Source organism: Malus sylvestris, chromosome 10 (genome assembly GCF_916048215.2).
Source record: "Malus sylvestris chromosome 10, drMalSylv7.2, whole genome shotgun sequence".
Classification (NCBI taxonomy): domain Eukaryota; kingdom Viridiplantae; phylum Streptophyta; class Magnoliopsida; order Rosales; family Rosaceae; genus Malus; species Malus sylvestris.
Window position 1 is genome coordinate 3364829 of NC_062269.1, and position 122551 is coordinate 3487379.

General features: G+C 37.7%; 6 protein-coding genes, 4 long non-coding RNA genes and 2 other non-coding genes across 22 annotated transcripts; 7 read left to right on the forward strand and 5 right to left on the reverse strand.

The window, feature by feature from the left end:
• Positions 1–6417: 6417 nt before the first annotated feature.
• Positions 6418–23322, forward strand: LOC126587060 (protein PHLOEM UNLOADING MODULATOR-like). Of its 2 annotated transcripts, none has more exons than XM_050252037.1 (4): positions 6418–6812; positions 21597–21991; positions 22401–22591; positions 22700–23322. In XM_050252037.1, exons 1-4 carry the CDS (start codon positions 6433–6435, stop codon positions 23099–23101), a joined length of 1368 nt encoding a protein of 455 aa, XP_050107994.1. In that variant the 5' UTR covers positions 6418–6432; the 3' UTR covers positions 23102–23322. The 2 variants fall into 2 exon arrangements, with proteins under 2 accessions (XP_050107994.1, XP_050107993.1); XM_050252036.1 differs by lacking the exon at positions 6418–6812 and adding an exon at positions 17874–18279.
• Positions 8445–10195, forward strand: LOC126587071 (uncharacterized). Its single transcript, XR_007610978.1, has 2 exons — positions 8445–9407; positions 9506–10195. It is a non-coding gene; the product is annotated as an uncharacterized LOC126587071 (long non-coding RNA).
• Positions 23323–30751: 7429 nt separating the features above from the next.
• LOC126587066 (uncharacterized) lies at positions 30752–40128 on the forward strand. 2 transcript variants are annotated; one of them, XM_050252046.1, is made up of 5 exons: positions 30752–31106; positions 38601–38689; positions 39080–39257; positions 39711–39779; positions 39898–40128. In XM_050252046.1, exons 1-4 carry the CDS (start codon positions 30915–30917, stop codon positions 39774–39776), a joined length of 525 nt encoding a protein of 174 aa, XP_050108003.1. In that variant the 5' UTR covers positions 30752–30914; the 3' UTR covers positions 39777–39779; positions 39898–40128. The 2 variants fall into 2 exon arrangements, with proteins under 2 accessions (XP_050108003.1, XP_050108002.1); XM_050252045.1 differs by having other exon boundaries at positions 39711–40128.
• Positions 40129–40448: 320 nt separating this feature from the next.
• On the reverse strand, positions 40449–63055 carry LOC126587057 (RNA cytidine acetyltransferase 1-like). Its single transcript, XM_050252034.1, has 26 exons — positions 62818–63055; positions 62485–62576; positions 62212–62383; positions 61984–62106; positions 61323–61496; positions 60970–61080; positions 60742–60875; positions 60544–60637; positions 59732–59830; positions 48819–48955; positions 48492–48580; positions 47783–47906; positions 47576–47663; positions 47398–47497; positions 47267–47319; positions 46864–47040; positions 46740–46777; positions 45111–45204; positions 44524–44703; positions 44130–44220; positions 43962–44031; positions 43744–43891; positions 42327–42455; positions 42027–42152; positions 40986–41051; positions 40449–40891 (listed from the first exon to the last, which is right to left on the reverse strand). The coding sequence occupies exons 1-26, from the start codon at positions 62920–62922 to the stop codon at positions 40631–40633; spliced, it is 3075 nt and encodes a 1024-aa protein (XP_050107991.1). The 5' UTR covers positions 62923–63055; the 3' UTR covers positions 40449–40630.
• Positions 56516–58117, reverse strand: LOC126587072 (uncharacterized). Its single transcript, XR_007610979.1, has 3 exons — positions 57883–58117; positions 57688–57751; positions 56516–57591 (listed from the first exon to the last, which is right to left on the reverse strand). It is a non-coding gene; the product is annotated as an uncharacterized LOC126587072 (long non-coding RNA).
• A 663-nt stretch (positions 63056–63718) lies between the features above and the next one.
• LOC126587058 (violaxanthin de-epoxidase, chloroplastic) lies at positions 63719–66399 on the forward strand. Its single transcript, XM_050252035.1, is given in 2 exon segments — positions 63719–64166; positions 64773–66399. Coding segments are annotated over 2 exon segments (1632 nt in total). The 5' UTR covers positions 63719–63863; the 3' UTR covers positions 66102–66399.
• Positions 66400–68003: 1604 nt separating this feature from the next.
• On the reverse strand, positions 68004–68133 carry LOC126588112 (U6atac minor spliceosomal RNA). Its single transcript, XR_007611336.1, has one exon. It is a non-coding gene; the product is annotated as a U6atac minor spliceosomal RNA (small nuclear RNA).
• An 899-nt stretch (positions 68134–69032) lies between these two features.
• Positions 69033–69695, forward strand: LOC126587073 (uncharacterized). The gene is made up of 3 exons (XR_007610980.1): positions 69033–69198; positions 69448–69525; positions 69618–69695. It is a non-coding gene; the product is annotated as an uncharacterized LOC126587073 (long non-coding RNA).
• Positions 69696–86340: 16645 nt separating this feature from the next.
• LOC126587061 (subtilisin-like protease SBT4.3) lies at positions 86341–89276 on the forward strand. The gene is made up of 7 exons (XM_050252038.1): positions 86341–86698; positions 87346–87598; positions 87763–88264; positions 88381–88478; positions 88567–88785; positions 88872–88940; positions 89029–89276. The coding sequence occupies exons 2-7, from the start codon at positions 87375–87377 to the stop codon at positions 89045–89047; spliced, it is 1131 nt and encodes a 376-aa protein (XP_050107995.1). The 5' UTR covers positions 86341–86698; positions 87346–87374; the 3' UTR covers positions 89048–89276.
• Positions 89277–98691: 9415 nt separating this feature from the next.
• Positions 98692–111348, forward strand: LOC126587065 (abscisic stress-ripening protein 1-like). 3 transcript variants are annotated; one of them, XM_050252042.1, is made up of 3 exons: positions 98695–99137; positions 108849–108911; positions 111206–111348. In XM_050252042.1, the coding sequence occupies exons 1-3, from the start codon at positions 98763–98765 to the stop codon at positions 111344–111346; spliced, it is 579 nt and encodes a 192-aa protein (XP_050107999.1). In that variant the 5' UTR covers positions 98695–98762; the 3' UTR covers positions 111347–111348. The 3 variants fall into 3 exon arrangements, with proteins under 3 accessions (XP_050108001.1, XP_050107999.1, XP_050108000.1); XM_050252044.1 differs by lacking the exon at positions 108849–108911 and having other exon boundaries at positions 98692–99128; XM_050252043.1 differs by lacking the exons at positions 108849–108911; positions 111206–111348 and adding an exon at positions 99619–100036 and having other exon boundaries at positions 98702–99128.
• Positions 102446–102561, reverse strand: LOC126588114 (U6atac minor spliceosomal RNA). The gene has a single exon (XR_007611337.1). It is a non-coding gene; the product is annotated as a U6atac minor spliceosomal RNA (small nuclear RNA).
• A 578-nt stretch (positions 111349–111926) lies between the features above and the next one.
• Positions 111927–121582, reverse strand: LOC126587070 (uncharacterized). 7 transcript variants are annotated; one of them, XR_007610973.1, is made up of 6 exons: positions 121180–121582; positions 120763–121096; positions 120006–120064; positions 114097–119013; positions 113923–113991; positions 112763–113224 (listed from the first exon to the last, which is right to left on the reverse strand). It is a non-coding gene; the product is annotated as an uncharacterized LOC126587070 (long non-coding RNA). The 7 variants fall into 7 exon arrangements; XR_007610972.1 differs by having other exon boundaries at positions 114097–114256; positions 114340–119013; positions 120763–121582; XR_007610976.1 differs by having other exon boundaries at positions 112763–112829; positions 112882–113224; positions 120763–121582.
• Between the last annotated feature and the right edge of the window lie 969 nt (positions 121583–122551).

Sequence of the window (122551 nt, forward strand, 5' to 3'; positions counted from 1 at the left end):
GTAATACCTCACTTCACCGAGAAAGCTGATGAGATGACATCTACCAACAAGGATTCAAAAATCCTTGTCGACCGAGACTTGGATAGGCAATTAGTCGACTTCGAAGCAGTGCTATTTATCCAAATTGAAGGTGCTCCGCGATCGGCTGACTCTTTGGCAACGTCGTTGTTTATCCAAACTGAAGATGTCACCGGTTGCCTTCACAATGTTGTTTGTCCAAACTAAAGATGTGTTGGCAAGAAAAAAGAAAATAAAAATCTCAAAGTTGTTGAGAGGTTTTGCGTAAAGCGAGAGTTTGCGTAGGGTAGTTTGTGTGTTAAATTGGAGAGGGGCATCTCCTGTTGCCACTGCCTCTGTATTTATAAGGACGTGCTGACTTGATCCTTGAGTATTGCATTTAATCTTTAACGCGGTTTAGCATGGATCAGACTTAACTAAATGCATGGAGTTATTATGCAATTATCCAACCGATTTAAAATCTCCATCATTATCTCCTTATTTTGTGCTAAGCAATCCTAATCCAAGTATTTGATGACCTCCTGTGCTGGAGCCAAGGCATGCAAACAATTAGCATGCAAGTTTATCTCCCAGCCATGCATTTCAACTGAGGCATCACATCAATCAACTCATAATCTTTCCACCAAGTTTGTCCAGGTGCAATCATGCATTATCAAAAAATTCAACGTAATCACATCTCCCAACCCTCCACATGTATGCATATGCCAACTAGAGAATTGCAAATGAATTGCAATTCTTTTTCTGATCATTGGTTATTGTATAACCATTCTTCTTTAATATTATCTCATGCAGAAAAACCCATTTCCAAACAAACGCCAGGGTATTGCTCATATTCAATCTAAATAAATTGATATATTATTAAAAGATAATATCATGATTAAAACCACAATATATCCTTCAATAATAATTATCTTAACTATTCTGCCATCCAACAGTTGAGAACTATGTTCATCAATGGCCTTGATTGCACGAGCCGATAGTGTAAAATCAGGTCCAAACAAGTACTAAATTCAATAAATTGGAAACAACATAAAATACTCTATTCAATAAATAAGAAATTACAACCTAAAGTGATTGGAAAATTATGGGCTCCGATTAAAAACAAATTCCCTAGTCCCTCGTGAATGGAAAAGCATCACCTAACCAATTTGTGGTGCTAAGACCATCTTCTCTTGCTCTCGCTTTTCTTGCACGCCTCCTTCGCACCACGTCCACTTTCTCCAAATTCCAAAAATATTTAGAATTCGGAGACATCGCCTATACAGGCTCCTTCATAATGTCACGATCTTGTTGAGCCATTTTTTCTTCTTTAAGCTCTTCCCTTTCTTGCCTAAGTAGCTCTCTTTCTCTCTCATTAGCTTGAAATAATCTCTCAGCAGCTGCAGCTTTTGCCTCCTCTCTAGCCTTATCAGCTTCAAATTTAGCCATTTCCTGCGCCAAAGTCAATTCACCTTGGCGAGAAAGTTCTTCCATATATTTTACATAATCATTCTTGGAAGCACTCCCCTTTCTTTTTGAAGCCTTCTTACCTTAAGGCTTAATTGGATAACGAGTCGACCCTGACCTTCGTTTAGGGGTCGCTTCCGGCACTTGTTCTGTGTCGTTTTCATGAACATGCGTGTGATGATCGGGCATATAGTGTAGAGGTGTGCTGTTCATGACAACTTCTGGACCGATAAGCACAACTCTGAATTTAGGACAATCTTTGACAATTTTCCAACATTCCCACCGGATGAATGATTTGTTTTTTATTTTGGTTTTGGCATTATACCAAGCTTGTGCTTGAAGTGTCTACACAATGCGAGAGAAGAAATAATTATAATCAAAGTAGCTAATGTAAATTTAGGTATAGTACAAACAAATAAATAATATATTGTTACCTGATCCGCGAAATTTTCCCTACTTCGAATATTACTACGAGCTTGTACCAAGGTGTCTCTCCAATAACTAAACGGTTGGTTGAGTATTCTCCAATGACTGGACATCAATTCTTTGGTTCTTTTCCCACCAATTTTCTCAAGAAAAAGAGTATGAATAAGACTCCACATTTCTCGCAATTGCATCTTATTACCCGTAATCGGATCATGAGTAACTTCAACCCAGCTAGAACACAACGTAACATCTTCAATAAGCGTCCAATTCGTACCTGCATCATTAGTCATTTTGTTGGAAACCAATTGGATTGAAACTTTGAGAGAAAGATTGGAATGTGGTTGAAAGTATTTGAGAAAATATGAAATTGTGGTGTAAGGTAGAAGATAATAAGAAGGTAACATATTTGAAATCCATTGGATTAAAAAAAATTTGAAATCCAACCCTCCAGATTGTGCCACGTAACACAATGGTAACATATTTGAATTTTTTTTTAAAGGCAAATAACATGGACCATTGATCTCAAATCTAACGGCTGATATTGCAGAAGGTTTGAAATTTCTTTTGACCGTTGGAAATCCAACGGTCTAGACAAAGTATCCATTGAAATCCAATGGACGAGAATGTGCCACGTGATCCACCAACAGTAACATTACATACCTCTGGACCGCGGGGCCCATCAATTGAAAAGTTGTCAGTGACGCACCCCTACACGCACGTGTGTGACACGCGCCTGACGCAAAAAAAATTATAACATGGCTGACGTTAGCCTGGCATCACCCCGCCTCAGGCGCTCGGGCCTGCTATTCAAGCTTGCCCTCTCACTCGGGCCCCCCTCAGCCCAATTGCCCGCATAGGCTGGAGTAAGGAGCTAGGGCTATTAGGTAGGAAATTTAGCCAATCCATCAGGCTGGAGCATACGGTGGAGTTGCTCTAAGAGGCAAAGTAAAGCAACTCCACCAGTGATCAATTGCCTCTGCAAAAGCGGAAGGACTTTATCAAAATGATACTAATCTAGTTGATATGCTAATCTTATTTTATTGTTAATAAAAATGAAAATAATATGTTGATTTTTTACTTTTATTAAGTAGATCTTTATGTTGTCCCACACTTTCTTTTTTTCAGCAACTACAAGCTTAAATATGGTTCAATCTTGACAACAAGAAATCATTCACAAGGCACGAATGTTGAAACATTGTGAAGCAAACTCCAAAGTACAAAGTTCTACCTATTGGTCCACCGGTTCAGTCGAACGAGACTTCATTGCACGAATCAAGTACTGAAGAGTTTCCATTGGAGACCCCATTGGAGACACCATTGGTAACCCCTATTGAATCGGTCACACAAACTGAAGAAACAATGAGGCCTATTGGTAAGAAGATTGTTAAGAGAAAAGCTACAAGAGGGAGTTCTTCGAATAAATGATTATTCAAAAACTATTGATGAATTGGCTCGCCAACATGCATTGAATATGGAACGAGGCAGATTAATGTATGAGCAAGATAAGGTTAGAGATGAAGCAATGGCGAGAGAAAGAGAATTGAATCGGCAAGAAATGCAAGAGGACAAGGATAGGGAGATCATGTCTTGACCCATTTATGGTGAATCTCCTAATTCAAAAAGTTTTTGGAGAAGTGAAAAAAATGGGGTCATGAGAAGAAGGTTTTCCTTGGAAGATAAGGAAGTTCCACACGCTCCAAGGGAAGACGGACCGAGCCACACTGATTTTATCCCCTAGTTTAAAAACTAGTTATATTTGTTGTAATGCGATGACCTTCCGTTGTATTGTAATTATTTATTGGAATTAGACTTTAATTATGTTTGCTATGATGCCCACATTCATTAAAAAACTAAAAAAATATATTTGTAAATAGTAATCGCCCTTGCCCTTACCCTTCGTCCTTTCAAACTAGTAGACTTGCACAAAAGCAATTACTGTTTAGAGTGAATAGTAAGGGCAATTTTATTGCCTTTGCTCTCTAATTGCCATTGCCATTGCCTTCCACCAATTGGTGGAGATGCTCTAAGCACTCCTACCTTCCACCCTATTGGTGTATGAACATTCAGCTGCAGTATCACTGTTAATAACATCCAAAACAGATTATTTTTGTTTGTAAGAATGTTGCACACTTAAAGTCCTACCTTATTCATACTAGAATTCAAGACTTAAATCCAAATAAGCCAAGAAGTAGTCACCAATTTAAGCCAAGCTCTAATATTTAGAGCAGGACCTCTACGAGCAGAAGTTGAAGGGAAAATAAAAGTATTATAGAAAGACAAATAATTTTTGGGCCAATATGTTCGGATGTTTAGAGCTAGCAATACGAACATAGGAGAGCTATCCATCTTGATACCGTGATGGGGAGGTGGTGGTGGCAACTCGCAATTGGGAGGATAGTCAGGAGAAGATGATGGTGAATAGGGATGGGCAACGGTTATGGCGGGCAGGTAACCGCGGTTGTTTACCTATAACCATTTATGCTTATACCTGCATAACAGTTTACCCGTTAGATAATTGCCTAAACGGTTATACCCATACCCATAACCATTTATAAACGGTTAACCATACTAATAACCGCATACTCATTTAACCGTAATCGTTTAATACTCGTTTACCCATTTACCCTTTTTAACCCGTTTATCTATTTTTTTTTTTTTTTACCTTTACCCCTTTTTCACCTATCTACATATTTTTTAACAACTTGAAAATTAAAAAAAAAATATTGTCATAATTTTTTTTTTAACAATTAAACACCATTATAGGTACATTCATCATACATTTTCGTATTTTAAATTTTTAAGTCCTTCTACCATTCCAATAATTGAAATAATAATTTACGAACAATATTTTTAATTGATATAGAATGAAAAAGCAAGAAAATTAGTTTTAAAGAACAAAATTGGAATATAGGATATATAAATTACAGTAACAATGCTAACAAAAGTGAGGGATTAGCTGAAATGGTAAGTCGCAACATGTTTGAGGAACAGGTCTTGGTTTGAATTAAGTGAGTGGGGCTTAGGGGAATTGATATTTATTTTCCTAATCTTTTGGGAAAACTTTTACTACTAATCCATGTTACCAATGAAGGTAATATAATATTTGTTAAGTATTTTTGGTTACGAAAACTGTTTAGAAGACAATATTCTTGAGTTATTTAACCTATAAAGTAAAGTATTAACATAATATATATATATATATATATATATATATATATATATAATTAGCTATATAAACCATGCACTATAGTCAATAGCATTGATCTAAGTTTTGTTCGATAGAGAACATGGTTTGTGTTAATTTTACATATATAAAATAAATGGGTAAACGGTTACTCGTTTATAACCACAGTTAATACTCATAACCACCCATTTAAATTTCACGGATAAACGGTTATACCCATAACCGTTTATTTATCTAAACGGTTACCCATAACTATAACCGTGAAATTTAAATAGACCGGTAATCACGGTTACCCATATCCGCAGGCATTTTGCCCATCCCTAATGGTGAATCGGCGATGGTGGCAGGTGGTGTGATGTTGAGGAGAAGGAGATAGTGGGGACTAGGGGCTCGCCCAAGTGAGAAAGAAATACAATCCCTTGATCCAATCCATTCATTTTATATTAGAGACGGGCCCGTCCAACCCCCGTGCTTCCTAAGTTTTGGACCCACCCCGCCTCGTAATTACATTCGACTCGTCCCGTACTGTCTCGTTTCTCCTTTGATAAACTTGTACCATCACTTATCCGCCTCGAATCGCAAGTATCCACCCTGACCTGCGGGTCGTGGACCGGTTTGCCCCCCCCCCCTTTAACCTACAATTAATAAATGAAAATATTACTATATTATAGTGGTATGTGGTAAGATGATTTTAAGTAATTGATTATTTGCTTTATATGGGGACGATTGCTCTAAATTTTTTTGGTTTCATTTTTCAAAAATATCAGAGATCGATTTCAACTAGGCTTAACAATTTTTTGCACAATTCGTTAACCAAACACGAAATGATACAAAAATAACAAATTTTGAGTCCACTCGTTAACGAGTTAAGTCGTTATCGTGTCGTCTGTTAAGAATCTGATAGGAGATCCTTTGCCAGATTTAGACATTAGACATGACAATTTCTTGCATAACCCGTTAAACCGAATCGAGTCGTTAACAAAACGACACGACCTGTTAAGATAATATGTATGACATGAACACTACAAACACAATTAGTTTGTCAAACCTCAAATTAGACATAATAAACCAATAATAATTTGATATCGAACATTCCGGCTAGTGGAAGTTAAAAACATCAGTTTCCAAGTGGCATGGAATAGGAACCCATCAAAACAAGGGGGTGCTATTTACACATCCTATTTTACTTCTTACACACCCTTGATAATTTCTGTCCATTGATCTTCTTCAATTCATTTGATCCGACGGCTGAAAAATAAAAAAGTGTGTGAGAAGTAAAATAAGGTGTGTGAATATCACACCCCTAAAACAAAACAACTAAACTAATACGGGAGAGTAGAGTAGACTCCATACTTGGAATGTTCAAACCCCCAAGACCCAACTTCCAGCTCCCGGTTTTCTTTACACCAGCCACGCCGTCAGCTCACTCTTTCTCATTCACCACCATGCGGTGGCTGCCGCTGAGGTCCGGTGGCCTTGGAAGCGTCGCCGTGGCCTATGTGGCAGTCGACTACCTCCGCCACCTCTCGCCCACGTGGCACGGCCGTCTTCAGCCCGCGCTGCACACCGTACTCGCCGTCATTGCCGTCAGTCGGGTCCCTTTCTACAAGCACTGGACCTCTGAGTTTCGCGTCGTCTTTCCCTTCATCGGTTCCATGCTCTTTATGCTCTTGGCTCTTCTCTTTGAAGCTCTCTGCGTCCGCTTTGTCACCGCCGCCCTCGGCCTTGATTGGAACAGGTATTGTCCTTTATTCCTTATTCTTCCGTTCACTCTCTCTCTCTCTTTGTCTCTATGTGTATTTTGATCTACGTTTTCTGCTCATTGAGCTTAAATACAAGTGACCCAGATGTTTAATCAGTCAGAATTTCGAGTTCTCTACTTTATATTTCGGGTTTTAAATTCCTAAATATTATGTGGGTCGAGTTTGATTGTGTTGTTTTTTCGGAAGTTCATCTAAATGTGGCAAAATCCAAGTCATCGGTGTGGGGTCTTCCAAGCACCACCCTTTGGGCTTATGGCAATCGAGTCAATGGGAGATCAGGGATTGTGGATACATTCCATCAGAATTAGTCAGCAATTAGAATAAAAACTGAAAATGAATTATATTCCACCAGTTTTAAACACAAATAGTGGCACTAATCACATATTTTTACAATATATTTTGCAAATATAGTAGAAATATGAACAAGAACTAAATAGATAGGAGATATAAATCACATAGCAATTATGTTTTCTTACATGTAAACCTATGGTAGATACAAATTGCCTAAACAATTGAAACTTCTTTGATCCCTATGTATTTTTGAGTTGAAGAAGTGAAATAATCCAGGCCCGAGCTGTGTCATCGACATTCAGTCAGGAAAGCCTCGATAGGAGAGTGGGTTGTAGGTCAATGCTGACTCTGATAAGTCAGTAAGAAATTTAGGAAAGTTAGGAAAAAGAAAAGGCCTAGTGTTTGATCCTGGTTGATGGCTTTTCAGTCAAGCTAAAGTTCGATGGGCCAGTTGATTGGTGGCCTAACAGTGAGAAAATGTTTAGAGGAATAAAACCAACTGTTACATTGAAGGAGGCTTAGGCTTACTATGGCCACACCTTCCTATGTGGGATATAAATAGATGGGATGGGTGTACCACAGCAACATGTATATGCTGTGATTGGGTTTAATTTTGTCAAGAAAAAGAGTATGAATAAGACTCCACATTTCTCGCAACTGCATCTTATTACCCGTAATCGGATCATGAGTAACTTCAACCCAGCTAGAACATAACGTAACATCTTCAATAAGCGTCCAATTCGTACCTGCATCATTAGTCATTTTGTTGGAAACCAATTGGATTGAAACTTTGAGAAAAAGATTGGAATGCGGTTAAAAGTATTTGAGAAAATATAAAATTGTGGTGTAAGGTAGAAGATAATAAGAAGGTAACATATTTGAAATCCATTGGATTAAAAAAAATTTGAAATCCAACCCTCCAGATTGTGCCACGCAGCACAACGGTAACGTATTTGAATTTTTTATTTTTTCTATTTTTTTATTTTTTTATTTTTATAGGCGAATAACGTGGACCATTGATCTCAAATCCAACAGCTGATATTGCAGAAGGTTTGAAATTTTTTTTGACCGTTGGAAATCCAACAGTCCATACAAAGTATCCATTGAATCCAATGGACGAGAACGTGCCACGTGGCCCACCAATAGTAACATTACATACCTCTGGACCGCGGGCCCCATCAATTGAAAAGTTGTCAGTGACGTGCCCCCACACACACATGTGTGACACGCGCCTGATGCAAATTTTATTATAACATGGTTGACGTTAGCCTTACATCACCGGGCCTTAGGTGCTCGGGCCTGCTATTCAAGCCCGCCCTCTCACTCGGGCCCCCCTCAGCCCAATCGCCGGCATGGACTGGAGCAAGGAGCTAGGGCTATTAGGTAGGAAATTTAGCCGATCCATCGAGCTGGAGCATACGGTGGAGTTGCTCTAAGAGGCAGAGTAAAGCAACTCCACCAATGATCAATTGCCTCTGCGATTGGGTTTAATTTCCATCCAATCCTTGAAAAACTGCTCTAGCAATTGAAAAAATTGAGGGCAATTGATAATGGCAGATAGTACGATAGCTACCCTGCTAATTGTTGCAAGGGCAGGCGCCCAACATTTCCACCAGTAGACCACTGTGGGTCCCCCCCCTCCCCCCCCCCCCACGTGATAAGCTTTGAGCCAAACAACTTTTTCTCTTTAAAAAAGAACCGTTGGAAATCCAATGGTTCTTTAATCTAGACCGTTGGTTTTCCAACGGGAAAAAAGTTTTACCCTTTTATGATCAACTACCACGTGGCAGAATCCTAACCTTCCAACGGTTATAATTTTGAAAATCAACGACCAAGATTATTTTAACGGAAATAAATTTTAAAAAAAATATTAAAAAATTCCTATAAAATTTCAAAAATATTCAAATTTTTTTTTCTATAAATGCCAACCATATTCTTCATCCTTCACACCACAACTCAATATTTTTTTTTTTACTACAATCCTTTTTGTTACCAAGAAATATGAGTGACAAGTCAAATTGGATGATTAAGGAAGACGTTGCTTTGCTTTGGGCTTGGGTGCTTGTTACTCATGATTAGATCATTGGAAATGAGATGAAAGTGCAACACATGTGGCATAAGATTCATGACCATTTGTCAAGCTAATTCAAGACACATCTCGGAGAGGACAATCAATGTCGAGTAAATACAGACGCTTGCATAAAGATTTGAAAGCTTGGTAAGAAGCCCTTGCAAAAGCGGAAGGACTTTATCAAAATGATACTAATCTAGCTGATATGGTAATCTTATTTTATTGTTAATAAAAATGAAAATAATATGTTAATTTTTTACTTTTATTAAGTAAATCTTTATGTTGTCCCACACTTTTTTTTTTTAGAAACTACAAGCTCAAATATGGTTCAATCTTGACAACAAGAAATCATTCACAAGGCACGAATGTTGGAACATTGTGAAGCAAACTCCAAAGTACAAGGTTCTGCCTATTGGTCCACATGTTCAGTTGAACCAGACTTCATTGCACGAATCAAGTACTGAAGAGTCTCCATTGGAGACCCCATTGGAGACACCATTGGTAACCCCTATTGAATCGGTCACACAAACTGAAGAAACAACGAGGCCTATTGGTAAGAAGGTTGTTAAGAGAAAAGCTACAAGAGGGAGTTCTTTGAATAAATGATTATTCAAAAACTATTGATGAATTGGCTCGCCAACATGCATTGAATATGGAACGAGGCAGATTAATGTATGAGCAAGACAAGGCTAGAGATGAAGCAATGGCGAGAGAAAGAGAATTGAATCGGCAAGAAATGCAAAAGGACAAGGATAGGGAGATCATGTCTTGACCCATCGATGGTGAATCTCCTAATTCAAAAAGTTTTTGGAGAAGTGAAAAAAATCGGGTCATGAGAAGAAGGTTTTCCTTGGAAGATGAGGAAGTTCCACACACTCCAAGGGAAGACGAACCGAGCCACATTGATTTTATCCCCTAGTTTAAAAATTAGTTATATTTGTTGTAATGCGATGAATTTCCGTTGTATTGTAATTATTTATTGGAATTAGACTTTAATTATGTTTGCTATGACGCCCACATTCATTAAAAAACTAAAAAAAAATATATTTGTAAATAGTAATCGCCCTTGCCCTTGCCCTTCGTCCTTTCAAACTGGTAGACTTGCACAAAAGCAATTACTGTTTAGAGTGAATAGTAAAGGCAATTTTATTGCCTTTGCTCTCCAATTGCCATTGCCTTCCACCAATTGGTGGAGATGCTTTAAGAGCAAGTCCACCCCTAAGGACTTTGTGCCAGCACCCAGCCCATTTATCCACTCCAGTTAACAGTAACATACTCAAATGAACAGTAATAAGCCAATGCATCTCCACCAGTGAAAAAATGCGCTGGTACAAACAATCTCCACCCCTACAAAATGCGCTGGCACCCAGCCCATTTAAAATTTTTTAAAATTTTTTCTAAAAGAATAAAAAAATAAAATAGTTTTAATTTCGGATAGGATTTTTAACCAATCTCGTCACGCCACGTGTCATTATTTGAACGTACTATTTTGTGAATAGATTTCCGCTAAGATTTTCAACCAATCCCGACACACCACGTGTCACTTCCGTTTTACAATAATTTAGCCAAGATTTCGATAAGATTTTTAACCAATAACGTCATGCCACGTGTCATTATCCGAACGTACTATTTTGTGGATAGATTTCCGATAATATTTTCGACAAATCTCGACACGCCTCGTGTCACTTCCGGTTTACAATAATTTAGCCAAGATTTCGATAAGATTTTCAACCAATCACGTAGTGCCACGTGGCATTGTCCAAAACCTCATCCTTTCTTTTTTTGTCCATATAAACCCTACATCCCTACATCCATTCTCACACCAAGCTCAGTCCTTCTTTTTAGCTCAGAATCCTTGTTCATCGTTTTCAAATCTTGAGTTCTTATTACAATGTCTTCTTCAAGAAGGGTGTATAAACAGTTGCAGGAGCAACAACAAAGGTTGTTGGCACAACAGGCAGAATTGGCCAATCTCGAGGAAGATGGAGGTGGAGATGAGGCTTTCTTCATGGAGGAGGATGAGGATGATCACCATAGAAGGCAGAAGGCCTCACATTCCCACCGTGTCATGGAAGCCATGGGTCAAATAGCCAAACCAAGACGTGTTGCAAACCTCGATAGAAAAAGGGAAAAACGAGGTAAAAATCTATTGGAAGATTATTTTATTCCCAATAGCATATTCCCTGATCATATTTTTAGACGGCGTTTTAGAATGCAACGAAATTTGTTCAACAAAATCATGAGTGATATTTGCCACCATGATCCATACTTTGTGCAAAAAGAGGATGCTTTTCATGTTCTATGTCTTATTCTCGAGCAAAAAATTACGGCGTCCTTGCGAATGCTTGCATATGGAGCATCTGCAGATCCAATGGATGAGATCGCGAGGATGGGAAAAACAACTGTTCTGGAGTCCCTGATGCGGTTTTGCTCTGCAATTGAAGCACTCTACACCAATGAGTACCTCCGGACACCCACGCCAAGGGACATGCGAAGGCTTCTAAGGAAGAGTGAGATGTGAGGCTTCCCTGGCATGATTGGAAGCATCGACTGCATGCATTGGACTTGGAAAAACTGTCCAAGTGCGTGGCAAGGAGCATATGGCGACAGAAAATGAGCCAAAAGCATCATTTTGGAAGCGGTGGCTTCATTTGATACATGGATTTGGCATGCTTTTTTTGGTGTTCTAGGAGCTCAGAATGACCTAAATGTCCTTGCCCAATCCCCAGTGTTCGACGAACTGCTGCAAGGAAACTCGCCGAGATGCACATATTGGGTTAATGGTACCCAATACGAGGGATCATACTACCTTGCAGATGGCATTTACCCAAGGTAGTCAACATTTGTCAAAACAGTGCCACATCCACAGACTGAAAAGGAAAAACACTTTGCAAAATGTCAAGAAGGGTGTAGGAAGGATGTCGAGCGTTGTTTTGGTATCCTGCAAGCTCGTTGGGCGATTATCAGGGCTGCAGCTAGAATGTTTGATGTCGAGGCTCTTCGATCCATCATGATGACGTGTATTATTCTCCACAACATGATTGTTGAAGATGAGTATGATTATGATGCCGTCGATGAATATGAGCCGGATCCGATGAACAACTCAAGAACACGTATCTATTGTGCTCATGACCGGACTGAAGATCCAGTGCAACACGAGCCGTTGGAACGCGATGGACGTTACAATGAATTAATCGTTCAGCGGTACACTAATGTGCAAGAGCCATACTGGCACGTAACCCGCCAGAATGACTTGATTGAGCACCAGTAGGGATTGCATGAAGGCGAAGATAATTAGAATGAGGCTTGTGGTTGAAGAATAAATTGTATTTTTTTTTTAAGTTTATGTAATTCTATGTAGTGTGTTTTGTTTTTAAGTTTATTTGGTGAGTTTATGTAATTCTATTTATTTGGTGAGTTTATGTAATTCTATGTAGTGTGTTTTGTTTTTAAGTTTATTTGGTGGGTGAGTTTATGTAATTCTATGTACTGTGTTTTGTTTTTAAGTTTATTTGGTGAGTTTATGTAATCTTATTTCATGTGTTTAAATAAAGTACAAAAGAAATAAAGTTTTAAAAATAAATAAATAATTACATTAAAATTGCATAATAAATTAAATAAAAATAAATAAAGTTTTAAAAATAAATAAGAGATAACATAAAAATTACATAAGAAATTAAATAAAGTTCAAAAGAAAAAAGAAAGAAAAAACATAAAAAATACATAAGAAATTAAATAAAATTCTAAAAAGATAAGAAATTACATAAAAATTATACAAAGTCTGTCGAGTTAGGATATGTGGTGCTAAGATCTTGGTTGCCATGATTTGTGTAGCTAGAACCCCCTTGACTTGTTTCCGCATCTCTTGCACGCCTCCTTCGCATGACATCTCTTTTTTCCGATGTCCAAAAATATTTAGAATTCGGAGACAGTCCTACTAGAAACTTGCTTATAGTGTCACGATCTGCTTGAGCCATCCTTTCTTCTCGAAGCAATTCATTTTCTCGATGAAGTGCTTCTCTAACCAGCTCGTTCTCTCGATTAACTACTTCTCTTTGTCTCTCAGCCGCCGCATCACGGGCCTCAGTAGCTGCTAATATTGCTGCCATAGCAGCAACTTTTTCCTCATCTCTAGCCTTTTCCCGTGCCATGTTCAGTTCACCTTGGCGAGCAAGTTCTTCCATATATTTAGTGTAGTCATTTTTGGAAGAACTACATTTTTTCTTTGACACCTTTTTACCTTGAGGCCTGAGGGACTGACGAGTCGGTTGGGTCTCGGGCACTTGTTCAGGCATCCCTTCCGTGTCTTGAAATGTGTCGGCTTCTTGTTCGGCCATGTTTGGTTCTGGAGAACTATGTAGACCCATACCGTGCATGACAACTTCTGGACTAGTTGCCACAATTTTGTATTTAGGGCAATCTTTGACAATTTGCCAACATTCCCATCTAGTGAATGATTTGTTCTCGTTCTTTGAATTGTAGAATGCTTGAGCTTGTAGTGTCTATAAAAATGTGGGATAGCATAGTGTTAAAAAATGCGAGTGTAACACAAATAAATAAATTCAAAATATTGATACGGGTGGAATGCATATAAATTACATAAAAATGACATAAGAAATTAAATAAAAATTACATAAGAAATTAAATAAATTAAAATTTTGATGTGGGTGGAATGCATATAAAAATTACATAAGAAATAACATAAAAATTACATACGAAATTAAATAAATCAAAATATTGATGTGGGTGGAATGCATATAAATAAATAAAAATATTGTCACCTGATCCGCTAAACTTGTCCCACTACGGAGGTTACCGGAAGCATGAGAGATGGCGTTTTTCCAACAAGTAAAGGATGCGTTGAGTTTTTTCCAACGACCTTGAAGACCTTGACTTGTTCTGGCGTCTTTTCCATGTACATCACAAAACGCTTTCGTAATTTTACTCCACATTTCTCGCTTATCCATCTCATTACCCATAATTGGGTCATGAGTAGTGTGAACCCAACATTCATACAACGTAACATCTTCAATGAGCTTCCACGAAGACATTTTTTTCTCTTAAAGTGTAGAAAATATTGAAATGTAGATAGTATAGAAAGTGTAGAAAATATTGAAATGTGGTGTAAAGGTGGAATATGAGGGTTAGGTATTTATAGGAAAAAAAAAATTAACATTTTTCAAAATTTTCTGTAATTTGTTTAAAATTTTCTATATTTTTTAATAATTTTTAATGAATTTTAATATAGTTAATTAATCTGGACCGTTGGATTTGAAAAATATTCAAATCCAAGAGCCAAGGAGTTGCCACGTGGCCAACGATCATATTTCTGACCGTTGGGCCCCTTTTTTTTTTTTTTTACTTTTTTTTGAAAAAAATGTGGACCGCTGATCTTTGATCCGATGGTCTATTTTAAAAGTAAAATTTAAATTTTTTTTACAGTTGGAAATCCAACGGTCTAGAAAACTAGCCGTTGGAAATCCAGCGGCATGAAGGGAGCCACGTCGCCAACTCGGGGGGGGGGGAACTGAGTGGGCCTGTGACGTGGGCCTGCGCTTTGAAAGCCTGTCGGGCACTCGCGCCACGACTCCGTGAAGCGCACGCGCCAGGCAAACAGCCCGGCTTCTTGCTCAGTCTCTTTTGGGTTGGCCCAGAGCCCAGCACGAGCTGGGTACCAGTCAAGTTGAGGGGGTGGACTTGGTTGACAAGGTGCTGGCCTATTTTTTCGGCTGGGTGCTAGGCAAAAAGCCCTCCGGTGGACTTGCTCTAAGGACTCTTGCCTTCCACCCTATTGGTGTATGAACATTCAGCTGTAGTATCACTGTTAATAACATCCAAAACAGATTATTTTTGTTTGTAAGAATGTTGCACACTCAAAGTCCTAGCTTATTCATACTAGAATTCAAGACTTAAATCCAAATAAGCCAAGAAGCAGTCACCAATTTAAGCCAAGCTCTAATATTTGGAGTAGGACCTCTACGAGCAGAAGTTGAAGGGAAAATAAAAGTATTATAGAAAGACAAATAATTTTTGGGCCAATATGTTCGGATGTTTAGAGCTAGCAATACGAACATAGGAGAGCTATCCATCTTGACGCGGTGATGTGGAGGTGGTGGTGGCAACTCGCGATTGGGAGGATAGTCAGGAGAAGATGATGGTGAATAGGGATGGGCAACGGTTATGGCGGACGGGTAACCGCGGTTATTTACTCATAACCATTTATGCTCATACCCACATAATCGTTTAACCGTTGGGTAATTGCCTAAACAGTTATACTCATACCCATAACCATTTATAAACGGTTAACCATACACATAACCGCATACTCATTTAACCGTAACCGTTTAATACCCGTTTACCCATTTACCTTTTTTAACCCGTTTATCTACTTTTTTTTTTACCTTTACCCCTTTTTCACTTATCTACATATTTTTTTAACAATTTGAAAATTAAAAAAAAATTGTCATAATTTTTATTTTTAACAATTAAACACCGTTATATGTACATTCATCATACATTTCCGTATTTTAAATTTTTAAGTCATTCTACCATTCCAATAATTGAAATAATAATTTACGAACAATATTTTTAATTGATATAGAATGAAAAAGCAAGAAAATTAGTTTTAAAGAACACAATTGGAATATAGGATATATAAATGACAGTAACAATGCTAACAAAAGTGAGGGATTAGCTGAAATGGCAAGTCGCAACATGTTTGAGGAACAGGTCTTGGGTTGAATTAAGTGAGTGGGGCTGAGGGGAATTGTTATTTATTTGCCTAATCTTTTGGGAAAATTTTTACTACTAATCCATGTTACCAATGAAGGTGATATAATATTTGTTAAGTATTTTTTGTTACAAAAACTGTTTAGAAGACAATATTCTTGAGTTATTCAACCTATAATGTAAAGTATTAACATAATATATATATATATATATAATTAGCTATATAAACCATGCACTATAGTTAATAGCATTGATCTAAGTTTTGTTCGATAGAGAACATGGTTTGTGTTAATTTTACATATATAAAATAAATGGGTAAACGGTTACCCGTTTATAACCGCAGTTAATATCTATAACCACCCATTTAAATTTCACGGGTAAACGGTTATACCCATAACCGTTTATTTATCTAAACGGTTACCCATAACCGTAACCGTGAAATTTAAATGGACGGGTAACCATGGTTACCCATATCCGCGGACATTTTGCCCTGGTGAATCGGTGATGGTGGCAGGTTGTGTGATGTTGAGGAGAAGGAGACTCAGGACTCAGGAGAGAACTAGGAAAAGAAAAAGTTGAATCGAGATAGTGCGGACTAGGGGCTCGGCCAAGTGAGAAAGAAATGCAATCCCTTGATCCAATCCATTCATTTTATATTAGAGCAACTCCACCCTTGGAGCCCTTCCCCCTGGCAATCCACTATTGAATCCACCCTATTGAACAGTAACTGCCTTTAATGAATAGTAACTACCATTAATGAACAGTAATTACCTTTTGCATCTCCACCATTGGAGCCCTCCCCCTGGCAATAGGTAATAAAATAGTAGTTTTTTTTGTTTGTTTAAATAATATATATATATATATATATATAAAAGGGAAATGGGGCTGTAGGGCCTCGGGCTGACACAAAAAACAATAAAAAAATGCCTTGGCCCTCGGGCTGCAAGCCTGTCAACTCTCCACCCCCCTTGTGCTCGGGCTCCCACCCTCACTCGGGTCCTCCATGGCTGGAGAAGAATCAACCGGCCCTCGGGCCCCTTCCTGCAACCCGTCCCCCGAGCAAAGTAGAAGGCTGGAGTTGCTCTTAGAGACGAGCCCGCCCAGGCCCCGTGCTTCCTAAGTTTTGGACCTACCCCGCCCCGTAATTACATTCGACCCGCCCCGTACCGTCTCGTTTCTTCTTTGATAAACTTGTACCATCACAAATCCTCCTCGAATCGCGAGTATCCACCCTGATATGCGGGTCGTGGACCGGTTTGCCCACCCTTAACCTACACTTAATAAATGAAAATATTACTATATTATAGTAGTATGTGGTAAGATGATTTTAAGTAACTGATTATTTGCTTTATATGGGGATGACTGCTCTAAATTTTTTTGGTTTCATTTTTCAAAAATATCAGAGATCGATTTGAACTGGGCTTAACAATTTCTTGCACAACTCGTTAACCAAACACGAAATGATACGAAAATAACAAATTTTGAGTCCACCCGTTAACGAGTTAAGTCGTTATCGTGTCGTCTGTTAAGAATCTAATAGGAAATCCTTTGCCAGATTTAGACATTAGGCATGACAATTTCTTGTATGACCTGTTAAACCGAATCGAATCGTTAACGAAACGACACGACCTGTTAAGATAATACGTATGACATGAACACTACAAACACAATTAGTTTGTCAAACCTAAAATTAGACATAATAAACCAATAATAATTTGATATCGAACATTTCAGCTAGTGGAAGTTAAAAACATCCGTTTCCAAGTGGCATGGAATAGGAACCCATCAAAACTTCCACACACCCCATTTTACTTTTCACACATCTCTTGATAATTTCTGTTCGTTGATCTTCTTCAATTCATTCGATCTGACAGCTGAAAAATAAAAAAATGTGTGAGAAATAAAATAGCACGCGCCTGAAACAAAACAACTAAACTAATATGGGAGAATAGAGTAGACGCCATACTTGGAATGTTCAAACCCCCAAGACCCAACTTCCAGCTCCCGGTTTTCTTTAAACCAGCCACGCCGTCAGCTCACTCTTTCTCATTCACCACCATGCGGTGGCTGCCGCTGAGGTCCGGTGGCCTTGGAATCGTCGCCGTGGCCTATGTGGCAGTCGACTACCTCCGCCACCTCTCGCCCACGTGGCACGGCCGTCTCCAGCCCGCGCTGCACACCGTACTCGCCGTCATTGCCGTCAGTCGGGTCCCTTTCTACAAGCACTGGACCTCTGAGTTTCGCGTCGTCTTTCCCTTCATCGGTTCCATGCTCTTTATGCTCTTGGCTCTTCTCTTTGAAGCTCTCTGCGTCCGCTTTGTCACCGCCGCCCTCGGCCTTGATTGGAACAGGTATTGTCCTTTATTCCTTATTCTTCCATTCACTCTCTCTCTCTGTGTCTCTATGTGTATTTTGATCTACGTTTTCTGCTCATTGAGCTTAAATACAAGTGACCCAGATGTTTAATCAGCCAGAATTTCGAGTTCTCTACTTTATATTTCGGGTTTTAAATTCCTAAATATTATGTGGGTCGAGTTTGATTGTGTTGTTTTTTCGGAAGTTCATCTAAATATGGCAAAATCCGAATGATCTGTTGTGTTTATTGTGCTAATTTATTTACCAGATGTGGTCAATTTTGTGCAAGGATTAGTGCCAGCATTTTAAGGATCTGATCTTACAATTTGTGCAAGGATTAGTGCCAGATTTAATGCTCATATAGATAATTAAAGATTTCAGCGAAAATGTTTGTTAATGGTATGCTTCTTGTGAGCAATTACTCTCAGGGAGATGAGTGTTTCCTTTTTTAGGGCTTACAAGGAGTTTGAACTCAGTTTCTACCCATTAATGCAAAGGGTAGTGCCATCCACATACCCATGTTTTTTTTTTTATGAACAAATAGTATTATCTATACTAAGTAGGAGGGGGTGAGCTTAGCCTCATAATGGCTAGCAATATTGTGGTTCATACTTGCCCTTGGCGAGAATTGAACCTAAGACCTCTCACTTACAAGTGAAGAGAAATACCACTTCACATACTTATGTTTACTTCTCACACACCCCTCTCAATTTTCGACCGTCAGATCAAATGAATTGAAGAAGATCAATGGCCAAAAATTAACAAGGGTGTGTAGGAGGTAAAGGTAAAAGTGGGTGTGTGAATAGCAATATCCTAATGCAAATCCTAGTGCAATACTGCAATGCCATTCCAACCCGAGATAGAGTGCGTAGGGAGCTCGTTTTTAATGAGTTATGATAGTAACTATGGTACAATTTTTGTATGGGAAATTTAGTTCCCTTTGTTCGTTGACTGACTGTTTCAAAGTTTTTTTGTTTACTACGATTTGCATATAGTTAGGGTTTCAGCCCTTTGCCATGTAGCCCTGTGCATCTTTGAGGGGGGCAATGTTAGTGCTAATACTTAGCATAATATGTATATGCCCAAACAAAGATTTAGGCCATCCCACGCATAACGCAAACTTAATGCTGTTAAAGGTTCCGCCTTTGTATGTTATTCTAAAATGTCTTTTCAAATCTTTAAGCTAAGAAATTATCATATTGATTCTTCTAAACTTTTTCACCGGATTGTCTTTGACTGTTATCATGAAAATGCAGTGTCATAGATTTTTGAATGAATAAATATCATATTATCTTATCAAGATTGGTTTTGTTGTATAAGATATGTCAAGTGGTTGCATTCTTTTGTAGACCATGGTTGTGGCTGCCCTTTATGGGCTATAAAAATCTCCGCAACACTTGTTGATGACACAACCTGTCGGAGAACGTATTGAACATTAGGAGATACTGAGATACCAATGTGGGGTCTTCCAAAGACCACCCTTTGGGCTTGTGGCAATCGAGTCAATGGGAGATCTGGGATTGTGGATACATTCCATCAGAATTAGTCAGCAATTAGAATAAAAACTGAAAATGAATTATATTCCACCAGTTTTAAACACAAAAAGTGGCACAAATCACATATTTTTACAATTTATTTTGCAAATATAGTAGAAATATGAACAAGAACTAAATAGATAGGAGATATAAATCACATAGCAATTATGTTTTCTTACATGTAAACCTATGGTAGATACAAATTGCCTAAACAATTGAAACTTCTTTGATCCCTATAGTATTTTTTGAGTTGAAGAAGTGAAATAATCCAGGCCCGAGCTGTTTCATCGACATTCAGTCAGGAAAGCCTCGATAGGAGAGTGGGTTGTAGGTCAATGCTGACTCTGATAAGTCAGTGAGAAATTTAGGAAAGTTAGGAAAAAGAAAAGGTCTAGTGTTTGATGCTGGTTGATGGCTTTTCAGTCAAGCTAAAGTTCAATGGGCCAGTTGATTGGTGGCCAAACAGAGAGAAAATGTTTAGAGGAATAAGACCAACTGTTACATTGAAGGAGGCTTAGGGTTACTATGGCCACACCTTCCTATATGGGAAATAAATAGATGGGATGGGTGTACCACAGCAACATGTATATGGTGTGTGCTTCCATTCCAATTAACTGTTTCCATATATCAATTTCTTCTTGGAATTTTTTTTTTTAACTTATGCACAGATAGACACCTCCTTCTTTTCATCCTTTAAATCTTGCACAAAAGACTTATTCAGTACAAATGTCCCTGGTATAACTTATTTGTGGCTTCTTTCTCTTTGTTTCTTTGCCGCCCTTGTTATAGGGGTTCTTGTTGCTGCAGAATTTCAACCTGGGTTCTTGTTACTGCATAAATGCTGCCTGTGGTATCTATTAATTTTTGTTGCTGCTCACAACACCATTAGAACACCTCCATAAGCTTCTCCTTAGGCTTCCGTCTTATACCTATTTAATTCTATCTTTGGACTAACAGGTATAAATTAAGTATAAATTGCCTTCAGTTGCTCCAATCGGGACCACCACTCGTCTGGAAGGATTGATATGGTTCTAACTTATCAATAAAGCGACTTAATGATGAAATAACAGAGTTGCTTGGTATCCAACCATAATTTATGTCAAACTCCCCTATATTGTTAGAGAACACTAGCACATCCAAGAACTCAATCTGACTTTAGGGTGCTGACATACAAAACAATTTGTGCATCTTTGCTCCACTTCTGCTAGCTCTTTTCTTGGATGTGAAAATGTGTGCTTCAATATAAATGCAAATTCCATCACGATAGTTAGACAACCATTGGGCCACAAAAGCTTTAACTGTTAGGGAATGAATCAGCAAACAAGTGAGGAATGAGAATTGTAGTATTCAAACTAAGGACCTCCCACAACCAAGGATCTAATACCATGTTAGACGACCATGAGACCTCAAAAGCTTATGCTGCTAGGGAATAAGTTACAATGTAATGTAATATCAACCAAACAAAAGGAATCTGAAAAGAAAATACACGGAAAAATATCATCTTATAAATTTTCTTGTCTAATTTCCACACGTAAGCAGCATTTTTCATTTAATTTCTATTTAATAAATGCCCTCGGCATTGTTTTTATAATTGAATGATTTGATACAATGACATGTAAGGTCTATCAGATGATTTGATGTAGTCTGTTTTCTTGTATTTCATAGCATCACTATAGAGAGGATACTTTTTTATTTCTCATGCAATGTTAGCCATAGTTTTTAGTTATTATTTAATGAGAGTAAAACTGATTGTCTTCTTCATTTTTGGTACTTGACAGTCGTACATCTCCTCTTCCTGACACTGGCCAGTGGTTGCTTTTGGCACTGAATGAGAAACTTCCTCATACCTTAGTTGAAATACTGAGAGCCCGTGTTATTGGACTGCATCATTTCCTCATGTTGTTTATGCTGTTGGCTTTTTCCGTACTCTTTGACTCTGTGAAAGCTCCTGGCCTTGGACTAGGTGCACGGTACATGTTCACCATGGGTATTGGCCGTCTTCTTCGTGCCATAACTTTCGTATCAACTGTTCTGCCGTCTGCCCGTCCTTGGTGTGCTACTGCTCGTTTCACAGTCCCTTCATATCCTCATCGCTGGGCTCAGAAGTATTATGTACCTTATGCTTCGGATTCCAATGCTATTCGTGAATTATTACGACAGGATATGGCTTTTGGTAAGTACTACATAATAGGTTCATTTTCTTCTCAAACCGACCCTGGGTTTCATTTCCTTAATTGCAACTTCGGCCCCAAAAGTACCTTTTTATCTGACCTTCTGACCCAAATTTGTTCTGATCTGGGAACGTATGAATGATTCCTGATATCGATCACTGCATGAGTTATACATTAAAAAGATGCTAACAAACCAAACTCTTTTCCCAACTCTCACACATGGATGGGGTCCTAGATGGGCCTCATTTGAAGGACGGAGAAAAATATAGGTAAAAGAGTTGGGTTCTAAAGTATTTTCCGTTACAGTGTTCCACATTTCTAATGTTGCACCCTTTTCTACGGCAAATACATCCTCCTTTGAGGATAAGGTGGCTGTGTATGTTACAACATTTTTTTATTTGTTTCCCTCAGCTGATACTGGAAAAGTACTTGCGGACTTCCGGCCGGATTGGGGTCGAATGAGCTTCCTAATAGAATTCTTGCGACCAACCGCAATGGATGGACCATGGTATAATTTACTGAAGAATGCTGGAGGTGGCTGCAATGACCTCGTGTACAGTGGACACATGCTAGTTGCTGTATTGACAGCTATGGCCTGGACGGTACTGCCTAATGTGTTTTGAAATTTCTCTCCATTGCCACTTTTGTCCAAGAAGCAACCTACTTGTGCTGCTGATTTTGATTTCTATGAATCTGATCGATTGTTGCAGGAAGCTTATGGTGGTTATAGCTCAGTTATCATATGGTTACTTGTCGGGCATTCTGCACAGAGAGAAATACGGGAACGTCACCATTATAGCGTAGACTGTGTCGTGGCCATTTATGTGGGAATCCTCCTTTGGAAGATGACAAGTTTTTGGTGGCCAGCCAAGGATGCATCCAGAGAAAGGAGGATCGCAATGCTTGAGAAGATTCAAAGTCGACTCACCCAAGCTGCCAAGGACAACGACATAGATGAAGTGAGAGAACTTCTTAGAGAAGTTGAGTTGGGAAGTCAAGAGAGCCAGAATAACAAAGGACCGAGCACGGGTATGTGGTTATTTGGTTGTGCTATCATAGTAACTGCCATCACCATTGTTCTTCTTGCCTTGACGTTGACAAGCGGTGGATAATTTCCGGGCATGATTTCTTTCCACGATTTAGACGGTTAGACATACATCGCAGTTGCTTGTGTTTGTAGAACTTTGTGAAGAATTGTTTGTGTTGTACCTGGTTGAGGTTTTGTCACATGATATATGGAGAGAATCTTTTGAAATGTAATACATGAAGCTAGTGAATGATTACATTAATTCGGATTTTCTACGTAATTGATAACATTGATATTTTGTTTAAACCCACGTCTCGGGTAGGCCTAGCAAATGGGTTGTATTTCTTGTATTCGTATTGTTTCGTGTCATTTTGTTATCTTAACGGGTAGTGTCGTGTCAAACCTGTTATCTTAACGGGTTTTTAATAGGTAACCTAAACTCGATTCATTAACGGGTCGTGTCATTTTGTTTCGAATTTACAAGTTATGCAATAAAGTGTCATGCCTAATGTGTAAATTTGACAAACGATATCTTATTGGATTCTTAAGAAGTGACCCCATAATGACCTGACTTGTTAGTTGGTTGACTTGAAATTTATTATTTTCTTGTCGTTTCATATTGGTTTAACAAGTCGTACAAGAAATTAATAAACCTAGTCTCGAGTAGCTATTATGCATGGGTTTGCATTGATGAGATACCAGATTCGACTCAAATGCAAATGCAGGTGAGAAGGATATGTGTGTATATATATTTACAATGAGTTCGGTATCTCGTCGTGGCTAACTAATGTGGTTAAATACCTATTGTGCGTAGGTAGGTTCATTCCAACTTCTGAGGGTACTTGCATATATCCCATTGTAGGTCTTAGGTTTGACTCCGATGAATGATAAATTTAATATTAATTATGTTAGGTACATTGTGCAGCTTAGTCTAAATTCTCAGTTAACAATTGTATAAAAAAAAGATTAAAAATAATGTAGGCAAATGATCCATCAAAATTCTAATAATTAATCCAACAAAAAATAAGGTTGAAAAAATAAATAAAATTAGTTGATGAAGTCTTCTTGTCAGGCAGAGGCAATGCATAAGCGAGTCTTACAAGTAGGAATGGATATAAAATATAGTCTCACCAAAACTTGCTATATTAAACCCAATAGGACAAACTTGTAATCTAAGGAGAAAATTATGAGTAAATGGAACGTCGGTGCTTAAGATGAATAAGCTGTCGTAAATGCACATGTCAAGGGTATGACCAATCCGATATGGGCGCTTGGTTAAAACCTCGTCAGGTTTGGAAAAACCTAATGGGAAAAAGTGCTCAGGATCTAAGAGGAAAATAATATATTATGGCCAAGTGAGTACACTACATAAGACTACCCTTGCGTTTGACAAAACTCTCCATGAATTTGATAAACTCCCCCTAAGTTTGAAAAAAATCATACAGCCCTTAAGCTTCATAATTGAGATCATATCATGTTTTTAGATAACAAAACATTTGAGAGCTTTTAAGCCTAACAAAATGCGGGATGCGGGAAACCCACACGAATCTTATATATAAAGCCAATGGCCTAATGAATAGTGTTTTTTTGGTGTCACAAGCTTCACCAAAAAAGGAATGGGACAAAAATGCCCCTTAAACAAAAAACTTCAAAAGCAACCCAAAATAATGCATCAGTAGGCTAGCAATAATGTGATTCAATCAGCTGTTCATTAAATATTATTTTCTCTATTTAAATTCGTTCAAAACATCTTAAAATGTGTGTAATGCCGGTTATAAAAAAAATATTTCTCACGCAGATAATAATGTGATTAAATTAGGTGTCAAATGATATTTTTTTTTTAACAAATAATATTATCCACACTAAGGGGGAGAGGGTGAGTTTAGCCTCGCAATGAGATAACAATAATGTGATTCAATCAGTTGTTTATTAAATATTATTTTCTCTATTCTTAATGTAAATTCAATAGAGACTGATTTTATTATATGGATTCAGCTGTTTTAATTGGTTTATGAGATGTTTCATCTAGCATGATTTAAGATTATTCATTTATTTCAAATATTTAATTTTTCTTTTGACAATTTACGTCTATAAATACATTTAAAACATCACACACGAGCATAAAGGCTAATATGGATAATTGGGAGAATTTGCACCTTTTAACCTTGATATAGGTACGATACTTTATGTATGCTTGTTTACCGTTCTACTGAAACATTATCTTTTTGCACATTTTACTCTAGTTTTACAACATTGTGAATGCAGGATAATGTATAAAATCAAATTGTGTCAATATGAAAAGGTGTGTTAATACACCAACGAATGAGAGAGTGCCGCGTCGGTTTGCAGTGGAACTTGACCATGTTTACTTGACAAGACTAATTTTTTATTTATATTTTTTGGTCTGAAAATGTTACCATTGGCAATTTGGCATTGCACATATGTAGCTGGTTACACACTGAGAGAAGTACGAAACTAAGCCTTTAAAATGAAAGTTACAGATTACACTTGAAATCCCAAAGTCCACCCCAATCTGAACGAACTAACAGGAACCCTAAAAAAGAAAAAAATTGCAATTACACTTCTAAAGAACCCTCGACTTCCCCAATTTGCCTCCAATCTGAATGAACTGACAGGAACCCTAAAAAAAAAATTGCAATTACACTTTAAATCCCAAATACGCTGTGACTAAAGAACCCTCGACTTTCCCAACTTGCTCTTACACTTTCACTCTTGCCATTCTGCCCTTCTTATTCACATGGCTTCGTTCCTCTGTCTATTTGCCCTTTCCTCTTTTCGATGTTCCCTTTTTGCCCTGTTGCTGCACAGTGGATGCCTTATTGCTCATCTTCACGATATCGGTCATTCTTTGGAATTTCAGATCGACTTTGGATGCGTCTGCAAGTTCCCGCATAACCTTGCGTTGAGGGTTACTGCAGCTGGCCCTAAAAGAAGCGTTCCAGTGGTGCTCCTTGCCAAGATCAATGGTTTTCTTGAGAGAGAATTTTCGACTAAATATTTGGAATGGGTGGCGCGGCTTATATAGCCATGTGTTCCGAAGGGGATTGGAGGGAAGGAAAGAGTCGGTTACCTCAAGTTGTTATTTCTGTTATTAAATTCGTTGCTTTCTGTTATTTTCTTGCAACTAAAACATTTTTGTTAAAGATTATTAAATTTGTTGCAATTACACTTTTAAATCCCAAATACGCTGTGACGATATGCTTAAGGGCTTGAGAAGGATATATGTGGATATATATTTACAATGAGTTTGGTATCGCATCGTGGCTAACTGATGTGGTTAAGTAGCTATTGTGCGTAGGTTGACTCATTCCAACTTCTAAAGGTACTTGCATATATCCCTATTATTATAGATTTTAGATTCGACTCCGATGAATGATAAATTGATATTTAATTATGTTAAGCACATTGTACAATTTAGTCTAATTCTCAGTTTACAGTTGTGTAAAAAGGATTAAAATAATCTAGGCAAATGATCCATCAAAATTCTAATAATTAATCCGACAAAAAAAATTAAGGTTGAAAAAATAAACAAAATAAATACAAGTCTATCTACATAAACTCTCTGTCACCTCATATTTTTTGGTATAATATTTTATAATATGAACACATAAATTGACGTTAAACAAGTCTATGGAGAGCCTCATTTTGATTTGGTGAAGAAGAGTGCAGTTTGCAGTAGCACGTGACGTCACAGGAACGTCCTCCGGGAACTCAGGAACAAGGCAAACAGACGATCGCCGAATCGTGTTCGATTCGGGTTCGCAAGACTCAACTGCCTCTCAAACTTATCATCCGTCCGATCAACATACTTTTGTTGTTCCAACCTGTCGGAGAACTTATTGAACTTTAGGAGATACCGGTGTGGGGTCTTCCAAGCACCACCCTTTGGGCTTATGGCAATCGAGTCAATGGGAGATCAGGGATTGTGGATACATTCCATCAGAATTAGTCAGCAATTAGAATAAAAACTGAAAATGAATTATATTCCACCAGTTTTAAACACAAATAGTGGCACAAATCACATATTTTGCAAGTATAGCAGAAATATGAACACGAACTAAATAGATAGGAGATATAAATCATATAGAAATTCTGTTTTCTTACATGTAAACCTATGGTAGATACGAATTGCCTAAACAATTGAAATTTCTTGGATCCCTATAGTATTTGTGAGTTGAAGAAGTGAAATAATCCAGGCCCGAGCTGTGTCATCGACATTCAGTCAGGAAGGCCTCGATAGGAGAGTGGGTTGTAGGTCAATGCTGACTCTGATAAGTCAGTAAGAAATTTAGGAAAATCAGGAAAAAGGGAAGGCCTACTGTTTGATGCTGTTTGATGCTGGTTGATCATCTCCAAACCTGAACTAAAAGTCAAATTACCCTCAAAATTACTCCCCCCCCCCAAACACTCTCAAACCATGATAAAATTTTAGGCTAAATGCCAAATGATATTTTTGGGCCAAATACCCCCCCAGCTTTCTTCCCGGGCTAAATGCCAAATGTTTATCGGAATTTAAATTTTTTTAGATTAAAATGTTCATAAAATTAATTTACAATAATCTACATATTTTTTTTTTTTTAAAATTGATTTAAGAAAAAAATTAACCTAAGTTCATTCTTTAATAATTCCGGGCTAAAATTTTAAGGCTGAGCAGAAAAGATGTTTTTGGGCTAAAAAGCCAAATTTTCCGGGCTAAAAATTTTAGCTTTTAGGCAAAGGGTTGGCGATGGTCTTAGAGGAATAAAACCAACTGTTACATTGAAGGAGGCTCTAGGGTTACTGTGGCCACCCCTTCCTATATGGGAAATAAATAGATGGGTTACTGTACCCCCTCTCCTGCTCTGTGTTTGTTGCTTTCTGTGTTGTTCCCCCTTGGGTGGGCGGGCTTCGTGTTCCTTTGGCTTCGGCCCTGGTTATTTTATTTCTAGTTCTCCAAATAAATAAATAAATAAATAAATAAATAGATGGGATGAGTGTACCACAGCAACATGTATATGGTGTGTGCTTCCATTCCAATCAACATGTATATGGTGTGTGCTTCCATTCCAATCAACTGTTTCCATATATTAATTTATTCGATACAAATGTCCCTGGTATAACTTATTTGTGGCTTCTTTCTCTTTGTTTCTTTTTCCGGTTTGTTATAGGGGTTCTTCTTGCTGCAGAATTTCAATTTGGGTTCTTGTTACTGTGCAAATGCTGCCTGTGGTATCTATTAATTTTGTTGCTGCTCACAACACCATTAGAATAGCTCCATAAGCTGCTCCTTAAGCTTCCGTCTTATACCTATTTAATTCTATTTTTGGACCAACAAGTATAAATTAAGTATAAATTGCCTTCAGTTGCTCCAATCCTTTAGTCCTTCCCATAAATGATCGTTAAAAGTTTTCTTTAAACTTTCACCTAACAAGAAAAGGTCATTTCCTTCAATTACCATTTACCAATCAAGTTCTTAACTAGGTGTGCAACTTTTCCTTATTTCAAATATCCACTGGGACCACCGCTCGTTCGGGATCCTTTGGCGAGATCCTCCTGGCTTTCTCAACTGCTTCCTGGCTTTCACCAAGTGCAGATCATAGAGAGACTGAAATCTGCGTACACCACCACGCATCACCATCTTTGCGGCTGCCATTGTCAAGGTTAGAAAGAGAGGGGGCAGAGAGTAGAGAGAAAGCCAAGGAGGATCTCGCCAAAGGATCCCAAGAAGTAGTTGAGAAAGCCAAGGAGGATCTTGCCAGAAACATTGAGCGCCTCAAGCTCTGGACTCACACCTTCGTACAGACCAAGAAAGACCTACAACTAGCCATCGATCTTGGCGAGGAGCACCACTGGAACGCTTCTTTCAGCGCCAGCTGCAATAACCCTCAACGCAAGGTTATGCGGAAACTTGCAAACACGTCCAAGGTCGATCTGAAATCCCAAAGGATGACCGACATTGTGGAGATGAGCAATAAACCATCCACTGTGCAACAATAGGGCAAGAAGGGAACAGCGAAAAGGGGAAAGGGCAAATAGAAAGAGGAACGAAGCCACGTGAATAAGAAGGGCAGAATGGCAAGAGTGAAATTGTAAGGGCAAATTGGGGAAGTCGAGGTTCTTTATTTGCCCTTTGCCTTTTTCACTATTCTGTTCTTGCCCTGTTGCTACACAATGGATGCCTTATTACTCATCTCCACGATATCGGTCATTCTTTGGAATTTCAGATCGACCTTGGACGCGTCTGCAAGTTCCCACATAACCTTGCGTTGAAGGTTACTGCAGATGGCGCTGAAAGAAGCGTTCCAGTGGTGCTCCTTGCCAAGATTGATGGTTTTCTTGAGAGAGAATTTTCGACTGAATATTTGGACTGGGTGGCGCGGCTTATATAGCCATGTGTTCCGACGGGGATTGGAGGGAAGGAAAGAGTCGGTTACAAGTTGTTATTTCTGTTATTAAATTTGTTGCTTTATGTTATTTTCTTGCAACTGAAACATTTTTGTTAAAGATTATTAAATTTGTTGCAATTACACTTTTAAATCCTAAATACGTTGTGACGATATGCTTAAGGGCTGAGAAGGATATATGTGGATATATATTTACAATGAGTTTGGTATCGCATCGTGGCTAACTAATGTGGTTAAGTAGCTATTATAGATTTTAGGTTTGACTCTGATGAATGATAAATTTGATATTTAATTATGTTAGGGTACGGTTTAGTCTAATTCTCAGTTAACAATTGTGTAAAAAGGATTAAAATAATCTAGGCAAATGATCCATCAAAATTCTAAGAATTAATCCAACAAAAAAAATTAAGGTTGAAAATATAATCAAAATAAATACAACTCTATCTACATAGACTCTATCATCTCATGTTTTTTGGTATAATATTTTATAATATGAACACATAAATTGACGTTAAACGAGTCTATGGAGAGCCTCACTTTGATTTGGTGAAGAAGAGTGCAGTTGGCAGTAGCACGTGACGTCACAGGAACTCAGGAACAAGCAAGGTATAAAATATCGATGATATCAGAAATATCGGTAGTCCAAAAACACTGAAATTTCGATGGAAATATCGGGATATTATCGATATCGATATAAATTGAATAAAAACCACGGAAATTGTAAGAAAAACTTGGAAATTTTTATTGAAACTTTACAGGATGTTTATTTAGTCAATTATCTATTAGTTTATCACAAAAAATTGGTATGAAATGCATTGCATGATGGATTTAACTGATTTAAGTTGATTATATAGCGAGCTGGCAAACATTGTAAGTCTAGAAAATATGTAGTAATTAATGAAAGAAGTTTAAACACACCATAATCATTTATATATAATGAATTAGTACAATATTTTACACTTTATACATTGCATGGTAAGATACATGAGTGACTTAGCAATGTCTAAAATATCGATGATATCGGAAATATCGGTAGTCCAAAAAAATATCGGTAGTCTAAAAACATGAAGTTTCGATGAAAATATCGAGATATTATGGATATTTTAGAGCATAGGAACAAGGCAAACAGACGATCGCCGAATCGTCTTCGATTCGGGTTCGCAAGACTCAAATGCCTCTTAAACTTATCATCCGTCCGATCAACATACTTTTATTGTTTCAACAATCAAGACTCAACTACGTCTCAAACTTATCATCCGTCCGATCAACATACTTTTGTTGTTCCAACAATCGACCGGTAAATAATTAAACACCACCATAGCATCATACACCCGAAGGAACACCGCAATCTTATCTCCTCTCGGCGACCCGGAAGCGCAAGTGTTCTTCGCTGGAAGTATTTGTTTCTATTCATTTTCTTTTCCGATTATCCAAACAGAAGCTAAGAAGAAGAATCCGTCGGACGAAATCTCACTGACCGGAGCGCCCAATCCAATGGCGATTTCCGTGGCGGTGTCCGCGATTCCTTGTCTCAGCACTGACCGTACGGCTCGCATAGTTGCGGCGGCGGCATCATCCTCTTCTTCTTGTTCAAAGCTGTCCTCCTCGACTTCTCTGCGATTTCCATCACACCTTCGACACGTTCGGATCGGAACACGGGACTCACGGCCTCGGATTCTTCCTCCGGTAATCAATTTTCCGATTTTGTAGTTTCGCGGTTTGTTTGTTTCCCGAGAAAATCAAGGAAGATATTTAAAATTTCTGCAGCTCGCAAGTTAAATTCCTTTTCTGAAATTTCTCTAGTGGATTAAATGGCAAAATTTGAATTTAGGGAGCAAAGCATACAACTGGAAATCTTATTGTTATCATATTTCTGGCAAGAAAGCCAATTGCTTTGTATTTCTTTGCCCTTTCCGTTTCCTCTAAGTTGTGAGAAAACCACATGGGTTGGTTTTTTTGGGTTTTCGAAATTAAAGTCTTTTCGGGTGAAGAAATATAATTCATAGGGAAGTGCAGGCAAAGTAAACTGTTAGTGAGATACCGATAGCATGCTATGAGCTTAAGAAGGACATGGAACTCACTATTGATTGTCTTTGAAATGTTTCTATTTGATGTTGGCGCACTCTCGTTTAGTTATCGGTAAACTAGTTTGGTATCGAACCTCTCCCAAATAATTAGAATTCACATTGTCACCCATATAGGGTATTAGGTTGCGAGAATCTGATCTAGCCTACCGTTTGGGCATAAAGTTGGGGAGGGACAAACCTAGAAACAAAACTATTGAATGGGACGGAAGGTATAGATTATAAAACTGGGATACTATCTACTAAAGATGTGAATGCTAGTGACGGTGAGGAACCCATATTCGGGACCTTCATGCATGGACTCACTTGTTCTTTAATCATCTAATCAGCAGTCAAGTATTTGTACCAGTCAATCAACGGTCCTCCTATCACTACTCGCTGTGCCCCAAGTTAAAGGTGCCGCTTTCCATTGAGGATGATATGACCTATCACTTATGTAGTTATCCATGTGGACAATGTTGTGACAGATTCGAATAGCTGTGTGTACTCTTTCTTTGCTGACTTTGGAATATTTGGCCTATATAGCTGAATTACGAAGTTTGACCGAATTGGTGATATGGTACTTACATGTATAACAACAACAACAACAAAGCCTTTTCCCACTAAGTGGGGTCGGCTATATGAATCCTAGAACGCCATTGCGCTCGGTTTTGTGTCATGTCCTCCGTTAGATCCAAGTACTCTAAGTCTTTTCTTAGAGTCTCTTCCAAAGTTTTCCTAGGTCTTCCTCTACCCCTTCGGCCCTGAACCTCTGTCCCGTAGTCACATCTTCGAACCGGAGCGTCAGTCGGCCTTCTTTGCACATGTCCAAATCACCGGAGCTGATTTTCTCTCATCTTTCCTACAATTTCGGCTACTCCTACTTTACCTCGGATATCCTCATTCCCAATCTTATCCTTTCTCGTGTGCCCACACATCCCACGAAGCATCCTCATCTCCGCTACACCCATTTTGTGTACGTGTTGATGCTTCACCGCCCAACATTCTTTGCCATACAACATCGCTGGCCTTATTGCCGTCCTATAAAATTTTCCCTTGAGCTTCAGTGGCCTACGACGGTCACACAACACGCCGGATGCACTCTTACACTTCATCCATCCAGCTCGTATTCTATGGTTGAGATCTCCATCTAATTCTCCGTTCTCTTGCAAGATAGATCCTAGGTAGCGAAAACGGTCGCTTTTTGTGATCTTCGCTAGATTGCTCCGGTCATTAGTGTGGATAAGTATATAAATGGATAGAGATAGGAAAGCAAACACAAGATGTACGTGGTTCACCCAGATTGGCTACGTCCACGGAATAGAAGAGTTCTCATTAATTGTGAAGGGTTTACACAAGTACATAGGTTCAAGCTCTCCTTTAGTGAGTACAAGTGAATGATTTAGTACGAATGACATTAGGAAATATTGTGGGAGAATGATCTCGTAATCACGAAACTTCTAAGTATCGGAGTGTGGTGTCGTCTTGACTTGCCTTATCTGTCTCATAGGTAGATGTGGCATCTTCTCTGGAAGTACTCTTCCTCCATCCAGGGGTGGTATCTTTAACTGGTGGAGATGCACAAGGTAATGTATCAATTTCACTTGAAGCTTACTTGTAGTTTCAGGCTTGGTCAAGCGCGATACAAACCATGTAGTAGGAGTCCCCCAAGTCGCCGAGCTAGGGGGTCTGCTGAAAGAGGTGACAGACAAGGTAAGCAATCAGAGCTCCGACTGATTGTTCACCTTCTCCCCATCTTGCAGCAGCATGAAGGATAAAGAGAAGAAAAATGAGAAGAGATGATATGAGATACTTTTGCTTTTGAAGAAGTAACTTTCCACAGGCTTATTCTTGAACTGAGCTGGAGGGTTTTCTGGTTTCCTCCAGAGTATAAGGCCGACTGAAGAATTTGAGGGTCAAAACAAGTCCATCAAATCTAGAGTACGTTCCATCCTGCTGATATGGGATACTTTTGCTTTTGACAGAGTAATGGATGTATCGGCACGTGTGCTGTTACGCTTGTCTCCACATGCTTCCTTGTATCCTTCGCACTTGCCCTATCTGTTCCTCAAGCAGATGCGGAATCTTCCCTGGAAACATAAGATGTTGAAGATGAGTACTCGAGAGCAATGCCAGGTAAGTAATCAGGTAAGGGGTTCCAGGCAGTCAGTTCCTGGCTGGAAGCTTGATTCCAAGTGCTGACTGATTGCTCTCTTTCTCCTTGTCTTGCAGGTAAAAACAAGGCCAAAGGAAAAGACAGGGAAAAAGCATGATATGGGATACTCTTGCTTTTAACCCTGATGATATGAGATATTCTTGCTCTAGTATAGCTTGTTTGCAGAGGTATTATCGGGGGGAAAGAAAGCTGAATATTTCGAAAGGCTTCGTTGGGAGTGCCCTCTCAGATATGATGAAGGGTTAAGCATTTTTGTAGGTCTGCCTGTCCGTTGGGGATGGAGGTCGACATATATAGGAGTCTCCATAACAACAAGTAGTAATGCTATTCCTTTACCCTGCTTGGTCATAGCACGGTAGTGGGAGCTGCCAGTTTCACATGTTTTAACTCTGTCAGAGCACTTTGAAAAAGTGGTCTGTGGTATCTGGCTCTCGAGATTCGGAGAACGATGCCTCTTCGATTTTTGAGAAAGCAATCATGCTGGGGGTCTGGCTCTCGAGATTCGGAGAGCAGTGTCTCTTCGATTTTTGAGGAAGTAATCATGTTGGGAGTCTGGCTCTCGAGATTCGGAGGATGGTGCCTCTTCGATTTTGGAGCAAGCAATCTTGTTGGGAGTGTTTTCTCGAATGTGAGTAAAGGTTGGGCATGTTTGCTAGTCTACCTTGCCACGAAGCACAGAGGTTGACACACAGGGACTTTCCAATTATCCAGCAGTGGTACTGTTCCTTTACCCTTGTGGGTAATAATATGGTAGCTAGACCTTCAAAATTTATGTGTCTAAACTTTGTTAGTGCTGTTTCTTTGCTATTCTTTTACCTTTCTTAGTCAGAGCGATGTAGTGGGAGCTGCAAGCTTCACGTGCTCAACTTTGGCAGAGAACTTTGGCAAAGTTATCTGTGATACCCATGAGCTATTGTTGCGTGTGGGAAGTGGGTGATTGAACAGTAAGATTCATGTGCTTTCTACTTCACCAGAAGTCTTCGACAGAATGCCCATAATTTCCGCAAAGCTGAGTGTGCGTGTGACAGGTGCTGACAAGACTAGAAAAGTAGGTGCCTCTTCGATTTCTGAGATCGGCCCTCGTGGTCTCTGAGCAGCCCATCTTTTGAGAAAGCGAGCGCCTCTTCGATTGATTCGGAGAACGATGCCTCATCGATTTTTGAGAAAGCAATCATGTTGGGGGTCTGGCTCTCGAAGATTCGGGGAGCAGTCTCTTCGATTTTTGAGAAAGTAATCATGTTGGGAGTCTGGCTCTCGAGATTCGGAGGGCGGTGCCTCTTCGATTTTGGAGCAAGCAATCTTGTTGGGAGTGTTTTCTCGAATGTGAGTAAAGGTTGGGCATGTTTGCTAGTTTACCTTGCCACGAAGCACAGAGGTTGACACACAGGGACTTTCCAATTATCCAGCAATGGTACTGTTCCTTTACCCTCTCTTCGATTTTTAAGAAAGTAGTCATGTTGGGAGTCTGGCTCTCGAGATTCGGAGGACGGTGCCTCTTCGATTTTGGAGCAAGCAATCTTATTGGGAGTGTTTTCTCGAATGTGAGTAAAGATTGGGCATGTTTGCTAGTCTACCTTGCCACGAAGCACAGAGGTTGACACACAGGGACTTTCCAATTATCCAGCAGTGGTACTGTTCCTTTACCCTTGTGGGTAATAATATGGTAGCTAGACCTTCAAAATTTATGGGTCTAAACTTTGTTAGTGCTGTTTCTTTGCTATTCTTTTACCCTTCTTAGTCAGAGCGATGTAGTGGGAGCTGCAAGCTTCACGTGCTCAACTTTGGCAGAGAACTTTGGCAAAGTTATCTGTGGTACCCATGAGCTATTGTTGCGTGTGGGAAGTGGGTGATTGAACAGTAAGATTCATGTGTTTTCTACTTCCCCAGAAGTCTTCGACAGAATGCCCATAATTTCCGCAAAGCTGAGTGTGCGTGTGACAGGTGCTGACAAGGCTGGAAAAGTAGGTGCCTCTTCGATTTCTGAGATCGGCCCTCGTGGTCTCTGGGGAGCCCAGCTTTTGAGAAAGCGAGCGCCTTTTCGATTTCTGAGATCGGCATTCGTGGTTTTTGAGCAGCCCAACTTTTGAGAAAGCAAACGCCTCTTCGATTTCTGAGATCAACCCTCGTGATCTCTAAGCAGCCCAGCTTTTGAGAAAGCAAACGCCTCTTCGATTTCTGAGCAGGCGCCTCTTCGATTTCTGAAGCTCTGTCGAGTGCAGATTTTTATAGGGGCTGGCATTAAGTTCCAAAGCACACTTGAATCTCCACCAGTAGAAGCTTCATTATTGCACTTCTAAGATCTTGATTTGTCCGACCTCTTCTCTCTTCAACACCTTTGAAAATGTCTGGCCCCTCCGACCGTCGTTTTGACTTGAACCTTGTTGAAGAGGCAGCCCCGCCTTCTCCAGACAACATATGGCGCCCATCCTTCGTCTCCCCTACTGGTCCTCTTACCGTTGGGGATTCCGTGATGAAGAATGATATGACCGCTGCGGTGGTGGCCAGGAACATTCTCACTCCCAAAGATAACAGACTACTTTCCAAACGGTCTGATGAGTTAGCTGTTAAGGATTCGCTGGCTCTCAGTGTTCAGTGTGCAGGTTCTGTGTCTAATATGGCCCAACGCCTATTTGCTCGAACCCGCCAAGTTGAATCATTGGCGGCTGAAGTGATGAGTCTCAAACAGGAGATTAGAGGGCTCAAGCATGAGAATAAACAGTTGCACCGGCTCGCACATGACTATGCTACAAACATGAAGAGGAAGCTTGACCAGATGAAGGAAACTGATGGTCAGGTTTTACTTGATCATCAGAGATTTGTGGGTTTGTTCCAAAGGCATTTATTGCCTTCGTCTTCTGGGGCTGTACCGCGTAATGAAGCTCCGAATGATCAACCTCTGATGCCTCCTCCTTCTAGGGTTCTGTCCAGTACTGAGGCTCCAAATGATCCCCCTCCGGTGCCTTCTCTTTCTGGGGCTCTACCGACTGCTGAGACTTCTCCTAAGCAACCTTTGTGAAGGCTCCTTCTTGTGTGTTTATTTTGACTCATGTATATGTACATATTTGTAACTTATCGGGGATATCAATAAATAAGCTTTCCTTCATTTCAACGTATTGTGTTAAATACACCAAAGCCTTCTTCGCTAAGTTCTTTGAATTTTCTTTTGTTGAAGCTTGTATGTTGAAGCTTTCTGAGTGGAGCATGTAGGTTGGGGTAGTGTTCCCTTAATTTCCCGAGTGAGGAAAACTTCTCGGTTGGAGACTTGGAAAATCCAAGTCACTGAGTGGGATCGGCTATATGAATCTTAGAACGCCATTGTGCTCGATCCTGTGTCATGTCCTTCGTTAGATCCAAGTACTCTAAGTCTTTTCTTAGAGTCTCTTCCAAAGTTTTCCTAGGTCTTCCTCTACCCCTTCGGCCCTGAACCTCTGTCCCATAGTCGCATCTTCTAATCGGAGCGTCAGTAGGCCTTCTTTGAACATGTCCAAACCACCGTAACCGATTTTCTCTCATCTTTCCTTCAATTTCGGCTACTCCTACTTTACCCCGGATATCCTCATTCCTAATCTTATCCTTTCTCGTGTGCCCACACATCCAACGAAGCATCCTCATCTCTGCTACACCCATTTTGTGTACGTGTTGATGTTTCACCGCCCAACATTCTGTGCCATACAGCATCGCCGGCCTTATTGCCGTCCTATAAAATTTTCCCTTGAGCTTCAGTGGCATACGGCGGTCACACAACACGCCGGATGCACTCTTCCACTTCATCCATCCAGCTTGTATTCTATGGTTGAGATCTCCATCTAATTCTCCGTTCTTTTGCAAGATAGATCCTAGGTAACGAAAACGGTCGCTCTTTGGTATTTCTTGATCTCCGATCCTCACCCCTAACTCGTTTTGGCCTCCATTTGCACTGAACTTGCACTCCATATATTCTGTCTTTGATCGGCTTAGGCGAAGACCTTTAGATTCCAACACTTCTCTCCAAAGGTTAAGCTTTGCATTTACCCCTTCTTGAGTTTCATCTATCAACACTATATCGTCTGCGAAAAGCATACACCAAGGAATATCATCTTGAATATGTCCTGTTAACTCATCCATTACCAACGCAAAAAGGTAAGGACTTAAGGATGAGCCTTGATGTAATCCTACAGTTATGGGAAAGCTTTCGGTTTGTCCTTCATGAGTTCTTACGGCAGTCTTTGCTCCTTCATACATATCCTTTATAGCTTGGATATATGCTACTCGTACTCCTTTCTTCTCTAAAATCCTCCAAAGAATGTCTCTTGGGACCCTATCATACGCTTTTTCCAAATCTATAAAGACCATGTGTAAATCCTTTTTCCCATCTCTATATCTTTCCATCAATCTTCGTAAGAGATAGATTGCCTCCATGGTTGAGCGCCCTGGCATGAACCCGAATTGGTTGTCCGAAACCCGTGTCTCTTGCCTCAATCTATGCTCAATGACTCTCTCCCAGAGCTTCATTGTATGACTCATTAGCTTAATACCCCTATAGTTCATGCAATTTTGTACGTCGCCCTTATTCTTGTAGATAGGCACCAAAGTGCTCGTTCGCCACTCATTTGGCATCTTCTTCGTTTTCAAAATCCTATTGAAAAGGTCAGTGAGCCATGTTATACCTGTCTCTCCCAAAAGTTTCCACACTTCGATTGGTATATTGTCTGGGCCTATTGCTTTTTTATGCTTCATCTTCTTCAAAGCTACAACCACTTCTTCCTTCCGGATTCGACGATAAAAAGAGTAGTTTCTACACTCTTCTGAGTTACTCAACTCCCCTAAAGAAGCACTCATTTCATGTCCTTCATTGAAAAGATTATGAAAATAACCTCTCCATCTGTCTTTAACCGCGTTCTCTGTAGCAAGAACCTCTCCATGGTACTTACATGTATATTTGAAAAAAATTAATTTTCGTAGGTTGAAGCAAAGAAGCAAACATTTTCCTCCTTCGAAGATTTGCTGGCTACCTCCGAAAAACCTGTGTTGGTTGACTTCTATGCAACCTGGTAAGCTTTGCTTGTATATCTTGCTTCTTATTTTGTTTGTACAGAAATTCTCTAATATCAAAAGTTAATGCTCATAAAGGTGCGTCTCTCATGTGTGTAAGAGAATAGCCCTTTATTTAACCTATCTGCAAGGGATTCCGAATAAATGGTCCTATAATCCTATGAGGCTGTATTACCATTCGTCTATGATTCTACATAGGATCTGTTACTTTCAAACTACTATAACAGTTTGCATCATTGTAATTATTGTTGTATTGTCAGTTAAACTTTTAGTTCCTAAACAACGTGATAGCTATTCACCTTTTAGGTTTTCCATCTCTCTCTGTCTTGCCTTGAAAGGAAGTATATAAAGGTAGCACGGACAATTAAGTAATAACCTGTGGTTGACAGGTGCGGTCCTTGTCAGTTTATGGCACCTATCCTCAATGAAGTCAGTATTACGCTGAATGACAAGATCCAGGTTGTGAAAATTGACACAGAGAAGTATCCTAGCATTGCTGATAAATATAGCATACAAGCATTGCCTACTTTCATCATATTTAAGGATGGAGAGCCATTTGACCGCTTTGTAAGTTGAATTTGTTCTCCTTTTTCCTTTGGGAGATAATTATTATGTGTCTCTTTTAACAATCAAATCTGTAGCAATGTGTGATCTGTCAGATAACATATTGACTGCAAGCTTTTCGTACAGCCATAATATGGAGGGGTATTGTTAATGTTGTTATGCTTTGCTGTTAATTCCACTTTTTAGATTTTGTAAGATATCCTATGCACATGCATCGGTTTCCAATTTTGTCAGGTGTGTTGCTTCGCATGCTTTTCTTCTTCTTTTGTTTGGTTTTGATTCCGAAATGTTGAATTTGAAGGATGTATGTCCTCTTTGATCCAAAATATTAAATAAGATAAATATTGTATGTTCTCTGTGCATGTGTTCAAGCCACTGCTAGATTAATAATAACCGATTCACCATCATCAGTTCGATTTTAAACATCTTTGATTATTTTGCTTTCATTACTTGCAGGAGGGTGCTCTGACTGCTGATCAGCTTGTTGAACGAATAGAAACAACTTTGAAAGTTAGGAAGTAGCGGGTGAGCTCTATAATATTCACGAGTTGAGAAAACTCTTATAGCAAGCTGTTCTTTCTCTGCTTCCCCCTCCCCATTTTCTAACCTTTCCCTTTTCTTCACTCTTCTTTTATTGGTCCAGCTTCTCAGGTTGAACCGAATCGATTCAGCCGCATCTGAGGGGATATCGATGAAATTTATTAATTGCCTTCGGGACATTCATTTCATATGTGATGAAATTTATTGTAGGCTTGTTTAGTTTGGCACGGTTGGAGCTTGAATTGGACATTCAGTTACTGCTTGCTTTGATACCATGTCAAAATTAGTGTCACTAATTAACAATGGCATATCAAATGAAGAAATTATTTCGACATGCCTCCTTTCAATTTTGCATTCTCCTGCTTACTTCACAAGCGCACGAGTCAATTGTAGTAAAGATGTGCAATACGAAATCAAATTCACTGGGATTGATTGAATCCTATAAGTATTATTTTAATGTACCAAAGATTTGATTTGTATTGAACTAATATTTTATTAAGCGACTACCCAACTAACAAATATTTGATACCGCTACTCGTACCGAATGCTTGGAAAATTTTCGATTTTGGTTACTGGTTCGGTATTGTCAGTTCAGATTTTTATTTCGGCTCACGTTGGAAACAAATGAAAGACGAAGTTGAGGCCACAGTCGAATTAAAGAACCAAAATTGTCATCTCCTGATGCATACCTGTTTCTGTTTGTGTCAAAAATACATCGTCATCGACGCAATGAATGTTCTAACAGTTGCATACATGACTATCACTATTGCCTCTGGTACCTTAAAGTGACTTCTTACTGAATGTTACAATAGTTGCATACATGACCGTCACTAACGTCAATGTTTCTTCTTTTTGTTGGACTTTGAGCTGGAGCCATGCTCATTTTTACGTCGCTTTTCCCCGCTCTTGTGACTCTCTCTCCCTTTTCCCTTGTCCGTTTTGTTTCTACTTGATTTCACACTAACGAGACCACCAGCTGGTAAGTTTACGCCGCCATTCTGTAATGCATTCTCAAAGTCTGCATCTCTGTCCCCAATCGCATACTGCTGAAGCAACTTGGGATCTAATGATCCGTCTGTGTTGGATCTCACCCCGTCCTGTATGTGCGAAGTCAAGTCAGCCCAACTCTTGGAATTCAGAACACAGGAAAGATAAAGGTAGGTCGGGCAACAGGGAAGGAATAAACCATACCTCAACTTTTCTTGCAGCATCATTGAGATCATCATCAACAGAGATTTTGTGAGGTTCCAAGAGTGTCTGAACCAAAAGTTTCGAATCAGAGGGGAGTTACAACTTAGACAGAAGAAAAGCACAATAGCATACATACATGCACGCAAATTTTATAATGTAATAGACGATGTTAAGCTTGCATTAAACAACTTCTGTTGCAAAGCTTTGCTTGACTGATCAAATAAATAGGCATATTGCTGCTAGAAACTACAACAGAGTTTATGTTTCCATTCTCATTCTCATTGGGATGTAATAGTAATCTTACACCTGCTGGCGATAAAAGATGGTTATAGATAAGGTAATGAACCAAACTACCGCTTGCATGCTGCTAAATGAAGCTCAGCACAAGCTCGTTCAAGGTATCCACGATTGTCATGGTCAGCTCTTTAGGCTCACAAGCAAATCATCCATATCAGCAGGCAATATCTGTGCAGTAGTCCCACATTGCATACAAAACAAAGTTGCCTACTTTTTATTAATTTCTTGTTCTCAAGGATGATGAGGTCAACCAAGCCCTATCAAACCAGTTGCAAAGCCTCACGTGTCATGTGTGCAGGAGTTGAGCTCGAGACTAACTAAAGCCTAGTTATGCACAAAATATATATATATATAATAACTTTTATCATCTTGCAATATATTTTTTAAAAGAACTTCTCCTGTGAAGATCTTTACATTCATAATGGAAAGATGTTGTAGTGCATATTGAAATTCCGTACAACTTAATAGACTTGTTGGAATTATGAAATCTCTCTATATGTAAAATAATTGTTTCTGGTGGAGATTGTATGCAAAAGAAACGTGATAGTGTAAACTTAATGATGACATATCAAACAAAATAGTTCAGGTGCAGACAGAATTGCTTTCACCAGAAACACGTCAGTATCATATTGTTAAGCCTACGAGAATCATAAAACATTCTACGACGTGAAAAGAAATAGAAACCACCAACTTGTCATGTATTTTCCATAAGAAAGAAAAAGGTTACTGCTTTGCTGAACTTACTTCTTTTGGTTTAGGCAAGGTTGACTCAAGGCCCTCAGATGCAATAGCATATAGATATTTGTGAAACTTTTTCATAACTTTTATAAAGAGAGACAATATTTGCTGCCTTTCCAATTTCATCAACCCCTGGAAAACATGAACGTAAGTAAAAATTTACACCTGATAAGAATGAAATAAAGGGTACAAATGACGCCACCAAGCACAGTGTTTTGTCTTTGCAAGTGAGTTTGAGTGCATGCTCGCATCTATGTGACTGGCATAGCCAAGCAAACCATAAGAGCAACAAGTAGAGAAACAAACCTCAATATAGGAGATATCTTGATTTTGTAAGCCAATGCAGAGCAATATGGAAGCCTGGGCACCTGTCAATGTCACTGGAAGTTTCTCTTGGAAATACAGATGTGAAAGCATTGGAACAAGATCCAAAATCTGTAAAACAAAAACATAAGTTTGACATATGCATAAACAAACAATAACTAGAATACAAGAGGATCTCCGTTTATAAAATAACACTTCATTTCCAAATGGACCCCAGGGTTTAAACTGTAATTTTAAAAAACAACTCTCGGGTGATTTAGTATGGTGGATAGTTAAGGATGAAAATGCAATAATCTATGCCTAACCGGAGGAAGACATATTGACACATTCTAACTGGCTGTTTTTCGGAAAAAGAGAAGGAAGCAAATAATCCACTCAAAACCATAATCAACACAAATAGACCAACACGGCCATCGATCATGGCTGCACTGCACCTTCCTGAGAGCCTCACAACAAATGGGTTCACTTCCTTCAGGGGAATACCCACGAAGGGTTTAGGGTGGGAGGGAAAAAGGAGGGGTCTAATAGCCTAACCGTTATTGATTTCATCTTTTCAAGCAACTCTCTCATCTTCTTATGTAACACAGATAACGGGATGAAACATCGGCCACAGAATTCTAAACACAACTTTAAACAAATCCCCCTCTCTAACAAGCAATTTTGAACTTTATGTAACACAGAGCATGGGATGAAACATCGACCACAGAATCCTAAACATAAATACTTGTAAACAAATTCCCCTCTCAAAAAAGCAATTTTGTACTTTCAATGTTTTATTTTTGTGACTTCCCAACTGAACAGATATATACACAGATAAATAACTGAACACAAAATGTCCTAATAGTTCACTTTGAAAAAGATTATCCATAAAACATAAAACATTGCAAGAGTAATTTGTATCACAATCATGTTATTAGATTGTCCATAGTAAGAAAACAAACATTCCAGCACTGTCAATTATCGTAATCACATAATCATGTTGTCAAATTGAGATGATAATTGTATCACAAAGGAACACAATTTTTTTTTTTGTCAAACGATAGATTTTGTTAGATAAGATGTTAGATTAGCCACCGACGGGGTTCGAACCCATGCCGTCATGCAAGGGCTCAACTCCTTTCCACCACTGTGGTAAAGGGCCACTTGCGAATACAAATTTTCTTTTGTAATGCAAATATTACTTTTTCCTTTTTAATAGAGGAAAGCATATTTTGTTTTGTTAACGCAAATATTTAATTTTTTATAAAGGGAAAGTATATTTTGTTTTGTAATGCAAACATTACTTTTTTTCTACTATGAATGTACGGAATCAATTGGTAATCCTAAGACAAAAATCCCAAAACAGTACATATCACTATGATGGGCGAGTCGGCAATCAACCATTGTTCAGAGAACTTACCATATGAAAGTCAGCAAGACTGCTGGTGTAGGCCTGTAGTCGTTTCATATCATAAGGCGAAAGTAAGTCTGTGATTGACTGTAAGAATCCATCTGCAGTAGACGATTTGGGTTCTAGATCCTTGTAATTGATCTTAGGATCTAAGATGCTGGATAATTACAAGTTAGTATGAGCACTTGAGCAATAAGCACTTATCTGAAGGAAACTTTTAACAGTACCTCATAGCAAGCCTATAATCCATTGTACGAAAACTATAACCCAATAGTCTCAAAAATCTTCTCCTGAAATCTGGGGTAGCCAACAAATAATCAAGCTGTGGACTGAGGTACAAAAAATCTGCAAAAATCTAAATAGAACAGAGGTTCTCCTAAGAAAAATGGGCCCACCTAGGTAGAATGGACGAAAATCACTGGTTTCAAGTTCATCATTCTTCAAAGATTTGAGGACCATACATGTATGCTCCCCAGTCACAGCACTCTATTACATTGAAAAGAAGTGCAAAATTATTGTTTAATCAATCATTCATTCACGAATGATGGTCGTACCCAGTGCACAAGGCTCCCGCTTTACGCAGGGTCTGGGAGAGGTGAATGTCGGCTAGCCTTACCCCCATTTATGGAGAGGCTGCTCCCAAGTCTCGAACCCGAGACCTACCGCTCATGGGCGAAGGCACTTGCCATCGCACCAAGTGCGACCTCTATATTCATTCACAAATGATAATATTCAAAAAACAGTTAAAAGGATAAATGATTCAGTGTCGGGAGGGGAATCCATCTTAACTGGAATATGTCCAATATAGAATGGAGCAAACTTATGTTTCCACCAAAACCGGAAAAGGTCCAATGTAAGCCCAAAGGAGACACCAATATAATGGAGTTTCTCTGGTCGCCTTTCACGAAGATGAACGAGCAAATGAGGAAGATCTGTTCTAGGTTTTATACTTTCTTCCAGCAATGAAACCTACAAGTAATAGACATAGGTATCATTCAGATCACAATATCAAGGCACAGGAGGCATGTTGATTAATTCCAAACAAACAAACCAATGCATGATATACTTTGATATCACTATGATTAAAATTAACACAACAAATGATCATTCACAAAAGTTTGTTCAAATTATATTTAAACACAGATATTTTTTACCAACTCAAACAGGACGAAGTTTAACCAACTCAAACACTTCAAACAAGCATTGCATTTACCACAGACCTCTAACTTACAAAACTGTCATCCAATGGTAGTTTTCAATAATATGTAGAATAGTCTCATATAAGCAGTTCTCCAACCTGTTAATTATAAATATTTAAAACAAAAAAAAAAAAAAACAAAGCACCAAAGAAACTATGCTGAGTGATTGTAGTTGACCTTCTCGGCAGCTTCTGTGACTTTGAGTGGTGGAGTCTCAACAACATCTTCAACGTCCAGTTCAGAAATAGGAGCAAACAGTCCTTCATAGTACCTGAGGAGAAATAAATCCTTAACACTCCAATTTTTTCAAATACAAAAGCATAAATGTGAAGCATCAACTTTTAGAACCAAAGAGATTCAGTGAAATGTTAGTATAGAAACTTTTTATCTCAATAATGAAGTACTTATGAGTTCCATTATACAAGAGCAATGCATTACACATATTACATACATTCCTTATGTCTAGATCCCCAACAAGAGCAATCCAATGTCACCCACATAGCACATAATGCATACCAGAGGTGTCACTAGAATCAATGTCCACATCAGCCACTCCTTATATCTGTGTCCCCAACAACATTTGCAGTAATAAGTAGATGGACTTATGAGCCCAAGGAATAACAGACATGTTTGGGTTGAGAGATAAAAAGAAGTTTAAGAAAAGATCTAGGACCAAAAGTACACAAGGTCAGAATCAATGTATGACCTATCTAAAAAGGTAGAATGATTTGTGAAGTCAATAATGAAGGTCTATCTTTAAATTATCATCCTAAAAATGCTGCTAGTTATGTTTGTTTGTAGTCTTTTCTCTGCTGGAAACCTGGAAACTTCAATTACTAAGAAAATTTCCAATCATTGTTTAAACATACAAGTATAAGCTCAACTGTTGGCACTGCGAAATCTTGGCCATCGTTTGGATAGAAATAAACTATAGAGTTTCTCAAGAATAATAGGGATGAGATGGATTTTCTTCAGGATAGCAACTTCCTAGATGTGTTCATAGATCTATTGTCAAAGTAATTCGGAACATGCCCACGGTTTGGTTTCTCCAGACGGGCGGGTTATAATTTTCAATGTAACTGTTCTGAAGTAAGTTCTTGTTGGACTCCTTTTCTTTTCGATGGACAACTTTTCCTTTCCTTTGAGAAATTCGGAATTAGCCTTGCTCTACTGAATTTTTCCTAACTCTTAGAAATATAACCCAAAACTTAGATGAAAAAGACTTAAGTTCCCCAACATAACCCCTCACCAACTCTGATACTCTAAACCTTTCCGTCTCCAACATAACCTTGTTTTAATATGGTATCACTTATAATCCTCTATATCTTTCCACTTATTTCTCCAACTACCATCATATGACTGGGGAGATCTTTTGTGAGAAAGCCATCTGCATATCAAAGTTGAAATCATAGATACACAAATGGTGAAACTAGAAGCATGACCCATGTTCCAAATTCAATTGATCATTTTCCTGCACAAACATGGTATGTGTTCTATAGCTTTCAAACCAAGTGAACTGAAAGCATGAAACTCACATTTCTAGTTGTGACCTTACGTACCCAAGTATTATTTTAAAATATATAGATATATGGTTGGTTTCGTAATCGCAATACACATTAGAAAGCAATTTGAAGCATTGATTGAGGCCGAGAATCTTCAATCTTGTCATTCAAAGTGTAGACATATTGGGCTAAAAGAATCACTCTGTCAATTTTTCTCAACACCTTAGTCATCCACGCACACATCCGGATCATGTGTGTGATCTACAAAAATCTTTAGGCAGCAGTAACTGAAAGAGGAGCATACCTTGTCAATAGTTCCACTGCTTGTGATCCATATCCAATCTACAACAAACAAAGAAAATTAAATTACCATTTCAACAAAATTCTGGTGATACATATGGCTTTGGGAACCATAAAAGAGAGAATACCTTCATGGCACTGGGATGTGTAGCAATTCGTACAATCCGAGCACCTGAGAGACTGGGAAAAACAGTGTCCTGAAATTGCTCACAGAATTTCCATGGTATCTGGTCACCAGAGGGCTGATGACCATCGCTTAAACTTTTCATTGCAGAGTCACGAGAAATCTTTCCCTCAAGGCATACCTAAGAGCAAAATTATAGAACATAAAATGTTGAGCATCAAAGAATTTTTGTTTTATAGAAGATGAAGTATATGTTAAAAGTTTGTCCTTTCTTGTTATTTCACATAAAGTATAGTTATAAATAAATAAAAACCCAATAAAATTTTGGGTATGCGTAGACAAATTCGGAATTCAAATTGAAACACTAAAAGAAATAATAGTCCTGATAGAGGGGAAGACAGACAAACCTGAATGACGCACAAAATATCAGGAAGCTGATTTTTTGACTCATCAACAGGGCCTGCACATGCAAATTATAATTAAGTCCAGCCAATATTGACAAAAGAAGAAAGACCAGTTCTAACGGTAGCATATATACCAAGTAGTACAAACAAGTGGTGAGCTGGGGCATCAGCCATTAGTTGCAAATCATTTGGAGAATTTTTGTAGTGGGAGGCAACATATAGAGCCATCATTCGCTGCAAATATTAGAATATGTAAGTTTATTAACATGAAAATGAGAATCAGCAGTCAACATTACTTGAACATGTAGTTACCTGTAAGAACAACTCGCTATCTTTATGATATGAAAACAGTGTATCACGGTTAACGTAGTACAGATCGCACTCACTTGGTGCAGGTAACCTAGTAGTGAAGAGAGAGATGAGAGAGAGAGAGAGAGAGATCATTAATAAGGGCAATGGTTATAATGGAGATGGTACCACCTTCCTCAGTTCTGAATTTCTAAGCATAGTTGTTTTTACCCGTTAAGTTTAGGGATATAATTTGTGATATCCAAGCAAAGTAAACCATGAAGCCAGGACTCAATCGGATCACCAGAAGCATATCTGATAGATTCTTTCAGTTCTATCTTTTTGAAAAGCCGACCTACAATAAGGGACATTCATCAATTCAGAAAATTGTCCAAAGATCACAAAATAGTTTTAAAATGATTATATTAATTACTCACTCGCAAGAGCCAACTGTTCGAATATTTAAGAAACAATAATGTTAGCAAATGTGTAGAGTTTTAATTCTAGAGAAAGGTCGTACCCAGTGCACAAGGCTCCCGCTTTACGCAGGGTCTGGGAGAGGTGAATGTCGGCTAGCCTTACCCCCATTTATGAAGAGGCTGCTTCCAAGTCTCGAACCCGAGACCTACCGCTCATGGGCGAAGGCACTTGCCATCGCACCAAGTGCGACCTCTAGTTTTAATTCTAGAGAAAGAAAAAAAAAAAAAAAAAAAAGAACCACCAGTAACCTAGTTTCTTACCCTGCAAATTCTAGCTAATTTAACTCTAATTTAATTCTAATTTGCCAAACCCTCACTGGTACAAGGGATTCTGTGTAAATTTCAAACATAAAAATTTGAAAATAAATTCAAAATTTGGGGGGATTGGAGATTTTGATCAACCCCATTTAAAAGCTGTCAAGATGAAAATACAAAACACGTCCGATGAAGGATAAGCATACCAGATACAGGCCCTTTAGCAGACGTTTGGCTCTGCTCTTCCAATTGCTGTAGAAGCTTTAGGGACAAAGACCGACCAGTTCCTTCATAGCTTTCAGTGTAAAAGAATACCCCCTTAGTATTTAAATAGCACATAGATTTTTTTGCCCAAAAATTGCGTTCAGAGTTAAACAGTTAAATTTATAAATAGAAACACACCAAGCATGAGTAAAGGAAAAGTGGAAACAGTTCACAAAAAGTGAAAGATCTTTCATGAGACTGTTACATCCAACATAAAGAACACATGATAAGAATACACGACATGAAGGAAGAACATGGAAGACTCTTACCCATTAACAGTAGATGAAAGGAAGACCAGATAAGGACCAAGCAAAGACTTCACCACTGGTAGTGGAATAGCAGCTGCTTCATCAACAACCAACAGTTCAACTTGGGAAAGCTTTTCATGCTCATGTGGCCGTATATACTGCAAGGACAAGTAACAAAAGTCAAAAACAGCTAGCCCCCCATAAGCAATGAGTAGTACCAAGTTCTTTCTTTTAGGCTACATGAGGTATAAAGGTCTTGAGCACATCACACTCTCACAGGCATGTTGAGTGACTCCATACCATAGATGCTGGATGATTGCCAGGAAAATACCTTAGGTTGACCAAAAACGTTGGTGTTTCAGGAACATGGTTTTAGAATCAAGCTTCAGTAATTACAAACCATCTAAATTGTGTTCAATATGCTCACACCAATAACAAAAATGATGCACATGCACTTGGGCACAAGTACAACAAAATTTTTAGAAAAGTCCAGAAAAGATTGTTGTACTTTTATGCGCAAACGGAAGCGAATTATAACAAAGTACCAAATATCAATGTTGTAGGTGAAAGCTAAAACAAACAATCTCAAACTGACACAAGAGATTTACGTGGTTCGGCGTAAAGCCTACGTCCACGAGCGAAGCACGGCGAGGAATTTCACTAAACAAACGGAGATTACAAAAGAGTGTTTAAACTCTCACAACCCAAATCCCACAAATTACAAACCCTAAACCAAATGAGTAGAGAACCCAAACAAACGGAGAAGATTCTCCCAAATTACTCTCTAACTCACAAATTGACTCTCACCAAATTGTCACACGAATGAGCCACACAAAATACACTCACCCTAAGGTTCCATATATAGTGCATAGGACTTGGGTTACAATAGGAATCCTAATAGGAAATAAATCCAAATCCTAATCAAATAGGTAATTAACAAAATCTCTCCACCAAGGAAACTAACTAAGAAGTCAAAACCAAACCCAAATAGGACACCAAAACCAAATAGGTAACACAAACCTAATTTATTGCATCATCCTAATTTTGAGCCAAAAACCCAACAATCTCCACCTCAGCGAGAAATTAGCAAACTTCCAAATTTGGGATACCAAAATACAAACGCAATCGTGCACCAAATTCTTTCAAACCTGATCTCCACCTAGACTCAAAAAATCCAAAAGTCTTCAAACTTGAAATTTCCTCCAACGCCTTCTCCAACAAATTCCATTATGGAAACTAACAAATACGAAACAAAATCCAAGCAAAAGCTTGAACATATGAACAAAAAATGCGAATTGCACTCCACCCAAAGAGCTTGAGTACCAAGCTCCACCTCTTCACATAACCTTTAGAGGAGTTCAGAACAACGATCTTCTGCAATGTTTGCATCAACACTAGCAAAAGACTTATCAAAAAATTTCTTTTTGCCCTTGAGTTTAGGGCAATCTACTTTCCAATGACCATCCTTATAACAATAGCTACAAGTATTCTTTCCAAGTTTGCTCCTTTCCTTATTCCTTCCTTGAACTACCAAAGCTCCATCTTGTGTGTCAGACACTTTATTCTTCAGCTCTTAAGAATTCAAAGCGACTTAACATCTTCCAAACTAAGACTTTCTCTACCAAATAGCATGGTATCGACAAAGTGTTCATACGAAGGAGATAAAGAACACAACAAAGTTATCGCATAATCCTCATCACTAATTTGGTTGTCCACACTTTTCAAATCCATCATAAGTTTATTGAATTCATCAACATGCTTATGAATTGACGTACCTTCATCCATACGAAGAGTATGCAAACTTTTCTTCAAATACAATCGTTTAGCAAGAGATTTGGTCATATACAAGGTCTCCAATTTTATCCACAACTCCGGTGTAGATTTGATGCTACCAACTTCACGCAAGACTTCATTCGATAAAGTCAGCAGGATTGCTCCAAGTGCCCGTTCCATAACGTCTTCTTTTTCTTCATCAGTCCACGAATCCGACAAAGCCTTCACACCCTTTAGCGTTTTTAAAAGCCCTTGTTGAACTAACAAAGCACACATCTTCAATTGCCAAATACCAAAGTCATTGCCGTCAAACTTTTCAATATCAACTTTCACCGACAACACAGAAGGCTTCATAGTGACTGCCAAACAAAGCCCAAGCCGAAACCCGGGCTCTGATACCACTTGTTGTACTTTTATGCGCAAACAGAAGGGAATTATAACAAAGTACCAAATATCAATGTCGTAGGTGAAAGCTAAAACAAACAATCTCAAACTGACACAAGAGATTTACGTGGTTCGGCGTAAAGCCTACGTTCACGATCAAAGCACGGCGAGGAATTTCACTAAACAAACGGAGATTACAAAAGAGTGTTTAAACTCTCACAACCCAAATCCCACAAATTACAAACCCTAAACCAAATGAGTAGAGAACCCAAACAAACGGAGAAGATTCTCCCAAATTACTCTCTAACTCACAAATTGACTCTCACCAAATTGTCACACGAATGAGCCACACAAAATACACTCACCCTAAGGTCCTATATATATAGTGCATAGGACTTAGGTTACAATAGGAATCCTAATAGGAAATAAATCCAAATCCTAATCAAATAGGTAATTAACAAAATCTCTCCACCAAGGAAACTAACTAAGAAGTCAAAACCAAACCCAAATAGGACACCAAAACCAAATAGGTAACACAAACCTAATTTATTGCATCATCCTAATTTTGAGCCAAAAACCCAACAAAGATAACCACTAATCATATATGAGGGCATACACAACCCATGACATTTGATGGGCAAAAGGTGAACAAACTCATGGCAATAGTGATGCGGCTATCCAATAGAAAAGTATTCTCTATTACAACTTGATTATCACCTTTTCATGAATAATAATTCCTCCATATATTTGTGTTTTTACATCAACTGACTAATCAAAATTTGTATTGCTATTTTTTTTTATAGAAAAAGAGATTTTATTAAACAGCTAAAAAAATGTACAACACTCAGTGAACCAGAAGTCCACCATCAAAACGAAACAGCCCTAACAAATGCCTCAACATTCACCTCCATCATTATAAAACAGATCTACAACTATCTCACTGCAACTCCCCAATCTAACCCGGATGCAGTGTTAAATGAGCAAGGGGGCTATAGAAACTTCTTTTCGAACGACTCCACTCAAAGTTGTTTGGGAGCATATGCTCCTATCAACTTTACACGGGACACACAAAAGAAGTACTTTGATCCTATTAGACGGGGAAGGGTGAAGAAGCTAGGACAGAAGGGTAGAGTTCAAGAGAGCAAAATGCGTTTAGGAACGTGGAATATAGGAACCTTGACGGGAAAATCTATGGAAGTAGTAGAAGTTATGGTGAGGAGAAGGATAAATATTATGTGCCTACAAGAAACTAAGTGGGTTGGTAGTAAGGCAAAGGATCTAGAAAACTCAGGGTTTAAACTATGGTATTCGGGCACAAATAGAACGAGAAACGGTGTTGGCATCATCGTGGACAAGACCTTGACACAAGATGTTGTAGATGTCAAGAGGGTAGGAGATAGAATCATGGCAATCAAGATTGTAATAGGACAAGAACTTATCAATGTGATTAGTGCGTACGCACCTCAAGTAGGGTTGGATACGAGTTCGAAGGAGAAATTTTGGGAAGACCTTGGAGACTTGGTGCAAGGAATTGCTCAGACGGAGAAGTTATTTATAGGAGGAGATTTAAATGGACACGTGGGCAGGGAGACAGGCAACTATGGAGGTTTTCATGGTGGCCATGGTTTTGGGGAGAGAAACGAGGATGGGGAAGCTATCTTGGATTTTGCAATGGCATATGATCTCTTCTTAGCCAACACCTTCTTTAAGAAGAGAGAAGAACATGTGATCACCTACAAGAGTGGGTCGTCAAAAACACAAATAGATTTTCTTCTAATGAGGAAAGGGGAACGTATAACTTGTAAGGATTGCAAAGTTATACCAGGAGAGAGCGTGGCTAATCAACATCGCTTGTTGGTGATGGATGTACATATCAAAAGAGTGAGAAAAAAGAACAAGACTTGGAAGTGCCCAAGGACTAGATGGTGGAATCTAAAAGAAGAAAAACAAGCCATTTTCAAAGAGAAAGTAATCACCCAGTGTGTGTGGGATAGAGAGGGGGAAGCTAACCAAATGTGGGATTCCATGGCTAGTTGTATCCGAAAAGTAGCAAAAGAGGTATTAGGAGAGTCCAAGGGCTTTGCCCCACACCAAAAGGAATCTTGGTGGTGGAATGAGGAGGTACAAGCAAAGGTGAAGGCTAAGAAGGAATGTTGTAAAGCCTTATACAAGGATAGGACCGATGAAAATGGTGAAAGGTATAGAAAAGCGAAGCAAGAGGCGAAGAAAGCTGTGAGAGAAGCTAAGTTAGCGGCTTATGACGATATGTATAAGCGACTAGATACCAAAGAAGGAGAGTTGGATATCTATAAACTAGCTAGAGCAAGGGACAAGAAGACAAGGGACCTAAACCAAGTGAGGTGCATCAAGGATGAGGATGGAAAGGTTCTTGCTACAGAGAACGCGGTTAAAGACAGATGGAAAGGTTATTTTCATAATCTTTTCAATGAAGGACATGAAAGGAGTGCTTCTTTAGGGGAGTTGAGTAACTCAGAAGAGTGTAGAAACTACTCTTTTTATCGTAGAATCCGGAAGGAAGAAGTGGGTGTAGCTTTGAAGAAGATGAAGCATAGAAAAGCAGTAGGCCCAGACGATATACCAATCGAAGTGTGGAAAGTTTTGGGAGAGACAGGTATAACATGGCTCACTAACCTTTTCAATAGGATTTTGAAAACGAAGAAGATGCCGAATGAGTGGCGAAAGAGCACTTTGGTGCCTATCTACAAGAATAAGGGCGATGTACAAAATTGCATGAACTATAGGGGTATTAAGCTAATGAGTCATACAATGAAGCTCTGGGAGAGAGTCATTGAGCATAGATTGAGGCAAGAGACACGGGTTTTGGACAACCAATTCGGGTTCATGCCAGGGCGCTCAACCATGGAGGCAATCTATCTCTTACGAAGATTGATGGAAAGATATAGAGATGGGAAAAAGGATTTACACATGGTCTTTATAGATTTGGAAAAAGCGTATGATAGGGTCCCAAGAGACATTCTTTGGAGGATTTTAGAGAAGAAAGGAGTACGAGTAGCATATATCCAAGCTATACAGGATATGTATGAAGGAGCAAAGACTGCCGTAAGAACTCGTGAAGGACAAACCGAAAGCTTTACCATAACTGTAGGATTACATCAAGGCTCATCCTTAAGTCCTTACCTTTTTGCGTTGGTAATGGATGAGTTAACAGGACATATTCAAGGTGATATTCCTTGGTGTATGCTTTTCACAGACGATATAGTGTTGATAGATGAAACTCAGGGGTAAATGCAAAGCTTAACCTTTGGAGAGAAGTGTTGGAATCTAAAGGTCTTCGCCTAAGCCGATCAAAGACAGAATATATGGAGTGCAAGTTCAGTGCAAATGGAGGCCAAAACGAGTTAGGGGTGAGGATCGGAGATCAAGAAATACCAAAAGCGACCGTTTTCGTTACCTAGGATCTATCTTGCAAAAGAACGGAGAATTAGATGGAGATCTCAACCATAGAATACAAGCTGGATGGATGAAGTGGAAGAGTGCATCCGGCGTGTTGTGTGACCGCCGTATGCCACTGAAGCTCAAGGGAAAATTTTATAGGATGGCAATAAGGCCGGCGATGCTGTATGGCACAGAATGTTGGGCGGTGAAGCATCAACACGTACACAAAATGGGTGTAGCGGAGATGAGGATGCTTCGTTGGATGTGTGGGCACACGAGAAAGGATAAGATTAGGAATAAGGATATCCGGGGTAAAGTAGGAGTAGCCGAAATTGAAGGAAAGATGAGAGAAAATCGGTTACGGTGGTTTGGACATGTGCAAAGAAGGCCTATTGACGCTCCGATTAGAAGATGCGACTATGGGACAGAGGTTCAGGGCCGAAGGGGCAGAGGAAGACCTAGGAAAACTTTGGAAGAGACCCTAAGAAAAGACTTAGAGTACTTGGATCTAACGGAGGACATGACACAGGACAGAACACAATGGCGTTCTAAGATTCATATAGCCGATCCCACTCAGTGACTTGGATTTTCCAAGTCTCCAACCGAGAAGTTTTCCTCATTCGGGAAATTAAGGGAACACTACCTCAACCTATATGCTCCACTCACAAAGCTTCAACATACAAGCTTCAACAAAAGAAAATTCAAAGAACTTAGCGAAGAAGGCTTTGGTGTATTTAACACAATACGTCGAAATGAAAGAAAGCTTATTTATTGATATCCCCGATAAGTTACAAATATGTACATATACTGGAGTCAAATTAAACAAACAAGAGGGAGCCTTCACAAAGGTTGCTTAGGAGAAGTCTCAGCAGTCGGTAGAGCCCCAGAAAGAGAAGGCACCGGAGGGGGATCATTCGGAGCCTCAGTACTGGACAAAACCCTAGAAGGAGGAGGCATCAGAGGTTGATCATTTGGAGCTTCATTACGCGGTACAGCCCCAGAAGACGAAGGCAATAAATGCCTTTGGAACAAACCCACAAATCTCTGATGATCAAGTAAAACCTGACCATCAGATTCTTTCATCTGGTCAAGCTTCCTCTTCATGTTTGTAGCATAGTCATGTGCGAGTCGGTGCAACTGTTTATTCTCATGCTTGAGCCCTCTAATCTCCTGTTTGAGACTCATCACTTCAGCCGCCAATGATTCAACTTGGCGGGTTCGAGCAAATAGGCGTTGGGCCATATTAGACACAGAACCTGCACATTGAACACTGAGAGCCAGAGAATCCTTAACAGCCAACTCATCAGACCGTTTGGAAAGTAGTCTGTTATCTTTGGGAGTGAGAAGGTTCCTGGCCACTACCGCAGCGGTCATATCATTCTTCATCACGGAATCCCCAACGGTAAGAGGACCAGTAGGGGAGACGAAGGATGGGCGCCATATGTTGTCTGGAGAAGGCGGGGCTGCCTCTTCAACAAGGTTCAAGTCAAAACGACGGTCGGAGGGGCCAGACATTTTCAAAGGTGTTGAAGAGAGAAGAGGTCGGACAAATCAAGATCTTAGAAGTGCAAGAATGGAGCTTCTACTGGTAGATATTCAAGTGTGCTTTGGAACTTAATGTCAGCCCCTATAAAAATCTGCACTCGACGAAGCTTCAGAAATCGAAGAGGCGCTTGCTCAGAAATCGAAGAGGCGTTTGCTTTCTCAAAAGCTGGGCTGCTCAGAGACCACGAGGGTCGATCTTAGAAATCGAAGAGGCGTTTGCTTTCTCAAAAGCTGGGCTGCTCAAAGACCACGAAGGCCGATCTCAGAAATCGAAGAGGCTTGCTTTCTCAAAAGCTGGGCTGCTCAGAGACCACGAGGGCCGATCTCAGAAATCGAAGAGGCACCTACTTTCCCAGCCTTGTCAGCACCTGTCACACGCACACTCAGCTTTGGGGAAATTTTGGGCATTCTGTCGAAGATTTCTGACGAAGTAGAAAGCACATGAATCGCACTGTTCAATCACCCACTTCCCACACGCAACAGTAGCTCATGGGTACCACAGATAACTTTGCAAAAGTTCTCTGACAAAGTTGAGACACGTGAAGCTTGCAGCTCCCACTACATCGCTCTGACCAAGAAGGGTAAAAGAATTACAAAGAAACAACACTAACAAAGTTTAAACACATAAATTTTGAAGGTCTAGCTACCATATTATTACCCACAAGGGTAAAGGAACAGTACCACTGCTGGATAATTGGAAAGTCCCGGTGTGTCAACCTCTGTGCTTCGTGGCAAGGTAGACTAGCAAACATGCCCAACCTGTACTCACATTCGAGAAAACACTCCCAACAAGATTGCTTGCTCCAAAATCGAAGAGGCACCGCCCTCCGAATCTCGAGAGCCAGACTCCCAACATGATTACTTTCTCAAAAATCGAAGAGAGGGTAAAGGAATAGTACCACTACTGGATAATTGGAAAGTCCCTGTGTGTCAACCTCTGCTTCGTGGCAAGGTAGACTAGCAAACACGCCCAACCTTTACTCACATTCGAGAAAACACCCCCAACAAGATTGCTTGCTCCAAAATCGAAGAGGCACCGCCCTCTGAATCTCGAGAGCCAGACTCCCAACATGATTACTTTCTCAAAAATCGAAGAGACACCGCTCTCCGAATCTCGAGAGCCAGACTCCCAGCAGGATTGCTTTCTCAAAAATCGAAGAGGCATCGTTCTCCGAATCTCGAGAGCCAGATCCCCGACAGGATTGCTTGTTCGAAAATCGAAGAGGCACCACTTTCCCAACTTCAAGAGCTGGATCTCCTTGGATAAAGCTTGTCTGTAATCTTCACACGCAACATCAGCTTTCCAGATACCACAGACCACTTTTTCAAAGTGCTCTGACAGAGTTAAAACATGTGAAGCTGGCAGCTCCCACTACCGTGCTATAACCAAGCAGGGTAAAGGAATAGCATTATTACTTGATGTTAGGGAGACTCCTATATATGTCGACCTCCATCCCTAACGGACAGGCAGACCTGCAAAAATGCTCAACCCTTTCTCTTATCTGAGAGGGCACTCCCAACGAAGCCTTTCGAAATATTCAGCTTTCTTTCCCCCCGATAATACCTCTGTAAACAAGCTATACTAGAGCAAGAATATCTCATATCATCAGGGTTAAAAGCAAGAGTATCCCATATCATGCTTTTTCCCTGTCTTTTCCTTTGGCCTTGTTCTTACCTGCAAGACAAGGAGAAAGAGAGCAATCAGTTAGCACTTGGAATCAAGCTTCCAGCCAGGAACTGACTGCGTGGAACCCCTTACCTGATTACTTACCTGGCATTGCTCTCGAGTACTCATCTTCAACATCTTATGCTTCCAGGGAAGATACCGCATCTGCCTGAGGAACAGATAGGGCAAGTGAGAAGGATACAAGGAAGCATGTGGAGACAAGCGTAACAGCACACGTGCCGATACATCCACTACTCTGTCAAAAGCAAAAGTATCCCATATCAGCAGGGTCGAACGTACTCTAGATTTGATGGACTTGTTTTGACCCTCAAATTCTTCAGTCGGCCTTATACTCTGGAGGAAACCAGAAAACCCTCCAGCCCAGTTCAAGAATAAGCCTGTGGAAAGTTACTTCTTCAAAAGCAAAAGTATCCCATATCATCTCTCCTCATTTTTCTTCTCTTTATCCTTCATGCTGCCTGCAAGATAGGGAGAATGTGAACAATCAGCCGGAGCTCTGATTGCTTACCTTGTCTGTCACCTTACCTATGAGACAGATAAGGCAAGTCAAGACGATACCACACTCCGGTACTTAGAAGTTTCGTGGCTACGAGATCATTCTCCCACAATATTTCCTAATGTCATTTGTACTAAATCATTCACTTGTACTCACTAAAGGAGAGCTTGAACCTATGTACTTGTGTAAACCCTTCACAATTAATGAGAACTCCTCTATTCCGTGGACGTAGCCAATCTGGGTGAACCACGTACATCTTGTGTTTGCTTTTGTGTAAACCCTTCACAATTAATGAGAACTCCTCTATTCCGTGGACGTAGCCAATCTGGGTGAACCACGTACATCTTGTGTTTGCTTTCCTATCTCTATCCATTTATATACTTATCCACACTAATGACCGGAGCAATCTAGCGAAGATCACAAAAAGTGACCGTTTTCGCTACCTAGGATCTATCTTGCAAGAGAACGGAGAATTAGATGGAGATCTCAACCATAGAATACAAGCTGGATGGATGAAGTGTAAGAGTGCATCCGGCGTGTTGTGTGACCGTCGTAGGCCACTGAAGCTCAAGGGAAAATTTTATAGGACGGCAATAAGGCCAGCGATGTTGTATGGCACAGAATGTTGGGCGGTGAAGCATCAACGTACACAACATGGGTGTAGCGGAGATGAGGATGCTTCGTGGGATGTATGGGCACACGAGAAAGGATAAGATTGGGAATGAGGTTATCCGAGGTAAAGTAGGAGTAGCCAAAATTGAAGGAAATATGAGAGCAAATCGGTTCCGGTGGTTTGGACATGTGCAAAGAAGGCCTACTGACGCTCCGGTTCGAAAATGTGACTACGGGACAGAGGTTCAGGGCCGAAGGGGTAGAGGAAGACCTAGGAAAACTTTGGAAGAGACCCTAAGAAAAGACTTGAGTACTTGGATCTAACGGAGGACATGACACAAAACCGAGCGCAATGGCGTTCTAGGATTCATATAGCCGACCCCACTTAGTGGGAAAAGGCTTTGTTGTTGTTGTTGTTGTTGTTGTTGGTTGGAGAGAGAGAGAGAGAGAGAGAGAGAGAGAGAAGCGATAATAATGCCCAACTCTTTCCCAAGAATTCTTTTGTAAATCCCCACAGTAGTTCTCAAAGATTCTTCTATTGCTCTGCAATGAGCTAAGTTGGGATGTACATAAACCCTAAAATTTTGAAAGGTTGAAAATTAACATAGAAGGTGATTTGCTTCAGAATCAACTAGGATAGAACTGGGCATATATATAGAGAGTAGACATTGTAGCACTTTCAGGGTATGGAATCCAAAAGGAAAGATAAGATTACAGAAATTTCTCAGTCATCTTATTTTGCTTTCGTACTAAGAATAAGTTATAGATACACTTCCCACTGGCCCATCCTACTTCAATATAGAAAGTAGATTACATCCTGATAATAAGGAAGTGAATACTCCTAGTTTTATATCAATACTGGGCACACATTAAGAGTTCATCAATATGGAGTACTAACATTTGCATGTGAGTCATTACATGAAACTGTATTAACATAGTTACTACCCAGATTACGGCATTATTCTAACACCTGCTAACACAGCATACTACACATGTAACCAAATGTCCATAAAATTTTACCTGAATTGTTTGTCTGTGCTGCTTGTATATATTGATCTGTACAGTTGCTTTCTTCAGTGAAGGGTCACTACTTTTCTGTACATCATAATCTATATGTTCCTGTAAACATAGGCTACAATAGTAAGCTCAAATACTAGTGCGTTCGAAATAAATGATTGAAAAATGAAGAAAAGGAATGACCATATAACTATTGATGAAAGAATAGATGTAGTTCACAGAATAAAACATTCAAACACCAAAATGCTTGATAATTAAACAATTTCACTATAAAAGCTATTAACATAGCGGGAAAAAAATTTAAATTTATCAACATTTGAATCATAACTAAACCGGTGAAGATAAAGAATCTACAATTTTCTTATCAATCAACTTTTCAGAATATTCATTCCTCATTAGAACCTTGAACTGACAATGTGGTTGAGCCATATAAGATGAGTTAAAAAGCTAGGCCCCCATAGAGTGCAGACTTACGTAGAGTTGATAATCCATAGGAAAACTAATACTTGTCAAATGCTCCTAACAACTCTATCCTTCCATATCTCCTAGCTGGAGTGTGGAAAGGAAAGGAGAGTATTGATCATATATGTTTGCATTACCCTTTTCAATTAGCAACTCTTGTCACAAATGTTTAGAGTAGCGTATGTTCTAAGATATTGTTATTTGCTAATCGTCGAGGATTATTTGGGAGTTAAATCTCACAAGACAGCGCATAATGTAGAGGAAAGTGGATTTTTAATTAATAAGAATTAGATTTTTGACAAGACTGCTAAAGATCACATTAGAACCACCCGCAGGAATACAAAATGACATACCTTATAGTCCAGTTGATCAAAACCCTTGCAAACAAATTCGAACAAGGTTCTTAAGTTCTCAGGGCTGGGTGCAGTTACAAAGATATTTGAATACCTGTGAAGATATATTTGTATCGTCAAAACATAGCACATTAATATGAGTGTAAACATCTACGCATACACAAAAACAGTTTTAATACATTGTAAAAGGCATACTACCCTGCAGCAATAGCTCCCGAAATCGCCAAACCAAGTGCAGCCGATTTTCCACGGCCTCGAGCAGCAAGCAAGGCAACAGTACTTCGGAGTGTCTTGTCCAAGATTGCATCAAGAAATGTAGCAACAGCATTTCCCTGTTGAAACATTTACCAACTCAAACTATGAGTCATATTAGTAAATCACATGATAGAGACTTAAAAACTAATACAAATCAGAGAGAAGACCTACCTGGTCCAACGTACAACATTTCTTTATTAAAGGGCCAACTGGAAAGGCATCACTCAGTTGCTCTTTTAAATCCTTCAATTCCCTTTGTGCCTCTGATATCCCTTCAGAGTCCTTCAATCATGATCAGAAGACAAGAAAAAAGTTGTCAAAGCTTCATTCACCAACAGTATTTTTCTTATAAGGTATTGAACAATGGTATCACGAACTCCTAAAAACTATCCTAATAACCATTGAGCTTAAACATATACAGACAAAACTATTTTTATTCTTTTTTCAACCTGTCATAAGATGCTACAAAAATAAAGCATGCCTCGGTTTATCAGTTCCTTCAATTTAAGATGCCAAAAGGTTACCTCTTTAACTGGAACCGGGGTAATTGACCTCATATGAGATGAAATTGGTAAAATATTCAGCTCATCATCCATGACTACACATGATTTGCACGACGCAAGCGATAATAAGAAACGCTCGTTAAAACGCCCAGTAGCCTTAGAATGGGATTCAGTTCGAAACCTATCGTGAACATCCTGAAATCAAGAGGCAGTGATAAGACTAGTATACAGATATTTTGTATTTGAGAGAACGAAAAACAGTGTTGCAAATAAAACATGACATGAAGGAATTGCTATCAAATATAGTATGTGGTGCATGGCTATTGCTATATTTGTTCAAAGTACATAATGCAGTACAACTAGAAAACAAGTAAAACAATATTATGAGGAAATCCTAGTTGTTTTCTTCTTCTTTTTTGCAGTAGAATATGAAAAGAAACAACTAGCCTACTTAGGTCGAACTGGGAAACGTATATGTCTAGCAGCATTCTCTTAAAGAAAGTCAAGCAATTCAATAAACAAAAAGTTTTCTTGTAGCCAAGCAAATCATTACAAATAAACTGGGAAACTTTTACATGGCTAGTTTTCCAGATTTAGCATCATATAATAAGCATAACCATGCCGGCCTAAAAACTAAGCATTATTAGTGTGCATGCGTAAGAGAAGGATATTATATGCATACCATAACCATGGTGTAGAGGTTGGTGAGTGAGGTTAGAGAACGAAGCAACAATATGACTAGTCCACCTCCCTCGACTGTCTCTATCGTTCTTGCTAGTAGATTTGGAGTCAAGGCCTCGAAATCCTTAACGCAGCAGAAAAAAGATCAAACTTCGTCTTGAAACTTTAATTAATTATAAAAAGGGAGTCGTCGGCTAAACCAGAAAAGTTGGTATAAGTTTTAAGTTACCTGAAGTATACACATTCCAAAGGTATTACCAAGAATTCTTTCTGAATCCTTGTACAAGCAATAAGTCAATCCCCCACTTTCAACAAAAAGTGAGAAAGGATCAACTTTCTCGGGATCAAGCAGCCCCCTCTGCATCATCTTTTTTACCTGCTTAGCACGTTTTTTCTTGTGACTGCATCAATCAAATAGTCAAACGAAACGAATCAATAGTTTTTAAACAAAATTCCGCGTTATAACAAGGTAAAGAAAGAAAGGAAGATAAAATAAACCAACCTGCTGAGCTCAAGCTTGTCCTTGTAGCACCACAAGACAGTCGGACGCGATTTCTTTACTTCATTGCTTAGCATATAATGAAGATTCACTATCTGAAGACCATATAAATTTCAATAAAATTTAGCAAGTTTCGTCAGAACTAGTTTTCGGTTAAATTTCGATAAAATTTCTTTGTTTGAGGTTTTTAGTATTACTCAGTGAGTGTATTTTGCAGCTGAAAATCCAAAACAAAAAGCTTAAAATTGGTACAATGCGCTGCCCAATTTAATTCATTGTAATAACTCCTCAATCCAATAGGAATAGCAAATAGGGAGTAGAAGAAGTTCGGAGTACCTGGTCACGGGACTTGTCGCCGACGATGACGAACATGGAGCGGTGCCGGTTTTTGACGCCATTGCTTATTAGGGTCCGGATGCGTTCGTCCACCTTCTTCCTCATTTTCTCTCTCTGCAATTAGGGTTTAGGGTTTATACTTGCTTTATAACTACGGCAGTTGTCGTCGGGCAGGGTTTAAGCCATCGATGAAGCAGTGAGAGAGAGACTAGCATCGCAGACATATATTTTGTTCATCTCAGCCGTTGATTGGCTATCTTACGGTTGTTATCAAAGCTAAAAATGAAAATCGAAAAATTTGTATTCAACATTTTTTTTTTGTTTTTTGGTAAAGAAATCGTATTCACCTTGTGACTCACGATATATTTAACACAGAGGTCGGATTCTCTTTCCTTTAATTCCCACCTCTTCTTTATGTCCTCTCATCTTTTCCTTTCACATATTTTCTATTATTTCCCCTCTTATAAAGAAAAATAATCAGTATAAGATGTTGACGTAACATAGTCGTTAAAGTTCAAATATTATAAGAGAGAAATTGAGGTAAAATGAAAAAGGAGAAAATCTAGATCCATTCAAATTTAAAATTTTTATGTCTTTTACAAATGAAGAAAAATACAACTAAAATGTATTATTAAGGTTGGATGAATAAGATCAATCTATTTAAAGTACTTCATAATTTAGCTACTAACTTGTATATCAATTAATTTAAAATATTTATCACTAATTCTGAAATTTTGTGTTCAACTCTTATTATATTTAAATATATTTAGTGTAATTAGTTTGCCAAAAAAATAATTGCAAAAGATTTAGTATACAATTAAAAATAATAATAGTATTGGTTTATAATAATAAAAAATAAATAAGTGGCAACACGTGGCCAAATTAACTCCAGAAAAACAGTCACTCTTCCCTCCTTCCCTCCACTTTACTCTCTCTCCCCCCTCATCTTTTCTCCCAAATTATACTTGTACCTCACTCTCTTCCTCCATGGAAACCACCTCAGACAGAGGAGAGAGACAGAGAGTGGCCAGGTGAGCTGTGACGTCATGACTATGGCTCTGGAAGCAGCTTCAGTTCCACCGCTTTTCAAACCCAGAACCGCAGTTTCATTGAACCGGCGGTTCGCAGCTTCCGCAGCAGCCGGTTTTCTTCATTTTCCATGTTCCCCGTTTGCAGTTGGAAAAACAATTTACCGTGCGCCACCCCCGGTTTTGGCGGTTAAGGAAGTGAATTCGAGCGCGGTGGTGACGGCGGAGGAGACAACGCCGGTGAGAATAGTAGCAGTTGTCGGCCAAGGCACCCTCAGCCCTCTCAAGTCCACACCTTGGGAAGAGGTCATGCTCCACACTGTAAGTAATCGCTCTCAATTTTGCTTTCTTTTACTTTTCTTTATAAATCCAAGAACAACATTTAATCAAACAGATTCTTAATTTCTTATTTGTTTTTATAATTTCTTTTCAACAAATTGCTCGAATTTCTAACAAGTAATAAAATAGAGTTGTCAGTTATGATGAAATGTTACTACTTTTTTTATAAGTCGTGGATTGTCACGATGGATAGGACATTCCTCTTCAAACCGCGCCCCGTTTCGGGTTCAAACCCTTCCCCTCCTCATATTAATGTTTAGTTGCTGAGAAATATGGAGCGATATGACATATGTTATTATACAATTGGAGGGACACTTGAAAAAAAAACTTTACTCTAATTATATAATGACATGTGATGTACTGGCCTGTGTTCCGGACATTGAAAATTTCTCGTACTAAGACCTTGGAAAGAAGGTGCCTCCGTCATTGACACTTTAACAGATGCCACATTCTAGTTATATCTCTTTTAGTCAGTTACCATTGAAAAGGCGGTTTAGATCGAGTTAGATTTGTGTGGTATGTTGTTGTGCTTTGTTTTTGGCTGCTACGCTTGTATTGCTTGTTGCCTGATACTTTCCCTGTAAACAGGCGAAAAGACTGAAATGGGTAGACGAAGCATATGAAATGCTTGTTTTTACCGATGACATGTGCAAATCTGATAATCAAATTGCCGTAGTTTTCCACACGGAGTTTCAACGTGCAGATATTTTGGTGATTGTTTCTGTTACGAACCAAGAATCAGTTAAATGGATTCAAACTAATGGTCAGAATATTCGAAACATTATCTGCTTTGACTCATCTCCGAATTTAGCAAACAGATTAGGAGGATATGATATTCATAGTGAAACCAAGGGAAATATATTAGGCAAAAGCTTTGACATTTCACAAAAATCAATGAACAGTGGATCAGAGGAAGTGATCCAGACTGTATCACAGGCGTGGGATCGGCATAATACGGATGATATAAGGTTTTGTTTATTGGTTATAATTAACACTTACATAAGACCAGTCCCAATCCTGAAGAATCTTAGATCAAGAGGTCTTTCTACACTGAGCTGCATGGTGAAGAACTGCGGGCCTCAGGTACTAAACTGCCTCTTGGATCCAAATTGTCGGAAAGCACTTCAATGCTTGAATCGGTGCAGCCCAGTAGATCAAGTGTGTAACTATCGGTGCATTGCTTCGTATGAGAGTCCAAATCTAGAAGCATTTTCTCTGTGCGTGTTGCAGAAACATAATTGTCTTGGATTGGATGCAAAGATCCCTGACAAACCGTATGTGCCACCCATGGTTAAATTTCAAGGGAAGGACTTGTGCCACGAAACTGCTGAAGATCTTTTCGTTGGTTGGTTGGGGAGTTTGAATTGGAGTTGGCGTGTTGTGGCAGGGCAGAACCCAGCTTATGATCAATTTCCCTGTCAGTACCAGCTCTTTTAGAGGGGGAAGGCCAGAGGGTCATTTTGGTACGAGCCAGTTTTTCAGGTACAAACATTGGAGGGGAAGATGGTCTGGAGGAGGCGGAAGTATCGAGTCAAGAGAAGCAAAATACCGGGGACATTCAACTTTAGTGTCTTGGACAATGGGGTTGTATCGAATGAGTTTTGGACAATTGTGGATGTTGCTGATGATCTTAGTTGGGGTTTGTTTTATTATAGCGGTGCTGCTCGAGCTGCAGGACAATGTTATACCGGTGCTGTGCTTGTCAGTCCGGATGGGGCATACCCAAAAGATGTGCCTAGGACGAGGTTAATTTCTGCTCTAGAGAAGTGTGGAATTAAAGAGTGGGAGCTGTACACGGTTAATAATGCTTCATGTTTAGGTCCTCCATTGGGAATTCCCGAGGGTTCAAGTTTGCATTCAGTGATACAGGTTAAGGATCAGCAAGGGGCGTCCTTGTTGGGTTTGGCGGATGTTTGAACTTCAAAACGCCCTTGTGCACAGAAGAGTCGGAGACTCGAATTGGAAGCTTGGGCAAGTAGCTCCGCTAGTTGCGCTGTGAAATTAAGGGATTTTCCGAGATTGTTGAAAGGGTAGCGATTAAAGTTTAATCACACAATTGCTCTTGTGCAATAGAAGATCAATTTGGCCAAACAATCTGATTAAGGTGCCTGCTTTCTCATTAAATCACTGGTATCATATGTTTTTTTTGTTGACTGTTATCATATGTTTTCACTTAGCTGAATTAAGCTCAATTTTATGTATTAATATTTGTAAAGTTGCCTTGTTAGTATAATTTAGATTGTTGAAAAAGGTTAATTCATCGAATATAATAAGCTCGGTTTTCTGTTCTCTTAGTATGATTATGGATTTTCTTAACAAAAATTAGATCCATCAAAGCCTTGGATACTTTGGTACATGTTCAGAGCATTTCCGGTGCAAGACTTATATTGTTAGATCCATGTTATTATACAAGAGTTTAAAAAGGGCGATGGTTTCCGCTTTTTGGTTTTCTTCTCCGAATCTTATACTCCAATGTAAAGAATTAGGACTTATTTGAAATTGTCTTTTAAAATGATTGAAAGTCCTTGTGAAAATATTTTTGAAACCAATATTTAGTAAAAATGCAAGTAAATCCTGGAAAAGCACTACAAGAAGCACATAACTCGGGCTTAATATAAACTGCGATTGGTGTTGGGAGAAGGGGGTGTTAACGCACAAAATCTGCAGGTTAACAAATTAAATGATGAACCATAGGTGGGCTTTGGATACAAAATGAAGTGAATAGGACTCACAAATTAAGTGGTTCAACCTTGGGTTACGTCCACAATGTTAGTGTATTAATCTCAATACTAAATAGCACTCAATTAATACATCAATTATTTCTTCTCTCAATCGTCCAACACCCAATACAGAAGGTCCTCCCCCTTTTATGTAAGCCCTAAATGAACCTCCCACCCTTGGGTCTCCCCAACTTGGCACTTAATGTGCCACCTATGTATACTAGGGTGCTCACACCTTTTCACCTATCAACCCAACAGTTAGCGATGAAATGACATTTGTTCAACCAAATTGGCACCATCTGTCAACATGTTGTGAGCCAAACGCCTTGCTTGGCCTTGGTTATCCAACCTTGCCTCCCCGACAATTGTTTCGACTACCTTTACATCACATCCTAGGTCTCTGCCACTAACTGGGGGCTGCCACATGATGTGATTGACATCTAGGTAGGCTTGTTCTTGGAGATTTGCGTCATAAAGAAATCAGCCTGTTGACGTGCTCCTGGTGGTCGGAGGAACCCTTACATGCCCTAGTCAAGCTAAGCTCAGAGCGTTTGGATATATCTTCTTCTAAGCCCTTTAGGCCATGGGCTTCTCAATCTCTCTTGGGCTTTTCATGGCTCTTTCCTCAACTTGCACCATTGGGTGGGCCTAAAAATGCCCAGTGTTAACAGGAGGGTCGAAGAGTGGTTGTGGTCAGAGGTTGGAGTTGTTCGGACAAAGATAAAGATGAGTTTTTGTTCTTTCTCTTATTGTTGTTGGTGGTGCTGGGTTCGGCTAAATCCGGCGGGGATTTGGGAGGAGACTTGGTGGAGCGGCAAGAAATATTGATTTTTTTGGTTCGGATTTGTCGAAAAGGTGAAAAGAAGACGGTCGCTTTGCATCTGAGGAATTCACGGTCCGGTGGAATCAACTCATAGCCATTTGATAGGATCAAACATGATAAAAGGGAAAATGCATAAAGTTGAAAAGAAATCAGAATAATTTTATACCTTCGTTCATAACCCTTTGAAAGGCTAACTCCTACATATTTATATCTTCGTATCACCATTAATATTGAGAGAGTTTGGTAAACGTAGATGTTGTCTAAAATGGAAACAAAATAAAAATAGGGTTATAGATCCACCGCAAGGGTGGGTAGCCTTAACCGGATGTGTGGTAACAGGTAAGCTCGAAAGCTGTTCCCGTCCCTGTCAGGGGAGATGCCAACCATCTCTCCTTTCTACGAACACAGGCTTACTTGTTATTAGAAGCCATATAAACTAGACAAGACTTTGTGTTTTGGTCGATGTGGGATAGTGTTCCTTCCTTGGTTTGGGCTTGGTGCTATAGTGGATAACAGATCATTCAATGAAGTCTAAAACAAATAGCACGAGAGCGTAGTTTTACACAAAAATGTTGTCCTGGTGACTCGTTAGTTTGTAAGTTGTAACCAAGGAATGCATGCGTTCAAGAGCCGAGAGTTTTGAGCTCTGTTCTTGTCCATACTTAAATTTGATATTAATGTTGATAAATAAAAGAATGGTAGTATAGGAAGAGCCGATTTATTGGTAGAGGAGGAGATTAATTATATTTATACATTTTGGAATGATATATTATACTTTTAAAGACTGATCGTTCATACATCCCAATATCCTAGAGTCTTAGGTTTTCACTCATGTGGCACAGGTTCGAAACTGCCCTCTCTCATAAATTATGTAATAGTTTCGAATTATTTCCCTTAAATTATAATTAGAAAAAGAAAACAAACAGGCCAACCATACATGTTATGCTTTGTACCTTAAAATAATATAACTTATTCTCGAGACATGTGAAAAGACGATTTTTGTCTCTGAATGGGTGTCTTATGTAATTTTCGAGCCTCGATTCGAAATCCAATATCTTATACTTTTTTATGTTTTCCTAACTATATTCATGTACGTGAATGTGAAATCGAAAACAAAATTCGAATCGAAGCCTCGAGGGTTCATTTATGGGGAGGTAATTTGGTAATTTTACTGTTTGAATTTTTCTATTTGGGATTAACCCACTCTCGGTCAGTCGGTCCTCCTCTCCCTAATTCAAATTGAACTCTCTCCCTCTCTCTCTCTTCACTCTCGAACTCACTCACTCTATCTAAGCTCCGGGAGCTTGTATCCTTATTTCTCTTCGAGTTTGAAGTAAATCCAACCCAAAACCTTGTAATCTTAATCTCTGGGACACAAGGAACCCAGCCATACTATTGCATGTACCATCGGAGCACCGGGCAATGCTCTGCCATGGGATCCGAGAGTTTTGAGCTCCGTTCTTGAATGCAGGTGAGGCTCTTGCTTATTCTTCGAATTTCTGGGTTTATCTATGTTGTTTTGTGCTGCATTGCCATGGTTTCATATTGAAACTCGAGGGTCGCATCCTCTGCATTTTCGGGCGAAAGCTGTCGAGTTCGAAGTCTGCTAGGGTTACAATGCTTCTGAATAACTATACTCTAATCTAGGGTTTATAATGGTGAAGTTTGAACTTGAGTTTCGAGTTCTAATCCATGCATGCAATCCTCTCTCTGTTTCCAGTTCTCGGCGAGTGTGAACGGACAAACTTCGGCGAGTTCGTGGTGCTTTCTTCCCCAAAACCTATTGCAGCACACCCGAGTAAGCTATTGAGCATTTTTGTGAAGTTTTTTAGATGAATTTCAAGTTGGGGATCTTTGTTTTGATGCATGCATGCTCGTTTTCCTCTGCAGTTTCCGACGGGTTCTTCCGAGCGAAAACTGTCGAATCCGAGGTGGATTTGACCTCCACTCCTTGTAAAACGTGTTTGGGTAAGTTCCTGAGCCTTTAGGGTAATTTTCTATCAAGAATTGAGAAACCTTTGATTTGGAACTCGGGGGAAGCCGTGATCGTTTCCTGTAGATTCCGGCGACTACGCCAGCGACGGTCAATGCCGATCTCTGTTGGACATAACGGAAACATCAACTGTGCCGTTAGACTTAACGACATATTCCCTCCAGCAAGTATATTCCGTTAACACTGTTAACTCTCACCTGTGACCAGCGCGTGGCACCTGTGACCATGCGGTGGCGCATCTTTCCTGATGCCACGGTGCGTGGTGGCGTTGGTCGGAGCATGGCGGGGCGTGCAGGACCTGAGACTCATTTTTAGGTTTTTCGGTGTTCTGAATTATGTGGTGCTCTCCGTTTGTGCTAATTCAATGTCTAAATGGTAGTTTTAGACGATTTTCTCTAGGATGTTCATGAAAGCTTATTTTAGTTTTATAATCAATTCACAAGCGTATTAGAGATTAAAGAGGAATTAGGCAAGAAGCCTATCGAGGAAAGGCGTTATGATTACCCGTGAGTGGATTCCTTTGAAAACTAAAATGTTTTAAATTATTATTATATGTTGATGCATATTACTACTCTTGATAGTCTTTGAGGAGACTTATATCCAGTTAAATTAAATTGATATCTTGATACCGTTGGTGATTTATTTTCACCACATGGTCATCATACATGTCGTATAGCTAGCTACGGCTGTATGTTATTTGCAGGTACTTATCTTTCTAGTAGAGGCTAGAAACACTAGTAGGCGGTAGTCATCGATCATGTAGATGCCACTTCATCTGCTTGCTATACGTTTAAATTACTTTGATTATGTAATTGATATTACTTTCTTTGATATGATGAGGGATGTGATATGAACTTAACTACTATTATTGTAGTATTATATGTATGTAGTTTTCACAATATATGTGATTTCAAAACGAGGGTTATTCTATTCAAGGGACCCCGAAGGTGACAAGTGGGCTTGGTAGTGAGGCATCCATCCATTGGACTTTAGGTGATGATTCATTTATTGCAGTTTATTCTAGTTTGTAATAATCACATAATCATACTCTTGATTATGCATAGCACTGCCTTTTTATGTGTTTACTGTTGTGTGAAACTTCGCTATCAAGTTGGCTTGTGATGTCATCTTTCGATGGGGTAGTATGGTCAATTTAGTGGCGACTAGCATATCTCGGCCTTGTAGCTTGTGTTAATGGGATATGAATGTGTCAATACAAGAGAAAGAAGCATAGTATGTATTAACATATACCTAGCTTCAACTTAGTAAGAGTGGATAAACCTAGCCAAAAAGAAGAAAAAAGATAGTGGGGAAATAAGGAGATCGAGAAGCAACATGATACGACACGAAGACAAACAATAGCAATAAAGTATGTGTCGTCCAAGAAGGAGGATTCGATCTATTGCATTAACTCTTTGGGGGTTACAAACCTACAACATCGGGTTTCACATGCATGTGTACATACGTGAAAGCATAGTGTTAGTTCATATTACATAGAGTTTGAAAGCCACTTAGCCCAATTTAGCATATCTTTTTTTTTTTTGTTGACATGAATAATCAATGGTGTTATGATTATACAAGTTTCGTAACATATAGGGAGTTCAAAACATCATTTGACGGTGTTGCGAATACATTAAAATTTTCAAAAAAGAAACTTCGACACTTTGTATTATAGTTCGGTTGTTCTTTTATATAACCATAAAATCATGACTCCTTAGTTGCAAAAATTAGATAATCAAAATTAGCTTCATTATGTCTCAAATTGTAGTCCTCGCAAGTATACGAATCAGATGACAGTATAGAATATAAGTATGGATATTATCCCACAAATGTCGAATTGATTCTAAAAGTCTTGCTAACTAAATTGAAACAAATTATACTTGCAAAGCTTTAACGGAAAAGATAGAAAATTTGAATTAAACTAAAATGAAATACATCTTGAAAATAAAATGCAAGAAATAATAAAATTAAAAACATAGGAAAATAAGACCTAGGGCATCCAAATTCACTGTAACCAGTTTTACTTAATTCTCTCACTATGTTATGCTCAAGTAGTTCCTCCATATTGATGATCGATTTTCCCTAAATTATTCAACGGCCATGATATTTGGTTGCATAAAAAGTATCCTTACATGTTAACCTTCTACGACATCTAAATAAACTTAAACAAGTCAGAACTCATTAAGCTCTATGAAAATCGTTGGAAAATCACACAAACCCTAATTGCATGGCATCTACAAATAGGTGTTTTTGGTATCAATTGCAAGAAGTTAAACCCAAGTTAAGTATGACATCTACTCCAACTTGCATCAAATCAACTTAATTGATACCTAAATGGTGATCAAGCATCTAAATGAAAATCAAGCGCATTACGAATAGCAAAAGATACTCAATAAAGATGAAAAACATGATAATAACAATGCCACAAAGAAATTACATATTTATGATCAGACTACATGGTAACCCTAGAAAAGAAAAGAAAATAGAAAAGCTCTCTGCGCTTCCTTGTCGTAGCTTTCTATGAAATGCATGATGATGTTTTGTGGTTTTTTTGGTGGCTTCCTTCATCACAAGGAGAATCTATCTCCATATATAAAACCCATGGCAAAGGTTACTAAAGGTTAATTAAAATGACCGGAGATATATAAAACCCATGGCTAAGGTTTACTAAAGACCAATTAAAATGACCATTGATCCTACGTCTAGTGACTTTCAAGTCCCTGTTAAAGAAAAGAAAAATAAACGGAAACAGTAAAATTAGTAATTAAGTTCTCTCCCAATATCTATTGAATAGCATCCCCATGTCCATTTGATTTCCAAAACCGTTGCAGTCTCATTTTCTTGTTGTAATGTACATGTCTTGTCACGTTACTTAGACTCTTGCTCTACTGGAATTACTCTAGACATCCGAAATCGTCATTTTCCATTTCTTTTTCGCATAAGTCCAGTATTGATGCCTATAAATTAAAACAATTAAATTCAATGCATTTAACAGATTCGTATACACAAAATAAAAAATATATATGATTGTTTTAGGCATAGGACTTGTTTGGATGTGCTTTTAAAATGACTGAAAGTGCTTGTAGAGAAAATATTTTTTGGTTCCAAAAGCACTTAAAGTGTTTTTCTGCAAGAAGCATCAGTTATGTGCTTCTTCCAGGAAGCACTTTAAGTGTTTTTCTAGAATTTACTTGCATTTTTACTAAGGATTGGTTCCAAAACCATTTTCACCAAAAGCGATTTTAGTCATTTTAAAAACACATCCAAATGAGTACATAATTTACTGAACAATCATGGAGGCCATAGAGAGAGGGGTGCGACAATAGTAGATAGAAAGAGAGAGATGTATAATTGTGAGTTGTGTTCTATTCCACCCCATTGTGCCTTTATTTATAGTAGTAAGGAAGGTTAATTCCTTACCCTTTTAGGATTACATCTCTAATAGGATAATATCTAGTCTAAGAGATATGGTAGAATCCCATAAGAATATCCTAGATATGTTAGGGTTTACACAATCACATTCATAATCTAATAGAATTGCAACACTCCCCCTTGAGTGTGTAAATACTCAAACAAATGGCGTATCAGGTCTTTAGTGATGAAGTAAACACAATTGATGAAGTCGTCGACACAATGAGCGAATGCGAGTCTTAGATCAACGGAAGAATGCATAAAAGGTAAAACTCACAAAACCTCGCTATGGTAAAACCCAAGGTGGGAGAAAAACCCATAGGCTAAGGAGAAAAGTGAGAAGTTGCATTAAGTCAAAACTATACGTCTTCTGAGCACAAGTAGAAGAACTCACAAGGGTATGATCAGCCCAGGATGGGTGCCTTGTTAAAACCTAGTTAGGTAGCAAAAATCCAGTGGGAAAAATGCTCTTAATCGTAGGGAAAAAGAGTACATTAAGATCAAGTAAGTATACTTCTGGATACTCCCCCTGAGTTTGGCAGAACTTCCAAATGAGAACTACAAGCATTGCATATGAATAGTTAGGCATACCAATTCCTCAGACAAGCTTCTGGAAGGTTGACTTCAGTAGTGACGTCATGTAGAGGTCAGCAAGGTTGTCCAGGATCGGCTTGCATGACTTTAATCTCTTGATGCTTTGCTGATGTAAATGTAGACGCAAGATGTCTTGGCGTTGACTTCATTGATGTATCATGTCTTGGTCGGGTGGATACATGCGGCATAATCTTCATGGATCGTTGTTAGGACTCAACGATGGATGAAAACGCAGTAAGTACTTTGAATATACTCAACGAAAACTCCTAACCATGTCTCACTTTTGGTGTGGTGAAGTAAGGTGAGTCTTGGAACAATTCAAAGATTTCACAACTAAGGTCATATCGTAGACCTCCAAGGTATTGTGATATCCCTAAACGATAAAGACATAACCATTCGGGGATTTTGCCTTGTGCGGGTTTTATAAGTAACTTGCGTCAGCATAATAACAAGGCAAACATCATTCCGAGGATCAGATGGGTTGGATCCGCTCGAGATGCGTTGGGATTTACCCAAATTCATAGTACCTTCAGGGAATGTCTTTAATACCAATTCAGTGGTTGCGTGTAGGCGCGATGTTGTATCTTTACCAATAAATCAACAACGAATGAGATGTCATGTCTAATACAATGAGCTAAGTACAACGAAGCACAAAGTTGAACTTAGATATGGAATTTCGGATTCCATAACCTCTTCAAGGGTCTCATTTGCATATAACGTATGGACGATCAAATGTATACTCGAAGGTAACACCTTTGGGCTGTAGTACGACTGGTAGACCAAAGTACTGTCAGAACAACACTTCAACTTCGGGTCAAGGCATAAATGAGTTTTCCCAAGATCCTTCATCTCAAATTTCATCTTTAGGTGCGAGACAGTTTTCTCAAGCTCTTCTAGAATCTTAGTGAGATTCGTGTCAACAACATAAATTGTAACTCTAGCAATTCGGAATAAGACTTCATAGTTTAACATGCAAGGTCATTCATTCATATCCCTAACCGATCAAATAATCACTTAGATGGGTATACCACATATGCCAGATTGTTTCAATCCGTAAGTGAATGCCTCAAACAAGTTGAGAGGGTGCTATGTGGTTTGGAACTATTTGAACCAATCAATGTAATTCTTCAGGAATTTACATGTAAATCTCCGTATCTATATCCCCATGGAGAAAATACTAACCACATTTCATAATGCTACTATCAATCACAGGACACTTGAGAGAAACCTTGAGTTGTAAGACGTGCATCATATCGCATTATTTCATTCATCTCATTACACTTCCTTTCTCACTTGTAACATAACAGGATTACCTTGGGCAGTGTAGGAAAGATAGGTCCAAAACACACTTTGGTAAGGAATTTGACTTGGATTGTAATTTCAGTTGTCCAATCAGTTCTACGTTGCTTTTCATTTATGTCAGTAGCTACCATATAAGTGAAAACATCATCGATGGTAATCTCATTTCAATTCCATGAACTTATCCAAACTAGTATACTGGACCAAGAACTTCTAGTCTCAGGAGTAATCCGGATTAATCTCATGAGATGAAAATGATTTGAGACAACGATCAAGTATAGATTCATCGTTGTGCTGTGTCTTCCTCTTCTAGGGAAGTAAATCTTATGAACTGAGTGATCTGTCGTGCTCCAGGCCAAGACAGATTGATTGGATATTCACTGGTGTATCAGATCATCCAATAGGGCCGTCTAAAACGTCCAACATGGGTGGTACACACTTTGGGGACGTTGACTCGATGTCCATTAAGTACGTCTATTCTTGCAGACATGTTTGCAACTGGTATATGATCTTGTCACTTTAGCTAGATTAGAAGAATGCGTCTAGAACAACATTCTGAAAGTTAGAATTCATCGCACTTGCTTATCATACTCGTGCGGTATGGGATCGGGATGAGACATAGTAAGCAACGTCCATTCAAATTCACGTCGTTCTACATGAACGTTGACGTTTTTATCTCTCCCTAACGATGGGAAAACTGTCTCATTGAAGTGACAACCCACAAATGAGCGGTAAAGAGATCGCATGAAAGGGCTCTAAAAGAGCTAATGTGAAAGAGAATCATAATCGACAAAGATTATCATCCTTCTTTAAGAACCCATATTGGTACGTTGTGGCGGCGCAACTTGGCACGTGGAATGCACACCCAAATGCATAAATACGAAAAACGTCAGGTTCGTACCCAGTAACCAATTATAATGTCGAATAAGTTGGATAATAATGAGCATCAAGGCGGACCAACATAATTGCGTACAAGATTGCATAGCCCTAGGCGGAAACTGAAAACTTGGTACGTTTACCAAAGTCAGAGCGATAATCTAAATTTCCCTTTATGATCACTATGCGAGGCTATTTGGGGTAAACATGGGAATTCGATGTTCAATTATAAACCCAAAAGACATAACAATACTTTATCGAAAACCGTCGATATAAACTCTCCGGCATTATCCAATCTCCCAAACTTTAAGGGATAAGTAGGGTGGTGAACCCTTAATTGGCCAGGAGGTTTAGCAGCAATGTGTGTGGATAAACATGTGACCAGTTTGTCAATTCATCAACCAAAACCATAAGTGTTTATATGGTCTGGATTTTGGTTGGATTAGTCCACATGTATTCCCTTGAATCCACTGTGAAAAGTTAGTGATTCGTATCTTTGTGAGGGATGATTTAGAGAATCAATTTCCCCAATGAACATGCTTGGCAAAGTGTGCTTGTAGGCACAAAGTCCTTACTTCGGGTAAGGAGATGTGTCGTGGCATCATTGTTTGACCTAAGTGTCCCAAATGGTCATGCCAAAGTAAGTAAACTGCCCAATCACTAGGCTTTAGGCCGGCCACATATGGTGTGTTCCCTGGTGGAAGACAACCCATTGGCCCCAAATCAAAGCTTTAGGCTCATTTTTGGATGTGGTGCAAAGATATTTCACTTATTTTCTTCAGTTGTTTCATTCATAATCATTGTCATCTCGAATATCCTTAAGGAAACTTAACGACGTTCTTCCAAAACGGATAAAGTATAAGGTATTTGACATGGTAATTCAGTACCATTCATAAAACGAGAAGCGTGTCAATGCTCTTAATCAGGTTGGATAGACTTAAAGTCGTTGCTAGAGATGTGATTTAGGTATAAAGTCAGTGTGCATAGTATCGCATTCATCCATACAACTAACTTTCCAACATTCGTACCTAATCACGTGTTTAATTGAATTGGGTCACATGTATTAAGAAACATAATTCAATTAACTCATATTCGAGGACAATATCAATAAGATTATCCATAACTTAAAATAAACACCAAGCTTGAATCCAAGAACATGGAAAAAATGTTCACAAAGTAAATGGTTTTACTAAAGGGATTCGGCTAACAAGACCATCCATGTGAAAATTTTTCTCTTCCAACGGTGTCTGAAGGAGCAAAATTAGTCTCACATATTGACTACTAGAATGGTACTCCTCAACGACATTGGTAGAGGCACGAATAGGTGCATAACCAATGATCTATTCCATCGAGACAGAAGTAGATTCTGCAGGGTTGAGGTTTGGGAATAATATCTCTTATTGTTGAAGTTTTAGGTCTTTAGGTACCAAGGATCATGCTTCGGGCATGATGCCACACCTTGGCAGGCCCTGATTCTACCATATGTTGTAAAAACAAACTCGAAATTAGACCATGAGAGACATACCCAAAATTGGATTCGGTAGGCTCCAGCCGAAGCTGGAGGGGTCTATTTGGTAGGCCTCTATCGAAGTAAAGTAATAATGTTTAGTGCATCTCTGCCGAAGCAAGGCATCACCATTCTGTAGGCTTTGACCGAATTGGGTCGAGCCATTGGGTAGACTCCAACCAAACTGAGTCTATACCGTTCGGTAGACTCTAACCGAAGCTGGATCTATAATTATCTCTCACATTTGTGGTAGTAATCAGATCCAAGAATTTGGTAAACTTCTGCTTTCTACACTGCTGCTTCAGGAGCGAGTTAGAAACATGGAAGGACGAGAAAAGTATTCTCTATTTAAAACTCGATCGGATTTGTAAACTTCATAATTGTACTCATTCATGGCCGTAATCATGGTGTGCTTCAGGCAATGTCTTTCATGATTAGACGGTTCGTAGGAGCGAGCCAAAGAGCCATGGAATCCTCGTTCGGGAGGTATTTTCATTTGTAATGCTTCGGGCATCATTCTTCGAATAAAGATCATGGCGGAAGCTTATTCAACTCTTCGTTGCCATTGTTGGCTTCAATGGTTTCTCAACTTCTTAATAGTCAAGTGGAGATTCATATCATGTACCCCACAGAAAGTGGTTTCTGATAGAAACATCCAAATAAGGGAATCGAACTTGTGATGATTCTACAATCCACTGAAATTGAGGGAACAGGATTGTGATTGGCTTTATGGGAATGAATCATCCATAAGCATCAAATTTAGAACATTCGAGTTCTAAGACATGGTTTTCATGAAAAACGTCGGGTTTTCATGGGTGTATTTGTTTTATGAAAACTTCGGGTTTCAAAGGCACTAAATTTGAAACTATATGTTCAATTTAGTTTATGAACGTTGTGTTCATAAAAGAGAGATTCACCCCCACCTCCCTCTCTACCACTCTCTTCCCCCCTCCATATACTCAAAACAACTCTAAGGACCCAAATAACCTTTTTGCTGATCTTAACCCATTCCAAATAAAATGACCTGTGAAAGCTTCTATGTATAACAAATGATATGGATTTTACTACTCATGTGAATGCAATAAAAACACCTATAATACTTGCAAGAATCACAAGGTTGTTGTAGTCTAAACGGATATTGCAAGGTCATTCTTCACAAGGATTATTAAATAATTTGAAACAAACCAAATTTCAATTAATTATTGTAAAGTAGAAATTGAGGTGATTGATTTTATAACCTACTTAAAATAAAAACGAAATTAATTAATTAAAATAAACAATCTGCAATATTAGAACTGGGGAAAAAGAAAACAGTTTTCGGAGAAATCAAATTAAGAAAGCACTAGGGATCCACCATCACCTAGCAATCCTATGAATTTTTACCGATTACTTATGATTTACACATGCTACTTTGAAGGTTAGATTTTCCTAATTCATATTCTACTTGGAACCTCCAACATAGAACGTATATCTAATATGCAACCCGTCCGGACGTTCGGATCAAATCTGAACGCGAAAGACTCATTATGCTTTATGAAAACCCTTTGAAAAACCATGAAACCCTTAAGACGTGGTATTCATCCTAAGTGAAATTACAATTATTAATCACAAGAAGCCAGCGTCAATTTCAGGGAACCTTTCGACCAAAATTGCATCAAATTACTTTTCTAAAGATCCTAAAGGTGATCAGGCATTAAGACAATAAGATAGTTTTTATCCCGGTGATTAACAACAAAGTATGCATGCAATCAATCATAAGCAATTAAATAAAAATCATATATTCATGCTAAGGCTCAAGGTTTCACCCTAGCAAAAGGAATTAGTTACGCATATTCATAATTGAATCATAGAAAATATTATTAAGAAAAGGATTGAAAACACCTTCAAGTAGAAAATCTCCAAAACCCTAGCAATTCTCTCTGTCTCCAAAATTGCATAAAAAGAAAGCGTTGTGAAATATGGTAGACGGCCAAGCAATAAATCTGCCAAGCCCCCACACAAACCCTAAAAACCGGTCCTTTATTCCCACTAGGAAACTAAAAATACTAATCAAATAAAATAAGAAACATAACCCTAAATTAAATGGTAAAATTCGCCTAAAATCTGAACAGCCACGTTTTGGATCCATAAGCTGCTCCAAAACTAGCCCAATATAGCTGTATTTAATGTTTAGAATATTCTGAACACTTCTCCAGAAGACCACGAACCCATCCGAGGTCATATTGGGCTCCAAAAACGCAATTTAAGCCCAAAAACGTTATTTTCCAGCACTGCACATCGCTCCTTTATTTTATCGCCAGAAAATAACTGCTTGGTGGAAAAATCCCAGATTTTGATACGATCAAGCTAGGTGACTCATAAACGTCCTCCAACTAGAATTACTCCAAAATTCGTCCATTTGGTCCTGTTTTGCTCCAAAGGAAATCGAAAGTCCTATATTGAAAATACAATTCAAAGTATCAAAATTCTTCCAAAATATTGACCAAAATATACTAAGATTAGGGTAAAATATATAATATAAAATCTACTCGTCAACAAACCTGCGGAGCTTTCTCGACAACCTCCCACGGCCGCTCAAGCTTGGTCACTGCGGCTTTGAGCTTGGCCCTCTTTTGAATCTCGTAGATTTGGAGAACGAGAGGCGTTGCATTTGGGAAGCGAATTAGGGATTGAGTGGAGAAATAGGGGGAAATTGGAGAATTGAAATTAGGGTTTGCAGAGATTGGAACAGAGGAAGAAGATGGCAGGAAGCAAGGGCAGCGGAGCCGGCAAGTACGATGGCAGAGGTGGGGGTGGGGGAATGGGTTTTTGGGTTTTAGTTTGGTTTTTCTTTTTCTTTTTTAACTTTAATTTTAATTTTTAATAGGGTTAATATTATAATATTTTTAATGTAAAAAAAAATTATATTTTGCCATGTGGCACAAATGTGACAACCACGTAAGCTCTTAACGGATCAATGGATAGAAAATGTAACGGATGTATTATATTGAAATAAAATAGTACGTAAGGTATGAAAGTGAAATGTTTTGAAGATGTTGTATGAGGTTGCAATAGACCTCAAACTTGAGGTGGTAAAATGTAATTTACCCTATATTTTTTTAAGGAAGTCTTGGATGATTTGTCGGCCATAACTCTATGAGGCAGCGATGAGTATCTAAAGTGTGAAGTGAATGTACTCTTTCCGACAGATGCCAATCTCCAACTGCCATTCATATGAAGCCAATCTCCAACTGCCATTTAAATGAAACGAAACCGCCACTACCACCATACTACCGTCGGCCAAAGTTAATTTCATTCTTTAATCAACAAGAAAATGATGGATTTGGCCATCACCTCAACTATTTGAGAAATAACTTAAAATAGAACACGTTTGCTGCTATCGTTATCGTAACGTCTCGTGTGACTTTATCGTTATCATAAAGTCATGTGTAAGTTTTTCTTTGTGTAACATTGTATCTTTAAATCACAACGTCGTGTGACAATGAATTCATTTCATGAATAAATCAAATCCAAGATATTAAGATCACGAATAAATTAAATCAATATAAAATAGATATTGACTAATTATATTAAACTTATCTTTATAATATGGAACATATGATTACGAAGATGAAGTCATTGATCCTTGCAAACAAAGTAGAAGTAGTCTTCTACTTCTAGTACCTCTCAATGAAATTTACTATCGAAATAGACTTGTAGTTTTCGTGAGTTTCAGTTGGTATGGAAGTAGGGACTGCTCCTAGGTTATATAGCTAGGGCTTCAACCAATTTCTCCCTATTATCGGAAATGATATCAACTCAAATCATATCTAATCAATTATAGTCCTATCATAACTCTAAAAGTAATATTAATTGCAATGATAGAAGCGACTATCATTTCATAGAGAAATAACCAAGAACCAAAACTTATTCATTTGCATATGCACTATTAGGATAAGAGTCGAAAAATGCAAAATTGAATTAATCCCAAATGAAAACACTATATTTGCTCAGAAAATGAAAACACTATAATGATGCATAAAATCAAAATTTGAGAATGAAAATATATAATTAATTCCTTTTAATGAGACTTTAATACACGACTTTGGCTATTGGTGACAAGATTATAATCATACCCCCATAATAATTATAGTTTGAAAAGATTATAATTTAGCATGATTAATTTTGACAAAAGTTTAGGCAAAAATGATTTACACCACAATTGAATTTCATAAAAAATTGAAAACCCCAATACGAACCGACTGAAAGCAATTCATAATAATGTAAATAATCACACATCAAAATTATGAAATTAAGCAGTCCTTCATAATACAATAATTTTTTTATATATACGTAAGTTGCCAAATAGTTTCACCTATTGGTTCATCAAAACAAACAAATTGGGAATGCCTTTTTAGAACATGTTAATTAACCATAGTAAATCCAAATTTTAAAGCATGAAAGCATGAAATCCAATACAATATTCATCCTAAAACCTCACATTTGCAAGATTTAATTCGATAATTTGACAGAATCCTAACAGAGAACAGCCCAAAATATAAGCAAACTAACCAAAAATTGGCTAGATTTTGCAACGCAATAAGTGGAAGCGTAAATTCTCAACTTAATCAATTTTGAGATGGAGAAATTAAATAAGAAAATAAAGGTTGATTGCCCAGAATCAATGACACCTTTATCTAATTCACAATTTAGTTGGAATCAAAAGCTTTATTTTAACTCAACCAAATTAGGTACTAAAAACCTCACACGCGACGGAGATGACCCCGTACTTTTTCAATGCCATATCTCACCCTTTTTTTAATTAATAATAATTAAATAGAATTATTGCATCTAAATTGATAATAAGAGGATTATATAATAAATCCAAATATCATCCAAGATTAGGTTTGGTCAAACGCCATCAAAACCTGAAATCATTTTACAAAATTTCTTGCAATTGGAAAAGACACTGTGTCATAATGCAATTCAAAACGAAATTTTCTTTTCACTGTGAATTACGAAAACAATACCAACCTTGATTGTATACATAATTTTATTCTTCCACAAAATATAAACATAATAAACTTAGTCATTACGCTAATTGATACATAATTGCGTAAGCATGTTAACTGATTTCATAGGATCAAAGAGTAGAAAACATCCGACCAAAACAATATTATGTAGGCAAACAACTACCTTTAATTAACCCGAACCCTAAGCTTTTTGTGTGGCTCTGATACCATATGTAAGACACATTCTGAAATCACAACAACAAGACATTAGGATCACGAAAAAATCAAATCCATATAAAATAGAGATTGACTAATTATATTAAACTTATCTGTATAATATAGAACACATGATTACGAAAATGAAGCCATTGATCATTGCGAACAAAGTAGAAGTAGTCTTCTACTTCCAGTACCTCTCAATGAACCCTAATATTGAAATAGGCTTGTAGTTTTCGTGAGTTTCAGTTGGTATGGAAGTAGGGACTGCTCCTAGGTTATATATCTAGTGTTTCAACCAATTCCTCCCTATTATTGTAAAGGATATCAACCCAAATCATATCAAATCAATTATAGTCCCATCATGACTCTTATTCCTTGTATTTACTTAATAAAGGCCCTTAATTGATTGCATGTAATTAGGACTCTAATATGTTTATTTCCTTAAGGCACCGAGAGTCCTAGAGATTTCATTAACTTGATTGCCAAGTCAACTATTCCCTCAATTATTCTCGGCATAATTAATTGCCATTCACAAAATGGTTTTACATTCTCCCACTTGAATGTCAATGAGAATACCTCAATGAGATAAATATATACGGTGATCACTTGAGTCCACTAAAGTATGCAATCATACCTTTCAAGTAACTTGTCACTTTGAGACTAAACGTAGAACCAAGGAAAACAAGGCACACATTGGATAGTTCCTTGCACTCCATGATTACATGCACGCTTAACTCAAAGCACTATGTTACTAACAAAGTCATGATACATCAAGAGCTAATAGTCAAAACATTAGCTCACAATAATTGAACTGAAAATATGAAAATATATTTTAGTACAAAAGTAGTTCACAAAAGAACTCAACAAGGTTGGTAACAAAACCCAACTTTTCTGTCAATTTAGAATATAATAAGAGAACAAGTAAAATACGACATACTGTTTACAAAATCAAGACCTCTTATTAAAACTTATGAACAAAATTTAAACAAAATTTACTCTTAAAGTATCAGCTACTAACACTTCCACTAGTACAAAAACATGTTTGCGCGACAGAACTTTGCGCGACGTAGGAAATTTCGTCGCGCAAAGTATGTTTGCGCAACGCTAAATACCAAACGTCGCGCGAAGTAGCTTTGCGCAACGGAACTTTGCGCGACGAAGGAATGCGTCGCGCAAAGATGTTTTGCGCGACGAAGGTGCACTTACGTCGCGCAAATCAGCTTTGCGTGACGCATTACTTCGTCGTGCAAAGTACCGTCGCGCAAAGCTAATTTGCGCGACATTGACTACGTCGCGCAAATTGTTTTTTTTTTTTTTCCTTTTGCTTTTCTTTTGGGGTTCTTGCATTGCCTTTTTCTTTTGTGATATCCACTTATGTAAATGTTTTAAATTGACGATCAAATTAGTTCATTGTATTCATATAGGGTTAAGGAGTGTATCTCTAAAAAATCATCAAAATCGGAGTTAAAACTACCGTTAAATCGTGTTTTTTCATTTATAACCGTCGAAAAGTTTTGTCCCGTTACTTGATCTCTGAATGTTTGTTTTTTCCGATTTTTGGTGTACGCTATCTCGAAGCATGTACAAATAAGTTTGACGGTTGGATCGTTGAAACTAGTTTCGTACAATGCATTTCCCATCAAAACAATACATTCACTATCACTTAGAGTTTATTTATACTTTCATCAAGTATAACATAAGATTTTGTGGTATCCACTAGTGTAAATATTTTAAATTGAAGATCGAATTAGTTCATTGTATTCATATAGGGTCAAGGAGTGTAGCTCTAAAAAATCATCAAAATCGGAGTTAAAACTACCGTTAAATCGTGCTTTTTCGTTTATAACCGTCGAAAAGGTTTGTCCCGTTACTTGATCTCTAAATGTATATATATACGAACAAGTTTGAATCGTGCTTTTTGGCGTACGTGATCTCGAAGCATATACGAGCAAGTTTAACGGTTGGCTCGTTGAAACTAATTTCGTATAATGCGTTTCCCATCAAGTTCAATGGTATATATATTTAGTAAGTACATTTTAATTAATTTATTTTGTACTCATAAGGAAAAGGGCAAAAGAAAAGCAAAAGGAAAAAAAAAAAAAAACACTTTGCGCGACGTATGTACACATGCGTCGCGCAAAACAGCTTTGCGCAACGCAGGTGGACCTACGTCGCGCAAAGTGGTTTTTTTTTTCTTTTGCTTTTCTTTTGGGGTTCTTATAATGCCTTTTTCTTTTGTGGTATCCACTTGTGTAAATGTTTTAAATTGACGATCAAATTACTTCATTGTATTTATATAGGATTAAGGAGTGTAGCTCTAAAAAATCATCAAAATCGGAGTTAAAACTACCGTTAAATCATGTTTTTTCATTTATAACCGTCTAAAAGTTTTGTCCCGTCACTTGATCTCTGAATGTTTGTTTTTTGCGATTTTTGGCGTACGCAATCTCGAAGCATGTACAAATACGTTTGACGGTTGGATCGTTGAAACTAGTTTCATACAATACATTTCCCATCAAAACATTACATTCACTATCACTTAGAGTTTATTTATATTTTCATCAAGTATAACATAAGATTTTGTGGTATCCACTAGTGTAAATATTTTAAAATTGAAGATCGAATTAGTTCATTGTATTCATATAGGATCAAGGAGTGTAGCTATAAAAAATCATCAAAATCGGAGTTAAAACTACCGTTAAATCGTGCGTTTTTGTTTATAACCGTCGAAAAGGTTTGTCCCGTTACTTGATATCTGAATGTTTGTTTTTCTCAATTTTTGGCGTATGAGATCTCGGAATATATACAAACAAGTTTGACGGTTGGATCGTTGAAATTAGTTTCGTACAATGCATATCCCATCAAAACGATAGATTCCCTAACACTTATAGTTTATTTATACTATCATTAAGTTTAACATAACACTTTGTGGTATCCACTTGTGTAAATATTTTAAATTGAGGATCGAATTGGTTCATTGTATTCATATAGGCTTAAGGAGTGTAGCTGTAAAAAATCATCAAAATCGGAGTTACAATAACCGTTAAATCGTGATTTTTTCGTTTATAACCGTCGAAAGGTTTTGTCTTGTTACTTGATCTCTGGATGTTTATTTTTTTCCAATTTTTGGCGTATGCGATCTCGGAATATATACAAACAAGTTTGATGGTTGGATCGTTGAAATTAGTTTCGTAGAATGCGTATTTCATCAGAACGATAGATTTCCTAACACTTGGAGTTTATTTATACTATCATTAAGTTTAACATAACATTTTGTGGTATCCGCTTGTGTAAATATTTTAAATTGACAATCGAATTGGTTCGTTGTATTCATATAGGCTCAAGGAGTGTAGTTGTAAAAAGTAATCAAATTGGAGTTAAAATAACCGTTAAATCGTGATTTTTCGTTTATAACCGTCGAAAGGTTTTGTCCCGTTACTTGATATTTGGATGTTTATTTTTTCCAATTTTTGGCGTATGCGATCTCGGAATATATACAAACAATTTTGACGGTTGGATCGTTGAAATTAATTTCATACAATGCGTATTCCATCAAGTTCAAAGGTATATATATTTATTAAGTAAATTTTCAGTAAAATTTATATTTAAAAAATAAAAAAAAAATAAAAAAACCTTGCGCGACGTCGAAATGTATACCTGCGTCGCGCCATTTGTCATTATTTTGGCGGGGCAATTGTAAAAAATAGGCATTTTTTAAAAAAATTTCCCAAATTTTCCAAACCAAAAGCCTTCCGCTCTCTCATCTCTCTCACTTGGTCTCTTTTCCCAAACCAAACCCAAATCTTTCTCCTAACTCCAGCCGACTATCCTCCTCAGCCAATTCCACCCGAGTACCAGAATCACTCTTAGACTCTCAGTCCCTCGACTCCCTTCCCTCGACTCTCCAACTCTCAATCGTCCTCCTCCTCGTAGTGCTCACCAGCCATCACCGCCGTCGACCAACACAACGGCACCACCCATCATCCTTCTCGACGACATCCCAGAGAACCCAGGCCATCACCCCCGCCGTCGATTCTCTCCTCTTCGACAACACCCCCGCCGTCATCCCTCTAAAATTTAGGTAATTTTGATTTAAGGTTTTGTTATTAATGTGAATTTCTGGTGTAGGGATTTTAGGGTTTTTAATTTAGAATTTATAGATTGATGATTGTTCTGTTGCCACCATTTAGGGTTTTCCTAAAATTTGAATTGCATTTGTAGATTGATGATTGATGGCTGGTGTTATGTATGTTTATAGATGATTGGTTGAAATTTCATGCGATCATTTTTCCATTTGTCGTTTAGCCCAATTTCATTTGTCAACATCATGATTTCAATTCCACAATTTCCATCCGAGCCTTTTCTTTTCTTTGCTGCTATTTTAAATGAAATGATACGGTTGATACCGTCCAACCATCGTTTCATTTTTCTGCATTTGAGTTATGAGTTGTATGAATCTAAGAAATATTTAAAGTCAAAAACTAATGAACTTGACTTAGTAGCCGTAAATCATAGTTAACTACATCCTATGACTTTTGAACCGAGTTGAGATTTCCATAACCAAAGGCATTTTAGACTGGTTGTTACCTACTGTTGGTCAAATAGTAAAGGTAGTTATAATGCTACTGGGAATTTCAGGACCTCAGCAAGTTCTATATTGTTTTTCCATGTTAGTGAATGCTCTTGATTCTTCATCTCCTAGGCTGTTGTATTCTTATGACTATGTAGGTCGTGTAGCGGATAATTGATTGAATTGGATGATTGTTAGTTCTGAATCTGCTTTATATGCTGCAACTGAGAGTGATATCATTGTTGGTGTGAAAGTCAGTCGAAATGCCACAACTGAAAGTGATTTCATTATTGGTGTGATGGACACTGGAATTTGGCCTGAAGCTGAGAGCTTTAAAGAGGAAGGTTTTGGTCATCCTCCTAAGAAGCGGAAAGGTGTTTGTGATGGCGGCAAAAATTTCACCAGCAACAAGTATGTCTCTCAATATTTACATGCATAAAGTTATCAATTATACGAATTAAAACTTTTGGTTGAGTTTATTCATTTCAAAATTTCATAACTAAACTACTTTTGTAATGGTTTTGCCTTTGTACTTTGCAACATTTAGTCAACATCAAGAAATGTTTGTTTTGCAGAAAGATCGTTGGTGCTCGATATTACTTAACAGACTCTGCAAGGGATTTCTGGGGTCATGGAACTCACTGTGCATCAATTGTAGCCAGGAGTCCTGTAAAGGATGTAAGCTTTTACGGACTAGCAAGTGGTACTGCAAGAGGAGGTGTACCTGCTGCGAGAATCACAGCATATAAAGTCTGTGATCTTGATTTCGGGTGTAGTTCAGACAGTATCATGGCTGCTTTTGACGATGCAATTGCTGATGAAGTTGACATCATTTCAATTTCACTTAATGGATTTTTTCGTTCTGAGCCTCATTTTTATATTGACCCGATTGCAATTGGTGCCTTTCATGCCATGAAGAAAGGGATACTAACTTCACAGTCTGCCGGAACCATATTTAATAGTTATAAGGTTGGTCCTGTGTCAAGTGTAGCACCATGGATATTCACAGTTGCAGCTAGTACCACAGATCGCCGGATTATTGACAGCATTGTTCTTGCAAACGGAAAGAAACTAGTCGTATGTCTCATCCACTTCCTTTTTCAACAAAATAAAAACATTTTATGAATACTTGTATATACTGTGGCTCAGATTGTTTTCCTTTCAATACTTTTTAATGTTCTTATCACAAACAGGGGCACTCTACGAACACGTTCACATTAAATGGAACAAATTTTCCTCTCATATATGGAAAAGATGCTTCAAGAACAAAATGCTCTCAAATGCTAGCTTGGTAATTCTTGTCCCTGTTTCACTTTTACTGCATACAATTTAAAGGAATAAAAATGAAACTATAGTACTGACTTCTTGTTGCATTTTAGTATATGTTGGGAAGGTTGCCTGGACCCTGATTTAGTTAAGGGAAAGATAGTTGTATGTGAGAAGAACGCTAGATTTCCTGGGGCTTACAGATCTGGGGCAGTTGGGATAATTTTTGTTAATTTTATGAACGAAACTTTTTCTCAAGTTCTCCCATTTCCTGGGGTGAATTTAATCACAGAAGAGCTAAATGTGGTCAAGTCCTACATGAACTCCACCAGGTATAGATTCATTTGAATACTGTTAAGGTTGGCGATTTTCGATCACGTTGCTTTTTAAATTCTTGAAAGCCTCTCTTATTTTACAGGGTCCCTCAAGCGACGATATTACAAAGTGAAGTCATAAAAGATGTTGATGCGCCTCTTGTTTCTATCACGTCTGCGACTGGACCAAATTTAGTTGACTATGTTCTGAATTTGATGATTCTTCATCTCCTAGACTGTTGTATTCATTTGACTATGTAGGTCCAGGGCGAGGAGATGAGGACCTATACCAGGACGGTGAGAGACTTTGTACGAGCCATGTCTAGCCTCCAAATCTCACTACTAGCACTTAATTTTGCTCCACCTTCGACCTCAGAGCCACCTCGCCTTGTCGATACCCAGTAGCTTGACATATCAAACCTAGAAGACTACTTGTAGTTTTTTCTTTTTTGTTCGAACATCTTGTACGTACATTTTCATATATTTTATAATTAAATACTTTTGCTTGGTTAATTCATTATTGTTTAGAATTTAATTACAATATTTATTAAAAATTGAAAAAAAATATTTTTGACGAAAACAAAAAAAAGGGATTTGCGCGACGCATGCCTACGTCGCGCAAAGATAATAAGCCACTTTGCGCGACGCATGTCCTACGTCGTGCAAAGCCACGAAGTCACTTTGCACAACGCATGACTACGTCGCGCAAAGACACCTATGCCACTTTGCACGACGCATGTAACCCCTTCGTCGCGCAAAGCCTTCTGTCACTGCCTTGCCGCGACGGTTTGCGTGCGACGAAGGTTCGTTGAGCAAAGTTTTGCGCGACGTTTTTTGACTTTGTGCGACGAAGGACCTGCGTCGCGCAAAGTGTTTTTTTTACTAGTGTTCAAAGCACACATTGGATAGTTCCTTGCACTCCATGATTACATGCACACTTAACTCAAAACACTATGTTACTAACAAAGTCATGATACCAAGAGTTAATAGTCAAAACATTAGCTCACAATAGTCGAACTGAAAATATGAAAATATGTTTCAGTACAAAAGTAGTTCACAAAAGAACTCAACAAGGTCAACAAAGTTGGTAACAAAATCCAACTTTTCTGTCAATTTAGAATATATAAGAGAACAAGTAAAATACGACATACTGTTTACAAAATCAAGACATCTTATTAAAACTTATGAACAAAATTTAAACAAAATTTAAACAAAATTTACTCTTAAAGTATCAGCCACTAACACTTCAAATTTTTAACACAAAAGGTAATTGCTTGCTCCCACTGATTAATAGAGACAAAATTATATAGATAAATTATTATTACTCCCATTGATTAAGAGAGTAAAAAAAAACTTTGTAAATGTCAACAAAATGAAACATATACCTTTCAAATACTCCCATTAGCAAAACATTAGTCATGGGATCTAGAACATAAAATTTGTGAGCTCAACATCTTTATTCTAGATATCTGCAAGGAAGTGACTCTTGTGACTGAAAAATTATACAAAATCATTTGGTTAGTTTTGTTCATCTAACATTTGACAGAAATTAAAAACTTTAACCAAATGTTTTCTTATTGCATCAAAAGCATATAATTCCAGAATCATCTTTTGATAGAAACTGATTATATTATGATTGCATAGCTAAAACATAAAATACAAGGGCAAATGTATATAGCTTCAACACTTTTGAGCAGATGAAGTATATACAATCTTGTTAATTCCATGCTTCACTATACATTGATTTATAGTTGTACTGAATAAGAAAACACTTTGGAGCAGATTAATTTTCCGTCAATAACATATAAATCACAAGTCCAATTTCTTGAACAACAAACAAGAATTAATAAGCAAAACACTTTTGAGCATAATATACTCATTAACCCTTCAGTAATTTCCTGCAAGATTAGTTGCATGTATAACAAATAAAATATAAACAAGTATGATAATGTACGTTTTATCTACCAAAACTATGACCATTAAAAGTATGCAAAATTGATGAGTATGAAGCCCATAATACATTATTTCTCCCACTTGGGCAAACACTCAAAATTGCAAGATTAAACACTAGAGAAAATGGTTTTCATATAACAAAATATAGGCTAGTTGAATCAATAAAGATCAAATACATAAATTTTTATTTTTATTATTATTTTTAAGTAGTTAGAATTGAAAGGTTCCATAAATAAAAACTTATGCAATGACTACAAATTTTATTTTATTTTATTTTAGTGTATGAGAGAAGACTCACATATGTGTTAACGATTAGGTCATACCAAATTGCCACATCCCGGCCCAGGCCCCCACCATATCCCAGGCTTGACTCCACCATAGCACTATATTGTCTGCTTTAGGCCTCGACCACGCCTTCACGATTTTGTTTCTGGGAACTCACACGAGAACTTCCCAGTGGGTCACCCATCATGGGAATGCTCTCGCCCGAACTCGCTTAACTTCGAAGTTCATACGAAACCCGAAGCCAGTGAGCTCCTAAAAGGCCTCGTGCTAGGTAGAGATGAGAACATACATATAAGGCTTACATGATCCACTCCCCTGGGTGATATGGGATGTTACAATCCACCCCCCTTAGGGGCCCGACGTCCTCGTCGGCACACATCTCGGCCCAGGCCCCCAAATCATAAATTAAAATGAAACCTAATAAGAGAATCCAAACTTAAAATTTATGTTTTAATTCTAAAACAAAGTCGATAAACACTTAGATATCCCAATAACATCAAATTTTCAACAATAATTTTAATCCAATTTAGAACTCAAAGAAAATTAAGGCAAAAGATTGGCACATTTACCTATTTTAATCTTGATTATGCAAAATACACCATGGATGTACTCGAGTTTTGGAGGGTCGAACCAACTGCAAATTGCATGATTGTTACACCTTTGGGCAGAAACAAATCATGTGAAAAATACATGCATTGCTAGCCAAAACATAAAATACACAAAATACATATAGCTTCAACAGTTTTGGCCAGATGAAAATATGTTAGAAGTACTTTATGATTTGCTATAATACTAATTTATAATTGGTGAGTGATTTCTTGAAATTCCCATTGGGACAAAAGTATTCACCATATAAATTAAAGTTTTGATTTTTCAAAATAATCCTTTAGAACAATATTAAATAACCGTTTTGTTGGATATTCAATGATTCTCTAAAGATTCAATCAAACACAAAAGTATGTCGTTATTGACATTGAACAATAGAGTTCTCGAAAGAGAAAACATGGTTATATCAGTTATTCGATAGGGACCAAAATGATCAATCAGTAAAATGATGCCACTTTCCAATTTTCTCTCAAAAGACAATTATCATCATAATCAGAATTGATGACCAAACAAAACATTGGTTTAAGCAAAACAAACCAATACATCTTTAAATCAAAATTTAATCAGTGTTGTCTATAAAAGTCATTAGTATTGAGAATTTGCATAAAATAAAGACATATTGGAACCATAAGCTTGTACAATAATTGATACTAATAGATGTGCACAAATCAGTGAAACAATATCACATAACAAAACTAGTTTTGAAGTACCAAATTTCAACAGTACTACTTTAATTAGTTTGCAAATTCACTAAAAACTCAATTATCTTTAGATTGTCATGAAAATTTTTAGGTATGCACTAGACATATATGACTACTATTTCGCAAAATTTCATGATTTTAAAAATTTTTAAGTGAGCCAAACATGATTTCGAAAAGAGAGGTTCTTTAGGAACTGCAGAAAATGTTCAGTACAGACCTGAGATTACAAATTCACCAAATATTCATTGTTCATCTGATATGCATGAAAATTTTCAGATATAAAGTAAATATACAAATCTGTTAATTCCCAAAATTGTATAAGTTTTGAGAATTTACAAGTGTACTAAAAGAAAATACAAAATGGGATGTGCTACAGAAACGACAAAAATTCTGCAGTACATATCAGAGACTAAATAATTCACCAAAAATTCAATTTTTTTCTCCAATATGGATGAAAATTTCCAGAAATAAAGTAGACATATAAATTTATTGTCACCCAAAGTTCCATGATTTTTGCGATTTTAAAAGTGGGCTAAATATAAAATCGAAATGGAATTTGCTGCAGAAACGACATAAATTATGCAGGACAATCCCGAGATTAAAAAAACAAATTCACCAATAATTCATTTCCAAACCAATGCTTGTGAAAATTTCTAGATTTGAAATAAATATCTCAATGTATATCATACTAAAATTTCATGAATTTATCAATTACATAAATATATCAAAATAATATTACAAACACACTATTCTGCAGAAGTCTTGCAGGCTTCCAGCAACATGGTATCACACTTAAAAATTTACCATAAATCCATTTCTTGTCCAAAAAGTAGGAAACAATACCAGCGTCTACAATCCATTTGATATTACAACATGACAAATTTCATAATATTTGGAGTTATGAAAGTCTATCAAGCCCAGTTTATTGACATGAATGGTTTTTCGTATGAAAATTACGTCAGTTATATAGAACACTAAAAGTAATATTCATTGAAATGATAGAAGCGACTATCATTTCATAGAGAAATAACCAAGAACCAAAACTTACTTATTCATTTGCATATGCACTATTAGGATAAGAGTCGAAAAATGCAAAATTGAATTAATCCCAAATGAAAACACTATATTTGCTCAGAAAAAGAAAACACTATAATGTTGCATAAAATCCAAATTTGAGAATGAACATATATAATTAATTCCTTTTAATGAGACTTTAATGGAGACACGACTTTGGCTGTTGGTGACAAGATTATAATCTTACCCCCATAATAATTATAGTTTGAAAAGATTATTATTTAGCATGATTAATTTTGACAAAAGTTTAGGCAAAAATGATTCACACCACAATTGAATTTCTTACAAAATTGAAAACCCCAATACGAACCGACTGAAAGCAATTCATAATAATGTAAGTAATCACACATCAAAATTATGACATTAAGCAGTCCTTCATAATACAATAATTTGTTTATATATACGTAAGTTGCCAAATAGTTTCACCTATCAGTTCATCAAAACAAACAAATTGGGAATGCCTTTTTAGAACATGTTAATTAACCATAGTAAATCCAAATTTTAAAGCATGAAATCATGAAATCCAATACAATATTCATCTTGAAACCTTACATTTGCAAGAGTTAATTCGATAATTTGACAGAATCCTAACAGAGAACAACCTAAAATATAAGCAAACTAGCCAAAAATTTAGATTTTGCAACACAATAAGCGGAAGCGTAAATTCTCAACTTCATCAATTTTGAGATGGAGAAATTAAATAAGAAAATAAAGGTTGATTGCCCAGAATCAACGATACCTTTATCTAATTCACAATTTAGTTGGAATCAAAAGCTTTATTTTAACTCAACCAAATTAGGTACTAAAAACCTCACACACGAGGGAGATGACCCCGTACTGTTTCAACGCCATATCTCACCCTTTTTTTAAAATAATAATAATTAAATAGAATTATTGCATCTAAATCGATAATAAGAGGATTATATAATAAATCCAAATATCATCCAAGATTAGGTTTGGTCAAACGCCATAAAAAACTGCAATCATTTTACAAAATTTCTTGCAATTGGAAAAGACACCGTGCAATTGGAAAAGACACCGCGTCATAATGCAATTCAAAACGAAATTTTCTTTTCACTGTGAAGTACAAAAACAATACCAACCTTGATTATATACATACTTTTATTCTTCCATAAAATATAAACATAATAAACTTAGTTATTACGCTAATTGATACATAATTGTGGAAGCATGTTAACTGATTTCATAGGATCAAAGAGTAGAAGACATCCGACCAAAACAATATTATGTAGGCAAACAACTACCTTTAATTAACCCGAGCCCTAAGCTTGTTGTGTAGCTCTGATACCACATGTAAGACACATTCTGAAATCACAACAACATGACATTAGGATCATGAATAAATCAAATCCATATAAAATAGAGATTGACTAATTATATTAAACTTATTTGTATAATATGGAACACATGATTACGAAGATGAAGCCATTGATCCTTACGAACAAAGTAGAAGTAGTCTTCTACTTCCAGTACCTCTCAATGAACTCTACTATCGAAATAGGCTTGTAGTTTTCGTGAGTTTTAGTTGGTATGGAAGCAGGGACTGCTCCTAGGTTATATAGCTAGGGTTTCAACCAATTCCTCCCTATTTTCGGAAAGGATATCAACCCAAATCATATCTAATCAATTATAGTCCTATTATGACTCTTATTCCTTGTATTTACTTAATAAAGGCCCTTAATTAATTGCATGTAATTAGGACTCCAATATGTTTATTTCCTTAAGGCACCGAGAGTATGCCACCTATGGCCAACTTTCAAGCCTAAAACGTATGTGGATAACCCAAATCAAGTGTGGTGAAGCATGTGTGGCCGTTGAACTTCACACGTGAAATAAACCTGCTCAGATATCATGTAGAAATATGATAACTAATATTGATTTATGTAATGTACTACTATATATATATATGTGTGTGTGTGTGTGTGTGGATAACCCAAATCAAGTGTAGTGAAGCATGTGTGGCCGTTGAACTTCACACGTGAAGTAAACCTGGTCAGATATCATGTAGAAATATGATAACTAATATTGATTTGTGTAATGTACTAATATATATATATATATAGAACCATATCAATCACTATTTAGATACTAATCCTACACATAACTACAATTAAAAATTACATTCCTATAATACATACAATAACCAGCTCTTATTAGTGCTCGGTCCTGTTTCAATATCACTCAACCACAACTATTGAACCCACTTTGAATATATTTTGATAAGGTGTCATATTTTATTCAAGGCGGGCCCATTTATCCATTAGTAGATAGTTATTCACTCACCACTAAAGGCTATCGCCAATCTTGATGCGGATGCTTCTGCCAATCTTGATACTAGAAAGCTTTAACCAATTGAATGGATGAGAGAGAGGGAGATGGAGCGATTTGAGAGTGAAAATTGTTCATTTGATTGATCGACGAAACCCCAATTTTAGGAAGGATTGCGTTGGATCAGACTTATATATTATGTTTGGTTGGGGATTGTAGAGTCTGAAGGGGGAGTCTACTCCAAATTGAAGTGTTTTCTGAAGCAGGGGACATGATTCAAAAGGAATATAAAGGCTAATTTTGTTTCTTTGAAAACTTTGAGTTTTAACAATAAGGACAGATAAAGGGTAAAGTGAATAGTATCAGGTTTGACTTTTTACTATAAAAATGTGGTTTTTCGTTAAAGTAAACAGTACCGCGAACTTTTCGTTAAAACTCCCTACAATTTTAGGGTCATTTTATCCTTTTAAATCTCGTTCGTTCTCCTAACAATTTATGACTTTGCCACCGCTCTTCATCTCAATCAAAACCCTCCACCCACCTCAATTATCAGTGAACATGAACGATGACTTCGTCGACCATTTCCTTGTTATTGCCATAGACTTACCATTCCCTCCCCTTATAACAAAAAAAAGTAAGTGAAGAGATATACATATACGATTATTGATTTTTCTTTTTTATTTTGTTATGGAGTGATATATACTGATACTATTGAAGATTGATTATTATTATTATTTTTTTTTATAAATGAAGATTGAGCATCAATAAGAAGATTTCAATTCAATATTCTAGTAATTAGAGTGTTGGCTTTTTACTTAGTTTCTGTTCAAAATTCCATGATTCATAAATTAATGAAATAATTTCAAACTCTCCCACTCTTCTTAATAATAATAATTTTTCTAAAAAAATCAATAAGATGCTTGTGAATATACTTTTTTCGCACCCATTATCTTTTTGACTTTGATCGATGATATATTTCTTCACCACATGAATCTTGATCTCTAATGTTATCAGCCAAGTGTACAGGTTGTCTCTGTCTGTCAATTTTGTGCTTAATCTGAACAGTAAACTTGTATTCTGATGTTCAATCAGTTTTTTTTTTTTTTTTTAGATTCATACCTATCTAATGAAACATTCTTTGTCAACCAAAAAAGAATAAAAAGACATTTTTGTCTTCTATCATAATAAAAAAGTTAAGGATAATAATATAATTTTACAAAACAAAATTTTGCTATTTTTTTCTAAACCACATATACAAGTGATTGTATCATGTCTAATTTAAAAAAATAAAAACAAATAAAAAATAAACTTCTCTCCCTCTCTACCCACTCCCACTTGTCTCTCACTATGTTTCTCTCTCCTTCAATTTTAAAAACAAAATTAAAATATTTCACATTTTGTGTGTGGGCATGTACTAGTATAAGTTTAAAAACCAAAAGTAACCATAATATAAACGAATGGCTTTTTAGCCAAAATGGTCCCTGAGATTTGCATAACTCCTCACTTTGGTCCTTGGGATTTCAAATCAATAGAAGTGGTCATTGAGATTGTCCACCATCCATCATTTTGGTCATTCCGTTAAGTGTCCTGGAGCTCTTGGCTGGAAGTTTGGGCAATTTTCAAAGCTTCATAACTCAATCGTTTCTTAACCAAATTCGACCCATAATATATCAAAATGAAGATAGAAAAGTGTAAAATAAGAAGATTATACCTTTTTGGAAGCCCAATGGTTGCCGGAGATGGTCGGAAAATAGCCTCAAAGTTGATTGGTTCGAGGGAAAACTGGAAAACTAGCCTGAAACTGGGCTAGTTAGCCATAAAAAAAGGTACCATTCTCTTCGTTTCGTCGAAAAGTATGATTTTCATTTTTGAATCACTTGATTTAGTTGAGTATTGAAGAAGTTATGAACATTTAAAGTTTACCCAGTTTCCTGCGAGTTTTCCATTTTTCCCTTGGACCAGTCAACTTTGAGGCTATTTTCCGACCATCTCCGGCAACCATTGGGCTTCCAAATAGGTATAATCTTCTTATTCTACACTTTCTTATCTTCATTTTGATATATTATGGGTCGAATTTGGTTAAGAAACGATTGAGTTACGAAGCTTTGAAAATTGCCCAAACTTCCGGCCAAAAGCTCCAGGACACTTACGGAGTTTTTAACGGAATGACCAAGATGATGGATGGTGAACAATCTCAAGGACCACTTCTATTGATTTGAAATCTCAGGGACCAAAGTGAGGAGTTATGCAAATTTTAAGGACCATTTTGGCTAAAAAGCCTAAACGAATTTATGACACATTTCAGTTCTTTTTATAGGCTTCGGCTACTTAATTTGCAATCATTTAACTCAAATCTATCTAATAATCTTGAATAAATAGTAAAGCAGTTTCCAACTTTTGAAGGTACTATATGCTAGCTTAAGAAAACTTTTATACTCAATTTAAGAGAATCTTGTCCATACATAATTCTGAGTGAGGATCCTCGCTGTGTGGATCCGGCGAGGATCCTGAGAGTTCTCAAATTACATCCATTCATCGTATATCATGCAGTTAGATATCATTGTAAATTTTTTATTCAAAATTGAATATAAACATTATCTGAGGAAAACTAACCGCACAATATACGATGAATAGATGTGATTGAAGAATCCTCGAGATCCTTACAAAGAATATCTGGTGAGAATTCCCTCCCTGTCGTTGCCCACTTCAAATGATATCTATCACTTTATGAGAGAGCAATCCTAACCGTCCACCAAGGCAAGCACAGTTGGCGATGTATGTGGCGGCAAGAGCATGAAACATATATATATGATGTGACAAATAATACGTGTATATCATTCCTTAGTAAGTTTATTATATTGAATATTTGATTGTATATATCATTTACTACAGCGTGTAAATATTAGAAAGTGTTATCAGTATGTCTACATAGCACAATTGAAGCCCTTCAATTTTACCCTACTTAGTGCTTAAAATTTGAACATGTAAATATTGGGCACCAACACTTATAAATACCCTCCACCATGCACCCAACTCCCCATCACAAGATTCACAACCCACGTTACAACTTCTCCTCAAAAACCTATCATGTCTCAAGAGAAGCACCAACGCGGTCTCTTCCACCACCACAAGGATGAAGACAAGCCCGAAGACGACCCTCAGTCTGGCTACTCTGATGAAGGACGTCCAGGCGGCATCGGTGGTGGTTACGGCGACACCAATGATTATTCTGGTAAAGGACGTACCGGCAGCCTAGGTGGTGGCGACGGGGACACCAATGCTTATTCTGGTGAAGGACGTCCCGGCGGTGGCCGGTACAGTGAGACCACTGCGGCATATGGTGGCACCACCACTCATGAATCTGAAATTGATTACAAGAAGGAGGAGAAGCACCACAAGCATCTCGAGCACCTCGGCGAGGCCGGTGTTGGTGCTGCCGGCGCTTTTGCCTTGGTATGTATTGTATTTTAAAACCCACCTATATATATATTTCTTAAAATTATTCATGATTTGATTATTTCATCACTTCACTCGCTATCACTTTACCCATACTTTTGGAACTGAATGATCGCCGTCTCCTCCCAAACCTTCATTTTAGTCTCACAGTACTCCAAATCTATCAACTCCGTCTGACGTTAGCTTTTGATCACGAAATATTAGATATGTTAGTAGTACGTATGTCATCGATATTATTGGTACCATGTTAATGGACGGAATTGATCAACTAGGTACGTAAGATACGGAATCAAAGTCCACAGGTAAATGGTACCTTGCAGACAGGAGAAGAAATGAGTAAAGTGATACTTCCGTAATAGTTCATGTAGGGTTTTGATATTAATTAACCATATTTTTTTTACCACCAACATTTTATATATATAATAAGAAAAAATCTAATCAAATGTGTGTTAATTAACTTATATCATTTTCTATATGATGTGTGCAGCGTGAGAAGCACAAGGAAAAGAAAGACCCAGAGCATGCTCACAAGCACAAGATAGAAGAGGAGATTGCTGCAGCAGCTGCAGTTGGTTCTGGTGGATATGCCTTCCATGAGCATCATGAGAAGAAAAAGACACAGGAAGAGGAGGAAGAGGCTCATGGAAAAAAGAAGCACCACCTCTTCTAGATCAATGTGGAACATCATCATCATCCATTGACCACATATGAAATACATGCTTAATCTCAACAATATAGCTACAATATAGTTGAGTGGTTAATTAAGTGTCCTTTTTCAAAAAAAAAAATAATAAATAAATTATATGTATCCTTTCAATTAATGCATGCCATATGGTTTTCTTTTCGCATGCCATGTATGTTTGTCATCGTCATTGTTCATAATAATATCGTTTATTTGGTGTTTATTTTCTAGTGGTGACATCTTATTCTGAATGATTTCTTTATATCATCTTCATCTTTTATATGTGGAGATTAGGGATCTATATTTTGTCAATACCAACTGCTAAAAGTTGACTTAGCAAGTTTCTATCCTATAAGACGAAGGGTACGCAGACATATCTCACACTGATTTTTGAGTCGCGGGATCATCGTGGTTGTATTATGGAATTGTCATTGGTATCAATAATTAATTTAGATTTTCTTAAGGAAAATCCTATCAAAATAATATCTATGTATCACATTTGGTTCATACGTACGATATCCAAATTCTGAAAAAAATAAATAAATCGAATTCATGCGTATAACGGTGACTTTGCTACCCACGTATATATGTCTTGTGATTTGACAAGTAATATGCATAGGTCATGGGCATGTCAAGGACATAAAAATCAAACACAAAATCTCAAATGTAAAAGAGACATCTTTTACTCTTGTGCTGCAGACTATATCCCCTAAAGACACATTTTTTACTCTTAGCATCCAGTTTGGAATTAACATAAGGTTTGAGCCATGGAAAACAACTGCAACCAAATACTTTGAGTCTTGAATAATCAGGATGTTTGTGAAAAAGTAATTGTCATGTAGACTTGGATATGCTAGAGATTGGTAACCTATTGATAGGATACATGGTCTCTCCGCTTCCACCCAATAGGTATGAGGAACACGAGATGCAACAAGTAAAGTTCTTGCAGTTTCAACAAGATGTATGTGCTTTCTTCAGTACAGCCATTTTGTCCAGGGGTATGTGGACAACTCAATTGACAAAGAATACCATGTTCACTCAGAAAAGATTGAAAAACAATACCAATGAATTCACTTCCAGAATCTGAACGCAGAATCTTTTTTTATTTCCAAGTAAATTTTCTAGATTGTTTTTTAATACAACAAATGTAGAGTATGTTGCTGATGATCTTAGTTGGGGTTTGTTTTATGCTGCTCGAGCTGCAGGACAATGTTATACAAGCGCTGTGCTTGTCAGTCCGGATGGGGCAATACCCAAATGGTGTGCATAGGACGAGGTTAATTTCTGCCCTAGAGAACTGTGGAATTAAAGAGTGGGAGCCATATACACTTAATAATGCTTCATGTTTAGGACCTCCATTGGGAATTCCCGAGGGTTCAAGTTTGCATTCAGTGATACAGGTTAAAGATCAGCAAGGGGCGTCCTTGTTGGGTTTGGCGGATGTCTGAACTTCAAAACGTCCTTGTGCATGGAAGAGTCATGGACTCGAAGGGAAGCCTGGATAAGTAGCTCCGCCAGTTGCAGTGTGAAATTAAGGGATTTTCCGAGATTGTTGAAAGGTTGGCAATTAAAGTTTAATAACGCGATTGCTCTTGTGCAATAGAAGATCAACTTGGCCAAACAATCTGATTAAGGTGCCTGCTTTCTCATTAAGCTCAATTTTATGTATTAGTATATAAAGTTGCCTTTGTTAGTATAATTTAGATTGTATGAAAAAGGTTAATTCAATGAATATGGTAAGCTCAATAGTTTGTTCTCTTAGTATGATTATGTTTTTTCTTAACTGTTCTCTTAGTATGATTATGTTTTTTCTTAACAAAATTTAGATCCATCAAAGCCTTGGATACTTTGGTACATGTTCATAGCATTTCCAATGCAAGACTTATATGTTAGTTCCATATTATTATACATGAGTTGAAAAAGGATGATGGGTTTGCGCTTTTTGGTTTTCTTCTCCAAATCTTAAACTCCAATGTAAAGAATTAAGGCTCGTTTGGAAGTGTCTTTAAAATGGTTGAAAGCTCTTGTAAAAATGTCTTTAAAACCAATTTTTAGTAAAAATGCAAGCAAATCTTGGAAAAAACATTATAAGAAGCAAATAATTGATGCTTCTAACAAGAAGCAAATAACTGGTGCTTCTAACAAGAAGCACATAACTGGTGCTGAATATCAACTGGTATTGGTCTTGGGTGGAGGGTCAGAGAGAGTGGTTGTGCTCAAAGGCTGGTGCTGCTCGGACAAAGATAGTTTTTGTTCTTTTTCTTTTTGTTGTTGGTGGTGGTGCGTTTGGCTAAATCCGGCGGGCATTTGGGAGGAGACTTGGCGGAGCGGCAAGAAATGTTGGGTTGGGATTTGTCTAAAAGGTGAAGAGAAGAAGATGGGTCGCTTTGTATATGAGGAATTCACAGTCCAATGGACAGCAGTCGTAGCCATCAAGATTGAGGGAGTCGTTTGGTAAATGAAGATGTTGTCGATATTTTGGCGCCTTATCTAAAATGGAAGTGAAATTCTGGGCTTATAACGAACCCTAAAGTGAATTTAACTGTTGAATTATTCTGAAGAAATAAAAAATAAAATAAAAAAATAAAATAAAAAAGAGAAAAAAAATAAAAAAATAAAATAAAAAAGAGGTATAAAAATTGGATTATAGATCCAGCGCAAGGGTGGGTAGCCTTAATCGGATTTGTGGTAACAGGTAAGCTCAAAAGCCGTTCCGTGATGCCAACCGTCTCTCCTCTCTACGAAGATGATGTTGTTGGTGGGTAGGAGCTATATAAACCAGACAAGACTTTTGTTTGGGGCGATGTGGGATAGTTTTCCTTCCTTGGTTTGGGCTTGGTGCTATAGTGGATACCAGATCGTTCAATGAAGTCTAAAACGAATAGCGGAGACCATAGGTTTACACGAAAAGGATGTACTGGTGACTTGTAACCAAGGAACACATGGTTATTCATACTTAAATTGATATTAGTTTTGATGAATAAATGAATGGTAGAATAGGAAGAGCCGATTTGTTGGCAGAGGAGGAGGTGAATTATATTTATACATTTTGAAATGATATTATTTTCAAAGACAGATCAACCTTACTTCCCTATATTCTAGGTTGTTAGATTTTTACCCATACGTCGTAGGTTCGAAACCCCCATTCCTTTAAACTACTGTAATAATTTTTAATCTTCCCCTTAATAATAATAAATAAATAAATAAAGACAAATATGTACAAGAGAAAGAAGCGTAGTATGTGTTAGTATGTATAATATACCCAACTTCAACTTAGTAAGAGCTAGTTTGACATTGCTGAATTTTTTTTTAAAAGCAGCTTTTCAAAAAAGTTGGAATTAAAATTGTGTTTGATAAATGAAAAAAATAAATATTTTTTTAATCAAAATGATGAGTCCAAAGCAGCAGAAGTACTTATACACCTACTTTTGAAAACAACGTTTTTCTCACAACACAACAACCTTAAACTAGCCATGGATAGACCTAGCCAAGAAGAAGAAAAAAGATAATGGGTAAATAAGAGAGAAGCAACATGATACGACACAAAGACAACAATAGCAATAAAGTATGTGTCCTCTAAAAAGGAGGATTCGAAAAGATTGCATTAACTATTTGAGGTTACAGACTTACAACATCGTGTTTCATATGCATGTGTACTATACTTAGAAGCATGGTGTTAGTGCATATCAGTCATGTGCTACAGGTCCTCAAAATGAGGTAATGAGATGAACAAATGCATATTGGTTATAAGATTATATTAGTTTAGATTTAAAAGCTTAAAATATTTGACAACTTAATAAAGCAAAATCAACATAAATTTATGAATCATTAGAAAACTCATTTTCTTGTTTTTACTTTTTTTTTCTTTAAAAAGAAGACCTGTTGGTGGATTTGTTATGACAGTCCACCATTCCGGGGGCCGGGAAGACTCATATAGGCATTTTAGCCTTCCCTATCCACCATTGTGTGATTCACTAGTGCCACAAATTGAACCCAAGAGTATGCAATACGGACTTGAAATTCATCCCTAATTACTTTAGAAGAACAGGACTCAACCTAATATATAGGGAATTATAAACATCATGTGACGGTGTTGTGATTACAATGAAAATTTCAAAAAGAGACTTCGACGCTTCGTAATATACTTTGATTGTTCTTTTATGTAAGCGCAAAGTCATGACTCCTTGAGCTTTGTTAACTTCAAGAGATTGCATACTTTAGACCTATGAGGGAGTGAGTATCTGGGGTGGGCGTGAATAAACTCTTGCCGACAGATGCCCAAACTCCAACTGCCATTCAAATGAAATGAAACCGCCGCTACAACTACCACTAGCTACCGGCCATAATAAATTATCATTCTTGCCGGAAGTCTTGGATAATATGTCTGCAGGAACTCTAGGAGGGAGTGAGTATCTGGCAGTGAATATACTCTTAAAGACAGATGCCCAAACTCCAACTGCCATTCAAATGAAATGAAACCCGCACTAGTCACTACCACTACCACCACAGGCCATAATAAATTATATATCTTTCCTTAGTCAAGAAGGAAAGGAGGGATTTGGCCCTCACCTCACCTCAACTATTTTATAAGGAACTCAAATGGAAAAGGTTTACCGTTACTATAACGTGTCGGTCTAACTATATATCAGTCTAACTATATAATGCTATGTATTATTAGAACATTACATGACGATGAATTCGTTTCATGCAAGATGATCTCCAACTTTTTAGAAAGTTGATAATCTACCATAAACACATTCGGTAATATGTGGAGTAGCCCACATGCAATATCCCTTCTTTATTCGATGTGATATTCATACTCTCAACACACCCTCCTCATGAGTAGCAAGCTTTTAAGCATAATACAAGGACAACACAAATAAGGTGATGTGAAATACGTGTCGTTGTTGGACTTCACAAGCGAAACAACCTATTCTAATACCAAGTAGAAATCTGACTCATTGTATTGATTTGTTTGTATATATATGTGTATATATATATATATGTATATATATATCAATCTATATTTAGATAGGAAACTCGACATCACTTACAATTAAAAATTACATTTCGTGCCATAATTATGAAGATGATTTCAAATTAATTAACTTTAATTTATAAAAAAAAATATTAGTCAATTTGAAAATATTTGAGGCATCTAATTGAGTTCAAAGAAATTGACGAAGATTATAAGAAACTAGTGAAATACAATTAAATAGGTAAATGATTTCGGATTGATTGAATTTATGCAAGGATGTGATATGAATCGTAACTTACAAAATAAATGATTCGGATCTTTAAAATTTGATGCGGAGTGGGTCTCATAACTAATTCCAATTTTGTTCAAATATATGGGGGATCCCTTCACTTAGGCCATCTCCAACCGAAAGGGAGCCAAAAGGCCATGTTTAGCCCTATAGCCTTGCAATAAATTATTTTTTAATGAACAATGCCTAGCTATATTTTATACCATCTCCAACTATGGATGACAAAGGGCCATAGGCCAAAACATAGCCCTTTGACAAAAAACACATCTCCAACCAAAAGGGGCTATAGCCCCTCAATAATTTATTATTTTAATTGAATTAATATGGTTAATTGAATTAAACTACCATATTAAAATAAGGTTTTCAGACATATTTTGAGTACCACTTGTCGCTAAATGAATAAGCCTTTGGATTTCTTATCCTTATATATGAAAAGGATGTGAAAAATTGGTGAAGAATTTGAAATAAAATGAGGTAAGATAGTATGAAATGGTGAAAAGAATGTGAGAAATGGTGTAGAAATGGCTTAGGTATTTATAGGAAAAAAAATTAGATTTTTTTTTTAATTTCGTCTTAAAAAAAAAAAAATCAAATCCAACAGTAACCTAACATCAACTAGCATGGGTTTAGGCTGGTGCAAACGGGCTGGCTGGCTGGCTCCTTTCGGCCAGCTTGCTGGCTTAGTGGATGGATTATGTTCGGTGGGGGCCCACAAACCTTTTGGTCTAACCCTTGGTTGGAAACGATTTTCACGTCAAAACAGGCTATATTTTGGCCTATGACCCTTTGGCTAGGTTAGTTGGAGATGACCTTAGAAGACTTGTAAGGTTATTATAGTAGAAAGTGTATTTAGATGTGGTCCCAACCTGGATTACAAAGGAGGACGAGGATCCTCTGGATCCTCTTTGTGGGGATCCGGGGATCAATCAATCGTACCCGTTCATCATACATTGGGCAATCAATTTTCGTTAAGTACTATTTATATTCAATTTCAAATAAAAAATTTTAAATAATTTCTAACCGCACGATGTACAATGAATAGACACAATTGATTGATTCTCCAAATCCCCATAAAGAAGATTCGAAGAGGATCCTATTCCTATAAAGGAATCATGTGGATTGCTTTCTAGGGTTCTAAGTTCTATAGCAATTGCCGTATGAGAGAGGCTATAACCTTTCTAATTGCAATACACGGTTTCAATTGTTATAGATAATTATGCAAAGGAAAATCCAGAACCAGTGCAAAGTCACAACCCCAAAACTATGAACCCTTTCTAATTGCTGTGCTTCCTTCATAAGTACCAGTGGGGCAGAAATCGTCTTTGACCGGTCGAATGCTTGTCTCGACTCAATTTGAGATTTTTCTAATTCCATTCAATTTTGTCATATTCATATATTTAACTTTTGGTTATTATACATAGCAATTTAACACTTTTATTCCAACAATCCGTGTCATGAAACTAACAGTCTTATAAGTAAAATATTGATCAACTAAGTACTATATAAAAAGAAAAACAAGATTAATACTTGCACCCCCACACTGGAGCCATACACATATTCACTTCTTTGAGAATAATGTATCTTCACCATATTACTTTTATAATTGGAACCGTTTAGTTTTTTAATCTTCATTAAAAGATTATCCCTACAAAACATACGTTATTCGCAAAAAGTGAAATTTGTACATTCTCTCAATAAAGGAATGGAAGTTTTATCCAAACGGACGAAAGATAACCTAACTTTTTGACGTAATTACTTGGTTGGGTAGATGAAGAAGTTCTTTCCATCTCAACCAAGCGGATAATACTTGAATCCTCACCGGTCAGGACCCAACATATTGCATTTTTAAGGTGGACCAATAATATTGAAACAGCTGGCATTTTAAGTAATTTTTCATTATTAACCAAACACCCGCTATTTCCCTAACCAAACACTCCGAATTTCCTCTTCATCACTATCCAAGCACTCATCTTCTCTCTCAACAAGAAGACAAGCAGACGCCCCATCCATAAGTGTCAACCGACCACCGTGGCCTCGTCCGATCACCCATCATCAGAGGATTTGCTCTCTCTTTCGTTCTTTCTCTTCGAATCAACATCAAAAGGAAGTCGCCGGATGTAATCGACGCCGATGATGACATGGTTTTCGGCGAAGGGCAGAGAAGTGGTTGTGGGTATCTTCTGTAGTTTGATAGTCGACGTTGATGTTGACGTGGTCTCCGGCGAAGGAAGGGGAGGGAAGTGGTGCTGCCATGGCTAAGATAAAGAAGAGGGTTTGGGGGCGGGACGATAGAGAGATTGGAGGAGAAGATGCGGGTGGGTTCGACGAAGGAGACGAGGTTACCGGCACTAAAACTGGCAGAAGCAAGAAGGAGATGGAGGCTGGGAGGGGGAGGGCGTTGGGGAAGAAAGGGGTTGTTTGGATGTATGGTTAACATTGTGTTTGGCTACATGTTTATAGAACTTATATTGAAACAGGTGTTTTGTTCTCATCACTTCATTTAGTCAGTCTTTTGGGTACTCCCCATTGAGTACCCAAGTATTTTCCATACTTTAATAGTATAACTTTAAACAAAATAAAAATAATAATAAAAAAGTCAACAAGATGCTTGTGAATATACCTTTTTTTCACAATAATTAAAATTTTTAACATCTTTTTTACTTCGATGGATGATACATTTCTTCACAACATGGATCTTGACCTCTAATGTTATCAGCCAAGAGTACACGTTGTCTGTGTATGTCAATTTTGTGCTAATTTTACAATAAACTAGCATTATGACGTTCAATCAAATTGATTTTTGTTTAGATTAAAACATATATAATACAAGGTATAACAACAAAAGTTACCATGATATAAACAAATTTATGACACGGTCAGTTCTTTTTAAGGTTTGGCTACAATGGTACTTACTACTCAATGATATGAATTTATGTAGATCTAACCTTTTGTTTTTCTTTGACAAAAAGAACTTTTGTTTTTTCAGATCACTTAGTGGTATGTACTGTGAAAGAAAAAATTTATTTTTCTAACGATTTTTCCTCTTTTTAAGGATCAATCCACAGTATCACGAGTGTACACCACCATACATGTGAAAAGTTGAACTTCTGCGTTCTGTCCAAAGGCCTATTAAAAAATTTGTGAAGTTTGAATGAACCACTTTTCGAGTGTTTCCTTGAATAGCACCTCTATGGGTTGAGTCCCAGTTGAGAATTTCCTCAAATAACACCATACTACTTGATCTAATTTCTCATATCTATCACTTTATTATGAGAGAGCAATCCTAGCCGTCCACCAAAGCAAGCATGGCTAGCGATCCATGTGGCGGCAAGAGCATGAGTGTCTAACTTTGAGTAAATAGGAAGAACACATTTTTTTATCATATAAGTATGTTATTTGATTTGACAAATATTAAGTATATGTCATGTCAATTAAGAAGTTTATCTGACTAATTGAACCCTTTTAATTTTGCCCTACTTAGTACTTTACATTTGAACCTGTAAATATTAGGCATCACATTTATAAATACCCTCCACCATGCAACCAACTCCCTCACACCATATCAACCCACATTACAACTTCTCCTCCTCATAACCAATCTGTTTTCCGTATAATCCCCCAAAACCTATCATGTCTGAAGAGAAGCATCACCACGGTCTCTTCCACCACCACAAGGATGAAGACAAACCCTCAGACTACCCTCAGTCTGGCTATAGCGAGGCCACCACCACTCTTGAACCTGAAATTGATTACAAGAAAGAGGAGAAGCACCACAAGCATCTCGAGCACCTCGGCGAGGCCGGTGTTGTTGCTGCCGGCGCTTATGCCTTGGTATGTATTGAGTTTTAATAGTGTAGTGTTATCTACACACCTATTTTTACCACTCACACATCTTTCAATTTCCAGCTGTCAAATTGAATAAACTAAGAAGATATGGACAATAATTAACAAAGGGTGTGTGTGAGGTAAAAGAGGTATGTGAATAACACTACCCTTTTAGCCACCCACCTATATATATATATTTCTTAAAATTATTCATGATTTGATTATTTGATATATACTTCATTCATTATCTCTTTACCATATTTTTGCAACTGAATGATCGCCGTCGTCCTCTCGAACCTTCTGTCCGTCCATTGCGAGACGTTAGCTTTTTATCACAAAATACTAGATATATTAGCAGTACGTCGTCGTTATCAACGGTACCATGTTAATATTGTGGAACAAAACGATCAATGGACGGAATTGATGAACTAGGTATGTAAGATACGGAACCAAAAAGTCCACAGGTAAATGGTACATTTATAAGCAGGAGAAGAAATGAGTAAAGTGATACTTTCGTAATAGTTCATGTAGGGTTTTGATATATAATCGTTTTTTATTTACCACCAACTTTTATATACACACACACACTAGACTTCACGCACGTGCAGAAAGTATTTTTTGAATCACAGTGTGCTACGCGCGACTTACAAGTTTTAAATGTATTTATATGCGTAAATTAACAAAATGAAAGTTAAATATATGAAGTAAATGAATAATTTTAGATAATGCTAAAAGAAACCCCTCATAAACCAATTAAAGCAGCTGAATTCACATAATAAAATCGGTTTCTATAGAATTTACATTAAGAATAGAGAAAATAATATTTAATAAACAATTGATTGAATCACATTATTGCTAGCCCATTATGAGGCTAAACTCACCCCCTCCCATTAGTGTAGATAATTTCGTTTATTAAAAAAAAAAATCATTTGACAATTAATTTAATCAAATTATTATCTGCGTGCGAAAGATTTTTTTTATAAAGAAAATTGTTGATGCACAAAATCAGCGAGGACTTTGGTACAACAGAAAGTGTCAGGTTTGTGACCTTCGCTTGGTTGCTTCGATCACTAGTGAAGATAAGTATGTAAATGAATAGGGATAGGGAAGCAAACACAAGATGTACGTGGTTCACCCAGATTGGCTACGTCCACGGAGTAGAGGAGTTCTCATTGATTGTGAAGGGTTTACACAAATTCAAGCTCTCCTTTTGTTAGTTCTAGTGAATAGTTTAGTACAAAATGACATTAGAGATTATTGTGGGAGAATGATCCCTATTTATAGAAGAGAGTTTCTAGTACTGTTTGTACCATACTTGACCAATCCCGAAACTACTGAGCACCGGTCAACATTATATCGTCAAGGACCCATAAGAGCTTCCCTTCAACCAGGAGGCCAATCACAATGCGACACGTGTCGACATCAAAAGCCAATCACAGCGCGACACGTGTCAACATAAGAAGCCAATCACAACACGACACGTGTCAATGTCAGAACAAAACTAGAAACTCTCTTCTATAAATAGGGATCATTCTCCCACAATAATCTCTAATGTCATTTTGTACTAAACTATTCACTAGAACTAACAAAAGAAGAGCTTGAACCTTTGTATTTGTGTAAACCCTTCACAATCAATGAGAACTCCTCTACTCTGTGGACGTAGCCAATCTGGGTGAACCACGTACATCTTGTGTTTGCTTCCCTATCCCTATTCATTTACATACTTATCTTCACTAGTGATCGAAGCAACCAAGCGAAGGTCACAAACCTGACACTTTCTGTTGTACCAAAGTCCTCGCTGATTTTATGCATCAACAAAAATAATATTTAATAAACAACTGATTGAATCACATTATTACTAATCAATTGTAAGGTACTAATTAAAATAAAAAATAAAATAAAAAACTTTACTAATTTATCACTGGCACTACGCGCCTCTTAAGATGTTTTGAACATAATATTCATCATTTTCCTTATTTTTTATTATATTTTTCTTTCCCCTTCACGTGAGCACCATCAACTTTCACTTATCCCTTCATTTTTTTTATTCTTTTCTCTCTTCCACTTATATTTATATTATATTTTATGATGACCAAATTGTCCCTGCATTACTTGATATATTATATTGGGCTGCTTTTGAATTTTTTTGGTTGAAGGGCAATTTTATCCTAATATTTTTGTCAAATGCGTGACCCCAAAGTTTTTGTCAGCATACGTGACCCCAAATTGGGGCTCTTGATATATATAAGAACAAGTCTAATGTGTGTTAACTTATGTCATTTTTATATGATGTGGTGCAGCATGAGAAGCACAAGGCAAAGAAAGACCCAGAGCATGCCCACAAGCACAAGATAGAAGAAGAGATTGCTGCAGCAGCTGCAGTTGGTGCCGGTGGATTTGCCTTCCATGAGCATCATGAGAAGAAACAGACAAAGAAATAAGAGGAAGAGGCTCATGGAAAGAAGCACCACCACCTCTTCTAGATCAATGTGGAACATCATCATCATCCATTTACATTTCATGCTTAATCTCAACAATATAGCTACAAAAGTTTGGTTAATTATGTTTCCTTTTTCAATAAAAAGAAAAATCAATGTTAAGGAGACTCGCTCAAAGTGAGGCTTTCACTTCTGAGAGAGTCTCCTTAACATCTCAAAAAAAAAAAAAAAAAAGTGTCGTTTTATTTAATGTGTGCCATCTGGTTTTCTTTTAGCATCCCACGCATGCATGTATGTTATTGTCATTGTTCATAATAATATTGTTTATTCGGTACTTATTTTGAATGATTTCTTATACCACATCAACATAATATTTTATATGTAGAGATTGGGGATCGATATTTTGTCAATACCAACTACGAAAAGTTGACTTAGCAAGTTTGTATCCTATAAGACGAAGAGTACGCGGACATCTCACACTGGTTTTTGAGTCGTGGGAGCATCATGGTCGTGCTATGTAATTGTCATTGACATCATCAATAATTAATTTAGATTTTCTTTAGGAAGTACCTATCATAACAATATTTATGACACACCCCGTCCCGAAGGAGGGCATGCTGGCCGTCACGTGAGAGTGACGTAACCATTTGCACAGTACGGAAGCTTTAATTATACAATTTATAAGTTGATACACCCGAAGGTGAGTCCTAATTTTTGTCCAATCTGTCAGAACACCGTCGAATTCCTCGTAGTCACCACACCTTTGTGATTCCTGAACCTGGAGGGGCGCAAAACCAAAATTGAGTGGGTCAGTAAAACAATTCTTTTCCAAGTCCAAACATTTCTCAAAACGTTGTAACCCCTCTCCGTAAAACCTGTATACTTTCCCAGAAATGTAAAATATAAATATACATATATATTCTCAAAACTTCATTTTTACTATCTCAACATTATCTCTTTATCAATCATGCCATGCCATGTCATCTCAACATTTCTCATATTAATTATGCCATGCCACATCATCTCAACAGTAATAAGGTATGAATGCATCAACATAATCATATCAGGTGCAAGAAAGTAATCAACCGTAGGCCCTCTAATAGCCCTATACGGTTGAACCTAGAGCTCAAAATCTATCATTATCACTCTACCGGAGTCACCTCTGTGACCCGTCCGGCCTTCTGCACACAAGTTACGCTCTAGTGCTTCTCATAAATCATCTGTGCACATAATCTAAGGTCACCCACCAGTCGGAATCTCACTAACACTCTCGCGACTGGTCTGTCGTACCCACTCCGCGTGGACTGTACGACTAGCATCTACTTGGATCCAAGGCGAGCGTGCGATGCGGTGAATACTATAAGCACTAAACCATGGTGCAGGATTTGAGCTCAATATATATCATCATCATCATAACAGTAATTAAATACTCATCTGTGCGTCCACCGCACCATTTCATACATATGCATCATAAATCAATTCTTACCTGTGCGTCCACCGCACCAATTCATACATATGCATCATAAATCAATTCTTACATGTGCGTCCACCGCACCAATTCATACATATGCATCATAAATCAATTCTTACATGTGCGTCCACCGCACCAATTCATACATATGCATCATATATTAATTCATGCATGGCATTTCAACTCACATTTCTATATACTTTTCATATCAATTCTATGCATGGTATTTCACTTCCCGTTTTTCCACATAACTCATATGCATTTCATTTTAAACATAATTTCATGCATTTTCAATTTCTGGGAAAACGTTAAGTATATATATATATACGGAAAACAAAACTGCCCACTCACCTGGAGTTCGTCCAACAACTCCCTAGCACCACACATCAAGGCGTCATGAAGATCGCCGCCTAGAATAGTAATCAAATCCAACCTCAGAATTCATATCGATAGAATACATAACTTATATAAAATATGTCACTACGTTGATCGATCCGGAAGATCTGCCACTCAGATTTTAAATCCATAACTTCCAGAGGTCCACAATATATCTCTAGGATAACATCCTAAAATTTCATTACCATCCAACGGTTGGATCTCCGTCAATTTCCAAAACTAAGTGACGGTTAACATTTTATATTATGGACTTACAATTCCAATTCCGGAAGATCCGTAACTCGGATTCCCAATCCGTAAGTTCCAATAATCCTCAAATATTACGTATTATAACGTATCAAAGTTTGGTGATGATCCAACGGTCGGATCATCAATTCACATTTTCACCTAAATGTGAAAACTATAAAACGTTATTTGAACACCTAACCAACAATCCTCAATAACTTTCTCATACGGTGTTCAATTTAGGTATATGAATATACCACAGTGATCTACTCGACGTCACGGACGTCGACATATTTTTAAAATAATTTTATTTTTATTTTTTATTTTTACTGTAGCACCTTCTTCTTCCTTGGGTCGCCGGACTGGTTTTTCCGGCGGCCGTTTTCTGGGCAGTTTTTCAAATTGCCATAACTTTGTCATTTCTCAACGAAATCAAGTGATTCAAAAACGAAAGTTGTAGCCCTTGAAGAGAAAAAGAGAATGGTACCTTGCACAACACCTAGTTCGCCGTGGTTTGGCCGGAAACTGCCTCGAAAGCCTCGGAGGTCGCCGGAAACTGGGTATTTTTCAAATGAGTATAACTTCTTCAATACTCAACGAAATTGAGTGAAACAAAAAGGAAAGTTGTAGTACTTGACGAGACGAAGAGATTGATACCTACCTCGACTCCTAACTCGCCGGAGATTCGCCGGAAAACGCCTCGAAAGCTCCGGCCAAATTTTGAACTTGTCGATCTCCGTGTTCTTACGTCCAAAAACTTCCAACGAAGCACTCCGAGCTTCCTTGGGACCTCACTAAGCTCACTATGAGCTTGGATTGTCCTAAAAATCAACCAATTCAAAGCTCATGAACAGTACACTTTCATGGGGAGTTTAGAATCTAGGTTTTCCGAAGTAAAACTTACCTGAAATGGATACCAACGTGATCGTGAAGTCCTCAGGATTCCAATGGTGGTCTCAAACTTGACGTTGGTATAGATTTAGGGTGGTTTTGGTGGTGGTCCGTGTGAGTTCGAAGGAGAGGGAGAGAGAACTGAGAGTAATCGTGAGGGAGGAGAGAGAGAGAGTGTGAAGGACAGTATACGGGAAATGGGGAGGGAAATAAGGAATGGGGATCCCACGTGGTCCTTTTCCAATCCCCAACTCTAAACCACAAAATTTTAACCTAAAAATCTAAGTTCCATCCTTATTAAATTCCATTTTATTTTCAAAACTTAGGAACTTAGATAATTATCAACTTGAGCTTCACATACTTAGTATTTCTTAAGGGCAATTTCGTCCATTCACAGCCACGAATGTAATATTTTGGAACGGGCTGTGACAATCTCCCCTCCTTATAGAATTTCGTCCCCGAAATTCCAGCAACCAACTAAATCAACCATACTCCAACAATAGCTTCGGGTAAATCTCTCTCATCCGATTCTCTTTCTCCCACATACTTTTCTACTGAATGATTTCCTTCACAAAGCTTTTACTACTTACTCTGTCTTAATTCTCAGGACCTTCTTTTTCCAATCCAAAGTCGTCCTTGGTTCCTTATCAAGTCGAATCCAATTTAATTCTCAATAGTTACACCATAATCCCATGTGACAAATCTGCCACCTAGTGACAACGCATCAAACACAAAATACATTATGTGCCTTAGCCAATTCTGAAGGCATCACAAACTTGTATGCAACTTCGTCGATTCCTTTAATGATCAAAACGGACTGATGTGTTCAAGACTTATCTTGTCTCCCTTTCTGAATCTTACTATTTCTGTTCATGGTGAAATTTCCAAAAATATTAAACCATTTACCTTACACACTTGATTAGTGGCATATCCATCTGTTGATCTCTTTTGCCATTCCTGGTTACTTCAGGTTAACTTAATCACCTGAATACTTTGAGGAGACTCATCCATAGTCTCAGGGTCTACTAAAACTCTTTCTCGATCGAATCTTTCTCTACCCAGAAACATTCCATTCACAAGTCATCAAAAACCGACTCACGTGACACATTTCATGGTCCTTATGGCGTTACTTCGGAAACTGCACAACCAACATACTTAAGAAACTTAGCAGTTCCGTAATCCAATTCTCTTTTCCATAAAACAAATAAGTAGTGTTGCACTGTCTGGGAAAGGTTGTTACTCAACACTGGGGTAAATGTACTAACTTGTTACTTAACAAGTATAACTTCTTCTCGATCTTCCATTCTTAATTTTTCTTCCGTTGGTTTTCAATCCACAAGATGATACTCTTGGCAAACATGCCAGATATTAATCTTACTGTAGTCTTCTCACCAAGTGCTTCAGCTAGAACAAACTTTACGATCACCCTGATCGTACAATCATGTTCATTAAGCAATACAATTCACTTTCGCTACCTCATATCAAATTCCTTCCAAGTAATGGATATTGAAGACTTTTTGGATTCGAAAAAAAAAAATCTTGCATTCCCACTAAAATATAATGTCTCCATAACTTCACAGCAAGAATGGTAATCGTGACTTCCAAATCACCAGTAGGGTAATTCATCTTATGAGATTCCATTTATCGTGAAACGTATGCAATCACCCTAACATTTGCATTAGTACATATCCAAGAACATTTAATGTAACATCACCATATACCGATAATTATCGCTATCTTCTGGGAATATTAAAATACGTGCATGAGTGAGGAAATACTTCAGTTGTTGAATCCTTTGCTTACAATTCCTTCCCACTCATACATAACCTCTTTTCTCATCAGTCTCGTTAATGACAACGCAATGACTGAAAAATCTTTCACAACCATCCAAGATAGCCTGGTAAGCTAAGAAATTCCAAATCTCAATTACGACTCGTGGTTGTTCCAAATTTTAATTTCTGTTACCTTTTAAGGATTCACTTGAATACCTTAAGAATATATAACATATCCCAGAAATGCTGCTTGATTCATCCAACATTCGCATTTGCTAAACTTAGCATACAACCAACGTTCTCTCAATCTTTGCTTCATTGACTTAATACGTTTACATACTCTGCTCTGGCTCAGAATATGCCAGAATATCTTCAATGAAAATGATATCTATTTATCAAGGCATTATTGGAATACTTCATCCAATAACTCATAAAACAGCATGAGTATCCATATAGCATCACCAAACTTCATAAAGACTATAACGAGTCCAGAAAACCATCTTATGATCAATGTCACTTATAATATTCAATTGGTAGTAACCAGATCTCAATTCAATCTTTGAATCTTCGCAATTACTTTTGAGCTGGTTAAATAAACATCAGTACATCACCATGGATAACGGTTCTCAATCGTTACCCGACTCCATTGTCTATAATCAATGAACAGTCTCAAGATCCATTTTTCTTCCTCACCAACAAACTGGGGCTCCTCAAAAGTGTTGTACTAGGTTGAATAAAACTTTTATCAACCAATTCCCTCAACTGAATTTCCAATTCCCTTAACTCATCATGAACCAATCTCCAATATAAATTTATACCTGGCAACAAATCAATAGTGAACCTCATATCTCTGCCTGAAGGCAATCCAGGTATACTTTCAGGGAAGACATCAAGAAAAGTCTAACTCTTTCGACATTATTCACACTACTCCAAACAACATCATTTAGCACCACATGAGCTAAGTATTTTTGACAGCCTTTCGAAAACAATCTCTTTGCTCTCACAGCATAAATAATGGCTGAACTTAATCCACTTTGCATACTTACAAAAGTAATCTCTGGTCATCCAGATCGATGGAAAGTACTGGTTTCCCTTAACATTCCGTCTTGTCACAATTATAACCAACCAATCTAATGGAACAGAATTAACTGATACAATATATATTCTATTACTACTAAGCATTCCAAATAAGTACAATACTAACATAAAATAATCTACCGGTTTGCTTGCTTAACGAATCCACGAATGAGTTATTAATATTACGGTCTGCAGCCCGCAATACTGATAAATCATCGTTGTCTCGATAAGTAGGCAACCACTCACAAAGATATAACATTACTATTTTGTCACTCAATGCAAAATACATACACTCGTCTCAACTACATTTATTTACTACTCTCTAGGTAATAACATACATCATAAGAAATATATCAGCCGAAGTCAACTAGAATGACCAATACGGTTGATTCAACTCTTATCTCAATAATACGTCGGCCGGATCCACTCCGCGTGGTCGGCACGGCCGAGCCTATAACTCACCAATTTCTCATGTGTCAGTCAAATCCATTTCTCATGGTCCGTACGGCTGAACATATAACTCATCAAATATCTCTGTACTCACGGTCAATCCGACCAAACTACTAAATCCATAACTCTGCTGAATCGACACTATGATTTCATGGAAAATTGTTGAGTACAACTGATTCTAGGGACGATTCACAACTCTGTGTCCCTTCTGTTCACATAAACACATTCATTAATTTCACATTTCCCAAAGTGTTAATTTTTGTACCTGCAGCACAAGGTACATTTCCTTTACTCGAGACACCTTGTCTCAAATATCTGGGATTACCAGTATATCCATCACTTTTATTCTGACCAGCGACATTAAAACCTCAGCTGGAAAAATTAACTCTAGCTTCACTTCTTTCGAAGCTCTAAATCTTTCTATATCCTTGATATGACGAATCATTAACTTTATCGTCTTCTTTTAATTCCCATTCTTTTCTTATTCTTCTTTATTCTCGTTGCTCATGTTCTCAGAGTCCTCAAGATTCAACAACATCTAGCATACTCCTGATAAGAACTACAATGGATAGTGGTCACCCCAAATACCACTTCCCTTTTTGCCACCCAGCTTAAAACAACATAACACCTCCACCAAATTAACAACAATATCTGGATGGAACGAGGCAAGTCTGAAAACTTTCTATAATATCCCTCGATCATCACCTTCCTTGTCTCATATTTGTAAACTCTTGTTTACTACCATCGATAAATGCCGGAGGGATAAACTTTTCCTTTAAACAAGTCCTTAAACAATTTTAAATCAGCTGTTCCTCCGGTGACAACACATCATACTCCTGTTTCCACCAGGATACAAATTCATACCCAAAACCAGGTAGTCGTCTCGACCCCCTGTCAGAAGGAAATTTCCTTTGACTTGCATAATCTGAAACATCTTTTCCAATTGGTTAATCCGTCACTTTGTTCCCTCAGGTTCATCATTTCTCTTAAGTGATTCAAATTCAACTCATAACCCGTCTTAAAATGTCCATTTTTCTAATATACTGAATCACCATAAGAATAGTTTCCCCCAACCCGCTAAATCAGGGAGACTAAGTTCCTCTAACTACGTGGTTTGCTACGAGGCGGTGTAGTTCTGACAGAATTCACTAGAAACTTCTCAAGATGTCCAAGATTGCAACCATGCTCTGATACCAACTGACACACCCCGTCCCGAAGGAGGGCATGCTGGCCGTCACGTGAGAGTGACGTAACCATTTGCACAGTACGGAAGCTTTAATTATACAATTTATAAGTTGATACACCCGAAGGTGAGTCCTAATTTTTGTCCAATCTGTCAGAACACCGTCGAATTCCTCGTAGTCACCACACCTTTGTGATTCCTGAACCTGGAGGGGCGCAAAACCAAAATTGAGTGGGTCAGTAAAACAATTCTTTTCCAAGTCCAAACATTTCTCAAAACGTTGTAACCCCTCTCCGTAAAACCTGTATACTTTCCCAGAAATGTAAAATATAAATATACATATATATTCTCAAAACTTCATTTTTACTATCTCAACATTATCTCTTTATCAATCATGCCATGCCATGTCATCTCAACATTTCTCATATTAATTATGCCATGCCACATCATCTCAACAGTAATAAGGTATGAATGCATCAACATAATCATATCAGGTGCAAGAAAGTAATCAACCGTAGGCCCTCTAATAGCCCTATACGGTTGAACCTAGAGCTCAAAATCTATCATTATCACTCTACCGGAGTCACCTCTGTGACCCGTCCGGCCTTCTGCACACAAGTTACGCTCTAGTGCTTCTCATAAATCATCTGTGCACATAATCTAAGGTCACCCACCAGTCGGAATCTCACTAACACTCTCGCGACTGGTCTGTCGTACCCACTCCGCGTGGACTGTACGACTAGCATCTACTTGGATCCAAGGCGAGCGTGCGATGCGGTGAATACTATAAGCACTAAACCATGGTGCAGGATTTGAGCTCAATATATATCATCATCATCATAACAGTAATTAAATACTCATCTGTGCGTCCACCGCACCATTTCATACATATGCATCATAAATCAATTCTTACCTGTGCGTCCACCGCACCAATTCATACATATGCATCATAAATCAATTCTTACATGTGCGTCCACCGCACCAATTCATACATATGCATCATATATTAATTCATGCATGGCATTTCAACTCACATTTCTATATACTTTTCATATCAATTCTATGCATGGTATTTCACTTCCCGTTTTTCCACATAACTCATATGCATTTCATTTTAAACATAATTTCATGCATTTTCAATTTCTGGGAAAACGTTAAGTATATATATATATACGGAAAACAAAACTGCCCACTCACCTGGAGTTCGTCCAACAACTCCCTAGCACCACACATCAAGGCGTCATGAAGATCGCCGCCTAGAATAGTAATCAAATCCAACCTCAGAATTCATATCGATAGAATACATAACTTATATAAAATATGTCACTACGTTGATCGATCCGGAAGATCTGCCACTCAGATTTTAAATCCATAACTTCCAGAGGTCCACAATATATCTCTAGGATAACATCCTAAAATTTCATTACCATCCAACGGTTGGATCTCCGTCAATTTCCAAAACTAAGTGACGGTTAACATTTTATATTATGGACTTACAATTCCAATTCCGGAAGATCCGTAACTCGGATTCCCAATCCGTAAGTTCCAATAATCCTCAAATATTACGTATTATAACGTATCAAAGTTTGGTGATGATCCAACGGTCGGATCATCAATTCACATTTTCACCTAAATGTGAAAACTATAAAACGTTATTTGAACACCTAACCAACAATCCTCAATAACTTTCTCATACGGTGTTCAATTTAGGTATATGAATATACCACAGTGATCTACTCGACGTCACGGACGTCGACATATTTTTAAAATAATTTTATTTTTATTTTTTATTTTTACTGTAGCACCTTCTTCTTCCTTGGGTCGCCGGACTGGTTTTTCCGGCGGCCGTTTTCTGGGCAGTTTTTCAAATTGCCATAACTTTGTCATTTCTCAACGAAATCAAGTGATTCAAAAACTAAAGTTGTAGCCCTTGAAGAGAAAAAGAGAATGGTACCTTGCAAAACACCTAGTTCGCCGTGGTTTGGCCGGAAACTGCCTCGAAAGCCTCGGAGGTCGCCGGAAACTGGGTATTTTTCAAATGAGTATAACTTCTTCAATACTCAACGAAATTGAGTGAAACAAAAAGGAAAGTTGTAGTACTTGACGAGACGAAGAGATTGATACCTACCTCGACTCCTAACTCGCCGGATATTTGCCGGAAAACGCCTCGAAAGCTCCGGCCAAATTTTGAACTTGTCGATCTCCGTGTTCTTACGTCCAAAAACTTCCAACGAAGCACTCCGAGCTTCCTTGGGACCTCACTAAGCTCACTATGAGCTTGGATTGTCCTAAAAATCAACCAATTCAAAGCTCATGAACAGTACACTTTCATGGGGAGTTTAGAATCTAGGTTTTCCGAAGTAAAACTTACCTGAAATGGATACCAACGTGATCGTGAAGTCCTCAGGATTCCAATGGTGGTCTCAAACTTGACGTTGGTATAGATTTAGGGTGGTTTTGGTGGTGGTCCGTGTGAGTTCGAAGGAGAGGGAGAGAGAACTGAGAGTAATCGTGAGGGAGGAGAGAGAGAGAGTGTGAAGGACAGTATACGGGAAATGGGGAGGGAAATAAGGAATGGGGATCCCACGTGGTCCTTTTCCAATCCCCAACTCTAAACCACAAAATTTTAACCTAAAAATCTAAGTTCCATCCTTATTAAATTCCATTTTATTTTCAAAACTTAGGAACTTAGATAATTATCAACTTGAGCTTCACATACTTAGTATTTCTTAAGGGCAATTTCGTCCATTCACAGCCACGAATGTAATATTTTGGAACGGGCTGTGACATTTATGTCCCACATTTTATTCATACGATATTATACTTTAATCCAATTTTCAGGAAAAAAATATAGTTAATTTAGATTTTCTTTAGGGAATACCTATCATAACAATATTTATGTACCATATTTGATTCATACGATATTATACTTTAATCCAAATTTGAGAAAAAAATTCGTATGAGTGTGGTTTTGCTACCCACGTGTATATGTCTTAATATGTATATGTCATATCAATTTTGTCTCATTAGATATTGAATGTACACACCACTTTTTACATCTAAGTATTGACATATTAAGAACACAAAAATCAAACACAATATCTCAAATGTTAAAAGAAATGCGATGGTAAAAGTAAATTAAAGTATTCACTTAACGGTTAATTAATATTTTGGAGAAATTAGGTTTACATCCCTCATTTTGCTACTCCATTGATTAAAATGTTATTCCTTGTCAATTTTTGATCAAGGTCCTTGGGCATTAATAACATCATGAATTATTTCAATAATAAAATATTTTTTTATTTTTAAATATATTCCTTTAGTGTTAAGAATGTTACATTAAGGGTAAAGTACAAAAAACTACCTCAATTATTAGTGTCACGACACTTTCATACCTCATCTTTTAAAATTGACAATGTCATACCTCATTTTACGCATTTGTGCCAATGTCATACCTTCCGTTAGCCTGACGTTAATTTGTCAGTTAAATGCTGACGTGGCTTGATTCGGAGCCCACTTTCTATTAAAATATTATTAAAAATTAAAAAAAATTATTTAATATTTTTTAAATATTAAAACAATAAAGAAAAGTAAAAAAAACAAAGCTTCGTCCCTCGCCACCCTCTCCTTCCTTCCTTCCTTCCTTCCTTCCTCCCTCCCTCCCTCCTCTCCTCTTCTCCCCCATCTACCAGCTGCAACCCAGAAAAAAGAAGGAAAAAAAAAAAAACTACCTTCGTCCCTCC

Coding starts and splice junctions, on each gene's coding strand:
- LOC126587065 (XM_050252042.1), top strand. CDS start 98,763: ATGTCTCAAGAGAAGCACCAACGCGGTCTCTTCCACCACCACAAGGAT. Junction 99,138..108,848: donor CTTTTGCCTTGGTATGTATT/GTATTTTAAAAC, acceptor AAAGAGGAGAAG/CACCACAAGCATCTCGAGCA. Junction 108,912..111,205: donor CTGCCGGCGCTTATGCCTTG/GTATGTATTGAG, acceptor GATGTGGTGCAG/CATGAGAAGCACAAGGCAAA.
- LOC126587060 (XM_050252037.1), top strand. CDS start 6,433: ATGTTCAAACCCCCAAGACCCAACTTCCAGCTCCCGGTTTTCTTTACA. Junction 21,992..22,400: donor ACGACAGGATATGGCTTTTG/GTAAGTACTACA, acceptor TGTTTCCCTCAG/CTGATACTGGAAAAGTACTT. Junction 22,592..22,699: donor TGACAGCTATGGCCTGGACG/GTACTGCCTAAT, acceptor CGATTGTTGCAG/GAAGCTTATGGTGGTTATAG.
- LOC126587061 (XM_050252038.1), top strand. CDS start 87,375: ATGATTGTTAGTTCTGAATCTGCTTTATATGCTGCAACTGAGAGTGAT. Junction 87,599..87,762: donor AAAAATTTCACCAGCAACAA/GTATGTCTCTCA, acceptor TTTGTTTTGCAG/AAAGATCGTTGGTGCTCGAT. Junction 88,479..88,566: donor TGCTCTCAAATGCTAGCTTG/GTAATTCTTGTC, acceptor GTTGCATTTTAG/TATATGTTGGGAAGGTTGCC.
- LOC126587066 (XM_050252045.1), top strand. CDS start 30,915: ATGGCGATTTCCGTGGCGGTGTCCGCGATTCCTTGTCTCAGCACTGAC. Junction 31,107..38,600: donor GGCCTCGGATTCTTCCTCCG/GTAATCAATTTT, acceptor TAATTTTCGTAG/GTTGAAGCAAAGAAGCAAAC. Junction 38,690..39,079: donor GTTGACTTCTATGCAACCTG/GTAAGCTTTGCT, acceptor TGTGGTTGACAG/GTGCGGTCCTTGTCAGTTTA.
- LOC126587057 (XM_050252034.1), bottom strand. CDS start 62,922: ATGAGGAAGAAGGTGGACGAACGCATCCGGACCCTAATAAGCAATGGC. Junction 62,384..62,484: donor GACAAGCTTGAGCTCAGCAG/GTTGGTTTATTT, acceptor TGATTGATGCAG/TCACAAGAAAAAACGTGCTA. Junction 59,831..60,543: donor TTGATCAACTGGACTATAAG/GTATGTCATTTT, acceptor CTATGTTTACAG/GAACATATAGATTATGATGT.